General features: G+C 32.4%; 5 protein-coding genes and 2 long non-coding RNA genes across 8 annotated transcripts; 5 read left to right on the plus strand and 2 right to left on the minus strand.

The window, feature by feature from the left end:
* The first annotated feature begins 2,315 nt into the window (after window positions 1-2,315).
* LOC136970215 (Na(+)/citrate cotransporter-like) lies at window positions 2,316-6,472 on the plus strand. The gene is made up of 10 exons (XM_067264643.1): window positions 2,316-2,397; window positions 2,470-2,512; window positions 2,579-2,728; window positions 2,816-2,929; window positions 3,199-3,276; window positions 3,343-3,447; window positions 3,516-3,687; window positions 3,962-4,123; window positions 6,109-6,246; window positions 6,314-6,472. Exons 1-10 carry the CDS (start codon window positions 2,316-2,318, stop codon window positions 6,470-6,472), a joined length of 1,203 nt encoding a protein of 400 aa, XP_067120744.1.
* Window positions 6,473-13,922: 7,450 nt separating this feature from the next.
* On the minus strand, window positions 13,923-19,602 carry LOC136970205 (uncharacterized). Of its 2 annotated transcripts, none has more exons than XR_010879955.1 (3): window positions 19,399-19,602; window positions 14,167-14,249; window positions 13,923-14,092 (listed from the first exon to the last, which is right to left on the minus strand). It is a non-coding gene; the product is annotated as an uncharacterized lncRNA (long non-coding RNA). The 2 variants fall into 2 exon arrangements; XR_010879954.1 differs by lacking the exon at window positions 19,399-19,602 and adding an exon at window positions 15,126-15,299.
* LOC136970188 (Na(+)/citrate cotransporter-like) lies at window positions 15,319-30,858 on the plus strand. Its single transcript, XM_067264608.1, has 13 exons — window positions 15,319-15,513; window positions 25,639-25,788; window positions 25,860-25,975; window positions 26,050-26,207; window positions 26,363-26,429; window positions 26,519-26,656; window positions 28,913-29,032; window positions 29,105-29,176; window positions 29,252-29,359; window positions 29,805-29,985; window positions 30,067-30,228; window positions 30,310-30,447; window positions 30,514-30,858. The coding sequence occupies exons 1-13, from the start codon at window positions 15,409-15,411 to the stop codon at window positions 30,679-30,681; spliced, it is 1,683 nt and encodes a 560-aa protein (XP_067120709.1). The 5' UTR covers window positions 15,319-15,408; the 3' UTR covers window positions 30,682-30,858.
* A 12,814-nt stretch (window positions 30,859-43,672) lies between these two features.
* Window positions 43,673-84,358, plus strand: pelo (protein pelota). Its single transcript, XM_067264619.1, has 11 exons — window positions 43,673-43,819; window positions 49,742-49,834; window positions 68,068-68,218; window positions 68,296-68,386; window positions 74,119-74,282; window positions 76,163-76,223; window positions 76,327-76,367; window positions 80,307-80,427; window positions 81,299-81,491; window positions 82,461-82,567; window positions 84,214-84,358. The coding sequence occupies exons 1-11, from the start codon at window positions 43,779-43,781 to the stop codon at window positions 84,306-84,308; spliced, it is 1,158 nt and encodes a 385-aa protein (XP_067120720.1). The 5' UTR covers window positions 43,673-43,778; the 3' UTR covers window positions 84,309-84,358.
* An 8,089-nt stretch (window positions 84,359-92,447) lies between these two features.
* On the plus strand, window positions 92,448-92,668 carry LOC136970206 (uncharacterized). The gene is made up of 2 exons (XR_010879956.1): window positions 92,448-92,513; window positions 92,584-92,668. It is a non-coding gene; the product is annotated as an uncharacterized lncRNA (long non-coding RNA).
* A 719-nt stretch (window positions 92,669-93,387) lies between these two features.
* LOC136970192 (monocarboxylate transporter 12-B-like) lies at window positions 93,388-101,433 on the minus strand. The gene is made up of 5 exons (XM_067264613.1): window positions 101,406-101,433; window positions 96,220-96,508; window positions 96,014-96,157; window positions 95,108-95,950; window positions 93,388-93,892 (listed from the first exon to the last, which is right to left on the minus strand). The coding sequence occupies exons 2-5, from the start codon at window positions 96,407-96,409 to the stop codon at window positions 93,756-93,758; spliced, it is 1,314 nt and encodes a 437-aa protein (XP_067120714.1). The 5' UTR covers window positions 96,410-96,508; window positions 101,406-101,433; the 3' UTR covers window positions 93,388-93,755.
* LOC136970216 (uncharacterized) lies at window positions 101,283-120,325 on the plus strand. Its single transcript, XM_067264644.1, has 8 exons — window positions 101,283-101,717; window positions 104,511-104,654; window positions 104,730-105,716; window positions 106,932-107,081; window positions 116,776-117,066; window positions 117,895-118,038; window positions 118,110-118,928; window positions 119,695-120,325. Exons 1-8 carry the CDS (start codon window positions 101,507-101,509, stop codon window positions 119,847-119,849), a joined length of 2,901 nt encoding a protein of 966 aa, XP_067120745.1. The 5' UTR covers window positions 101,283-101,506; the 3' UTR covers window positions 119,850-120,325.
* The last annotated feature ends 1,571 nt before the right edge of the window (window positions 120,326-121,896 follow it).

Below are 121,896 nucleotides of genomic sequence, written 5' to 3' on the forward strand. Positions count from 1 at the left end.
GAGCAGATTGTTTCCTGTTACTTTTCAGAAGAAAAAAAATATTTAAAAAATGGTTAATTTAACATTGAAAATTACAGATTATGTCTGTAAAAATAAGGTGACAACATACTTATTTAATTCAGCTATATAAAAATACATTTTCAATTTTGTACCAGATACTCGCTTTACGACCTCTTGCTTCACCATCCCAAGCTTTACGACTGTTATTAATTTTCAACAATATACAAAATGCTTATTTAAATCGCATTGGGCTTTCTGTTATTTTAGTGTGGTGATACGCAGTATAGTATTTAGGAGTGTAACTTCATTTGTGGCAGTGAATTAATAGGAATTCCGATGGGCTCGCTTTACGACGAGTATCCAAGAAACCGTTAAGGTGCAAAAATAAAAGTCTAATTGGGTTGTATTCATTGGATAACCGTACTTAATCTTTATATTAAAGTTTGTTACTTTTTAGAAGTTTAAAACTATTTTATAAATGATATACTTTTGGAAATCCAATATGACCAAATTCCGTTCAAACATTAATTCAATTTTACATTGCAAATCTTTTTAGAGAAATAATAAACAACCAGACGTCAAGAAAAAAAAATCTCGGCGAAACGTCTTGCTGTTCATTATTTTTCTAAAAACGTTTTTAAAAATTAATTCTATGAAATTTCAGGGCCACTCCTATTATAATTGGAGTAAGAATGAACTATATAAGTGCACTCCACCGTGTCTTTAATTCAAAAGAAGTCAAATTAAGCAAGTTCATATTTTCAGCTCTGGTATTTAACATTTCTATTAAATCTTAATAACTTATTTAAATAATTACCTAATTGAAAAATGAATCACTTACTAACAATTCTCTATATGCTTTTTCAGATTGGCTAAATGGATATGAAGCACAATATATATGGATTTTGGAAAATTATGGTTATATCCATAACTCCAATTCTACTTTTACCACTGATCATCACAATAAACACAAAAGTAAGTTTAATTTTAGATTTTTTGCATGTACTGTACCTTTCTGTAAATATATCCTCTGCTAATGGTTTTTTACTTGAATTTGGTTTGATGGCAATGCAACATGTGAGTGATCTACCGAGAGGGGATCCACCAGTGGCCGAGTAGATAAAACCACTGAACGCTGCTACTTCGTCGACGGTTCGCGCTTCGCCAACTAATTAGCCACGTGAAGTTTTCTTCACGTTAGTATCAAGTAAATAGGGGTCAGTTTTCCCATGAAAGTCCTCCCAGTGGTATCACTTTTGGCAGATCAACCATGTGTCGCGTTGCGGTGTACGAATAAACCAAACCAAATCTACCAAATGGGAATACCTCTCAAGCGAACTTTCTATAAGAAAAACTGTCCTCTGTTTAGGTGTTAGACAAGTGAAGAAAACTTGGAAAACTTTATATGGCTGGCACATTGATGAGGCACGAAAACGCGCCCAACTACCGGTGTTCAGTGGTAGTTTGGGTGCGGTTCCACCCGACCACTGAGGAGGCTCAAAACTATTTCGCACTCTCATGAGTTGCATGCCCTGCAGTGCGAGATACCTTTTCTGGGGTACATTTGTCTGATTTCTTTCTTATATACTTCTTTGGATAGTCATTTTAATAATATTTTCTGGGGAACCTTTCAATGCATATATCCCCAAGAAAAAAACGTTTTCAGAATATGTATTAAACTACAAATATTATTTACATATAATTATTATAAAATAAGCGTCATATTTAATTTTATATTTATTTTTCCTTATTATTTAGTTAAAGGTCCCTTTTTTCCATCCTTCGTTCCATTCAATCATAATTTAAGAAATTCCAGATCTCTAATTTATATCTTTCAGGAATCAAAATGTGCTTATGTAATTATAATAATGGTATCCTATTGGATGACTGAAGTAGTAGAACTTCCAGTGACATCCTTGCTTCCTGTGGTACTATTCCCACTTCTAGGTGTAATATCAACAGAAAGAATCTGCCAATATTATTTCCAGGTAAATTACCATTAGTATCCTTTATAAAAGATTAAATATAATGTAGATGTATAATATTTCAGGAAAATAACATGTTATTCATTGGAAACATGATATTTGCAAGTTTTGCCGAAGAGTGCAATATACACAAAAGAATCGCTCTAACAATATTGAAGAGATTTTCGTCCGATCCGAAATGGTAATTTCGTTTCCCTAATTAATGCTTAATTAATTTAATCATTTTTATTGTAATTAATTAAGAATTTGTACCATAAAATCAGGATAATTTTGGGATTTATGCTAGCCACATCATGTCTCACTGCATGCATATCTAACGTAGCAGTGACCATGATGATACCAATTATAGACGTTGCTGTCAATGAAATTTACTCAGAATCGATGAAAACTGTACACGAAAATAATTTATCAGGTGATAATACTTTCAAACTCGTAAAAATCTTTCATAAAAATATAAAATTTTTGAATTGTTTTCATTATTTAGAGCCTGAAAATAAGAATTCAAAATTAAAATCTGACGAGATGAGGTGAGTTTCCATTCGTATAATTTCAATTCTTTTTATTTTAAAATATTAAAATTTGTTTATTTTTAGTATCAAAATGGAAGAAGAAAAATATTTTTTGGAAGTTGAAAAACTTCGAAAATATATTTATTTGAGTGTAGCTTATGCAGCAAATATAGGAAGCTTAGCAACATTAACGGGCGCAGGACCAAATCTAGTCCTGAAATTTGTGTTGGAAAAGTAAGTTTCTTTGTGTATTACAGTATGTATATGTACTGCATATTATTAATAATAATTTATTTCAAATTTTGTAATATTTATATGCAGGCTTTATAAATCAGTGACAATAACTTACAGTAATTGGTTAATGTATGGAGTGCCACTAAGTTTGCTGCTTATTGTATCAACTTGGAGCATATTTTGTGCATGCTTATGCTGCTTGTAAGTAAAAAAAAAAAAAAGCCTATTCTTTCATGAAAATTTAGAATTATTTATTTAATTTATGATGATTCTGAAATTTTTCGAATTGGAATCTATGGATGATACAAGAAGCAATGGAATGGTAGTTTTAAGAAAATTTGCATAACAGTGCACTTATTTTTTAATAAGCATCAAACCCGTTCATTATGGTTATGCGTGAGGAACATTTTATATAGAAATATTTTTTACAATTTATAATTAAGTTTTTGCTATTATTTACATAATTTTAGGAAGAAATTAAAGCGTAAGAAAATAAAAATATCAACTATTACAATTGACCAAAAGTATCAACAATTAGGATCCCTGAAGTAAGTTCACTACTTTACCATTTTCATAAATTCCCATAAATTAACTTTTAAAAGAAAATATTATAGATACAACGAGATTTTAGTAATGATAATGCTATTTTTAATGATGATCTTATGGATTTTTCGTAATCCGAATTACATAAAAGGATGGAGCACGTTATTTCCATACTCGTAAGTATGACAAACTGGAAATCGTTGCAAAATTTAATTATGAAAAATTCAAGAAAATACTCTTTCAGGAAATCAAGCGATACAAGCGTTTGCGTTTTCGTAGCCATACTTCTTTTTATCCTTCCATATAAAAGTGAAAATGGTTTCTCTTCTGTTAAGTGGAAGCTTGTAGAAAGTAAGCTGCAATGGGGTGTCCTCTTGCTTCGTGGAGGCGGTTTTGCCATTGCGGGTGCCATTAATGTGAGTAACTTAATGATATCATTATATGTGAATGTCTTATGCTAAAATGCAGGGTCCAAAAGTTAGTTAACCATTCTAAAGAATAAATTACTTTCTTATTCAAATACTTTATTACTTATAAGTGCTCGAAATGTCATCCTACAATTACAATGGCTTTGGCGCGCTTTCTCAAGCTGCTGTATTAAGACAGAACCCGTTAACTGATATTTGGGCAACCCTGTGTATAAATCTAACAAATGTAAATTTTTGGACTGTATCGTTTTGTTTAATTTAGGATTCAGGATTATCTGTAGTGATTGGACATCATTTAGCATCCTTTCATAACTTATCCAAAAGTGCAATTTTGTTGATCTTCTCCATTTTTGCATCAATTTTTACGGAGATCCTGAGTAATACGGCAACTGCAACTATAATAATTCCTATTGTAACTCAAGTGGTACGTATTATTTATTTTTAAATAATACCTTAATAATTGTTTTTAATAGAAAAAAATCCGGAACCAGAATGGTGCCGTACTACCGAAAATCCGAACGTTCACACATTGCTGACCCATTTTGTGCCAGCAGTGTGTTCATACTGTTCTCTGATTGGTTACAGAAATTCAAAATTTGAAATGATGGAAACATTAAAATGGCCTTTTCTTGTGAAGTACAGTATTCAAATACTGTATAATATTACGAATTGAATATTTTTAGAATATCACAATTGAAAATAACGATCTGAAAGTAAATACGTAGACAGTGAGTGAAAAGTAACTAAGCATTGAGAAATCGTCGTAATTTCTGTGGTTCTAATGTAAAGACGATGAAAATTATTTACCGTGTATCTTGTTAAATGAACATACGGATGCATATCTTAAAATTCAATTTAAGCACCAATTTCTTGAAACCTCCGGTGATCCTGATGTGGATGGATGTTTTTCCAGACGGATTGTGGCATGACGTCCCTCCACAGTATGTCACCATCTCCGCACAACCATCACTGACTTCCACATCTCATAGCAGGAATCTGCGCTCGCTTCTGAACAGACAAGTGATCGGCTATCTTCGTTGTTATTGTGCATGCGGCCTCTCTGTGTCACTGCTTACACCACTGATGCAAGAATTTTAAAATTCTATTAATTGATATAAATAGACACAAATTTTATTACAATCGTATTATTATTACAAAAGTTATAGCAATTTCTCAATGTCTAATTACTTTCCACCCAGAGAATATTGCACAAAGTGAATTTGATTACCATTAAATTTAAGGCCTTGCATATAAGTACAGTTTAGGATATCACGCTTGGAAATTTATTATTATTTAGTGGAGAAACAGGGGCCTTTTATGCATCATAACTGAAGGCCACAAGCTTAAATCCGATAGTAACTGAATGTCACAATTTAACTTAAAAAAAAAAAAAAAAAAATGTAGGATTAAGTCTTTGCGCTCTTCATCATCAGTATCCATATTTTAAGGTCATAGAAACTCGTGTTTAAAATCTAAATATATCCACTTTAAGGGCACTAAAAAGACCTGTTTTTTGCAAGCACGTAAGTTCGGTCAATCCCAAAATCAAGGAGCAAGACCATGCATATTTGGGCCAACTATTCTTGAATGTTTCAGTTAATCATGGTTTTATATCGGTTCTTAAAAAGGAAAACTAGAGCGTTTATCGCTCAGCCAACTGCAACTGGCTGTCTGTCGAGAGTGTTGCATGCATCTTAATTGCTTACCGTATGGTTAAGGTATTCAATTATTTTTATTCTTAGACCTGTTAGATGCCAGATGAAAGGGCAAAGTACGAATTTGTGTAAAAATTTTTTTATAAATTTTCTATAATTGATATTTATATTATACGAAAATAAATACATTTTTATCGAATGATTTATGTGAATAATTAAAATTAATCGATAAACCTACTGACATAATTTTTAATAACCTTTACTTTAGCGAAGGTCACTATAAAATAGGAGGCAGACGAAGTGAGGTTAAAGAATTCGGTAATGACGAAAATTTATGTAAAAAGTTATTAAAGATTTTTTTATGAAAACGTTGGAAGAATTTTAATTGTAAAAATTGCAAAATATTTTAATGGAACAGATAAGAATTTCTCAATAATTAAGATGAAATTCTTATATGCTGTTGTTTAAAAAGTTAATTTTATGAAGTTTAACTTGTTTTATGGATTTGAGATCAGTTTTATTACTTCAATTTAATGAATTACAAGAGCCTAAATTCAGTTTTATGGATTTAAGGCTCAATTTTAAATGCAATTAATTATTTTAAACTATTATCTAATTCAACAAAATACTACAAAATCGTAGATCATTGCAGAGTCATACTTGGATCCACGAGTAACCACAAAAAACCAAATAGCCATTTCATTCATTTAAATACTCAAAAAAGTAAATCTTAATCTACAATTTTTATATTTAGGCAATGAATCTTGGTTTAAACCCGGCGATGATGTCCATCCCGGTAGCCATTTTATGCTCTTTAGCATTTATGTTTCCCATCTCGTCGTCATCTAACGCCATAATTTGCTCGCACGCAGAAATTACAATCAAGAACATGGTAAGCCCATTTATTCCTCATTTACATAAAATGTGCAGTAATTAAATTTAATTTTCTATTTTTGCAGGTGCTCATCGGCTTCATCATTAAATGTGTTTCCATATTTATAACCTTATCCAGTGTATATCTATACGCGAATTTTATATTCGATCTAAATTCGCTTCCCGTTTCGCTAACAGATGGCACTAAAAATTTTTCACTTCCTACACCCGATTTATCGGTTTAATTCTGTAAAAAATGTGATTTAAATTTTGTAAAATGATAATTAAAATCTATAAATATGCTAAATTAATTAATAAAAATTAATCTAAAAATTAGTAATGTGTAATTATTGTTTAACAACAGACACATAGACATACTGTACATGTACAGTACGTACAAATTTAATTGATGAAATACATTCTATGGGAGAGGGGCATTAACTCATCATTCTTCATAACGAAATAAATAAGTAGGTTAATGAGTTTGTCTGTCTGTTGCCTTCCTTTAGAAATGTATAATATATTCAAATTGCTTTCATAATTTATTTAAATTAATTTGTGAGTCCGCCTGTCTGTCTTTTCATAGTTGAACGAACAGACAAACAGCTATATAAATAAAATAAATACATTCAAAGAGTGAAATTCTATTTAAATTTATTCTATATTTCTACACATAGACAGCCAAACAGACGAAATAAACAGGCTTGTATGTTTGTCTTCAGAAATGTGGAATATATTTACATAGAATTTTCTTCATGGAATATATTTAAATAAGTTTGTACGGTGTTTATTTATTCTACTATGAACAGACAGACACACTCACTCACCTACCTATTTATGCATATTTGAATGATATTTGGACGTCTGTATGTAGCAGCCTTAATTCGTCTAAATGTACTTTACTCCCCTTTTCTATTAAACAAATCTATTAAACACCTACCGTTTATGGAATCCAGACAGATAGATATACCTTGTAAACATAGGCTATTTAAACTGTAGTAATCAATAATTTAAAAAATTAAAAAGTATCATTAACAGTTCTAGTGTATGGAACTGGTGGAAAACAATAGTTTAAGTGTTAAAAATAACAAATATAACACTATAAATTAATAATTATCGTAGTGTCGAAAGAACACACAAGACCTACATACAATAGATAATCTAAAGCTACAGATGACGACATTTAATCGAGTTCAAGGAAATTCTATTTTACTACAAAAGTCGACCTTGACTTAACTATTTGTCAAATTGTTCACTCCTTCCTCCTTCTAGAATGTTTTTTCGATTGAAAGTAATAAATTTACACGGAGCTCAACATCATTCTTGTTACGTAAAAGTTTCTATTCTCGTGTTAATAATCGTTTTAATTCGTAACAATGAAAGGGCAATTCTTGTTACGCGTGAAAAATCATTTCTTCTAAGCGGAAATTTGTTTATTGCTAGTGGAAAATCATTTTAAGAACACGAAATTCATATTTTTTTAATGTAAAAATTTGCTTGTTACGCACGAAAATTCACTTTTTACAGGTGAAAATTCATTTATTACGTGTAGAAATTCATTTGTTATGTATGAAAACTCACTTTTTATATATATACAAATGCGTTTTTTTTAATTTATGGATATTCGCTTTTTAAACAATAAAAAATTCCCCCTTTACAAACGAAAATTGAATTGTTACGTACGAAAACTCAGTTGTTACGTATGAAGACAGATGCATTTTTTTCGCCGAATACGTTTCCACATAAATAGTGGATAAACGTGACGATTTGCAAATTTAATGTTATTTGTTTTCATTTTCCAAGCTTACGAAACGATCGTTGCGCCATTTCCAACACTGGTGACGGATTAGTAAAGGTATTAACCCTGAAACGTAACAAGGATATGTCATTCGACATTGAATGAAAGGATGGGTGGTTATGAATATAATAATACACTTGGTTACGCAAATGTATTCCATTTTAACACTGTTCACACACTTCAAATTAATTGACTGTCCTCATAATTCGATATAACGAATCGGCACTTTTACTTCCCAACCGGTAGTTCGCGAACTCAAACTGAGTTCACTAACCATAATAGTAGGCCGAAAGAAGGTTGATTACTGCCAAAGGTTGGGAAGTTCAACACAATTGTTTGTTTTTTTTCCTTTTCTTTTTATCCTCATAACGAGGAAATGAGTAAGAAACGTCGCCATTTCGATAGTTTTTCGTTCTTAGAAGGCATTTAAACATTATTTTCTGCTGTTGTTTAGAATTTTCAAGGGAAAAACATTAATAGAAATTAAAAAAATAAATACCTGTCGTATGAATAATGTCCAGATTTGTTCTATAATTTTCAAATTATGGGTTGAGTGCTTTGTTCTTTTGCCTAGATAAAGTGTAATTTAAAAATATAATAGTTTGCATAGGAAATACATTATAAACAGATGAAAATTTACAGAGAGAATGCGTTAGAAGCGGATGCAATTTTAAATAGAGAATACATTACAAATGGAAAAATTTTGTGTAGAAAATACGCTGTATACATGCACAATTTATACAGGAAATACGTTATGAAGGATTCAATGTGTACAGGAGGTATATTAAAAATGGGTGTAATTTTCAGAGGAAATATATTTGAATATCTGTAAAGAACAGGCTATAAATGAACGCAATTTGAGAACAGAAAAATATTTAACAGATAAGTATAACTAAAATTCACACAATATAGCCTAAACTTCCAGTTCTTCAGAAGTAAAAATTACGCATAATTACTTGTGAGAAGAGGCCAAAGAGAATTATTTACGTATCTAAGATATAAATTACACTCTCGTCTTGTCAACTGTTCCAATTATTTTCTCTTAAGCTATTAATATAGCAATACTTTAATATTGTTTCGTATCAGGCCATATTCTAAGGATTTTTCCTACTGCACAAATATCAGTTTTGTCCTGGGTCAAGCCGATATCACAATAGTTAAGTGAATATAATATATATATATATAATTTTTTAAATTATATATTAAATTTTTGCCGATAGGTGACGTAACATGTAAAACCAGCAAATCGAATGTAGACAGAAATTAATTAATATATAGAAATACAATAAATATTTTGAGATGGGATGTACAGTACGACATTATCTAAGTTAGAACTATATTAAGGTAACCGCCGTGTTTCGTAGCAATTCGCAGAACGGCCTAGGAGTGTATAGCGAACAAGCAAACATTCTCATATATATATATATATATATATTATATATATATATATATATACAGTCGAGCCCTCATAAGTCGACACCCCAAGGGGAAGTGGAAATGTGTCTAGTTATCCAATGCGACGACTAAAGGGAAGTTGGAAAAAAACCACAAAACTGCAATTAGGAAAATAGAGTAGTGCGTTATACAGTAGTATAGGTTTACAATACATTGTATCCTCCATTTACAATTTCTCTGTAGATGAAAAACTGAAAAATTCGTTTAGTGTTGTTTGTTTTGAGCACTTAACTGTCTCGACTTTCTTTTTCAACGATCATGAACGTCTTGAAAACGTCATCTTCGCAATTGTCAATTGTTGGCAAGTAACCTCTAAGGATTCTTAATGCCTCTAGCGTGAGAAAATGCAAAATTGGATTCTGGTGTGACGTTGATGTAGATTGTATATTTTCTTTTTGTTTATCTATTATTATTTTATACATAAAAATACATAAAATGTTAAGGCATTTTTATTAATATATATATATATATAATATAAATATAAATAATTATTACATATATTAATTATATATTAATAAACAAATCGACTCCCCCTCCTGAAAAAAATGAGTTCTCACCACACGTGCAGAGTGAATTAATTTTTTCGGGAGGGGGTGACGACTTATCGGAGTGTGGGACAGCAAAAGTATGTCGACTTATCCAGTGGTGACGAGTTAAACGGTGTCGAGTAAACCGGAGTTTTTTTAACATTAATGCCTATGTAAGTCGGCCGGGACCATAGAAAAGTGACTACTTAACCGCTGGTGTCGAGTTATCCGGGTGACGATTTATGCGGAGTCGAGTGTGTATACACACTCGACATACACAATAATAATATATATAATTATTATTTTTTTACTTTTCCTGCTACATAGCCTACAACATAGAGAAAGTATGGCGATCGGTCGAAAAATGACCCGCCAAAATTTATACATTTTTGCTCTCGGGACCTTGAAACTTCCAGAATTGCAAGATAATTTGGGACTTTCTGTACATGTGGATGTTGGTATATGTGGGGGGAACGATTTTGTTCACCTAATTTGAAGCGTAATAACTTTTGTATCTTTTGTCGAAATTTTCTGAAATTTTTCAGGCAGGTTTGCGTATTAGGGGAATTGATGCCATTAAATTTTGGTGATTATAAGATCAATGGGTGGGGAGATAGAGTAGGTAACGTGTAGTATCTCGAGTGGGTCGGACTTAATGATGAATTTACTCATTATTAACATCTAAAATTTTTTTAAAACTCATCTCTACCCTCAAAATTAAGCTTTCTGCCATTTTATAATTACTAATAATATAAAAAGTTTATTTAAATAAACTCATAACAGATGACACCACACGTAATTTGACTTTTTTGCCAGGAAAGTGCTGAAGTTTTTATAGATATGAAATAAACAGGAAATTCGTAGAGAATTGTCGAAATACATTTTACTTTTGTATTAATTTTTACTGAATTCATTTTATTCTTCAGACGACTTTCGATGATTGGTTTGATGGAATAAGACAACGCAAAGCAACACGAGGGCAATGTGCCAAAAGGGATGCCTTCCGAGAGGACTTTCTGTGGGAACCTTTCTCCTATTTAGGTGTTTTTTTAAACTCTTTCCACCCTGTTGGCACTAAGAGGGCTTTTTTTAGCAAGCCCATTATGGGCTCAACCCCTATTTAGGTATTAGACACGTAAAGAAGACTGAGAAACTCCACGAGGTAGACCCGTTGGTGAGTGTTCAGTAGTCCTATCTGTAAACTTTTGTTATACTTATATCATGAAATGCATCCCATTATCGTAAAATTAAGATATTTAACCCACAAGATAAATGATGGAATACGCGAATCTGTGACGATTCGAATTATAATGCTTAGATATATTACGTAGCAATTCCATTGATATATTTTATCATGTATTTACAATAAACAACATTTTTTTCTGTTTAGATAAGCAAAGGGGAAAACGGACTGATGATGTATAGTAATGGTGACATGGCACTTCTTTATACTAATACAAATAAATTACAAAACAAATAACAAAAATACCATTGGCCCTTACGACACAATGCTGTAGTGTACCATTTTCCTAATATGTGTTTTTCTCGGTTTGTGCGAATCACAAATTGTATCTTCTATGAACAAGTTCAGGAAACCGAGTGTTATGAAAGTTTTTCTAGTGAAAATAATTGTCGAACATCCAACTACATCATACAATTGCTATTATCAAGATATTGTCGACAGTGTTTGTTTCTGAGAACACAGTGATTGCACGTCATCTCCGAAATCTAAAAAGCACAATCGATTTTCCAGATTTCAGGGGTGATATGCAATGATATTTTAAAATATTTTCTGTGTAGGTATCTGATAACTTCAATTATTTCTGCTAAGTTTTCGTTTTAACCATGACTTAGTTTTTTTCATCCCATTATTGTTAGAGTTACTATTTTCGGGAAACCTTTAGAAATCGGTTATTGAGAGAGTAAAATTATCTATAGATTTTCTTTAAATAGATTTTACATAATCTAAATAAATAATAAACTGTAATTTGTACTTAAATAGTTGGTATAGTCTCTAAATATATACCAAATTAGTCATTGTAATGATTAATAAAGTAATTATTGGGTCATTTGTTGAGGACCGATCTTAACTAGTTTGGTACCTTAACTTTACTTTGGTACAGTATCAAAGTAAACTAGTTAAGGTACGTTATTCAGGTATGCCATATGTAACATATGTCATACCAGGTACCTCTGCAACACATAAGTTTGGCTTTGTATGCTCGGGTTTGAGTTTGAATAAGAAACCACTGAAATATTTCCTGAGCGATCCCTCTCGAAAACATTGGGCCCCATCACTTACCACTGGGCCTGGCCGAACTTGTGATAGGTATCATTTTAAAAAAAAGGCTCTTTTAGTGCCACAAGATGGAAGGAATTAAAATACTAACTACAGAAATGTCGTGAGTTACTGTATTCAAATGAGTCTAAAAATAGCTTTTCTTTGTTTACTGGTAAAGTACTTGACTTAATAAAATACTTTCTCTGCAATATATTATACAATTTATGATCATTTTAGGCAATACCTTGCCTAGAAAATTGCAACTATTGTTTTCAATCATTGTGTTTTTATTTTGAAATGCAGTTATTTACAATAGACTTGAATTTCATTATCTCATCATTTACCAGTTAGCCACGAACAAAGAAAGCCTTCAAAATCTTAATTTCTAAAAACAACCCATAAAAATTCAATAACTATTATTTAATACAACACTTTCTTACCATCATGTACAGTACATGAATTATAAATAATATAAAATTATTATCTTAAGATCCAAGTCCAAAGTTGTTTCATCTATAACATTGCAAAATCTTCACGAGGTCAAGAAAAATCATATCTAAACATCTGTTAACGTTACTAATTTATATTCTATAAATTAAAAGGTGAAATTTAATTTAATTTATTTTATAAAAATTTAATTTTGTTTTTTATATTTTCCTATAGAAAATTTTATTATAAAATATTCTTTGGAGTATATGACGAAACTTCAATATTCTGTTTATGTGAATAATTATATATATTGAAACTTTAAGGTAACAGTAGAACTAAAATAAATGATGAATTTCTTAAAATTTTTAATGATATTTAAATTTTATGATTATTATAAGTTACTTTCAAAAGTATTTTCTTGTCCTTGAACATTCAGGTGTAAAATTTGTAAATGTGTATGGTGAGATGGGGAATTTTCATATAAATTACGAATATTTTCTATTAAATTTGGCATTTAATCAAAAAAACTTTGATTTATTTATTTACTTTTTACTTTAAATTCACTTCAGTATAAATGATTATACTTGTATTCAAGAAAGTAATAAATATAATGGTATTTTTTATGGTTTAAATATATTAAGTATTTAATTTTTGGATGTAAAATACAGTCAAACCTGTTTTTATGCGCTCTTTTTATGTGCGATTTTTATTTGTGCGATTTTTTTAATGCGAATTTTTAATTTGTGCGGTATAGTTGGCGACTAGTCTCGTGCGATTCGTCATGTCTTACGTTGACTTATTATAGCTAAATAAACTTATTATAGCATAAATGCACTTATTATAGTAATATTATTGCATGAATATGCGAAAAATGAAATAATTTACTTTTTAAGTCAACAAAACACCACCTGGACAAAAATATGTAAAACAGACGATAGACCAGACGGTGCAGTCAAGTGCTGACATCTGTTGTAAATAAATTCTATTTCGTACGGTTTTGAGTTATTTTCTATGTGAGACTTTTTTTATGCGGTCCCTGTTGACCGCATAAAAAAATTATTTTTTAATTGTGTTGCGAAAACTATTATTTACAGCCATTCGTGAAGTTTCGTGAGATTTTTTTTAATGCGTTTTTTTTAATGCGGTCCCTATCCCCCGCATAAAAACAGGTTTGACTGTATTCATTAACAAAATATTAATTTAAATCTAAAATTCAATTTTAATCCGTAAAAAATCGAAAAATATATACATTATAATGGATTTTTCCCTATCTCTTCAGGGATTTTCCACTATGCAATGAGTGCTTCTCTTTCCTGTAGAGATTTACTCCATTATTCTCTGTATATTCTTCTCTCGCCATGTTTTTCTCGCTCCCCTTTTACCAGTTAAAAACTAAATCAATAACTAATTAAAATTAAAATTTTTTGAATAACATTAAAAGCAACTTACCTTGACAATTAATATGAATATTTAACAATTCAGTGAAAGAATGGGATATTTTGAGATAAATCATCGTGTCGACACCCATTTCTCTATCGATACGGATGAATAACAAAGTATAGAATCATTATACATAATTATAAATATTCGTGATAAATAAATATTTAAATTATTCGCGACCTTCACTTTACCATTAGGTATTTTATAATGTGCTAAATCATTTAAAATAATAAACCAAAAGCTGTGTGACATTTTTATAAAAAAAAATTTCAAAATCATTTATTTAAATTCCAATTTTTTCCTATTGTTTCTTTGAATTATATTTTTAACAAGGAGGGGAATGCAAAGAATGTAAATGTATACTGTGCTGCAATAAATACATTTAAACTGTATAAAACTCTTAATATATTTACTGTATTTTAATCCATTAAGGTAATACTAGTGGTTTCTCTAGTTAAAAATCCAGTCATAACATTTAAAATATATAGTATACAGGTAATAATATGCTGTAAAAATATGATAAAATTTGTTATAAAAATATAGAATTAATAAAATTTTATTATATTTTAATATATATGTATTTATTCCGCTCTATTCTTTGGTTATTACCTTCACATTCTATCGCAAAATATCCTTGACTTGTGCTGTTCTTTTTTTTTACAAAAATTTATAACTCTGACACCCTTAAAATATTATAAAACTAAAAGAATACGCACTAAAATTGAATTTTTATCAAAAATTATAGCGATAAAATTACACAAAAACGTAAACTTCACGCATACATCACTCAATGACAAACGTAAGTTATTGGTAAAAGTGTCCTTCATTTACCATTTAAATCTATATCAGAAGCAGGATGAATTAATAAAATAAATAAATACATTTAAAAAATTACCAATTATGTATTTAAATTAATAATATAAGCACGAAAATATTAAATAAATAAATAAATAAAATAAACCTGTTACCAAACAACCGTTCACATGACTTCCATAGAACATTTTGTTGCATAAATCTATGACGTAAAGGTCTGTTAAAAATAAATAAAAAATACGTCTCACACACATACACACACACATATATATTTTAAATTCTGGTTTAAATATATGATTCGTTATACAGGGGAGTGTAATTTTTGACGTCATTGTCAAGTTACGTTACACACACACACACACACACACACACGGTCATATATACTACACATCGTTACTTAGTGTTATTAAGGAGAGAAGCAGTGTGTAAATTGTATAAATGGCAAGTAAAACATTGCGGAATATATTAAAATTATGGAAAGTTATTCTTGGTTTTGTTCTACTTCTCATCATAATACCTGTTGCATTAGTAAGTCCAGACAAGGTGAGTTATTCACGCGCGCTTATTAGTTAATTTTAAACGTAATTAACTTTTATAATTAACACCAGCAAAAATTTTAAAATATTAAATTTATAGTGCAAATTTTTTACGATTTAAAAAAATTTTAACTCTTTTTAAGCGATTTGCCGTACTTAATTGCTTTTAAAATAAGTAAAATTGTAAATAAAGTATCGCAATAAATGTGCTAAAACACGTGCGATTTAAATAAATATTCTTTTATAAAATACGTTAATTACAATTAAAGTCTTTTTTTATAATTATATCTAATTTATAATTGTCAATTGATTAAAGAAAACTATTCCAAAAGCGCACTGAACTATGAAAATATTGTTCCGTTTAATAATTTTACGTGCGTAACAAATTCCTTACATTATTGTATAAATTTTTTTTAAATTATAAAAACACATTCTGCAACTAAAAAAAATTGTAATTAAATTATTGTTATTGTTTTTTTCCAATTTAAAAAAGTGAAAGCTTTTAATAATACAAATTTATAACTTGATAATTGTATTGATAAATGACATAACAGGTTATGAAACAACTTCTGATAATTATCTAAATAAATTAATTTAAAATTATAATTAAATTTAAAAATTTTTTTAAATTTTAATTTAACTTTTAAATGAGATTTTAAAGCTAAATTTTTCCAGTTTTGTTATACAATATTTAATTTTATGATTCATTTGAGTTTTAGATTACTTTGTGAGGAGATTATTTTGGTATTTTTTTATGGATTATTGTATTGCAAAATCATGTTCAAAGTCATTTTTAATGTTATATATCATTTCAAATAGCTGCATACGTTTTTAAAATGCATTTTTAAATATCTTATGGACCATTAAAATTATTTTTAAGATCCGGTTTAACATTAGTTAATGCTCAATTAAGAAAAGAAAAAAGTAGCAGCCTTGTCTATTATTATTTTTTATTTTTTCCTTAGCAAATTTCTTGCTAAAACAGCAATTTAATTTTAATTTTTTTTATTGTTTAGCTGTCATTTTAATTAAATTTTAAAATAAAATTAAGGTGCTTTAATATAAAAATATGATATATAAGTCCTAATAGTAAATAGTAAAGTATATAATGAAAGAATGTTTTCCTGGTCTTTTTAAAAAAAAGTACATATTACAGGAATTATTTTATCAATTTTTAAATAGAATAATATAAATTAAGGAAATTTTTATCATTTTTAATGTAATTACTTTCTGAATATTGTATTAATTATAATAATTATGTTTCATATGCTTGCGAGACCTATATTTTTATATAAAAAGTCTGGTGTATTGTCTGGTGCAATATGTCCAAAGGCTACATACCCACTTGAAAACCATATGTGCAGAATAATACATATGTAATAAACTATAAAACAATTTAGCACACCTATATTTGTATATGTGCATTACTGTTGAGCTTGTGTACACACATAGATATACTAGTAAGATTGAGCAGCTAGAAACTACCTTGCTCTACCTTAGTCCTAAAGTAGTATTAATATTTCAATACAGTTCAGTCCAGTAGTTTGATTACTTCTGGCCACATTGAAGTATTTGAGCTATACAGGACTGGATTTGCATGTAAGCTAAACAATCTGCAACTTAGGGCTTTGCATTTTTACATGTATTTGATGGAGGGAAGGGCTTGTTGCATTTTATAGCTTAGGGCCACAACAAATCAAAATCCAACCTGGAACTACAATACTTACAGTATAATATTCAATATGTACTGAAATATTCAAAAAGTTTCTTTAAATTATACTCACTTTTCACAGAAAATATTGAATTTAAATCTTTAGAGCCACTTCTTATATGTATTGCTATACAAATTGCTATAATTTTAACAAAATTTACATAATAACAAGACCAATTATATCAGCAATTTAAAAGGAAGAACATTCGAGCAACCCATTGGAAATTTTAAAATTTATTCTGCAAGTTTCTATAACAAAAACAATATTTAGAGATAACAATTTTGAAAATGCAACCTGTTTAGAATCACTTTTAATTAAGAACATATCTGAGCAAATAGGCCAAGGAGAATTTCCTAGAATTTAATCTTTTTTTTTATTGGAAAAATATTAATTTTCTTAATGTTTTTTAAGAAGAAACTTATTAATGACACTTATTCTATCATTAAAAAAAGGTCAAAATGTTTTTTAACCTTTACTATTCTTTCTCAATGGCTGACTAAGTAAATGATGAAGCAAATTGTTGAAACATTCAATTATCTTATGTTTAAAATAATATTATTATGGAAAGATAAATTAATGAGATTTATTATCTTTCAACAACTCAAGTTATTCAAGATAAGTGTTTTTTAGATAAATATATTTTGTAAGTTTATAAAATTTGATATCTTACATCATTCACAACCGTTAAGAAGTCATTAAAGTTATCTTTACAAACTTCAAATTACAGAATTTAGATAATATTTTGCTACTTGAATCCCATTAAAATCTAAAAACCACAAATTTAATTAAATTATAATTTAATAAAATACAATTTAATATAGTTTTTCATAAAGTTCATCACATTTACTAGATTTACTGTGTTTTTTTTATAATTAATATTCTTTGATTAATACAGGCTGGCCCAATAATCAATTAACAATTGTAAAGACTAAATTTCTGTCTTTTTTAGTTTAGCTTTGCAAGAATTGTTTAAAATGAAGATTATTCTTGTTCTATACATAAATTACAAAGACTTTGACAAGTTTTGCAAACTGTTTGGCCATGAGCGTAGCCAGGAAGGGGCATCCCCAGAAAATTACTGCCTCTACTAGGCCCCCCATAACAAAACCCTGGCTATGCCAATGTGTTTGGCATAATTTTGTATGAAAACAAAGCATAGTTAACTGATTTCTGGGCCACCCTGTATATTAAAAATTAAAACTATGATTAGCTTTATGTTCATTTAAGTCAAAATATTAGTATTTAAACATTAAAACACATAAAGATTGTTCATATTTCTGCTTTTCAGTTTAAATTTTGATGTTTAATTAAAAATAATTCATAAAATATTTAATTTTTGGTAGGATTTTCTTCAAAAAATGTAATAGTTTTAGTAAACTAACATGTAAAAACATAAATAGTAATGAATTACTTTCTCTAAAACTGAAAAATTGACTTGTTTTGTTCTTTATGCATCTTGAACTGCTCTGAATTACATGTTAAATGTCAAATAAATATAAAATATGTTTATGACCTTATAAACAAGAAATTTTTAACTCTCATCAACAATATTTTCTTATCAAATACTTGTTTCTGATCTTTCAGACATATATGATGAAATATATTATTTTGGAGACCAAAGGCTACAATATCAGCATAAATGATTAGTCTGTTTGTTTGTCTTCAACTTAAACTAGATGATGAAATCTAAGAAATTGCTCTTGCCTGTCAAGAAACTAAATTTCCTCAAAAACTTAACCATTTCTAAATATAAAATTAAGGCATAAGTCATCAAATGTTTAAAATTTATAAAGGTAGATACAGAAATAAGTCATATTTTTATTCATTTCCAAAAGAAATTGGCCATACTTAAGAATGACCCTTTGTAAAATAAGGTTAGATCAAAAGTGCACTTTGTACTTTTGTTCCAATCGACTTTGTACTGGAAAAAATTAACTTTTTAAACCTCCTGTTAGGTTAAAGAGAAATAAATTTAACAATGAATCAATCATTTATGATTTTTATAAGAAATATTAATAGATTAATAATTAAATGTTTACTTAATGAAGGTACTACTAGATCTTTAGGAAAGTGATGAAAGATTTCGCAAAATTCTCATAGATTTCATGATATACACAAGATATGATGCAAATTAAAGCAGAAAAATTATTTTAATATAGATAGGAAGTTGCAAAGCTCACCTGTTTGACATGTGTATTATATATTATAAGGCAATTTCCAGTTCCATTTTTTGCTATTCCTTATATTATTTTCAGGTATTTTGAAATTAATGTGTTCAGCAATATATGTTAATTCAATTTCCATACAATCTGCAAAACAATTCAACAATTGAATCATTAACCCACTGAAAATCTCTCATGTAAAATGCCATATGTAGTCTAATTCTTTCAGGTGCTGCATGACCTATTTATTTAAACAATCTCAAACGTTTTTTTTTATGATATCTACCAACCTGTCTTCATTTATATGACAGTAATTTTAACGAATCTGTCACGCATAATTGAAGCAAGCATATGTTACTAACCGAAAGTAGACTGATAAGAGGCACGTTAATGCATCTCTGTTGTAGTGAATTTGACCTGAATAATCACATCCAGTTTTTGTTTCTTGATTTTCTTTTTATAATAATAAAAGTTTAGCATCATACCTTTCAAATTTATGAAAAAAAACACAGTTTAATAAGCCTGATTTCGGAAAGAATTTTAGTTTCCTCATCATTAAACTACTTTTATTTCAATGATAAATAATTCAAAACTCCTGTTAGTTCAAAATTTATTTAGTTTTTTTTTTGTATTAAATATAGATAATTCTCCCCTCTCCCTTTTTAAATTCCATCATAAAGCCAATAAACTGCTGAAATTTTCTTTTTATTTCCTATATTTACGGAAGTTACGATTTTGTTTTCAGTTAGATACATCAAAATGATGAATGACATCTTGAGTTTTTAAGATTAATTTTCCATTATAATTATAGAGTATGCTGAAAAATTGAAGTGGATAACGATGAGTATGTCTGTAAACATATTTAAGTGCATTTTTAATAGATCTCTCTGAGCCGGTTGATTACTCTTATCTCATGTTAGTCCTATATCATACAGATAATTTGCAAGAAAGCTTTATTGTGTACAGTTAACCTTAATACGGATATACCTTTTCTACAATTTAATTACTTTTATTTATTTAAAGTGATGTAAATCCAGACAATACAACACAGAACAGAAGCTGTTCGTTGTTCATGCAGTTTAAAATTCTATTTTAGCCTGTATCATATGTTTAAAGTCAAATGTCTCGTGTTCAGTATATTCCTTCTTAAGTTTATTTACTTTTATATAAAGTTTTCGAATATAAAAGTCATTGAATATATAGTATTTTAATGCGTACAAAGAAGAGAGAAAGAGAAAATAAAATCCCATCTTGAATGTACCCAAGATGAGAGTATATCTTATAGATGAAAAGGACAATTGTCTGGGATCCCAACCAAATCTTTTATAAGAAAATATTTTCCCCAAAAGTTCTCCGAAGAAAAGTGTCTGAAGTCAACACTGTTTATAGGGCTTCCTAATCCAAATTCGCCTGCGTACCACGAAGCTTTAACGCGCCACTGAGTATTTGGTTTATTATCTTCATAATAAGTTACGTAAATAAGTAAAAGAAAAAAGTGCGACGATCGTATTAGGATTTAAAAATGAAATAATATAAAGTGAAAATATACTTCTACGTATGTCTTTCCTTCTTCCAACCAGTTTATACAATATTAGGTATCTTACAGAATTTTTAACGTATGAAATAAACGAATCATTACGTGGAAATTCGGTGTTATTGCGAGGAATTTTTTCGATAAAATTCAATCATTAAATTGAGGGAATTTTCAGACAGTTCGGAGATAATTGACCCTATTTTTCTGACAATTCTATCATGCAATATTAGAGAAACATCCATCTAAAACTATGAAAATGTCCGCTACGGTGTCGCAGCGCCAGTTATCGCCCTATCGAACATTTTTGTAACTAACTGTTCTTATGTTTTCAAATAAAATTCCATCACCACAGAAACCTCCGTGTAAAATATGACGTCGTCACGCTGATTAGTTCCCGAATTATATCTATTTGAAACTTTTTAAGAACACTCTGCATATTTAAATGCCATAGAAAAGATATGTATTCTATAAGATCTTTCCTAAACATTCTTAATCGTTTAATGTACTGTATTTACAAATTGTTGAACAGATAAATGTTTACGTTTAAAGAAAGAAATCAAAGTTCTCTGCCTGTCTTATCAAGTAAAGGAAAACAATACAAGGAAAAATTACAGAAGTAAAAGTTATTTTTCTTTCTAAAATTCTTTCTTTTTTTATGAATAAACAGTCTGAAGAAAGGAAAAATTCATTATTATTCACTATTGCCAAAAAGTCAAGCAGGAAATTTGCCCTTCGTGAAGAATTTTATAGAGTAATGCCCTCATGAAATTTCTGTATTGTAGGCTATATCATTCTATTCAGATATTTTCGAAGATTTTACTGTTATTTACCAAGAAATATTTATAAGTATTTGTTTTAAACATAAAAGTATGCTCATTAGTACGCATTTTCATCAAATTATATCCATAAATTTATTCGGAAATAATTGATATTTATAAAAAATTTTTCTGACCGATACGAAGTTGATAAAGTACTTTCAAAATAAAGATTACCTTAATATTTAACAAAAGATATGTAATAGAACAATAACTAAATTTTCCTCGTATCAGTAACAAAACGATGAAATTTAAATTTTTATAAACAGAAAATTTTCTTTATTTATAACTTCGATTTCACATCGTAAACATACGTCTTGAAAATAAATTTTATTTTTAAATTTATGTATTATTTGTTGCATATTTTAGCATTGAAAACTACCAAATAATGAATCCAAGGTGTCATCAGACAAATGTATACGTGTCCACAAGTGGGTAAAACTACTCTGGGTTTTCTTCATGTTTATAACACCTAAATAGAGACCAATTTCCTAAAGAAAGTACTCCCAGGACGCATCCCTCCGGAAGATCTATATGTCGCGTTGCCATAATCAAATAAACCAATCATTACACCTGACATGTGAATTCTAATAAAATTTTAGACTATTTTCTAAACCTTACTCTTTAACTGCGTACATAAAACAGTTTTACACAGAATGCTTTAAAAATGATAACAAATGTATGTGAAATATCCTGTATAAATTCATTTCAAGACTCTAGGACAGTGGTTTTCAATTAGTTTTAGAATCTCAGTAGATTTTTAACTACAAATTTGTTATTCAAAATGTGGCGAAAATCTTCTACAGGTGTCACAAGATTCTCTGGTAGTTATCGAATTTCAAATATTACCACTTATAAATAAACCAATCTATATGTCAGATTCAAAAATGTTGCTCTAGAATAAGCTCGAGAGCGGTTTTAAATACGTGAGGATTGTTAAATCTTTTGAAGCATTCAATTACAAGTCAGGTACTTCAAATACACTGCAAATAAGTTTTGCTTTATCTACCATCGTAAATATGAGTTTATTTAAGTTAAATTGATCGGTGTTAACCTTCTTTTGAAGTATTCCTTAGAGTCTGTTATTTAAAAAGTATTAAAACGTATGGAAAGACAGAAAACATTATATCAAAATAAGTATCCAATAACAATTCTTATCTTTAGATTATACTATCAACTATGCAAGCCGAATTTTTGTAAATATTGTTTATTTAATTCGTTATATAGTAATTATCTTCAAGAATATTTTGATACTTTATATATTTTATGTCTTGAATTTTCTTGAAGTTAAAATTTTGAAAATTTTTACTTAACTCAATGAATTTTTTGTTGGAGAGTAGCAATTTGGTCTGAAAATCGAAGATTTAAAAAAATAATATGATTTTATAGGGATTTTTCGCTACAGGGTTTATAGGGATTTTTAGCTACAGACGTATGAATCTTGAAGTACATCTGTACTTCAAGATTCATACGTCTATAGCTAAAAATTCCTATAAACCCTGCATAATTGAATGAAAACTGTAGATGAAATTAAAATACTGCTGTATAAATGTTAATATTTCATAAATTTTAATGTAAAAATATTTTAAAAGCTTTGTATCTTCTACTAAGAGTATATTTATTCTTCGAAAACGTCACTTATTTATATTTCGATATATTTTGCAATAGACGATGAAAAGATATTTGCAACGTTGCACATATTTTTATATCTTACATTTCGAAATATCTTTAAATATATTTTAGAATAAATGTAATTGTATTTTTTAAATATGCAATAATTATATAACAATATAACATGACGTATTCTTTAAATTTTGGAATTCCGTGATTATTATGCAATGGCTTGTAAATGGCTACACTGATTTATTCTTACATTATTTCGTCATAAAAAAATATAATTTATGCTCTAGATATACATAATTTTGTAATAAAATCATAACAATTTTGAAAGATTTACAAATTATTTCATGATAACATAGGCGGTCCTTTGATATATCTGAAGAAATTAATGATTTCAAGTTTTTCAAAATTGTAATGAACTTATTGGGTGAAAATGTGATTAATAGAACGATGATTGGTTAGACGAGTAAAATTTAAATGCAACACTATTTAATTTTGCTTTTATAAACATTTTTAAAATTAAAAATACAGTAAAAACTCTCTCTAAGTTGGATATTAATGATCCCACAGAATGCCCAGTTTAGAAAAATGTCAAAGATAATACGGGATTGGTTTGATTTATTGGTTACTTAGCACATGGGCGATCTGCCGAGGGAATGCAACACCTAATAGAGAAACTGGATCCTATTTAGGTGTTGCAAACGTGAAGAAAACACAGAAATCTGTCTGGTACCCAAGACCAATGATCAGTGTTCAGTGATTTTATCATTTCGGCCACTGGTGGATTAGAAGATGGAAAAAAAAACTATAGGTATTTGTAGGCAACTTTAATGACAATAAAATATTTTTAAAAATTATATTAAATATATTGATGATTTTCTTACCACACAAAACTCTGACATTTAGTATTAAACATGTTTGCAAATTTCAATCAATTAACGCCCAGTTTAGAATGGTCTATAACAGTGTTTCTCAAACTTTTTGGACCGCGACCCCCGATCTGCACTTAAAAATTTCAAAGGATCCCCCGAAGAATAAGTATGTGTCAAAAAACATCCCGGAAGGAAGGGGTTAGGCTCGTATTTAAATATTTATATTATTTTTATTATTTATATGTGCAATTTATTTAAGTAAAAATTATTTTATATATTTTTTATTTCTATTATTTCTAAACATGAATCCATAGTAAATTTATAAAATATTTGAAAAAATTGATCTGGCATCAATTTTTCAGCGACCCCCCAAATATTTTTCACGACCCTCTTGGGGGTCGCGACCTCCACTTTGAGAATCACTGGTCTATAACATGTGTCCAATTTTAGAGATTTCATTGTAATATTTTTAATAAATTTTGTCTACAACATCTTCTATGTAATATATATCCTGCATATTAAGTGTTTGTTTTAAATTCTTGGCCTAGTTTATTGTTAGCCTGAAGCCTTTAGCCTTCTGATATTAATGAAATTATTGTAAAGGGATCTATAAATAAATGTCCGTGACGTTGTTATTTTTGAAATAATGCCAAGTTTTTCTCGCTGCAACCGAATACAATCGTTTAACAGTGAATTCCGTTTATAACCACAAGCTGGTTGCTTCGTACCATGTGTTTAATTGGAACAGTGTGATTCTTATTGTTTACATATTTCACAACTTTTCTTCAGATATTTTTGAGATTTTATACATTTAATGCCACATAATTTACATTATTTTAAATTATAATGGTAGAAATGATTTATATTTGACATTTTAGCCCATGAAAAAGTGTATAAAACATTAGATTTACAGTTAAAAACGTAAAAATAGCAAGCATATCTTTAATTTTTGACTAAACTTATAGACCTCAGGTAGTAGAGTTAGACTTACAAGTTAGACTTGTGGCTCTAAGCTATAATATATTACAGGGTCTCCCCTCCACTAAATTTTAATACACGTAAAGTTGTGAGGCCCTAAGCTGTACATTACTATGTGGTAAATAACATGATAAATATCACTTTGAGGAGGAAAATATGATTTTCTATTAATGTATACACGCTAAAATACTGTTTAGGGATAACAATTAACTTGTATTAAATGAATTTTATGTTGGAGATAAATAAAAAAAATATGGCGTGAAAAAGTGCGCTGAATCCATCGTCTTGTTTTGCAAAGAAGCGTAGCTACAGGCGCTAAAAAACCTGTAACACTCGAATTAACAGATTATTTTAATAATTTTAAAAGCAAACCTAACATATTTTAAGTCTGATTTATCATTCGAAATTATTATATTTTTCTTTTTTATTATTATTCCAGAAATTGAGAGCGGGATGTGTTTGCATTCTAATGGCAATATTTTGGATGTTCGAGATATTACCTTTGGCTGTTACATCATTAATTCCTGTAGTGTTACTTCCTATATTCGGTGTAGCTAATACGGATGAACTTAGTCGACTTTACATGAAAGTAAGATTTACATATAAATTCGTGTTTACTTACAAATTCGATAAAAATGTTAATAATTTTCTTCTTCTCAGGAAACCATTATGATGTTTATAGGAGGATTGACGTTGGCTGTAGCCATAGAACATTGTAACTTACACAAGAGGGTTGCACTTAAAGTTTTATTAGCGATGAATAGAGGAGTGCACTGGTAAAATAAAATCATTAAAGTTGATCTGTGGAAGTTAAAATTGTTAAACTTAAAATCGTTTAACTCAAAAATAGGTTGATGTTGGGTTTTATGTTAATTACTATGTTCCTGTCCATGTGGATCTCTAACACTGCCACCACTGCCATGATGGTGCCTATCATCGAGGCAATTATCGAAGAGCTCAGAAAAAAGGTTACCAAATACAATGCCATAAATATGGAAGACATTAGTGGTAAGTTCAATGATTAATTAACGTGTTCGTAGAATACACAGGGCATGCACGAGGTGAGCATTTAAACTATGCTCAAGCTCGATCCTGTAGTTTTGGGCTATCTTTGTAACTTAGGGTAAGGACATTTATAGAAACAAATTAAATAATTATTATAGTGCCGAACGATAAAGAAGTGAAAACGATTTGTACTGTATCCAACTCGAACATAGAACAAATTAATGGGTGAGGATTGTTTTATATGATAAATCCCGCGTATGTTTGAGTAGATATTAAACATTTTGTTTTGTTTTTGTTTTTTTTTTAATTATTAGAGATAGTGAAAATGATAAAACATTCAAAAGAATGCGGATTGCATTAATGTTGAGCATCTGTTACGCTGCCAATTGCGGAGGAACCGGATCATTGACAGGAACTGGCCCTAACTTAGTTATGAAAGGGATGCTCGAACTGTAAGTTGTAATTATAAAAACGTGTGAAGTTATTACCTAAAGTGTATAGTCATGCGTTAAATTTAAATTATAAGCATTGTTCAGGTTCTAAACATTCGTAAAAAGTCATAACTTGTACTTACCATTGCTTTTGCCTATTGTTACTGTATAACGGCAGCAATTACGCGGTGTTACTGAAAACAAAATTCGTTTGATAATTGCTACAATCATTAAATTACTGTTATTAAATTAAACTAGTTATAATGTATTACGTTATAATGAGTTTAAATTTTCGCTTTTGTTAATTTGATACGCGTTTAAATTTGATTCAATTTATTTTAATTGTTGGAAATAAGAAAAGTTACACGTGCATTTTACAGCAAACTTATTCTGTGCACCAAAAACGTAACAATACCCCACAAAAGAGTTGAACAAATTACCATAATGAAGAAAGTTATTGTACAATTCGATAAATATGGTGCATTTGCATGCTTATTTTCTTTAAAATGGAGTACACTCAAACCTGTTTTTGTGCGGTCTTTTTTGTGCGATTTTTTATTTGTGCGATTTTTTTGTGCAGTATATGAAAATTTCAATCAAATTGGAACATAATAAAAATTATTGACTTCTGTAAAATTTTTTAAAACTCTATTGGATGTTTTCTATGACATCAGCAGGTTTTTTTTCATTTTTTATTCAGTAAAATTTTTTCTCATACCTATTTTTTCGGTCCCCTCGTATTTTAATAGCATAAAAATCAGAAATATTGTGTTATATTTGAACAGATGCGGTAAGTTAGCTCCCCTTCAGCTTTAGACTGCAGGTGTGAAATTTCACGTTTTGTTAAATGAAAGAATTACACTTCCTGCAGCTATATTTATCAAATAAAAGTTTTTAACGATTATTTTTAACTTTTTTAATGTTAGATTCGTATATAAGTGAAAATAATAAATTAATATAAAAAATAAAATTCTTAGAGGATTTTTTTTTTCCTATTAGGGATTGCAGAAAAGGCCCAAGGAGTTAGAAAAGCAATTCCTAGTTATTTCCTACGGTTTTGAGTTATTTTCTACGTGAGACTTTTTTATGCGGTCCCTATTCACCGCATAAAAAATAGTTTTTGTGTTGCGAAAACTACTTTTTATAGCTACTCGTGAAGTTTTGTGCGATTTTTTTATGCGTTTTCTTTTATGCGGTCCCTATCCACCGCACAAAAGCAGGTTTGAGTGTACAGTCAAACCTGTTTTTATGCGGGGGATAGGGACCGCATTAAAAAAAGACGCATTAAAAAAATCGCACGAAACTTCACGAATGGCTGCAAAAAATAGTTTTCGCAACACAATTTAAAAATATTTTTTTTATGCGGTCAACAGGGACCGCATAAAAAAAGTCTCACATAGAAAATAACTCAAAACCGTACGAAATAGAATTTATTGACAACAGATGTCAGCACTTGACTGCATCGTCTGGTCTATCGTCTGTTTTACATATTTTTGTCCAGGTGGTGTTTTGTTGACTTAAAAAGTAAATTATTTTATTTTTCACATGTTCATGCAATAATATTACTATAATAAGTGCATTTATGCTATAATAAGTTTATTTAGCTATAATAAGTCAACGTGAGACATGACGAATCGCATGAAACTAGTCGCCAACTATACCGCACAAATAAAAAATCGCACAAAAAACCGCATAAATTAAAAATTCGCATTAAAAAAATCGCACAAATAAAAATCGCACATAAAAAGAGCGCATAAAAACAGGTTTGACTGTATTTACATTTTGACCTCACATAGATATGCGCCTTTCTCACTCAAGACAAATATGCAACGAACACCGTTTTCATTTCCCTAGAAGAGGTGAAAAAACGAATACAGGGGCTTACAGAGACACTTTAATTAAGGAAGCAGAGGGAGTTGATTTTTCTGAAATCTTACACAAATTAAAAAAGAGTAGCAATTTTTAACTTTCCATCACTAATAATTTGTTAGCCTTTTTACTTTCTCCGTCTTTTTTTTCTCATTTTTTGTTGTGGCTTCCACCGATTTTGTAAGGGAACAGCAAGTTTCCCATTCAAATTCCCTTTCTACGGAGGCGTACGAGTTGGAGCAACAACTTCCTCTGTAGGGAGGTCTGAGATGCTTCTGAGATTTAGTTTTTCAGAAAAGCCGAAAGACACAAACATTAAATTCACTTACAAGGATAGTGAGAGGACGTAAAGGACTAAGAATCTCAACTCTTAAGTGTTTAATTTAACGTATTGTTTAATATTTTTAGACATTTTCCACACTCCAAAGAAATAACATTTGCCACGTGGATGATGTACAACGTGCCTGGGATGTTGATTTGTGTATTTCTAGCGTGGATATATTTGACATTTGTCATCATGAAATACAGGTAATAAGTTTAAATATTTAACATCAATTATGTATAAATATTATAGCTTATTAATTTGCATATTTTCGGTAGAGGAAAAGATTCCGATGATCAAACAATAACGGAAGCGATAAGAAAAAAGTACTTAGAATTAGGAAGAATTACGTAATGTATTTTATACTCTTAACGAAATTATTTATGCAATTTTATTCAAAATAATATTTCCATACTTAATTTCAGATTCCACGAATGCGCCGTTTTAATATTGTTTATTATTTTAGTGATTTTATGGTTGTTCAGGGATCCGAAATTCATTCCAGGATGGGTGGAACTGTTCGATCCAAAGGTGTATGTACACATTTAAAACATTAATAGAAAAAATTAAATTTAAAATATCATAATTTCGCTTCTAAAATAAAGAGAATATATAAAAGTTCGAAATAATTTTAATTTACACCCGGTCAAAGCCATGTATGGAACTCGGAAGAACTAATGTGGAAATTAAGAAATGCAGACGTATCTTTAATTTTATGGCTGATTGTAATTTAAGGCCCTTAAGGCCCCTTTATTGATGTTTAAGACCCTTTGGGTGTGCACGCGATTTCCAGCAGATGGGGTTAATTATATCAGTACACAGTATATAATATATACTGTATTGTCTTCACTTCAATCCAGTTGCAATTTCTACTCAAAATCCAACTCTACAAGGCTTTCTTTCTTAACATGGGTGCATGCGGTGCGCTTGACGCCATCATTAAAATTTATCTGTATTAAATTTGTAAATTTTTAACAGGGAAGTAGATGATGCCACACCAGCCATAGCCATTGCCATATTACTCTTTCTAATTCCGGCCAGACCTAAACAATTAGGAAGAAGTCCACCATTACTAGACTGGAAAACGGCTCAATTGAAATTACCTTGGGGGATTATTTTGCTAATTGGTGGTGGATTTGCCATGGCTAAAGGTGCTGAAGTAAGTTTAAGGCATTTTATATTAGTTTATTTAGAAAATATTGTAAAATTGATTACTTTTTAATGTTCTTGGACATTTTAGGTTTCAAACCTGGACAAATGGATAGGACACCAGTTGACATATTTCGAGTATCTTCCCACGGAAGCCATAATTGCACTGATGTGCTTCATTACTTTATTTCTTACTGAAATCACAAGCAATACAGCGGTGGCAACTATAGTTTTACCAGTTATGATACAATTAGTAAGTACTTACAATAGATAAGATAACATTGTAAATTTATTAATTTATCTTTAATATGCGCACACTTTCAAAAATTTTCAGGCAGTATTCTTAAAAATAAATCCCTTATTTTTGATGTTACCCGTTACGGTATCCACTTCTTATGCGTTTCTCTTACCAGTTGCCACTCCTCCAAATGCCATTGTTTTCGATGCTTCAAAAATGAAAGTTACTGACATGGTAAATCCTGTATTTATTATCTTCTTCTATAACTTTTAGATTATAATGATATTTTTCTCTTTATAGATGAAAGCTGGAATTGCCATGAATATCATCTGTTTAGTGGTGCAGTTTACCATGATCAATACATTGGGCAAAGTTATGTTTAATTTAGACACTTTTCCTGCGTGGGCAGCAGAAGCAGTAAATAACACAGAACTTCATATGCAAAATATGACATTGATGCAGACGTAAACGAGCAATATCATGCAATAATTCGGTGTATTATAGGTTGTGAAAAAAGAAATTTAAACGTGTTTGTCTCCGTGAATATGTTTTTGTTATTGAAAAACTGTACATATTGTTTCTATTATCCACTAAAACAAAATAGAAAATATAACTTAATAATAAAATTTTATTTTATTAACATTATATTTTTATATCATTCTCGAGTTTTCTCATCTCAAAATCAACAAAACAAAGAACTGCAACGTATAAAAGTTGCAATAATGCTTTTTCAAAATTGATGCTCTATAGAGTCTATACGATAGGCTTGGCAAATATAATATTCATGTTATACGCCACATAAAAGATTCATTGAAATCTTATAAAATGCTTAAACATTAAGATAAGTATGGCCACAGTTCCAATAATAAATGATCCAAGTTCCGGATCCTGAATGCCATTTCTTTTAAATAGAAATAGAACGAAGAGCTGCCATGTTTTCGGAAGAAACACTCACATATGGAGTGCTATAATAGAATTTTTGACTTAATGGCTACTTCTGTGCATATCCAAACCATTTTGTGACTGAGCCGATGATTATGACATAATTAAAATGAAATATATTCAAGTTGTAAATAAAAAGGTGACAAGCGTGTTCAATAAAAAAGTGAATGACATGTTTTATTTGATAAGAGGATAGAATCTATATGCACACGCTTCATAGATAAGTTGCATTTAACGAGTGAGTTAATTTAAGTGTTGAATAAATTGTAATATCTCGTAAAAAAAATCCCGCTATCTGATATTTCTTGATCTCTCTGTAAAAAGATGAAATGTCAAGGATTAAGTTCAAAAGTTATCCTTTGAATTACTTAATTAATCCCTCTCATACGTTGATTGATAATTATGAAAAAAATTACACAACGATTATGAAAGAAATTCCAAAGTGGCCGATTGGCCGAAGCTCTTAAAGTCTCAGCTAGTATTCTGAGGAACTCATGATTACATGATACAGGAAAGCAACTCCGGATATCTCGGGCACCGTCTCTTATCGCCTGGGAGTCTCAATTGGGTCTAGTCAAACCTATAATGGACAAGGATAAAACTTATTGTGCCCTCAATACGAAAAAGTCAAAAATTGATAAAAGATAAAAGAAATCCAGTCGCGACAATTTGGCTCCTCTAGTTCTCCTTTATGCCACACAAAAATGCTGGAATACTTGAAGCACTCTTCATATTATAGGTTAGTTGGAAATTTTGCTTGCTTTACACACATTACTAGAGTTGTCAACTTTTAGACACAACTTTTTCGATACATCTACCCCTTGGTTCGATAAACTTATACCTAATGTCCCCTTTTTCCTTGTGCGTGAAAATCTTGGAAATATTCTTAGAAAAATTCTTCTATGAACCTCACACTTTGTGTCCTTATTGTACAGCACCTGTTATGCTTATCTGGAAACCATTAAACGCAGTATTTTTTCTTATCCATTTTAATACCCGTTTAATAGAGGAAAGACAAAGGTTTGTCAGTGATCTCAACCCTCGCCTATGGTCACCGTTAGGTCAGTACCATGATACAAATAATCTGGTTTGGGAGCAGAGCAGAATTTTCTATCTAGAACCACTCTTGCGCTGCGGTTAGGATTAAGACTAGAAGTGGGACGAGTATATACAAAACGTATATAAATTGATGATGTTACTCGATTTCTAAATATAAATTAACACCTTTCCGATTACCTGTACATTTAAGCTCAGATAAAGGAACTATTAAGTCTTTTTTTCAAAATTGCAAGGCTACTCTCCCTTGAATTTCTTAATGGCAAAAGGTTATGTTTAATACCACCTAAAATTGCACAATTAACTTTTATTTTTTAAATAAAATATTTTTGAAAAGCATTAAAATTATTTATCAATCTTTTAAGTCTTCATTACTTTAAAAAATGCACGCATTTTATCCTTCCCAAGATTTTTTTTATATTAAAAAAATTGTTTAATGATTTTTTTAAATAAAAATTCAGAAGCTTCTGCAAAATATGTTTTCTCAATATGAAACTGAAATAACTAAAAACGCTACAAAAACACGTTTAAAAATATACATGTGCTAACGCGACTCTCGCCAATTTTGCCTACCTGACGATCGGACCGCCGCCCTATCGGGAACAGTTGTCCCTAGAACGAAAACCAAGGGCAAAATAGCTGCTTCCTAACTATATTAAGTGCGTTCTTTTATTTCTCCGCGTAACTCTATGCGAGCGGCATCGGTTTAAAAATTCCTGCGGAATGCGTTCCTATACTCCGACCGGAGTGCGCGTCATCGGACGGCAAAAAATGGCGTCATGTAGTAGTTTACGGTGGAAAGCATCATGGCGTCCTCCATGACTCGGATAGTTTCGTTTCGGGGTCTATTATGTGGTTTTATGAATGAAAATTTAGAAGTTGTGAAAGCGCAACTTAGTACACGCAGTGATGTGTCTGCTCGCATGGTAGCCGGCATTTTAATTTTTTTCGTGGCTACTTTGAATGCTCCGTCGGCGAGATAATCCATTTGATGGTTAAATTGTAACAATTGGGATCCTTCCTGTGTCCGTAAAAACTCATATTTTAAAATCATAAATCCCTCCATTACGATACTATGTATAGTACGGGCGCCGCCATCTTTCTTTCCTAAATGCCCAGAAACAGCAGCGCACTCCCATTGTAGCGGAGCGCATAGCGACCGCCATTAACGAACGCATTCATTATCTAATACAGCGGTCGCCAACCTTACTGACCTCACGGACCTCTAAACTCACAGTTTTGAAAAATAAAGTTAAACAAGAATAATTTAAATCAGAACGACCAAAAAACAGAATATGGAGAGAAACATTTTATTTCCCATATAAAACCGACGAGGGACGAGATCTAGTCCAAGGGTGGCAAATCTAGAGCCCTCGTGCCATATAGTAAGCATAAAATTTCCATCCAAAGTAGCTTAGCTTTAAAGATATTTATGCGTGCCAAAGGCTTAGACTTTGAATGACGCTATTTAAAGAAATTAAACGAATATGCTTTAATGGAATAAATGTAAAAAAGCTGATTGAAAAAAGAATGATCAGGTGATAAAGCATGATCGAAAAACACAGATGATAAATCGAAATCGTATGATACGTTACTTGCCACTTTGGGTACGTCTGCCATAAGTTCGTTCTTTGGTCTAGTCCAGCATACTAAGCAATTCCGACGTTACGTAATGATTCCGAGAAACCGGCTAACCTAATTGTTCCAAGGAACAGCCATCGGAACCGTTCCAACAGTTCTAGTTCCAGCTGCGAAACTGGGTAGTCAGTATCCTGCTTGCAGCGCTTCCTGCCGCCCACTTGCTTCTTTCTCTTTTTTCTTTTTCTTTCTTGCCCTAGATTTACTCACCGTCTACAGGAAACGCTTTACGAACCACTGTTTTAGAGTAACAAATTCCGAACGTAATGTGAATAAAAACCAATTTGGAAAAATTCTGAACCAAAAAAACCTACATACAAATTTAAGAACATTTTTTCCTTCCCTTGTACTAATATAAAGACCAATTTTGCATAGAAAGTCCTTCCAAGATACATCACCCGTCAGTAGCTCACCTATGTGTCGCGTTGCCATAAACAAATAAACCGAACCTAAACCAAGTAAATGATAAAACCTTTTGTTTAATTAAAAAAATTGCAAGTTTCATACTCAGTTATCATTATAATTTAAACGGAATACCGTGATATACAGGATAAGTCAAAAGTTTAATACCATATCAGAATCTTATATATAAAATTGTCGTGTCACAATTTTTGTTACCGTACTCCTCCGAAACGGCTTTACCGATTTTTACCAAATTTTATATGCATACTCAGTAGGTCTGAGAATCGGCTACTATCTATTTTTCATACTCCTATACCATTTCCCCCCTTTCAAAAATATATTTATATATGGATTAAGGCTTTTATGTCCAACAGATGGCGCTAACTTCCGACGACCTAAGTTTGCTTTCCTGCGAGGCATTATGCTTTTCTGTGAGAATGGACTGAAGCAGATCATTTTCTATCTATCTATATAAATAAAATATAACGTTCGTTTGTTCCTACCGATTCCTTTGAAATTTTGACACAACGTTGCATTCGAATACGCACGTGTTTTTATATAATATACATGTCGAAATTCCCCCAGTGGGGGGAGATGGACGGGATTAAGGCTTACCGTGAAGAACTCAGCTTCTATTATACTATTTTACATGCGGTTTTTTGCGTTTTTAATTGCGTTTTAATAGGTTACGTCAACAGAATATACACTAAAAAGGGATTTTTCGATATTCCCCAGCGGGAAAAGTGACGGGATTAAGGCTTACTGTGAAGAACTCGGCTTTTATTATACTATTTTAGATGCGTTTTTGATTGCGTTTTAATACGGTACGTCAAGAGAATGTACACTAAGAAGGGATTTTTTGAAATTCCCCCCACGGGGGAAGTGTTATACATTTATAATAGATACATTTTGAGCCACAACAACGTGTGGGCGGGTCAGCTAGTATCTTTATAATATATGAACAATGACCATCTCCGAATGGATCGACTTTCTCTTGAGTTACCTTCGCCTTCTTTTCACGATACCGCCGGAAAGCTAGCGTTTGCCTGTAGAAACAAAAGATTTGTAATCAAAATGCTACTTAAGACGTTTAAAATGTACAAATAATAACCTACTTTCGATCGGACCGATTATCTCTTGAGTGATGTTTGGAGAATTTCACGTTTGTTGGAGTTAAGTTTGTTTTACCGGTTTGGCCATTTTTTTGCTGCGTTTGCTTTTGAAATGTTAATATGGAAGGAAATCTAAGCGTTTTTTTTTTTTTTTGTTTTGTTTGCGTTTTAAAATGGCAAAGTTCTTTATATTATAAGTGGTAATAGTAATACTTTATTATATAAAAGTTTTCTATTATACGTTTGCAGTCACGCTATTTCACTTTTGTTTTGAAAATCACGCAACTCGCATTTGAATTTTTTTGATATCTTGTTTACTTATGAGAATTATATTGTTTTAATCGGTATGTGTTTTATATTACTTAATTTGGTAAATTTTTGAATTGCATCATTACTCTGTATGTATCATGGTTTTGTTTGATGGAACTTCTTTTGGTATTTCTGGTCTTTTTGCCAAATTGGTTTTTTTGATTGACATCACTTGGCTACAATGCTGCCCATCAAATATATGTAATTATTTTGTAATAAAATATTAAATATAATTATTTAATTTATTATAAATAATGTAATTAAAATTATATTATCAAAAGTCAGATAATAATTAAATATCATATATCATTATTTATTAATTTTATATATTAAATAACTGAATTAGAACTTACTTGAGGTTATGTGAATGCCTCCTGTAATTTTAATTAAATTTTAATATTATTTTAAGTATATTAAAATCGCTTATAAATCAAAAAATTTACATTACTTGCATTATTCGGGTTTACGTAACACAAATTTTTCGAAAAATGTTAAAATGGAGGGAAAAATAACTCGCAATTTGTAGAAAACTTTCTATTTCAAGATGGCGCCGGCGATATTCAATGGAACGAATTCGAATCCGTGGGACATTATAATAAATGCGTCGCGCGTACGTCATCAGAATATTAACTAATTGCAAATGTTTTTTTAAAATGCTGAAATAGTCCTGTTTTTTCTAAAATATCGGTAAGAAATTTATAATAAATAAAATTATAACTAGGTATTCTGTATCCTTACAAGTCACAAATCTAGATTTAAAGCGTATCTAATTTAAAAATTAGGCGCAGTTTGCTATACTCTATTTGCATTCCCTATGTTGTTTCCGGGTTCTATTCTCGAGGAAATTCTCTTCCTAAACTGCCGTCTTAAAACTTTTCAATCTTCTTCATTACTATTTGACATCCTGAAGATTCGCGATAAAGTTTTATTAAATCCTCTTTCATCTTGGCATTAATTAATACTATTAGAAATGAATTTCCTCTCTCGAAATAAAATGTCCGTCTCTTTTCTGTATTCTGAGATTGTTGGCAGATTATACGTTTTATAAGTGTTTAGCAGTGAATGTGCAGTGAACAAAATCGGAATAAAAGGTCAAATTATTAAGCAATGTGAAAACAAAACAATCTTCCCAGAATCAGTTATGATCCATCATTCATATTCATTTATTAAATAAGGAGTCTCAACCAATAAGTATCTTTTGAAATGTGTTTAAAGCATGTCACCTATGTAATGCATATAATACACAGTTATGCTAGAAAACAACATTTAAGAAAATGTAACAAAGATCTTAAAAAAAAAAAAGTCGATCTCTTAGAGACTTTATTTTCTCTATTGTGGAATCCATAATTATATCATCTGTCTAACTTTGTTCTCGAGATTTAGGAAGGACAGCCAGCCAAACAGACAACAATGGGAATATTTTGTTCTACAATGTTTTATTTTTATTTTTTTTAAATTGCAGCCCAATAATATATACCTGTATGGTTATTTTCAAATATAAAAAAAAATATATATTCGAAAGTTTTAAATTTAGACATCGTTTAAATGACAGTTGAAATTTTAGGTAGATTCTATTATACACCATGTGGACAATAAAATAAAAAACATTTTATAATTCAAAAACTACATTACATTTGTATTTCTTTCCAGTCTTGAAAGTATTATCATCAAATATTCCTATTATTCCAGAGTTTCTAAGCATTTTATAAGTACTTTTTCTTGGAAGGTTATCTTCGCTCTAGTCAGGCTTTCAGGAAACGGGATTTCCTGAAAGCCTGACTAGATTCTAAAATGGTTCGGGTAAGGTTTATTTCGATCAAACTCGATGTCTACAGACCACATGTCGGCCTCCATCTAGATATTTTAGTTTGATCGAGATCGAGTTCTCGATCAATCTAAAAAATTCAGACAGATTATCTCATAGTTCATATTATAAACCATAGTTTATAATATGAACTATGAGATAATCTGTCTGAATTTTTTTAGACTGATCCGAATGGACCCATTCGATATATCGGAAATGTTTCGAGGACTTAGGAAAAAGTTTATCGACTGAAAATTTAACACACTTCTATAATAATAGAGTGCAAAATGTATTATTGACGAGCGCTAACAATGAATTGTCAATTGTTGAAAAAATAAAGGTTTTTTTGTCTATGTATTTCATTTTACATCAAAACAAAATCTAACACCTTATCTTCGCTGAGAAAGTTTAATTTTAAACAAACGTTTTCGGCCTATTCTATAGGCCATCATCAGGCTAAAAAATCGAATAGTATCGTTCCATAAGAACGAATACAAATATTTAAACTTTAAATTAACAACGGATTAATACAAATATTTAAATTTAAAAATTAACAACGGATTAAAAGATGATACATAATAAACTAATATCGTATAGAATTAAAAACAAAATAAAAAACAAAATAAAAATCAAAAATAAACTCAGAAAAACTTCTAAACACAAGCATAGAACCATAAAATAAACATGTAAATTAAGAGTTCCTTGCAGAGTTCTTAACCATATACTTCCAGGCCGATGGAAGGCCCTCAGCGTCCCTCGCATTTATACACGCCCCTTCCAGCTTGCTCTTGTAAATCTCTATTTTCTCAGCGGTCCTCGCCAACGTTGGGAGAGCTCACGGGTTTTATAATGTCCGCTTCATCCCATTTAACTATCGAGCTTTCGGTCTGAGCCATTTGGGATAGTACCGTGGCGTTGGAGCTTTTTCTGATGTTATACTTGTGCTCCTTGAGTCTTACACTCAAACTCCTTGTCGTAACGCCGATATAATCTTTCTTAATTCCCAGCTGTGCGTTCTCGTATGGTATCCTATACACACCCGCTTTTTCTTCCTTCCTAATGCTATCCTTGTCATTCCTTAAAATCTTATAGAGGTTCGGGGCTCTTTTCAGAATTATTGATGTCTCATTGCGGTTCGCAATTTCTTTCATAATGCTTTTGGCATATCTGTTATAAGTGAATTTAGTGATCTTAGCGGGACGTTGTTTAGAGCCTCTTGCTACGTTCTTCTCGTACCTTTTAACCATTCCTGTTATTGCGCTTTTCCTGTATCCTAAGGTTTCGGCTACCAGTAGAATTCTGTTAATTTCCTTTGCTCTGTCCATAACGTTATCACAATATAGAAAGGCCCTTCGGATTAGAGCCCGGAATGCCGCCATCTTATAATGATACGGATCATTTGATTGCGAAGGGATATAAAGCGGACTGTGCGTTGGTTTAACGTAAACACTGGTAGATAAATGCCCGTTCTTGAACTGGATGTTGATGTCTAAAAAATGAATTGTTACGGAACTTTTCTGTTCTAATTTCAGTTTTAGGCCGTCGTTATTACGATTGATGCCTTCAATGAACTCATTAATCTTACGGTTATTCTTCCATAATATAAAGATGTCGTCTACATATCTTTTAAAATATACTATATCCTTACGGAAGTCAAACAAAACTCTTTTCTCCAGCTTTCTCACAACCAACTCACATAGAATTCCTGAGATCGGACTTCCCATTGGAACCCCTCTTTTCTGTCTATATGCTTGTCCATCATAGCTGAAGATAGATTCGTAGCATATCAGGTTAGCCAGTTCTACTACTTCGTTGTTGTAATGTAACAATTCAGGGATTCTGCTGAACAATAATTCGAGTAGTGCTTCCTTGCATGATAGAATTCTTATGGACGGATATAAGCTTTCATAATCTAATACCGTTCCTACTTCATTTTCCATTAACGATATGTGTTGAATTTCCTTAACCACAGTTCCAGGATCCTCTGCCACTAGTGCGTTGCTTTCAAGCTGGGAGGAGATAAACTTCTAAGCTCGTTTTCGAAATCATCAAGATCCGTTATCGATTCGATCTTTCGATCGATCACAGTATGAGAATTTTCCTCGTATATCAGGCCCACCAGTGGCCAATCGGTTCCGTTCTCCGAACACTGGTTCGGCTTTTAAATTAATGAATAAATTAGAAGCGGAATTTTCCAGAAGCCAATCAAATATTGAAGCGATAGAGCCGTTGCTCAATTGATATATAAGGGGTGCATATACTTTTGGAATCAAACTGATCAAAGATCACTTCGATCGTTCGAATCGTGTATACAAAGGAACTACTGCGATCCGATCAATCTCTATTTGCCTATACAAACGCCATCTAGGATCAACTGGATTGCGATTAAACTAATCCGAGCAGTGGGTAGGATCGTTTGGATCGGATAAAAAAGATTAAAGATGGCGGCTGCTATGGTTGAAGTTAATCTTACAGTAAATAACGAAGAAACACATTTAATTGTTACAAAGAAACTTATTTAAAACTTATAAATGGCAAGTAAAAACATTATTATTAAAATATCCGCTAAACTGAGATGCAAAATAAGTATTTAGAGACAATTTTGCGAAGTTGTACCTCAAGAATGTGTGGCGTGCACTTTCATCTTTTCTGCAAGTTATATTTTTTACTTTTGTTAAATTTTTATTTAAATTTTATTTCGTGGAAAACAATTTTATTCACATAGTAATACGATTTAAAAATTCGTATGAATGAGCACAAACAATTTTGTCAAATAAACGATAATTCATAACAGCGTATGTCGTTTAGTACTAACTACAGTTTTAATATCGAGAGCAGTGGTGGGGCAAGACAACGTCTATATAAGAATGAAAATTTGACAGTTTGAACTGCTTTTTATTTTATAAAATCCGTCTTCTTGCGCCACCAGAGAGCCTCGCGAAATGTACCTTGCCCCAAGGTCTATATAAGGTCAGGGCAAGGGTTCTGGAGCCGCCATTTTGGGACTTTTTGAGTCGCATGTTTAAAACAAACTGGTACGAGTAGTCAGCATAATTTAGTTTAATTAAACTAATTTATGCAATTTTAGTTAAATTAATGCCGTATAAAACTGACTGCTCGTACAAGTTTGTTTTAAACATGCGACTCAAAAAGTCCCAAAATGGTGGCTCCAGTAGGCGTGTCCTGACCTTCTTATATAGACCTTGGGGCAAGGTACATTTTGCGAGGCCCTCTGGTGGCGCAAGAAGACGGATTTTATAAAATAAAAAGCAGTTGAAACTGTCAAATTTTTATTCATAAAAATGCAAACTATATTTTTGACTAACATTAAAGAAAAATTTTAAAAAAAGAATTAAAGAAATAGAAATTTCCTGCTTTTAGCCTTTCTGGATTCTTTAATAATTGTATCGTAATTCAGCTTAGATGCTATATAGTATATATGCATCAATAGATAAAACTGCCAAAGCTGAAAGTCTTTCCTGACCCATTGTATTTCTTAAATAATTTTTTATTAGTTTTAATTTTGAAAAGCTCCTTTTAGCGCAGGCAGTACTTGCCGGTATTATTAACAAAATTCGAACGACAATGTAAATATTTGGGTAAATTCCTTTCAAGTTATTTTCTGTTATGTATTGAAGAAGCTGTTTCACATTTTTAATGAAGTTGGATAAATTTGGGAGCATTGTTTGTAATTCTTCATATAATTCGTAAGGTTGGAAGTGACTGCTCTCATCCACTCGCAGGACTGAGTGTAAATCTTGACAGTTTTTTAATATTTTTTAACTTACAAGTGTTGAACACGAGATCGTGTTAGTAACAATCACATGGCTTTACCACCTTTATTTTTTAACTTGCTTAGATCACAGAGAAAACGAAAATTTTCAAAATGTTGATTTAAAAACATAAATCTCGAATCCATATTGCTTACTATAGAATCAATCATGGTGTTAAAAAATCTGTTTCATACCGGCTTTTGGGAGACTGTATAGGTTGATCGCTGCCTTCATAATCGGACATCCTTTTCCTTTTGGTTACCCTTTCATTTTTAAAGTCTTTTGGCAGTTCATAACTGCTATTCTCAATAAATTGACGAGCGTCAGACAAGCATTATTCGAATCCAGCGTGAAAGTAACGTAAACAAACAGAATGGAAAATCCCCAGCTCTGGCTGGCGGGGAATCCCCGCGATAGCAACGCAACGCCAGCAAATGCTGCTAGATTAAATAAAAACAAATTTGGTATGTTGATATATTTATCGTTTTATGACGAGTAAAATTTTTTCGTTGCGTTCACGGCTTTTAAGTAATGCATAAACCTCCGAGGCGCGAGGCCCCTTGGACCGGGAGGCCGTAGGCGGTGGCCCACGTCGCCCACGCCTTACGCCACTTTTGATCGAGAGATAAAATGGATTATTTTAATTTAATTAATTGATCCTTGTTAGTTAACATATACAGTTTCAAAGACATTATGCGTATAATATTTTTAAAACTCAGTATATGTTAACTAACAAGGAGAGACCATTATTAACTAACAAATGTTTGCCGCCATCTTCGATCCTACTTGTATACTTTCCGCCATGACAGAAGCTATCTGTATCACGTGACAAGGACTGATCCGCTTTTACAGATCGATCCATACAAAACGAAAAGTATATGCACCCAAGGTTTGTTTGTTTGTTATTAAGTTACGGAAACCAAACACTTGACAATCTGCTTCGGGGATGCCTGCCGGAAAATCTTTTTTAGAGTAACTGGCCCCTATTCAGCCGTTACAGACGTGGAAAAAACCCCAAAAACTTCACGTGGACAGTGTAAAGGAGGATGCACACATGCGGCGCGGCAAGGAAAAGCGGTGACGCAAACGCGTCTTCGCCGCGCGGCAGCACGACCACACAAGCGGAAATCCGTTTACATTTCGGCGCATGGGTTCAGTATTCAAGATGGCGAACGATATCGACACCCCACTATCCACGTGTTTACAAATTGTTTTGTACGGCTCGTTTTATTTAGCTACAAGATTTCGTCGAAGATTCGAATGAATATTTTGGATTAGAGATATCGTATTGGCAAGAATCTTGCCGAGATATTTTGTTGGATCGATAAAGAACTGATGTACAAAATAGGCTAATTTTTCGATTAAGATCTCTCGATAAAGAATACTATTTCGAGTAAGATTCGGTTATTTTGTTCTTTGAATTAAATAATATATGATTACTGTATCTGTGTAGAATTTGTTTTTAAATTTATTATTCTTTCCTCTATTCTGATGTTAGTTATCTCGGTTAACCACGTCGAACTTTCCGCCATTAAAACACCACGTGATTGTATTTTCTCACGTGACTGCCAGACGAAATGTTATTGGCAGATAGAAACGCGTCTTGGCGGCGGCCGCCGCAAAAGATAGAATTCGACCAACTTTCGCGGCTTGAGAAAAGCGGCACGAAATAGACCTCTGCGGCGAGAAAAAGTGACGTCATTCTGCCGCTTTTCCTTGCCGCGCCGCATGTGTGCATCCGGCTTTAGACTTGGCGCTTATCGGAAAGATTGGTAAAAAGGCAGTTGGACTAGCGTAACCGGTTATGTAACAAAAGAACAAAGAATGCAGAAAGATTACACACGGTCTTAACTCACGGAAGGTCAGCGCTGGAAAGGAGAGAGTGAAATGAGGTCACTTTCCCCGAGGGGTCAACAACGCCACCAACCTTTTATTACGTCAGAACGTCTACAAAACATCGCGATCGTTGATTCCAACAGACAGCCCGTCAGGGCGAGACGCGAACCCACGGCTGAACTCCCGGTGTTCAGCGAACGGAACCGCTTGCCCACTAGTGGGCCTAACCCACTTCCAGTCTATATCCTAACCGCAGCGCTCCTAGTGAGCAAAAGTGACTATAGGCAGAAAATTCTGCCCTTCTCCTCAACCAGTTTATCTAATAACCATGGTCCGAATCTAGTAATATATTGTTGATAATGACAACAGAAATCTATAAAAGTCACAAATTTCCGGCATATTAAAGTCTTAACTCCATAAATAGGCCTTTTTATGTTATACTATTTTAAACCTTATTTACTTAATATATACACTTATATTATTATTAAATAAACAGAATAAAATATTAAAAAACTAAATATATAAATTATTATTTTTAATAATAATATATATATATTGTAATTTTATCGTCCCGCTAGGAGTGTAACAATCGCTCCTTTTTCTAGAAATGGCGACGATGTCAAATTGGGCTGTCTATCGTATACTTCATTTTGGCGTACGTAACTATTGCAAATAATATTTATTACATCAACAATGAAGCTTCTAGGAAAAATTATAGAAAAAGACGGCAGTGGGTACGTTCTTTTTAATATATTGAAGCCTATTCAATGATATATTTTGATATAAAGAAGTAACTATAAGTTACTTCCATATAATTTGTTACACACAAATTTAGCAAAAGTAACTTCTGCCTACAGAATTTCAGGTTAAAATATCACATTTATAATGTTTAAACATCATAATTCAAAGAATTTGAATGTTTTCTGAATAATTTATACACAGATATTTGTCTAAAATGATGCCAAATTGTAATCATGAATATTGCATGATTCCATATGTCCTTGAGGTTGATTGTATTTGATACTGCTGAGAAATTATACAGTAGAACATATATAAATAATATATGCTTTATAATACACATACTACTTAATAAACATGTCTTATACTATAAAAACCTTCGGTATTTATAGTTACTGTATTTGGATGACACAAAAATGGCATTTCTATGGATATGTGTGGATACGAGTTGCTAGAATTTTTTGTGAATGATGATTTTCAATCTATTTTAATACATGAAAAGCTAAAATAAACCTATAAAACCTACTGAGGAACTTGCTACCTGTCCTTATCCCATCCCCAGCAAAGCTGAACTACAAGTTTTCAGTAATTTAAATTAAAAAATACTAAATCAGTAGATGTAGTAAATCCAAAGTAGAATGAAATGAAAGTAATTATTTGTCTTTAAAGCTTCTGGTGCAAAGTGGCAATGAATTTACTTTTTGTTTTTATATTGTCTATTTGGGCTTTTATTTTTACCTGGATCTTTATTTTACCTTTCAACTAAGGGTGCGACTATGCAGACGTGAACAGGTGAATCTTCTGAGCAAGTGAGGGTATATGGAGAGAAGAGACGAGACACAATAAATATCAAACTCCATCAGATATGTGTGAGAACCAGAAATTTGCTCTTGCTGGCAATATTTTTCGCTTCTTGCTTGTGCATGGTTTTCTTTTGTGAGAACTATACCACTCACAACCTCTTGCTCGATACTAAATTCGTGTCTGCATAGTCACACTCTAAGACTTCCTCTCTTTGCTATATATCCTCTAATGTATCTAACAATATAATTTTTTCCCTTATAAAAAACTGAAGGACTTTATTAAATTTTTATTATTTTATGTATAATAATACATATTTTGTACTATACATAATGATATTAACACTGCCATAAAAAAATTTAACATCAAAAAGATTAAATGAAATTTTAATTAAGAAGAATTTGTTCAAAAAAAAAGACTAGCCTCCATTTTGTTCTCTTTCAAGTTAGTGCACAAGTGAGATTTGATTAAGCACAGAGCACAGAAAATAATCATTCAACACTGACTTAGAATGGAGGCAAGTAGTGCAGTAACAACATGGGCTGCATTTTGAATTTTTAAAAAATAACAGCATTAACAACTTTTAAAAGTTTTTAAATTTTCTAAACATCAAGACAATGTAAGGATCTAAACTCTTCATTGACTGCATTATATAAATAAACTACTCATACACCCTTTATACTGCAGCCGTTTTTATTACTATTCAAATGTTTTTGGTCATCTTTAATGACCTTTTTCGAGAAGAAACAAAATCAAACGCTGACAGATTTGTATTAATGATAAAATTTGCTTTTGAAACGCTTTTAAAAATTTTTTTCAGTGCGCATACTCATAAAAATATATTACAATATAAGTGATGATAAAGAAAAAAACATAATAAAAAATGATTATATAAATACAAACATAAATAAATAACATATAAAGATAACTAAAATACATATGTAAATTAATACAAGAATGCATCTGTAACTGGCTGCCATATTGCCTTTCTGTAAATTGTCTCATTATTTACAGCCACATCTTTTATTCTGTATACAGCTAACTTCTTTTTTGAAACAACTTTACATAATGCTGGCTCTCCATGCTGCCGATATCTTACTTGCCTCTCTGAAGTTGATCGCTTGCCCTTCATGGCTGGTTTTGAATATATGCCAAGCCTCTGCATATTTGAGGTGTTTTCTATCATGAATTTTTTGTATCATATTTGCTTTTTCCCATTTCGCTTTAACTTTCGTAGGGTCTGCTAAAATATATGTTGCTAGTGCTGTGCTTGGCTGTTCATTCCTTATGTTTCTTTTATGCTCTGTCAACCTTTTTTTAAGTGACCTTCCTATGGCTCCAATGTAATAAAGCTTCTTCTGCCGCCTTCTATCTGTTACTGGGATTTTATAGACTCCAGGAATACGTCTCCGGGCCAACACATCTTTGTCTGTTCTTAACATTTGATAAACTGTAGGGTTCCTTTTGAAAACTATTCTTTTGCTAGTTGCTGTTCCTATTCGTTTGTAGATATTGCTTAACTGGGCCCTATATTCCATCACTGTGTAATCTTCTATTTTTCTTCTTTCATTACGCTCGTTATTGCCCATTTTGATGACCGAAAACATTTGAATAGTAATAAAAATGGCTGCGGTATAAAGGTTGTATGAGTAGTTTAATGTAAGGATCAGGAGTCGGTAAGCCTTTTGACTCCCTACTACCATAAAAAGATTCAACTCTCCATCCCTAATTTGAATCCTAGTAATTGTACAGATGTGTGCTAAATACACTACACTGACTTCTGTTCAACCTTTGCTTCCATGCAGAGTTCTGGATAGCATAATTGGCAATGCATCTTCACAGTAAACAGGAGTTTGCAAGTTTGAGCCTTACTTCTCATTAACTTTTTTTCCAGAATATTTTAAATAATTTAATAAATTAAAAAAATTAAATAATTTATTACAAGATTACTGCTTAATCACCTGTCTTTACTACAAATTATGTAATATCTTTATAATTAATTAGCCATATTATAATCTGATTAAGATTCAGGTGTATTGGTTGTTGATAATGATAAATACAGTTTGTAACATAAAGCACCTACGGTATACAGAGGCATGGCATATCTACAAAGCTAGCCAGAAAGGGCAATCCATAAACTTCCGAGAGGCTAGTAAAATATCTACGGCCTGGCGCTCAGGCGACACGTAAACGCCAGAAAGGCGGATTTGCAGAAGCTTACGATGAACCCGCCGGTCAGTCTCCGCACAGCCCCTACCCTTCCCTAGGTATATGAGATGTTCAGCACGCACCATATTCTGTTAGTATTTTATTTTCAATATCCCCACGAGGCATATATTTTTATTATTATTGTTCACTGTTTGTTATCTATCTTTACATTATTCTCCTGTATTGTATTATTTAATACTCATCGACGTAGAGATGGCGCATGCCATCCTATTTAAATGTTCTTCTTAAAACGTTCCAAACGAGCGGTCGTTACTGCTAAACGTTCTTATGTTCGATTTTTTCGATGTTCTAACCTGAAGAAGGTCGTTAAACACGATCGAAAACGTTAGTTAGATTCTTTTAAACAAGGCTGCTTATATAAGGTGGTACAAGTTGGGTATTAATGATAAATACATTTATTAGTCATTTCTCAGCTCTTGATATTATTTTCTAAATTTGAACAAGTGTCAAAAGTCAAATTAATTGAGTTTTTAAGAAGTGTCTTAAAGTATATTTGAGTAAAGATGGCTGAATTTCCTGTTTGTTGATAACCAGCTGACTTCTTTATGGAAGAGACTGCCCTTAATGTTCTGAATCTGATATTTATGTATTAATATATTTGTATAATATATTCACTTTATACAGTATACAGTATTTCATGCTCAAAATATTTTATTTTCCTATTAATTCAGAACAGCTGTATATTTGATATATATGATCCAAATTCAATTTATATTCTCCACTTCTAATACACCAGGATGATATACTCAACGTTTTCTCCAACCTATTATCCAGAGTAATACTTTTCAATATTTGCTAACGCTTTCGATTCTCCTCCTGGGCTCTTCCTCAGGCATTCGATAAACATCGTAGTGAGCTGGAACACAATTGGAAGGGGAAGTGTGAAGGTCAACAACCAGCTCACTACAATGTTTATTAAATGCCTGAGGAAGAGCCCAGGAGGGGCATTGAAAGCGTTAACAAATATTGAAAAGTATTACTCCAGTTAATAGGTTAGAGAAAACATTGAATTCAATTTAGTTTTGTAAACTAAGATTAAGAACTCAATATAAAAGAATGAAGTTCCAAGGTTTCCAAAAACTGTTATTGCTTTATTGCAGGTATAAATTTTATATTACAGTACTTGTTATTACTGAACTCTGAGCACACAGTGTTCCACCCAAGAGGAGTGATCTAATTTGCCTGAAATTTGGTAGACAGACAGATATAACACTCAAAATCAAGTGAATCCATTTTAATGGATACTGAATCAAGGGTTTATATAGATTGCTTCAAAATAGGATGTGATCAATATGCCGTGTAACTATCTCTAGCATAAGCATGTTGTTGGAGGTGGTGATGTAAATCATTGTGCAGATGCCCGGTGCTATCTTGAGGTATCTGCAGTCTTACTTATTGAATCTGAGTAGTCAGACCTTGGAGGTTCTAAGGTGTGTTGAGGTGATGTCTGACCATGTCCCTGATATGCTCATCTTCGTTATTAGTCAGGCAGAATCAGTACTTGTCACTTTGCCATTCCTGATACCAAGTCAATCTGTTGTGACACCAAACAGATGTTCCTGACAATGTGCAGGGGTCAGAGGCAGCTCAGCTTTGTGTAACTGATGTGATACTGTTCTCACAAAATCACCTATGTTCACAACATGACTCCATAGCTGCTGCCATGTGATATGCCTATCTAGTACTACAGCCCTCACAATCTGTCTGTCATCACAGTCTGAAGTATTCCACTGGGCTTCTGACCTACTGGTTATAGAGCCCTCCTCTTGCCATCATCTCTAACATCTCCACATGGTCTAAGTATCCAAGATATTCTTCATCCTTGTACTGTCTTTCCTCTGAGAAGACTGCATCAATGAAATAGAAATATTTACATACATTCTCACTTGTTTGTTCAATATGTTTATGAATTAAAGTAAATATTATAAGGTATTTTTAAGCACAGTAGTTTACATTGCTTATACTAATAGCAATAAACATAACAATACTACCCTTTTTAACACAAAAATAAACTTAAAATAACAGTCTTTTTATAATTTAATTTATTTGCTGCTTTTGAGGAATATATCTTTTTATCGTCTTATAACAATATAATTGTATATACAGTCAAACCTGTTTTTATGCGGTCTTTTTTTGCGTGATTTTTTTATGCGATTTTTTTTTGTGCGGTATAGTTGGCGACTAGTCTTGTGCGATTTATCATGTCTCACGTTGACTTATTATAGCATAAATGAACTTATTATAGTAATATTATTGCATGAATATGCAAAAAATGAAATAATTTATTTTTTAAGTCAACAAAACACCACCTGGACAAAAATATGTAAAACACACGATAGACGAGACGATGCAGTCAAGTGCTGACATCTGTTGTCAATAAATTCTATTTCGTACGGTTTTGAGTTATTTTCTATGTGAGACTTTTTTTTAATTATGTTGCAAAAACTATTTTTTATAGCCACTCGTGAAGTTTCGTGCAATTTTTTTTTTTTATGTGTTTTTTTTTATGTGGTCCTTATCCACCGCATAAAAACAGGTTTGACTGTATGTGCTATACATGATTTTTTGCTCTTTACTACAAATTAACACTGGATATTTTTGGCATTTTCAAACTTTCAACTCATTTGATAAATCAGTCCTCATATAAAAACTGAAACTCATGCAATGTTAACACTTTTTGAATTCTTTATTACAGTGAAAATACAGTATTATGGAGTATCTTGTTAGCTGAAAGACCAAATTTATGAAACATTAAATTCATTGTGTTTTCATAGCATGTTATGTTGTTGAATTAAAAAGTTAAAATGATTATTTATGCAACAATTAATTTATTCAAAGTATTTATATATAATTTTGTATAAATATTTCTAATTTATTTTGTTTTTCAGACATGTCACACTTGTGGCAGAAGAGCCAGAGGATATGTGGCATGCTTATAACCTTGTTGCCGAAGGCGATAGTTTACGAGCTTCTACAATAAGGTACGTTGACATGATTAAATAGAAATTAATTAATTTGTTTAATTTTTAATTGTATTTAATTTGTGAAAACATTAATATCAGTGATACTTTAATATGCTAAAACACGTTCAATACAGCATAATAACTGCAAAGTTCAACGATCTACACTAGTTGAACTTGCTAAGTGTAGTTGATAGAATTTTGACCAAATACATGTACAGTACTTATTTTTCTCTGATATCTAAGACAGAATTCTTTAGACAGAACTGAGATGCAAAGATAGAATCCTTAGCTTCAGTTGTGTATTGTCAATTGAGCCATTTAAACTACACTGAGATAGAACACCTTCCTTAGTATATAAATGTATCTGTCTGACTTGCAAAAGTTGCAGATTCAAATACAGCAGTGCATTGTACTTCAAATTTAATTCATTCCAAGAGACAGTTTGAACTCTGAATCATTTAAAGTCCAAAGCAATTTTTCTCATTTAGAAATAATGGAAAGCATAAAATCCATCTTAAGAAACGAAGCAATAACAAATATGTTTACTCTAATAACCTTAAATAGCTTCGCAAAGTATAGTCAGTCACAAACGTTTTTGGTCCCTTAGGACCTTCTTCAGGTGGGATTTGAGTAGAGAGTGACCCTACATTCTAAACTCCCGTTACAGATGCATTCCAACCCCCACTCCAGATGTGTACTATAAACAAACATCGTTGCGCATGTGCTGGCGGCTATAACGCCAGGTCGTACATTGCTTGCCAAGCCTTCAAAAGTTGCTTTTCATCTTTAAAGTTGATAGAAAGGCCCAGGCAATCCGCTTTAAAGATCTTTAGCGCCTCCAAATACTTAAGGTGGTGTACCTGCCTGGTTCTCCATATCAAGGTCGCTTGCTGCAGCCCGGGCGTAATGCCGTTTTCACTGGCATATACAGCCAAGACAGTATTGGTCTTTTTCTTCTCGATATCCGTTTTATGCTCTCGGATGCGTTGCCAAGGGATCTTTTTGTGGAACCGATATACACCAGATCCCTATCGAATCTATCATCCGAGAGCATAAAATGGATATCGAGAAGAAAAAGACTAATACTGCCTTGGCTGTATATGCCAGTGAAAACGGCATTACGCCCGGGCTGCAGCAAGCGACCTTGATATGGAGAACCAGGCAGGTACACCACCTTAAGTATTTGGAGGCGCTAAAGATCTTTAAAGCGGATTGCCTGGGCATTTCTATCAACTTCAAAGATGAAAAGCAACTTTTGAAGGCTTGGCAAGCAATGTACGACCTGGCGTTATAGCCGCCAGCACATGCGCAACGATGTTTGTTTATAGTACACATCTGGAGTGGGGGTTGGAATGCATCTGTAACGGGAGTTTAGAATGTAGGGTCACTCTCTACTCAAATCCCACCTGAAGAAGGTCCTAAGAGACCAAAAACGTTTGTGACTGACTATACTTTGCGAAGCTATTTAAGGTTATTAGAGTAGACATAATGGAAAGCATATTAATCCATTCCCAGACCCTAAACAATATCCATTTTGATAAACTTAAAACAGCAAATATATATAATTTAAGGTAAAAATAACCCAATAATTGCTCTAATAATAAATTAAAACAGTAAAACAATAAAAGAAAATATGCAAATAATGTATAATAAAATAAAAATGCATTTACTGATCATGCACTGTTGATTTTGGCATTTTAAAAATGGCTGCCAGATTTGCCACATTTACCACTTTCGTGCTTTGTGATAAATTCCTTTTTCACCTTACCCTTTTTTTAATCCTTCCTCTTACTGTTTAACTTTATTGTTTCCATACATTTCTGAGGTGCCACAATTAATAATTAAAGGTTGAATTAATAAGTAAAGATGATATTGGGTTGAATAGAAAGTTTTTGTGTATTTTTAACAGCTGTCTGTATTTAACATAAATATGTTATTTAATTATAACAGTTGTGAATTGTAACACATTATTGCTAATTTGATATAATATTCTTTGTTCAGAAACTCATTTTGTGCTTTCAGTACATTTTTCATTCCACACCCAGTTTGAACTTTGAAGCATTTTTCAAACTCCAAAGCAAATTTTTGTTGAATTTGACATTCAAACTCTGAAGCATTTGAAGATAGAGTCATTCAAAGTACAAGAAACTGCCAAACAACCACCACATTACATTGGGCTACTTTTCCATGATTATATGTATTATAAATATAATTGTGATTATAAATTGTACAATTTGAAACTTTTTTTAAAGTAAAAAATATGGTGAATGCGAATACTTTAAGCAGTTTTTGATTAATATGCTTATTTGTAATATTTATGGTTAGTTACAGAGAAAATAAAAGAATAATTTTAATTTAATTAATAATGTAACACTGGACAAAAATCTCTGACCAAAAAAAATCCTTGCACTAGAGTTCTTAAAGAAGAAAGTCTTTGTTAATACTAGCTACTTACCAATACTGAACTTCCTACAGTTAGTAATTAGTATTCTAAAATTTTATACAAAATTTAACAATTACAATTAATTAGTTTTAATAAACTATAAAAAAATATAAAAGTTTATAATGACAGTTACTTTTAGCCTATCAGAAAAAATAAATCCAGAAAAAGAAATACTTAATGAATACTTCAGCAACTTACAATACAACAGTTCCAAGCTTTAAACTCTCAACTAGCTCAGCTAATGGCATATCTAGTAAGCTTTGTTGTCAATTATTAGCACAACATTGTATTCATTTATGAAAAGTTTTACAATGCAATTTTATGCATTGTAAAACTTTTCATAAATGTAAGAGTAAGAGAAACTAGTAAGAGAAACAGAAGTTCTCTTACCAAACTTCTACAGCTTTGAGCTCAACCAATTAAGAGCTGAACTTTTCAGGTTTTTGAACATTGAAAGATTCGGTTTACAGATGACTTGCTAGCTCACTCTGATGTTTTTTTCCCTTTCTCCTACAAAACAAAATGCTTGATTTTGGTGTTAATTTTATGTTCATTCAGTTTTCATTCATATTACTTAGTTATTTTATGTAGTGTTCTTGTATCAATAAACTGCCTTGGTTTGAACCATTACACTGTTATATTTACAAAAACCATGTTCCTCTCTGATGGTCACCATCATGGAGTGGATGATTTTTTCAGATGTTTTACTCAATCCATTTCTCTGCTTCTAATAGAATTTTGATCATAACTAGTTTCCGGTGGGTTAAAGTAAGTGGAACACCCAAGGGGACCAGATGAGTGTCAATGCACAATTAACCTTGGATGAAATCAATCTGATACAGACTAGTCAAAATTTTAAGGTATGCTGGCTCGGACATCAGTTGGACAAACAAGATCCATGTTCCCAACTGAGCAATCAGGGTTGGTCAATACGTCAATTACTGAACAAATTTCAACAGCATACAGTAAGTGATTGCTTAATGAACATGATCTGTTCCAAGGCTGTGTTCATTACCCGAATTGTTTGTTAATTGATTATCAATTTACCATAGACTTTTATGGGAATTTGATTAATTTTATCTGGAGACCCAAAAAATAAATAAAAAATTATTTTACTTTTTTACTACGTCTATTTATATGTAATAATACAGATACATATATACACAGTCTTAAATCTTTATCAGTCATGTTTTTTTCTGTTTGTGGGGCATTAAAGAATCTGTCCAATTTCTATCACTTTTTTCTCTTTAGGATTTTTTGGAAGTAATTAATAGCATTGTCGTCTTAGAGATCCCCAAGCATATTAACCTCAACTTGGTTTGGATGCCATTCTAAGAGTATTGTTCTGACATCCTCCCACTTCTTCAAAAAACTTTAATAACAGATGTTGGCATTGGTCTTTTTCTTTCAGAAGAAAACATATCTCACTGAGTTTCTTGGTGTTTTTCATTCAAGAGTTTTGGAGTTCTTCTGTCGTCAGATCAGTTTCAGGTTTCATTATGAGCTCTTCAATGTTCTTTGTTCCTCAGGTGTGATTTTCATTCTTTAGCTGCTTGAGTCTTGATTACATCTTTCTTAGATAAGATTGTGCCTACTGTAGACTTGTTCAAGCCATACTGCTTAGTGACATCAGACATCATCTGCCCACTCTCTGCCTTGGCTATTATACTCTCACCTTTCGAAAATAAAAACTGATGCAAAACTTAACAAGTGCCTGCTTGACAGTCTTGTGAAGACTATAAAAAAATTCTGTTAGTAAGGTAAACAAAAGGCTGGAATTACAAGGGAGAGTTTCAAAGTTTAGAGGAATACTATCTGATCAGTATATACGGGATTGAGCATCAATGTCATTGTCTCCCAAGTTTCGAATTGTTACCTGGAGACCAGGAAAGACCAATCGGTATTCATTATTTTACATTGCTTCTTCTTGTGTTTGTTCTGTGAGGTGTTCATTATCCGAACATGTATTTGTTGTCTGAACATAAAAATCTATCGCAAAAGAATTTGTTGTTCAACTTGTTTGCAGTTCTAACTGTTCGTTAATCAATCACTCACTGTATTGTCAATAGGAACCTGAAATGTGGGCCTTAGAAGCTGGAACTGCTTAAAATTGAAATGAAGAAATATAAATGGGACATACTCGGACTGGCCAAAATGAGATGGATATCATCTGGAGATATCAACAATGGCAAGGTCATCTGGTCAGACCATGAGACGACACGAGTAGGGATTGCAATCCAGCAGTGTTTTGAATCCAGCTGGATTTTTGCTGGATTGAAATCATTCCAGCTGGATCCAGCGCGGATGTATTTTTGGTGCAATAAAGTGTTATCTAGTCTATCTTCTATCTATCCTGCAATTTATGTTTTTTTAATGAAATAAAACATTTAAAAAAATACTTTAAAAGCTTTTATTATTTAGACTGGTCACTATAAATCAGTAAAACTTCTTACACACTTAGGTAGTAAAATTAACTTTGGTTCGGTTTAACATTTGAGATAGAAATAATTAACTTTAAATGTTTAGTTAAAGATTACATTATAATTATAATCTAAGTTAAATAATAGCAAAGGTAATTCTACTGATTAATTTATATTAATATATTATAATAATGTAAGGACGGATAATCAGTGGCTAAGTGGCTATCAGTCTTACCAGTTTTCATATATGTGGGAGGCGGGGCGCCATCGGACGGCGAGGGACGAAGGCGAGAGCGGGACGGGGCGAGACTTGGGTGTAGCCAGACGACGATTGAGAGGAAAGGCGGGAAGAAGACGGAAGACAAGTCCAGACGGGACTTCATTTTTCTTTTCCACTAAGACGAGACAATTCAAATTTAATGTTCAATGTTTATGTCGTTAATTGTAATGTCTAGTGTCACAATTAAATGTTAGTTTAGTAAGCAATTAAGTGTCTTTACTGGACTAAACACAAGCGAAGTTACAAAAGTAGGAGACAAGACGAAAAGAAAGTCCTACAAAAGTGGGGGCCTGTCCGGGATAGGAATAGGCTTGGATGTGGATTAGGCTCAACTCGAGAAGATTCGACGAACTGTGCTTTGGTTTTGTAGGTACACTGGACATTTACGGACATTTCTGTTTTGTGAAAATTTCGACGGTGGACAGTCCGAATACATCGACCTCCGGAAGAACTTCGACTTACATTTCGGCAAACCGTGAGTAATTCTAAAATTCTATTTTAAGATGGCGACGCTCGTAGAAATTATCGGCGAAAAGCTAAAGTCGGCCTCGACAAATTCGATAAAATTGTTGCATCAACTTGTATTCGAAGAGATTGGAGATAGAAATAACAGAAAAAGATTGAGAACCTTTGGTGGATTCAATTTTCCATCCAAAGAGGACGAAAACCTAAAAAAGAAAGTGCAATATATTAATGAGAACTTTCGATTAAACGATCTGGTTGTTTTGTGCAACTTGTTAAATGTTAAATATGACGGTACTAAAGACGAAATCGTCGAAAGGCTTGTTCTTTCTCTTTCTGACTTAAGATCATTGCAATCAAATCGGATCTTGGCAGACGTTGATACCGAAGACGAAGATGTATTAGAAGTTCAGTCTGTGGATGATTCACCTGGCAATAATTGTCCGCGCGTTTCGGATATGAGCAAACTTTCCATTAACTTTCATGACGTGAAAAACGTAATCAAACCTTTCGATGGTAGTGAGTATTGTTCTATCGATAAATGGCTGGTTGCATTCGAAGACTTTGCTAAAATGATGACTTGGTCCGATTTACATAAATTTATATTTGCAAAACAATCCTTAACAGGGTTAGCGAAATTATTTGTCGAAAGTCAAAGCGGTATTAATTCCTGGGATAAATTGAAATCGGAATTAAAAGCGGAATTTGGTAGTAAATATAACTCAGCGCGATTGCACGGTATGTTGGCTAAACGCCAAATGCTCTCCAATGAATCTGTGCAAGAATATTTCTTTAAAATGCAAGAACTCGCTAGTCATGGAAAAATTGAACCTGACGGGTTGATCGAATATGTTATTTCCGGTATACGTGACATACCCAGCAACAAAGCGATGTTATACGGAACAGATAATTTAACAGAATTTCGTGAAAAGTTGAGAGTGTATGAGAAGATCCGGTCTGCGTATTCTCGTTCGGTTCAGTCTAAACCGAATCTACCTACAGAGCATCGAAAACCCCAGCCTTATCGGAGTAAGCATGACGGTAAAACTGTCAAATGTTTTAATTGTAACGAAATTGGTCACATTTCGAGTAATTGCTCGTATAAATCTGAAGGTACTAGATGTTTTAAGTGCCAAAGATTCGGCCATAAAGCTAACGCTTGTCCTCAAAAAGAAGTAAACAAAATGGGACTAAGCCATTTCTCTGGATGTAACAACAAGATTGAAACGGATGCTGAAATCCTAGGTGCAAAAACAAAAGGACTCGTCGACACCGGGTCGGAAGTAACGATGATATCAAGGCATTTTTATGAAAAAGTAGGAACTCCGAAATTAAACTCAGATAATGCATCTTTAATTGGATTAGATGGGAATAGTGTTTCTCCGTTAGGTTTCTTCGAAAGCGAAATAAAGATCGACGAATACTCTCTTCCTGCAAATATTTACGTGGTAGAAGGTGATCTATGTAATTCTATGATAATAGGAACAGATATTCTGAATAAACTGAACTTCTCTATAACAAACTACGGATTCAAAGTCATGGGAAAGCGAAGTCAAAATACTATTCGTGTTAACTATACTCGAATTTTTGTTCCCGATGGAAAGTCTGCAGCTGAATCAACACTCGTTAGATCAGATGACGCCCCTAGAAAGGAGCAGATGTCCCTTTCGCATTCCGCTGAGAAGGGAGAGGGAAACGGTTTTCAAAACATTAAATCACTTGGCGAGCGACCACCCCTTGTGGTCAGTGACACAAACGACTTCGGCGCAAATAAACAAGAAAAGTTGACTTCCAAATCTGATACATTCTCGATGCCTTACGATAGAAGCAAGAAAATACAATCAAGTGCAGATATGGGCAGATTGAACCGTTTTAACCATGTTTCGTTCACCGACGACAGGGAGCATGATTTAACTGATCCCTCAGAAGCTGAGAGCGAAAAAACATGCTTTTTGAGTCAATTGGCAGATGCGACCGATTGTCAGATAGACTTAAGTCACATTCTGGACAGGATTTGATGAAACTAATTACAACCTATGAGCCAAATAAGGTTAAGGATACCGGGTTGAAGATGCAAATTATTTTAACTGACGAAATCCCCATTAGTCATCGCCCACGTAGAATGTCATTCGAAGAACAAAAAATAGTAGAAGACCAAATCCAAGAATGGCTAGACGGTGGCATAATCAAACCTAGTTGTTCGGATTACGCTGCGCCAGTAGTTTTATGCAAGAAGAAAAATGGCAAAATTAGACTGTGCGTCGACTTTAGAAAGTTGAATCGGAAAACGGTCAGAGATCACTTCCCCTTGCCTTTGATTGAGGATGTGATAGATCGTTTGGAACAATCAAAAGTGTTCACGTCGCTCGATTTAAAAAATGGATTTTTCCATGTTGACATTGATGAGAAATGTAGAAAGTATACCTCTTTCGTTACATACGAGGGCCAGTACGAATTTTTAAAGGTTTCTTTTGGCTTGTGTAATAGCCCAAGCGTATTTCAACGTTATATTTACCATGTGTTTAGACCGTTGTTACAAGATAGAACTGTAGTAATTTATATGGATGATATCCTAATACCGTCATCAAACGCACAGGAAGGTTTAGAAAAGTTGAAGCGTGTACTGGAAGTAGCTTCAGAATATGGGTTGGAACTTAATTTCGAGAAATGTCAATTCTTAAAGAACGAAGTAGAATTTCTCGGCTATGTCATCAAAGACGGAACAATTAGACCTTCTCCGACTAAAACAGCAGCCGTTCAAAAGTTTCCACAACCCAAAACCGTAAAACATGTTCAAAGCTTTCTAGGACTCACGGGTTATTTTAGGAAATTCATTCCCCACTATTCGAAGATAGCAAAACCCTTAAGTGATTTACTTAGAGATGGAGTAAAATTCAGATTTGGTTCAGAGCAACTAGAAGCGTTCCAAAAATTGAAGGACATGCTATCACAAAGTCCAGTTCTCCATATTTTCAAGCGTGGTGCTCCATTAGAATTGCATACAGATGCAAGTTGCCTCGGGTTCGGAGCAGTTTTGCTACAGCAAGCTGACAACGGAAAGTATTACCCGATCAATTATATGAGTAGGAAAACATCACCTCAGCAAGAAAAATATAACAGTTACGAGTTAGAAGTACTCGCGATAATCGAGGGCTTGAAAAAATTTCGAAACTATTTGTTGGGTTCCAAATTTAAAATAATTACGGACTGTGCTGCGTTCCAACGAACACTCGGAAAGAAGGAGCTTACCCCAAAATTAGCAAGATGGTCTTTATTACTTGACGAATTTGACTATGAAGTTGTCCATAGGAAAGGCAGTCAGATGAAACATGTAGATGCACTAAGCCGCAATACAGTTTTACTAGTTACGCGCTCTTCCGACGAAATAACGACAAGGATTGTGTCTGCGCAGGATACTGACGAGGATATAAAAGCTCTTAAAGATTCAGTGGGAAAAGGAGAGACAAATGACTACGTGCTGAAAAATAACGTTCTATACAAATACGAAAACGGACTAGAACTGTACGTTGTACCCAAGTCGATGCAAACTGACTTAATCAAACACGTACATCGGAAAGGTCATTTCGCAGCGGCGAAGACGGAGGATCTTCTAAAATGCAATTTTTATATCCCAAACGCTAGAAAACACATAGAAAACGTCATACTGAACTGCGTTGACTGCATACTATATAATAGGAAAAGGGGGAAAGGTGAAGGCTTATTAAATCCTATACCAAAGGGAGACAGTCCTTTGAGCACATACCATGTAGATTTTCTCGGACCACTACCCTCAACGAACAAAAACTACCAGCACATATTCACGGTAGTAGATAGTTTTACTAAGTTTGTGTGGTTTTACCCCGTTAAGTCAACAACTACACGAGATGCTTTGGATAAGTTGAGGATCCAACAAGCGGTATTTGGAAACCCGTCTCGTATTGTCACGGATCGTGGAACTGCTTTTACCTCCAAAGAATTTAGCGATTATTGCACCAACGAGATGATTGAGCACATTACGATCGCCACAGGTATCCCTAGAGGAAATGGACAGATAGAGCGTATGCATAGCATCTTGATCCCCGTTTTGGCGAAACTCGCGCAAGAAGACGCTACAAAGTGGTACAAATATGTTTCAGACGTCCAAAGAATCATCAATAGTACACCAACGCGTAGTACCAGATATACACCTTTCGAAATTTTGATCGGTACCAAAATGAAAAATAAAGAAGACCTAAGAATAAAAGAGATCTTGGAGGAAGAATTTTTAAATTTTACGATGCAAGATAGAGACAAGATCCGAGAAGATGCCAAACAAAACATCCTGAAACTACAGGAGGAAAATCGTAAATCTTACAATAAGAAGAGAAAACCAGCTCCCAAATATCAGGTTAACGACCTTGTTGCCATTCAAAGAACTCAGTATGGGACAGGACTCAAACTAAGGCCTAAGTTTTTTGGGCCTTACAAGGTTACCTCGACGATGCCTAGGGATAGATATGCGGTTGAGAAAATTGGTCATCATGAAGGGCCTAATGCGACTGTTACTGCAGCTGACCACATGAAGCCATGGCCCATTGACCTTGACTGACATCAAGAACTTTTTCTTATGTTTTTGTGTGTGTGTGTGTTGTTTTTTTCTTTTTCTTAATTTTCCAGTCGTCTCTCCGAGGACGGAGAAAATTGCAGGATGGCCGAGTTGTGGGAGGCGGGGCGCCATCGGACGGCGAGGGACGAAGGCGAGAGCGGGACGGGGCGAGACTTGGGTGTAGCCAGACGACGTTTGAGAGGAAAGGCGGGAAGAAGACGGAAGACGAGTCCAGACGGGACTTCATTTTTCTTTTCCACTAAGACGAGACGATTCAAATTTAATGTTCAATGTTTATGTCGTTAATTGTAATGTCTAGTGTCACAATTAAATGTTAGTTTAGTAAGCAATTAAGTGTCTTTACTGGACTAAACACAAGCGAAGTTACAAAAGTAGGAGACAAGACGAAAAGAAAATCCTACATATATATATAGACTCTACATATTAGTCTGTAGTTATTTATAGGTATGTAAAACTATGTACTGGAAGTAGAATAAGTTAAATAAACTACACCTTTATCAATCCAGCAAAATTTAATAAAATAATAATGTTTTCAATTGTTTTTAACGATCTTCCTCGGTTACAAAAAAAATAGAACATTAAATATAGAACATAAAATGTGTTCGGAATAAATATGAAAATTAACGGAAAACGCCCAAACGGACAAAATATAGATAAATAAACAAAATAAATAGCGGAAAAAATATATACAGGGTGTTTTTTTTTTAACTGACGGTACTCAGAAACATCTGTAGAGCAATCTAGCAGCCGGACTGTCGCCAAATTTGGGAGAGTGACTAAGGACGACATGGAAAAGAGATTCCGTGAAGAAAAAAGTAGTACCTAAATTCGCCGGTAGAGGAGGATTTGGCGCTGTTGTAGCGAAAAAGCTACCAGCACTTCACTGAAGAAAGGGTCATCAGTCGCTTTTTTCCACTTGCATGGCCGCCTCGCTCCCCGGATCTAACCCCATGTTACTTTTTTCTGTGGGGTTACTTAAAGTCCAAGGTCTATCTTAGTAGTGTCCCAAACTTGATGACTTTGAAGGACAACATTTCTCGAACTGTGATGAACATTCCTGCGGACGGCCATGTTACGTTCGGCCATAGAGAACACTGTGTTTAGGATGCAATGAGTTGTCCAGCAGGACGATGATCACATTGAAGAAGGGAGAAGGTTATTTGCTGATTAATTAAACTTTCGTTATTACACTGAAGCCTCTGTCTGATTATTCATTCGTGTGTTTGTTAATTGCAGCTGGATTTTATGCAGATTCTTAGCTGTTTTGCTACAACAGCGCAAAATCCACCCCTACCGAAAAATTTGGGTACTACTTTTTTCTTTGCGGAATCTCTTTCCCATGTCGTCCTTAATCACTCTCCCAATTTTGGCGACAGTTCGGCTGTTAGATTGCTCTACAGATGTCTCTGAGTACCGTCAGTTTAAAAAAAAAACACCCTGTACCTATTAAGATCCAATGAAACCAGCATTGTCTGTTAATAACATTAATTAATGTAAAAGGATCTCCACATGGTAGACAATGATCCACATCTCTATGGTTTATACAACCAGTTGTCATGTGCGCCTTGCAGATTTCCAATCTCTCAAGATGTTTGACCATTTGCCTATTCGTCGTCGTTTTTATAATCGCCGCTTGATCCCATTAGACGTTAACATCCTTCTGTCTTGTGTACGATGCCAGCGCAGTGTTGTCAAGGTTCTTACTGATTGTATATTTGTGCTCTTGGGCCTTTGTTTTAAACTGCGCATCGTTGCACCCACATAAACAAGCTTGGAATTGAAACGTTGGTTGTGTAAAGGCACCGAATATATACTCATTGTTGAATTCCGATCCTCTTTCTTTTTATTGTTTCTTAAAAGTTTGAAAACAGTGGGATTACGTCGGCATACAATACGAAAATTATCAGACCTGGCAGTACATCTATGTATCTTGTTTAAAAAAAATGGGATGTAATTAAGCACTATTCTTTTTATATTTATTCGAAACACATTTTATGTTCTATAGTTAATGTATTTTTTTGTAACTGAGGAAGATCGTTAAAAGTGATTGAGTATGTTATTATTTTATTAAATTTTGCTGGATTGATTAAGGTATAGTTTATTTATGAGTAATTTAATTATTAGTGTTAGTAAAGTAGTGAGTAAGTAATTAGTAGCAGTCTAGTAGTTAGCAAAGCGGCAACGCGATGACGTAGACTTTTTCGCAATTATTTAACAAGTTAATTGAGTATTTGCGGATCCGCAGCGCTGGATCCAGCACCAAGTGCTGGATCCAGTGCCGAAGAATGCGCTGGATCCAGCTGGATTGCTGGATGAGGGATCCAGCAATTGCAATCCCTAGACACGAGGGAGGAGTAGGCTTCCTACTTGGCCACAGACCCAGAAAAGTCCTGCTGGGATACAATTCAAAAAGTCCAAAGATAATTGTGGCACAATTTCAGGCAAAACATCAAATATATCTATTATCCAAGTTTATGCCCCAATATCAGACAGCTCTCTAGAGGTAATTGAAGCCCAAAAAATGACATTGTGGATTGTGGTTATTACAGGAGTCTGGAACACAAAGATCAGCATAGAAAATGAGGGATGGGGGAGAGTGGTAGAAAAATTTGGATGTGATGACAGAAATGAAAGAAGTGAGATGCTCCTAGAGTTTGTTACAAAACAAGATCTGATAATCTGCAATACAAAATTCCAACAAAAGCCATGCTGAAATGGATATGGAGATCAATGGATGGAAAGACTAAACACTCAATTTCATCCACATAAGTAACAGATGGAGTTCAGCTGTTCAACTATATAGATCCTTCTAAGATGTTGATATTAAGTCAGATCATAGCCTAGTAATAGCTAACTTTAATTTAACTCTGAAACAAAGACACCGAGGAAACTTCTTTAAGAAAAGGAATGTAGACAAATTGAGCTTGAATAGCATACTTAATAAATATCAAGAAGTGTTCAAACAAAAACTAACAAACCACAACCATACATTTTGCCTTAATTAAATAGTGGAAACTCTCTCAAAGATTATACAAGAAACAGTGGAAAAGCTTATTCTTAAAGAAGAAACAATTAAAAAGAAATGGATCACTTCAGATCAGGGCTGCGGAGTTGGTAAAAAAAAAAAAACACTCAACTTCGACTCCTGGTAATTTTAGTAGGCCGACTCTGACTCCCGACTCCGGCAAAATTAAATACAAAGTCATTTTATGGGGGGCAGAGGCACTCATACAGGGGTACCCTACTCTAAACTCTAAAAGGAGCCCCGGGAATTTATCCAAATACCTTTGTACGTAGGCTATTTTTTTTCCAAGCTCCAGTGTTCGATTAAAAAAAAAAAGACAAGTATAAATAACAAAATGAATTTATTACCAAAAGTTAGGTACAGAGATGGTTACTTTTCGACATAATCATCTTGAAGATTGAAAATTTTATATCTGCATGAGTTTTTCCATCCTTGTCATAGAATGTTGCCACCAATGACTCAAGATGGGCCCTAACTTTTTTTTTTTTTTTTTTTTTTTTTTGAAGATTGTGATTACTCTCGAACTCTGCCCTCCTAGCCACTTTTCCTGTTCAGGAGAGAGGTGGAAGTTGCTTGGCACTAAATCAGGGTGATATGCTGGGTATTTAAAAGTGGTGAAGACTTTCACCCAGTTTAAAACTTTTTTGTAGTCTGTCCACACATTTTTGCACTTCACTCAAATTCACAGCACTAAACTTTTTAATGTGTGAAGACTTCTATCTCTTGCCTAAACTGAACAGCTAGCAAGGCAGTCTCAAACGTCTGCCTTGCTAGCTGAATGAAGTAATGATGATCTTCAAAATAACGTTGTTAATTAATGCCATCTTAATTCACTGGCAGCAACACTCTATGACAAGGGGATGGAAAAGCTCATCCACAGATATGACAAATGCCTCAATCCTCACAGTGATTATGTCGAAAAGTAACCATGTTTGTACCTAACTTTTGGGAATAAATTCATTTTGTTATTTACACTTGTCTTTGTTTTATGGGCTATCGGAGCTTGAAAAAAACCGTCCTCGTAGTTAGTATTTTTAATATTTAACTTACATTAATATTTATTTGTATAAAAAAATTAATTTTTAACAAATATTTAATAAGAGGAGTAAAGGTGCGATAAAATTCTACATCTACATATATTTGACAGCATCTGCACTTCAATTTTACTCTTCCAGAAAAGTTAGTCCAACTAAAAAGTGTGTGATCTAGCTACTTCAGCACCTTGTTCAGAAAAAAAAAAAATATGAACTCTGATCAATTAGTTTGGCTCATTCAGAAAAACAGAGTACTTATTTAGAGCAGGAATAATAAAGGAATTATTCAAAAATATTTAAATTCAAATGGGTCAAAATAATTTAACTACTAAACACAAACACTACAAAGAACGCTACATATTTAATAAATTAAATTGATGCATTTTGTATTTAAAATAAATGAATTATAACAAAATATAAAGAGATTTTTAAAAATTAATAAATATATAATAAATTTTTTTTACATTTAAATAAAAAAAACTAAAGTAAATTTAAAATGCGGGAGTCGGAGTCGACACATTTTTACCGACTCCAACTCCTCTGACCAGAAATTCCTCCCGACTCCAACTCCACAGCCCTGCTTCAGATACTCTAAAATTAGAGTGAGAGAAGCAAGATCTGAAGAGAAGGATAGCTAATTCGGATGACTTGCTTCAAAAATACAGGAAGAAATGCAACAGAGTCAAGGCTACAGTTAGATCCGATAAAGAGAAATGGCTCCAAGAGCAATGTAAGAATATTGAGAAACATTACCAGGAATCCAAGACCAGGGAAGCTTATAAAGTGATTAAAAATATAAATTAAAAATGGCAGCCAAGACAAAGATCCATGAAAGACTCAAATGGAATTGTCCTGTTGGACAACGATGAAATCATGAAAATATGGATGACTACAAAATGCACCTGTACCTGTTACCGGTGTTGTCGAAAAGACAAAAAAAAAAACAAAAAATCATAAACGTTTTCAAACCCAATCGTTTTCCCCGATCCCAATAGACTCCCGGGCGTTTACTCTATACCTCTTAAGGACCACAAGTGTGACAGGAACCTGCTTTACATTGGTTCAACCAAGCGATCATTGGGAACAAGAATACGTGAGCACAAGGCAGACATTCTACATGGGAGGAACTCTACGGCCCTTGCTGTTTACGTGGCCAACCCAGACATCGAGGCAGCCTTCAACCAAGCAAGGCTTATCATTACTTCGCCTCACCCTGAACACCTGAGGTGGCTGGGGGCTATCTCCATTTACAGATCTAACCATGCCACCACCTGCATAAATTATAAGGAGGAACTTAATTTGTCTGTTGCCTGGCCAGCCCTCATCGACACAGACCTTTAATAGCTGTTTACCCGCGTCGAATGCGCATGTCCAATACAGCGATTTTAACGAGACGTCTGTTCGAATTCCATTTAAACTTTGATGTTCTATTTTTTCTGTGTTTTGTCGCTTCCGTTTTTCGTCTGAAGAAGAACTATTAAGTTTGAAAACGTTTATGTTTTTTTGTCTTTTTGACAACACTGGTAACAGGTACAGATGCATTTTGTTTACATCCTGGTGTTCTGTGGAAGTAGAAGATGGATGACTATTGCTCAGGATCATATGAAGATAATTTTGATCCAACCACAACAGAAAAGAACTAGAGATGATTGCACCACCTACCTCAGAAGAGGATTATGATATTCTTAAAGCAGAAGTAGCAATTCTATCACTAGAATAAAAAATGGAAGAAGTCCAGGTGGTGATGAGAGCACAAGTTTGGAGGAGAACCACTACTAGAGGAGATACACACAATCTGTAAGATGGTCTGGAAGAAAGGAATGGAAGAGAACAATTTTCATTCCTATGCACAAGAAAAGTAACAGACTGGAATGTAAAAAAAAAAAACTGAGATTAAAATTGACTGAGCATTGACAAAAGTAAGGCAATGGACCAAATCTGGAAGAGCAGAGAGATCAGTCTGAAGATCAAACTCAGTGTTCTTGAGACCTGCATGATCTATGAATGCGAGACATGGGTCATGAAAAAATCCCTCACCAAAAGAATCTTGGCCTTCAAAAGTAACTGCTACAGAAAGCTACTCTGAACAAATTGGTTAGACAGGGGAAAAAACAAGGAAATATATCAAAAAATCCAACCCAAAGAAACCATCCTACAGACAGTAATCAGAAAGAAGCTACAACTCTTTGGGCACATATGCAGAGTGAACTCAGAAAGATGATTAAAGAACTTGCCTGGTATTTGGAATCATAGATGATAGAAACTGGAAGTCCTCACAAAAAGTGGATTGATGAGATTAGAGACTGGTGTAGGAGAGGTCTCCAAGGCCTTTGTCATTCCACACACAATAGGACAGTATGGAAGGAGCTGATAAGGACTGCATCAGATTCTAACAGGCACTGGTCCCAAGAGAATTGATTGATTTACAAAAAAATTGTTAGTGACAAGTATTTATTTATTAATCAAGTTTATTATCAAAATTAAAGGTATTTTTATGGAATGCAATGCCAATAACTACATTCATGTAATTACGCAAATGATCTAATAGAGTTGAACAACACACACTAAATAATTAACTATTAATAATTAAAAACTGTTAATGTTATTAAGTTTGAAACTTTCAAGAAGTAATTACATTAAAAAGATAATTTTCTAAAATATTTCTGATAGTTCTATAGTATCGTATTCAAGCAAATTTGTTTAACTTATATATTTAAATTAATTTTTTATGAATTTAAAATTCAACATGTCTGCTAGCTTAGAAAATGTACTGGAACCTGTATTTTGTCATTGTATTTAGAATTGACTTCATTTTCTGTATGAGACTGTCAACCACTTATTTATCATCAGCACAGTGCTGTCAGATGCATGTGCGTGTACACAATGTTTTTTTTTTTTTTTTTGCCGTCGACATGAGACTCACTCTTCTCACAAAACTTGTTTCGTTGCATATATCCACTGCATAATACAAACGAAAAAAAAAAAAAACACATTCTCACTCTCATTTGACTTTCCCTCTCATATGTAACTATAAATAAATATTCTCATGCTATCTCACAGTAATTGTATGCTTTTATTGCTAAATATTTAAAAGAATTTCTGTTTAATTTAGTTAACATTGTGTTGTGCTGCTAAAAAGTAGTTTATTCTGTTACTGATATTTTACATTAGTTGATATGTTGTTAGTTTCATATCTTAATTATATATAAATAACAACATAGTCTAAATCCCAATTTTGAATTTATATATTTGAATACAAAATTCAATTATTGTTTCTTAATTAAATTATTTGAAACTTTGTATTAAGTTAAATTTACATTATTCAAGAATTATTTAAAATTGGTAAATTAATTATAGTTTAAAGTTTGTAGGGTAATTAAATAATGTGTTTTATTTTTATGAAATTCATTTAGAAATTAAATATTGATTTATTATATATATGCAGAGAATTTAATTGTAATATATATTAATTACATTTTACATCAGACCTTTTTTTATTTTCTTTTTAACTTGTAAATTTACAATTATTGTGTGATCTTATTTGACAATCCTTTAATGTAATCCTTAAACTTTTTCAAACCCCTAATTTTGTATACCTTATTTTATTTTTTTTACTCTCTGCCCTGTGGGCATTAAGAGGGCTTTTTTAGCAAGCCCTATATGGGTTTAGCTTGGCCCACAATTGGGTGGCTAGGTAGTGAGGGATGGGGTAGATGGACCACCACCTGAAAAATTCTTGGGGCTCTTTCAACCCATCCATATTAGATCCCAGGTCCCCAGAATGGTAAGTGGTGCCTCCTTGATCTCTTGGCCATCCAACTATTTTATATCTTATGTTAGATATGAACATAGTTATTAATAATGTATACATTTCTAACAACATGTTTAACTTCTTTAGCATTGTTTGCATAAATTACATATCAATACCAGTAGGTTTAATGTGCTTGTAAGATTTTAATAAACAAAATCTATATCTTTTAGGAAAGTGACTACAGAATCAGCAACGGGTAGCACTGGGAGTAACAGGGTGAGGACGACTTTAACTATTGCCATTGAAAACATTGATTTTGACACTCAGGCATGCGTTCTCAGAGTTAAAGGACGCAATATTGTTGAAAATCAATATGTAAAAGTAAGACAATATTAATTTTTTATATGATTGTTTTTCCTGTAAAACATTTAAAAACAAAACTTGTTGTCCATGTATAGATGGGAGCATATCATACTTTAGATCTGGAACTAAACAGAAAGTTTACTTTGGCCAAATCTTGTTGGGACAGTATAGCTTTAGATAGAATAGGTAAGTTCCTGTTTTATTCTTATTAAGAGAGTAAATTTTACCCTTTGGCTACCAGTGGTGAAAGCAGTGCCGTCCCAAGCATGGCTATTGCAATGCCCTCGACAGAGGTGAGGAACTAACCTAGCCTAGGTGTTTTTGTGGCAATGTATCCACAGACCACAAAAAGTGGAAAACCATGCTAACAGATGTGTTGGATCATAGAAATGAACGAGTTTATCATTCAAACTTACTACACCATTACAAGACTTGAAACAAACATGACAGTATACAGACACAACTACCCCATAGATTCACACAACAATATCCTCACCTCATTGTCACTGAACAAAGGGTTGTTGATAAAAAAAAAAAGAACAATCATACACAACAACCTTATCCCACAGATTGCTGATCAAATAAATCAACAAACAGAAACATTTGACATTAATGAAGATCATGTAACCTGTCAGGATAATCCAGCCATAAGCACTGATAATAGCACACACAAAACAACTACCACTAATGATACCACAGACACTTCCTCATCCACCACTGATAACATAGACATAGATTTAGTTAATACACACTCACTTTTATTTCAGAAAACACTCACTAAATGTACAGATACAGATCCCACACACAGACCATGAATACCAAAAATCAACATGTCTAAGGTAGGAAAAACACTAAATGGGGTAGTAAGTGAGTGTAAAAATCTTTAGTATAAATTAAATGAGGGTAGTAAGTGTTTACTACCTCCATTTAATTTATACACTCTCAGACATTCATACATTAGTTTGTACTGGGGCAGTCATAGTAGTTACACACACCGTGGACTGAAAATACAATCACAGACAAAACAATTCTATCACAAGCCTGCTTGGCAAAGAAGAATAAAAACACAAATAAATGACATTAGACAGCAATTAGGCAGGATGACACAATAGGCAAGCGCCAAATCCGACAGAGGGCGCTCAAGATGGCTGCCGAAACAGGTAAGGAACCGACCATGTGTTTGTTCAATGCCTGAGCCGATTCAGTTTCCATCGGTGACGACTACTGCGATGATCAAATGGAGAACAAATCATTGAATTTATAAAGTAAATAATTAATAAAAAGTACATGGCCGGCGTTATTTACATTTAATAAATATATAAAAATATAAATACGACTATACAAAGATAAAACTTTGCTTCTGTCTTTCAGAAGCAAGTTTTATCTTTGTATAGTCGTATTTATATTTTTATATATTTATTAAATACATTGAATTTATGTCAAATTCTAGACTGTATCGGCGACAGGAAACGTTGTCTTGTAGAAGGTGAAGCCGTTTTGGATGCTGAACACATCGTATTTTGTGGATTAAACTCTAACAACAACAATGAAAGTTCATGTTGTTGCTTTAGTGTTGCAATCTCAGATATTGTTGTTTTAATACATCTCAATTATGGGGAGAATGCACGTGCAAAGCGGGGTTGTCTGGTTTTCGTAAACATGTGATAGCCGAACATAATACTAAAATGAAAACAGAAAACGTAAATTAACTTATATTTTCAATTAAGAATATTTTTAAAAATTTGACTGGAAAGTTATCTCGACATATGTATATGAAGATAGAAAATTTACCTATTTTCTTTCCGATCTGCGTACAAAAACAATTTTTCGACAGGCATGTCCATTTACAAAAAAAAAATTAGACATTTTTTTCTTTTTATGTGGACAGCTTCAGATTTTCAAGAGAATAATTTTCAAACTTGAATAGGAATATTACCGCTACGTCATGACTACATAAGAATTATTATTTAAAAATAAAATAAAAGACTATTGTGTGTAAAATTAAAACACTTCTCACCTGTTACACGTTAACAGGTGAGAAGTGTTTAAATATTTTAAGCAGTATACACCATGTTCTAATATAAAAACATAACTATTATGATAAATAAAACTATGTTCAGTGTTGTTGTTAGAGTTTAATCCACAAAATACGATGTGTCCAGCATCCAAACCGGTTTCACCTTCTACAAGACAACGTTTCCTGTCGGCTTCTTACCTGTTTCGGCAGCCATTTTGAGCGCCCTCTGTCGGATTTGGTGCTTGCCAATACACTAAGAACTCATAACATCTAAATTAAAGAAACAACTCAAAAACATTTTCAAGAAAATCAAAAACACACAAAACACAAACATCACAACACAAACATTACAGAATACATTGATACACTAAAACAAAAACTAGCTGCCAAAGCAAGTAGACTCAAATGATACAAAACATGTTTGCTACGAAAACAAAAAAATAAATTATTTGCAAATAATGAAAAACTCTTTTACAGACAAATTAGTATCAAAACAACCACTAATACACAGCTCAGTGGCAAACCAACAGAAGAACTCACAACTTATTGGTTCTCTCTTTGGTCCAGTGCTGTTAGCTGATGCATGCTGGATTGAGGAGGAGAACAAAAATTTGCACAACATACCAATTATGCCCTGTGCTGAAATAAATGTACACATCATCTAATACACTGTTAACAGAACACACAGCTGGAAGATGCCTGGTGTAGACAACATTCACAATTTCTGATACAAAAAGTTTACATCACTACACCAGGAACTACCTAAATACCTAACACATCATTAAGCGACAAGACATGCAAAAATTTCTTATTCAGGGCATCACCTACATGAAACCTAAAAACAATACCACAGACCCACACAATACAGTCCAATTACATGTCTTCCAATACTACAAATTATTGATATTCTGTACTGCAAACAAAATGTACGAACATGTTGAAGCACACAACATTCTTACGGAACAACAAAAAGGTTGCCTTAGAAATCACGGGATGCAAAGAACAGTTACTCATAGATTCAGTCATTCTATGTCAAGCACACAAACAACACAGAAACATACACATGGCATATATAGCCTACACAAAGATTCAACAGTGTTCCACACAGTTGGCTGCTACATATTCTACACATCTGCAAAGTATCATTCTTTGCATTTTTCCAAACACTATGCAGCACTGGAGAACAACACTGCATCTCAGGATTCATAACATTTCCATACAAACAAACCAAATATTCATTAGGCGAGAAATTTTTGAAGGTTTCCTGAGTCCTTGGAAATCAAGGACAACACTTACTAAGCATAAACATCATCATCCTAAATCTGCCATAGAAAGATTAACCCTTCCAGGTAAAAATGGTGGATCTGGCCAGATTGACATAGTAAACCTTCACTACAAACAAATACAGACACTGAGGGAGTTTTTCTGCAAAAAACAAGAAACATCACAGTTACATAAAGCAGTAACTCTAGCAGACTCAAATAACACACTGTTAACCTGTCCCATGTTATTCTTGACATGTCTCAGTTCGCAACCTGCTGACCTTGACCGGTTGATCCGAGATAGCTCATTTCAGCATCGGAATGTCTTTGAAGCTAGATGTCGCTAGTCATTATAATTCTTATATTAAAACTAACTTCTGAAATATAATTTTTTTTTGTTTTTACATTTATTAATACAGTTGTCCCTTGATAATCTGACAGGTATGGGACCAAAGGGGTGTCCGGATTACCGAAATTGATTACATATTTGGCATTGTTTTGCTAGCAGTAGCCTACAGTATTCCTACATTTTATGAGTAAAATGCTGCCTAGGTTAATATGGAAATGAAACACCCATTTCAGTTAACTAAAACATGTTTATTAAAAGAAATATGGAAGCCAATAAATGTACATATAGTATGTATAGGCATAAATAATTCAGTACTGTACATACAGAACTGCTCACGGAAAACACAAGAAATGTGTGTCATCGTGTAAGAATTGGGTGGAGAGATTTATATCACAACATCCTTCTGTGCAAGCAGACATGTAACGGGATAGGGACTATGGTGACCTTGATGAGAGGTGCGTTGGACTACTCAGCATGTCGGATTACAAAATGTCGGACTATCAAGGGACAACTGTATATTTATTTTGTTTGTGCAAAATAAAAAAATAATGTCAGATGATACAATAGCCAGGATTATTTTTTTCAAAAACATGTAATTTTGGTTAGACTTGACATTGACAAAAATTCAATATGGCATGACACACAACAGAAAAATTTCAACACCAAATATGTTAAACTTACACTCATAACATATGGACAGGACACAATATATAAACAGCATAGACACTATTAAGCAATTGTGGGCTTGAAAGACATTGCATGGCAGACATTCCTATGGAACAAATCCTTGGCTTGGGATTTGTTGACAAAACTGCATCAAACAGCTGGGTAGCTTGGGGATGTTTCTTTGGGGAGACAGAAAACACGTACTCAAAGATACAACACTCACAAATGATACATGCAGAAAATGTCACATTGTGCTAGAAACTATACAAAACACTTCTGGTTGAAAACTTTTGGCACAAACATATTTACATAGACATAATCAAGTAGCAAATATAATAAACCAAGAGCTTGCAAAGAAACACAAATTATTAGACATCCACAAACCATACTACAAATACATTCCACAGAGAATATTGTATAACAAAATGCACAAAATGTACTATGACATATTGTTTTATCTGTGATTATGGCTCTATCACAACAGACCAGACATCACACTCATTGATAAACCCAATAAAATCACATAAATTATAGAATATCCGTTCCAAACACTCACAATGTACAAAAAACATGCACTGAAAAATCAGCAAGTACACAGAATTCTCTAAGAAATAAGGCATCAGTGGAGAAATAAGCTTTTTGTACCTATCATTCTCTCCTCTACAGGTGTCATACCATACACACTACACAAAAGCCTGGAAACATCACTGTTAAATAGAAACACATATCACACTACAGAAAGCCTCTATATTGAATACATGTCATATTGTTAGGAAATTCCTGAATACAGACACACAGACTGACACTTATTTAATTTTTGTCTTGTTTTGGTTCTATGTCTTGACTGGTCCAGCATAGTACACAGAAACTGGTGTCAACTGAGTATAACCCACTAAACCCAACATATAATAATATAAATAAACTGCAGGTAAACAGCACTTGTCTGGTGAGAACCTCACAGATCACCAGATAGGTTTTATAAAAAGTAAAACAGAATTTCACGAAATGTAGCCCAAATTATTTTTAATGTGGCCCAAAAAGTAGTGAGTCACCTAAAAGTAGCAGTCTAGAATCCTACAAATACCACAGTCTGCTGCTCGTAGCCCCAATCTCACAATCCTGAAAACCCAGCCATATTTTATGAAATAAGAGAAAAAGAGTAGTCTATATGTAAGGTGACACCCTAAAATTTGTTGCTGTAAAAGCAAAGTCATATTGATCTGATTAGTGTTGTTCTTGGTCTATTGTTCTCATAGCATGAGGCACTTCGATGTAAACAAATGAGTTAATATATGCATTATCACAATTCGGACAGAATTTTTAAATTACAAAGAAGCATATTTTGAACGAACCAAATTTCTTAACATATAAATCTTCATATCCCCAGTTAGGACAAAATACAATTACAAATTAATGGGATTTCAAACTATCTGAGTTCAAATTAACAAGGATTTCCTGTATTTACTCAGCGCGTTCTTATCTAAAAATGTTTATTCATTTTATTTTCTAATAAAAAAAAATTTCTTATGTAAATAAATTTGAAAATAAAATTTATTTTAAAACTTCTATTACTGAGGCATTAAAAGTTTGAAGAATTGTAAATTTTGCCTGTTTTTTTAATCAGATATGGCATGTGATCCTGCACAACATGCCGATCTCGCTGCAGTTATCATGCATGAAGGTCTAGCTCACATCTGTCTTGTCACTTCGAGCATGACTCTGATACGAACAAAAATTGACGTTAACATTCCAAGAAAAAGAAAAGGGCAATGTGCACAGCATGATAAGGTAAATGTATTATTTTTAATTGATTTAATTATTAATGAAACAACACAACACATATGAAAGAAGCTATTTGTATGTAAAGTGTATTTAGTGTTTTTTTTTTTTTGGTATGTATTTAAAGTGAATTTATATGCATTCAGAAAATTCTTTAGTTACAGAGATTACAAGTAATTTGTTTACTAGAAGGCCAGATTTGCCTTCTGTAACTCTCCATTTCTGCCAGAGTGTTAGAAAATTTACTTCTCTAAATTCCTCAATCATAAAAAGTTTGTGTTTGAAGCTTCTTGTCCTATCAATCTTTATACTTCTTAAATCATACAATTTGATAAAATTAGGACTTATCACACAGGAAAACATCTGAAAGAAATGGCAAAATCAAGTACAAGGATGTGTCATTGTGCGGATTGAATTTTGGGTCTAGATTCCTCTTCAGCTGCTGACTACACTTTTAAAGAACTGGCCTTGAGTAAAGTCAAAAGAAATGTAAAAAAATTTGTTGAATGTTAATTATTGAAAGAGTAACATAGAGTTGTCCTCTGCTGAGTTTTAAAACTTTGGTTTAAAAATGAAAAAAGGACACATTGATAAGATTATTAAATTTCTAGCTAGTTGCAGAACGTTTTGGTGCTTATGCAAAACTGTTTCCTCAAAAACAGTATTACAATCCATTTATTTTACCAATATTCACTCTCTACTTAATTATTGTATGCTAATATGGGCTATGGTTGCTTCATCCCATTTAGAAAAAAATATTAAAAGAATTAGATAAAATTTTTTTTATTTTAAATAAACTTTCCAATCTTTCTTTTACCCCTAATGCTAATGTACAGTACCTAGGTTCAGATTGGGAATTCCCAGTTTTAATAATAATTAATAAGAAAGTAAGTTTATTATTTTACATTTTTTTTCAATAATTTTAATTATTTTATACCACCAGTTTTAAATTTTTATATAAACATTAATTTTTAGTCTAGACCAGGGATGGCAACCTTTTTCTATGTAAGGGCCACATTTGAAAACTTTTGAACTGACACAGGCCGCAAACAAGAGACAAGAGAATAAAATGCCAGTAAATCACAATTATTTATTCACGTATAATTATAAATTAGCATAGGTATACTTAATTTAGCTTTTGGAACTGATGTAAACGTAATATATTGAAAATATTTGGTTAAATATTAGTTACTGCTAGCTTTAAATTAGTTTTGATGTGTCTTTTAACCAGTTTCTTGTTTTAATTTTTACTAAATTCATTGCGGAAAAACTATTCATGTACGTACATCATTTATAGGAAATAATGTTTGAATCTTTGCTGCATGCTTCCTTAAGCTGAGAAACTGATATATTTATTCATATTTTATGCAACATTGGCCGCAAAAAGTAATAATGCGATCCGCATGCAGCCCAAGGGTCATGGCTTGCCCATCCTTGGTCTAGGCAATAGTTTATATAAGTAATAAATTATTTATTTTAATTATGTTTTAATAATATTTTGTATTTTATTAAAAATTTTAGATTATAATTCTTTATAAACATTCTTTGGCACACTTCCAGATAAAATCTTTACAAAGAGTTTTATAACCCTACTTTTATTGCTCAGCATATGACAATTCTATATTACTCCTTCAATAATTAATATTCAACAAGTTTTTCTCATTCCTTCGTGCCAGTCTTATAAAAGTATTGTCAGCAGCCGAAGAGGGGTCTAGACCCAAAATTTATTCTGCAAAATGGCAATTTCATGTGCTTGATTTCACCATTTTCTTTCAGATCCTTTCCTGTGTGAAAAGTTCTAATTATGTCTAAATATAGAAAATTTAAACTTCTTTAATAATTATAACTTTTTTATTGTTACTGTTATTGAATATTAATTTTTCTTAAAGGGTTTGCAAAAATTTTTTGAATCTGTGATGCAAGGAATTTTAAGACATGTTAATTTTGATAGTAAGTGTTACCTTACTATTTAAATTATTTAGAAAATATTATTGACTGTATTTTTTTAATAATTATAAATGATAAAATTATTATTGTTTTTTTCTGTTTTCAGTTGTAAAATGTGTGCTGCTTGCAAGTCCAGGTTTTGTAAAGGTCAATTTAAACTGTTTATTTTTATTTATAGATGATGATTGATTTAGTTTTAAAGTATTGAAATTTGTAATGACGGCTGTTAATATATTAAATATATAAAAGTCTCTGTAATCCGAACAAAATGTACTTGTAAATCGGTAGACTATCTTTCAGCCATTATGGCTGAAAGATAGTCTACCGATTTACAAGTATATTTTGTTCGGATGACAGAGACTTTTATATATTTAGTTTTAAAGTAGTTCTAAATTTTGAGATAGATACATTTTTAATTTAATGTATAATTTTCTCTTTAGATAAATCAGCTTTTATGCCTAATTGTCATTTCCAGTTTAAGAAAAATATTTAAATTATTTATAAATTAACCTTATGAGGAGACAGTATGACATTGGGGTCACCAATTTTGATCAAACTTGGTAAGGTTATAGTGCATCTCCAATGACTGACATGTTCCAAGCAATAAGGTGCAATACTCAAAATTAAAGAAGAAAATTGAGGTTTAAAATTACAAATTACTTAAAACCTATAGAATTTCTGCCATTTGTAGTGGCTGGTGTCTTGGGAGGGTTTCATAATCATGAATTTTGTGTTTCAAATCTCGGTGGTATCAACATATTTTTTTTTTTATACAAAACTATAACCTAACTGAGTTTGATCAAAATCAGTGACACCAACATCCTGCCGTTCCCTCATTAGTGTGAAGGAATAAAGCAAAAAGTAGAATATTATTTTATATATTAAGTAAGAGTCAGTATTGACAAGAAAAAAACAATCAATAGCTCTGTTCTTGAGTAGATTTTGTGTTCAGTTCTAGTATTTAATGTTGCTTCACAACACACTTCACATTCTCATTGCAGTTCATAGCAATTGTGTAATTTTTAGAGGTAAATAGATTAAACTGTAGACAATACAAAATTTAATGAATAATAGTTAATAGTAAGCTATAACTTAATGTCATAACTTAAAATAATACAAAACAAATTAATAATTGGACTGCAATTCGAAAAAAATTGTTTATCTGTAAAATAAATATAACAAATGTTGCAAAGCCTGGTAAGTATATATAAACATCCAACGATTGCCTAAATGATCGGGCTACAATTTGGCTATTTAAATAATTAAGACACAATATTTTGCTACTAGAGGTAGGCATTAGACGCCATCTCTTAACTATATTAATAATTATAATTTTAATAATTTATTAAATAATTTAGAATTTTCTGGAAGAAAAGAACTGATCTGGGGTAGGGCTTAAACCCGCAGTTTCTGCTTGCCACAGTGTTAATTATTTGAAAAGCTGAATTATAGCCCAATCATTTAGGCAATCAATGGATGTTCATATTTACCTATAAAATCCCACAGTCATTCATCTGTTTGTCTGTTCTTCCTTACTCTCAAGAATGTATTAGATAGATGAAAGTCAAGACCAGATTTGGAAAGATTAGCGGCAGAAAGCCCCCAATTAAATATATATGAACTTCAGTATAGACCAGAAGTTGTATGAATTCAATTAAAAGCTTTTTCCCTAAATAGAGTTAAATAGATGACAGGCATGACTCTGTTGTTATCAGAAAAAGTATAATGTACAAGTACAAGACAGTACAAATTTCAGATAGAGAACATATATTTTAAATTGAATAAATTGCAAATATGATTAAAAGTTACAGCCTGGCATTATAACGTTGTCAAGCTGCAATTTTTGCTCATTATCTCTATAACATTGCAAGAAAATCTGTTCCACTTCCACAAACTTATTTTGGTATTTGGATCAAGTTTATGGAAATTGAACAATAAATGGAATATTAATGAACATTTTTAGAAGTTGACAGAAGGAGTTTAAAATTAACTGTTCACATGTCATTGAAATTCTCTAGATGTGAATAATTAACCTGTTATACTTTGTAGCATACAAAATATTTTATTAGTTATATTCAAGACATCACAAAAAATGTAATTTATTACAATTTTATCAAACAACACAATTATGATCTTTAAATAACTCAGTTTGCAAGAATTCCTAATTCTGTGTTAAATTTTTTTACATACGCATATATTTATTTACCAACTCCAGAGCTATTGGTGACCATAATCTTACTTTCAAATTTCAAATAAAAAATTAAATTTTCATTAAAATTAAAAATATTCCATTATTAGAAACATTTATGTCCGTGCACAATTCACTTTTATTCAACAAACAAGAAATATGCTCAGAATATAATGTATAATTGTAAATAAAAACAAATTACATACATGAAAATCATTATGTACATTTAAAAAAATATTTGATATTTTAATGCAATAAATATCCATAACAAAGTAAAGATTATTTTCAATTATTATTGATATTACTATTATATGTGGGTTTGTTTTTGTGTGCTTTTTATTTAAAGTGTTAGTTACAAAGATGTAGACAGTCAGACATTTCAGACATAATGTGTTCCTAAAAAAACGTCGTATGAAAGTTGAACAATAGAGTTTTACGGTATAATAAGTATTCCATTCCCAGAAAGAAAAAAGAAACTATAAAATTTCTTATTAAAGTAGGAAAGTTTTAGTAATTTTGAAACCATGTCATTATTTGTTCTGTTTTTCAACACTATGTAATGCAACCATTCAACCATGCAACCACTTGGCATTGTTATCTTAATTTTTATTCAGTTTAGCACCTGACCATTTGGCATTTATATCTTAATTACACTACATAGGAAAGTTTTACTTTAAAAATACATAAAACAGTAAATTAAACAGAAAGCAGACAATAAAACTTAATTTTCACAAATTACTGCTATTACTGCAACCAAACAGATAGATAAGCTTTGTGCATGATAGCTTTAAATTTTTCTTCGTTAATTCAGAATAGTCCTAATGTCAAGGATTATGTGTATCTTAAATCAGTTCCTCAAAAAATAATGTGTGTTCTATCTAACAACAAATCTCTTTATAAAATCCATAAAAACTTGCTTTCCTAATTAACTGTGATTGATTTATTTGTCTCTTTGATGTAGGAATATTGAAAAATTTAGCAGCACAATTTTTTCATTAATTTTTAGTAATATTTTCTTATTTTTGATTACAGTAGACCCCTATAACATGGTAGATACATTCCATGTTATATCAATCTGTGTTGTATGAGTCACTTAAATACATGAGCCAATTACAGCCTGGCGCTTGTGCAGTTTAGGGGCTATGGTTGTTTGAAAGGTTTTTTTCCATAAAATTAATTGATTCTAGACTAATTTGACTCAACATTTCCAAATCACGTATAATTTTTTGGGAATACTCCATATAAACTATGCTATAAACAAAAAATTGTAGGATTACTTACTGAGAGTGCATCGTTCGACGACGCCATTGCTTAAGCTTGTTTTCGTCATGGAGCGGCTCATTGAATGGCAAGCATGTGTTTCCTGATAAGTTATTTTTCTGCGAAAAATTCGCTGAACTTTGGAGACATGATTAATATAAATATAATTTTTATGGCCGTTGAATAATAAATGTTTTTTAGTAGGTCCGGTACATGTTTGAACTCAACGGTTTGTACAATATCCGCTATTGGTCCAGATTCAACCAATCCTGTCACAACACGAGTCGGCGATGATGTTTTACTGTGTTATACGAACACGATCACAATTTTTTTGGCATGTTATATGAATTTGTGTTATATGAACCCGTGTTGTAGGGGATCTACTGTACATTAACCAACATTTGGTTTAAGATTTTATGAAAGGATTTGTTTAAGAAGGGCTTTCTAATAGTGTTTGAACTGATAGATTTAAAGTAAACAGCTATAGCATTATAACATTTGTGTGTGATTATTTCATAATATTGTTAATTTTATCTTTATAATAATTTTAAAAAATACTGCTGCCTACAATAAAAATTATAATTATGTTGATATTTAAATAAATTTTGTCAAATTTTTTAAATGAAAATTTATTTCAGGATCAATTTTATGAGTATATGTTCGCTCAAGCTGTCAAACTTGATCAAAAAGTATTACTAGAGAATAAAAGTAAATTTGTTCTAATGCATTCATCTTCAGGTTTCAAGCATTCTTTGAAAGGTAAGCTTAAACATTTATAACTATTATGAAAGTAGAGAACTAAACTATACAAAAACAGATTTAGAGAGAAAAAAAATATATTTCTTACAAAACTATACATATACATGAGTCCATATTCTTCAGTCCCTTCACACACTTTTGTAGAGGCGTTAAATGTGAATTCGTCTAGGCAATTTTTTATAATGTAATTTATAATATACAAAAACAGATTTAAATAATTAAAATAATAATCATTAAGATATTTTTGTAACTGTTTAACTCATCTTGGAATATTTGTACTTTATTGAAATGAACTTTTTAAACGTTTTAATCCACGCATTTTCAGTTCTTTTTGGCTTACATGAAGGAATCTAAATTATTCCAAAAAACAAGAACATTCCAAAATATGAAGTTTTCTTGTAATTTGAATTTTGATAGGTATTTTAGAGCCTTATTCTGGATTTGTCAAATGAAACATAAATTTTTATTTAATATTTTTTGCCTAATAATATTTTAATTTTAATTATTTAATAATAATAATATTTTAAGTGGATCATAAACAACAGTAGCATCATCAAAACAGATTACTTTTAATATTTTAGAATTAAATTTTGTTTCAAAATAGAATATAATATGAAGAATATCAGAATATACTTATATTTGTTATATTAAAAATGCTTTTGTAAGCAAATTTATGTTAAAATTAACTATGTTGACAAAAATTACAATTTGATGATATGATAAAATATTGAGGATAAAATATAATATAAAATCAAAAATATTCCGTTAAACTTTGTGATGATAACATTGATAATTGTTAATAATGTTTAAAATAAAAATCAATTTTTTAGCTTTGAATTACTAGTTAATATTTAATGGCTAATTCTTACAGAAATCTTGGCAGACCCAGCTGTTGCTGTGAAACTGGCAGACACTAAGGCAGCTGGTGAGGTTAAAGCTTTGGAAACATTTTATACAATGCTTCAAAATGAACCGAATCGTGCTTTCTATGGTTTTAATCATGTTCAGAAGGCAAATGAAGCCCAAGCTATCGAGACTTTGCTCATTTCTGATAACTTATTCAGGTATGATTCTATTTAATTAAAGCAATTTGATACTCAGTAAAAATTTTATTCTCTTATGAATAAAATGTTAATATAGTTTGATTTGTTATCTAATTAGTTAGTATAGTCCAGTAGATAATTGAGCTGATCACTTGGTAATATATTGGGTGGTTTGTTTACTATGTTATAACATAGAAAATTAAGAAAATTAAATCATTAGAAAATTAAATTCTTTCTAATTCAGTATTAAGGAAACATTAACCAAAAATGTTTGGTAAATAACTAATATAAACATGTCTGTGTTACCTAAAACTCAAACGAGGTAATATCTTCGGCAGTTTTTAATTAGTTACTATCCTTTACGTTCCTGATATTGCTTTTCATATTCTTTACTTCAACAGATGCTTTGACATGTAGCAACCTGTTATTTAGACTAACATTGTTTAATCAAAAGAATTTATCTTCTCCAATTGTGCATGGTCTTTCAATGTGATATCAATGCAACTGTATTTTTTAATTTTGTAATCAGAAGAATTTATAATGCTTCTTGTTTTAAATACAAGTTTCTTTCATCAAAGCAAATGTTTTTGGTTTTATTTTGAAGGCCATCATCAGGAAATTGGAGACTTATTGAACATTTTATTCATAAGAGTTTTAAGCTCTTGAATTGATGAAGGTTTTGTTTTATAAAAGATTTCTAAAATGGCATCCCAAATTTAAAAATATCCAGCAACTTGTTGCTGGGTTTTCCTTTCTTTTTTTGTTTTTAGTTATAATTTATAACTTTCATGTACATTTTAGATGTTAAAAATTGCTAAATGGAAATATTTATAACATTAGATCATTATTTGGCATGAGGTGCAATTAACTTTCTTATGGTATAACATTATCATTTTTTGTGCTGTTTTTTTTATTACTCACCTTATTGAAATATAATTTATATAAAATAAAAATCATATTGTTAATATAATTTAATTATATATATCTTAGATGCCAAGATGTTGCAAAAAGAAAACAATATGTTACTTTGGTGGATAGTGTTAAAGATAATGGTGGAGATGTCAAGTTATTCTCTAGTCTTCATGTTTCCGGAGAACGTGAGTGTTGTTCTATGTGCAATGTCAATATTTTATAAATTTTTTATGGCATTACGGAATGACACTATATCTATTTAATCAATAAAAATGACAAAGAAACCATTCTCTGTAGATGTTAATTCTTTTAAGTCTGTTAGAATTGTCTCACAAAACACACAGATGTTAAATGATGGCTAGTACTTTCAGTAAATATTTATTTAGTAAATATTCAGTAAATTTTATCATCAGGCACTGTTATACTACGTTCGCACACAATCTACGACTCACTTCGATCTCGATTTACCTACAATCTGGATTGTGACTGTCGCCAGTCGAATGTTGTACTATTCGCACAGGCAGTCTGCTTGAGAACAACCCGGTTATTACGCACGATGATAAAACTGGCATAACTACTTGGTAAGTCATGAACACCAACACACAAAATGGAAGTTTTGATTAGAAATAAATACTTTTTTTTGCCATATATCTAATAATAGACAGATGTCATCGTCTCTCCAAATATTTTTTTTATTTCTCTGTCAATAGCCTGACACATGTTCCACAGCCATCTTGTATCTTCTCGCGCATGTGGGATTGTGGGATCTCTCTTATGACCGGATCTAGTTTCAAGAACTCTCTTGAGTCGATTGCGATTGAACCTTGTTTCAGTCAAGAGAGGTTGCACCAAGGCATAGTCACCGACCTTGGTCACAATCTAGATTGAAATGCTCGGTGCGAACGGGGTATTAGGCTCAGTTTATGGATATCCTGATGTTCTCTTTGTGCAAAATTCAAGAATATAAACAATATTCTAAAATTTAAAGTAATGATTATCTTTAACTAAAGACTGTTGTTGTCTGTCACACAGCATTATGTTTTTCAAGGTGGTATGGATGCAATAATTATATGATATCTCCTACTATCTGTGGAAATGCCTGGGTTATGCTTGGTTTTAACTCCTGTAAATTTTTTCTGACCGGGTGATATTTCAGAGAAAGATAGTAGTAACAAATTTTAGATTTTGCAAATGAATCTTGAGCTCTGATTAGCGAATTATTGGAGACATTCAGGAGTAAAAGTATCTTCTCCATTAACATTTAAAGAATGCTTAAAAGTATATTACATCAATGTACTTCTATATAAGTATGTTGAAACTTAGACCAGCTCAAGAATTTTTGTTCTGATAATATCAGAATATAGATTATTCTGATTTAAACCAAAGTTAGGGTAGCTTTTTTTAATGGAAAGGTCACATACCAGTTACTTTAGAAGGGTCTCAATAAGGCTGTATATTGTTTTGCTGATTGTGTAAGTGTGTATATTTAGCACACATGCACAGGGAGCTTTGTAACAATAGAGCAAAAAAAATCATGATTTTTGAGATGTCAAGAATATTTTGCTATGAAATTTTATATCTGAGAAGTATATTGTTTTTAAATTTGATTGGTTTCTAAGAGAATGATTTGATGTCAGCCATTTTGTACGATAAACTTGAATTAAAATATTTTGAGTTTGTTGTGCAAATGATGCAGTTGAAATATTGAGAAAAATGTAGTCTTTAAGTTACCAATATACTATTGTAACTTGTCTTTAAAAGTTATATTTAATACTTTCATCTAATATTAATAAATTGATAATTAAAAAATTTATATTCTCTTTTTTTTTAGAGTTGGGTCTGTTAACGGGTATAGCAGCCATCTTAAGGTTTCCCATGCCAGAATTGGAAGAAGAAAGTAATAGTTCCAGCGAAGAAGATGATTAACGTATAACTTAAAAAATATATTTCCTAATAAACTGCTGTCGAGAACTCTACTCAGTTTCTGTTTAAAGTTTTTCAAGTACTTTTCATTTAAAATTTATTTAGTTATTCTTACACAAATAATATATTCATATAAAATAAAATAACACCTTTCTCGATCCAGCACAAAAATTTAATCAGTTAAAAATCGTTTTCGACTGTCTTAAGCAGTCTTCATCAGTTATCCGTTCAACAAAAAGAACAAAGAATTTGAAGTTACGTAATATAAAAAACAAATCTCAAACTGCGGTTGCACGAGTTAACAGTAATGCACTTGTGCTCTATTCAATTTACAATAAAAATAACGAAAAATAAACATAAACTACAAATTCAATAGTATAAACATTAACATAAATAAATAATAGTGCCATCCCTGGGGATGTATCAGTTAATTTATGTTGTTATAAAACGATTTCCAGGCAGACGACAAATCGTCTGCATCCCTGTGATTAATGCGCTGCGAGGTTATCTGTGCCCTATGTATCTCCACTTTTTCAAGGTGCCTTATCGCTTGTCTAGATCTTGTAGCCCTAATGATTGCAGCTTTATCCCACAACATGCTGATATCCTGCTGTTTCACAAAAGCTGCCAATACTGTAGTGTCAATGCTCCTATTTACAGAGTATTTGTGCTTGTTTATTCGTTGCTTTAAGTTCTGCAACGTTGCGCCAATATAAACCATGTCATTGTTAAACCTATGGTCTTTTATGGGTATAGAATATATTCCTGTCGTGTCATTATGCTTATCCTTTCTCTTATCATTTCTTAAAAGTCTGTTTATGGTTGGATTACATCTGTAAATTATTCATAGATTCCTATTTCTGGCTACTTTCTTAACCATTTTATTTATAAACGGAATATAATTAAGCACTATACTTTTTCTTTGCTCTGTATCGTGAGATTGCCGGTTTTGTTTCTGCATTTTCATAATTAGTGCTTCAATTTCCTTTCTCCAATAACCATGTTGAACCGCTATCTTCCGTATATATTCTAATTCCTCATAAGTGTCATATATATTCGTGCAATGGGCGTAAGCTCTTTTTATCCATGCTTGAAAAACTGCCATTTTAAAGTGTTCTGGATCTACGGAATTCCTTGGTATGATAATGGGTTGATATACTAGTTTACAATAAGTACCCATCCTGACCTCTCCTTCCCTGCACGTGATTGTTATATCTAGGAAGTTAACATTATTCTCACTTTCTTGATCCAACTCTAATGTTAATCCATACGGGTTATTGTTGATTATGTTCATAAAATGGAATTTTTTTTCCACAAGATGAAAATATCATCAACATATCTCAAGTATATTATTATATCATTCTGGAACATGGGTAGTATATTGCTTTCAAGTTTACGCAGTACTAACTCACAAAGTGCAGCTGACATCGGGCCCACCCATTGGGACGCTTCTTCCCTGCAGGTATGTTTTCCCATTAAAATCGAAGAATGAAGTGTGGCAAATCAAGTCAGCTAGTTCTAAAATGTGCTTGTGGTATTTTGCTGTATTCTTGATGTTAGCAAATAAGAAGTCCCTCAACTCACAAAAGCAAGGTGGTAACTTTGTTGAAGGGTATAGTGCTTTGTAATCCATTACCGTCAAATACTCCTTGTCTTTAAGCGTAATTCTCTCCAGTTTCTGCACCAACTGTATTGAGTTTTTTATGGAAAAGGGATATTCTTGCATTTTATTTTGTATAAATCTGACTAGCTGCTTTTCAATGCCGAAAGTAGGTACATTGCATTTTTCTACCACCGGGCGTAATTGAAAACCTGGTTTATGCACTTTCCCAAACACAAAAATTCTTGGTGTTCTTGGAGCCCGAATAATAACATTCTCCATATTTAATAGACGTGCTAAAGGAGTTAAGACGAATTTCTTGACCCTTTGCTGTAAGGCTTCTAAAAAGTTATCCGGCACATTAATACATTCAGTGTTCCTAATATGCTCTTGTAATTTCTGGTTATAGGAATCTCGTTTGATGAGCACTATATCCTTGGATTTATCAGCTTTTATGAGTACTACTACATTCTCTTGCAGCCATACCCTTGTTTCTTTGATGCAGTTATGTAATTGTCTTGAATTTGTGTTAATTCGTTTCTCTCTTTCTGCACAGAATCTTGTTTGCCATCTGATATAATACTGACTAGTAGAATTCATATCTTTTATAAGCAAGTCAATATTAGGAATAATGCTTTCTGGTTGTACTATTGGATTAGGAGGGTAGAGAGAACCGTATTTTAAAGATTCTAATAAGCATTGTGGTGGAGTAATATTATCCTAAGCCGTTATTAAAACGTTCTCTCTTCTACGTGATTTAACATTATGGCACTTGAACATCCATTTAAGCTTTTTGATATATTTACATTATAAAGTCTTTTCAACGAAGCAAGATAATTTAACCACCCTGCTGTTGACCTTTCTTAACATCACTTGGTCTTCTCATTAGGGCTACAAGTTCTAGACAAGCGATAAGGCACCTTGAAAAAGTGGAGATACATAGGGCACAGATAACCTCACAGTGCATTAATCACAGGGATGTGGATGGTTTGTCGTCCGCCTGGAAATTGTTTTATAATAACATAAATTAACTGATACATCCTCAGGGATGGCACTATTATTTATTTATGTTAATGTTTATACTATTGAATTTGTAGTTTGTTTATTTTTCGTTATTTTTATTGTAAATTGAATAGCACACAAGCACATTACTGTTAACTCGTGCAACTGCGGTTTGAGATTTGTTTTTTATTTTACATAACTTCAAATTCTTTGTTCTTTTTGTTGAACGGATAACTGATGAAGACTGCTTAAGACAGTCGAAAACGTTTTTTAACTGATTAAATTTTTGTGCTGGATTGAGAAAGGTGTTATTTTATTTTATTTAATCAATTCCAGTAAGCATTTATTTATATTCATATAAAAATGAATATTTTCTTTTCTGAACTTTAAAACAATAATTTTTATGTCACGATCTACAAGATGTAACATTACTTTCATTGGAAAAAGTAATGTGTAAGTAAATTTCAAAATGAAAATTAGATAAATTTCTTTCTGCAATAAAAGGGCACTTCCAGGGATGCAAATCAATTTACTCTCTACATTGACTAATCAATCATGTTTTTTAAACATGATTGATCATGTTTAAAAAATCATGTTTTTTAAACAGCTTTGTTTCTACTTAACTATCTTCATCAATTTTCATGAGAATGATGTTGATAAATGTATAAAAATAAGCAATAAATATGAGCACACTCGGTCAGAAAAACATCATCCATCGGGTTGTGTGATTAGCATAAGCTTACTGTCTCAAGAGATCAGAGTTCAAATTTGATTTCTATGAATAATTTTGATCAGTGTGTTGTTTCATTTCTCAATTCATGCTGCTGATTATATTGGGAATCAAACTATTTTCCATCCTTAATAGGTAGATTTGAAACTGACCTTATAGTTGAAAGTTCATTGTTTCACATTATCCAACCAATTGATATCTAAGATAAAGGATGTTTATAGAGAAAAATATTTTTATCTTTTCTAATGTCAAATTCTCCTAAACAAATGAACCAAAAAAATAAAATGAATACTTAATATAGAAGAGGAAATGCTTAATTCAGTAACAGAATTTAAAGAATTTTCTTAGATTTTTGCAACAAACAAGAATTTTCCAAATTGTATTTGACCAACAAAATAAAAATTGTTAATTTTTGTAAATGTTTTCAATGTTAAAAAAAAGTTTAGAATTTAATATAAATATTTTTATTTTAAGTAACATGAAGTATTTATCAATATAATTATCTGCCAGTGGTACCCAAACTATAATCACTGTGCCAAATCTGGCTTGCAGCACACACTAATCCAGCCCACACTAACTGTGGGCTGGATTAGTGTGTGCTCCAGATGGCCAGATTGGAAAATTCGGTCTGCCTCCCAGCCAGCCACTTTGGGAAATTGGATTTGCATTTGGGTTGGACACTTCAGGAATTTTTCACGGAAGGTCTGTCTTGGATATGTTGGATTTCATCCCTTGCCACCCATCCACACTTGTTGCAAACCCATAACAGATACAAGTAAAAAGACCTGTGCAAGATTTATCACCCATAAATAATAATTGTAGTTATAGTTGTAAAGTTCTGGAGCAGTGCTTCTAAACCAGTATATAATCACACACTAATGGTGCACAAATTTCTCATAGGACTGATATAAAATTTTTAGAAAAATTAAAAATGCTAATTGTTTCTCTACTTTTTAATATTACTTGTATATTTTTTATATTAAAAAATGCAGATCTTTAACCTAACTTTCCTTTTATACATATAAGAGCATCTCTAAAGCATCAAAGTCTCCTTGATATGTCACCAAAATTTGCGCTTGCCACAAGCCAAAAATCTCTAGAATTACTAGTTTAGAGGATAAGTAGCTGCTTATGGGTCAGATAACTTAAATTTTTATGGCTAATAGAATAAAAATTTCATTACCAAATTAGAATTGAACAAATTAGGAAAAAACAAAATTCCAAGACACACTTTTCTTGCCCTCATGTTACACATGATCCAAAAAGCAGAGGGCAACTGAATCGTGTCAAAATCCAAATTCCATATTTTTACAATTGGACCTCTTGGGATCGTACTTAAACCATAGATTTAAGTGTAAAATGTCTCAAAAGCAAGTTATCTACGAAATATCAAGAAAAGTCCTAATTATTATTTCTACAAGACAAAATTTTTGTACAGAAAAGTACTCTATAAACTGGAAATTGTGTTGAAACAAGGAATTGGGGAGAGTTTACATTCATAATTTGAAGAAAATACAGTCAAACCTGTTTTTGTGTGGGGGATAGGGACCGCATAAAAAAAGTCTCACGTAGAAAATAACTCGAAACCGTACGAAATAACTAGGAATTGCTTTTTTAACTCCTTGGGCCTTTTTCTGCAACACCTAATGGGGAAAAAAATCCTCTAAGAATTTTAATTTTTATATTAATTAATTATTTCCACTTAAATACGAATCTAACATTAAAAAGTTAAAAATAATCGTTAAATAATGATTTTATTTGATAAATATAGCTGCAGGAAGTGTTATTTCATTTAACAAGGCGTGAAATTTCACACCTGCAGTCTAAAGCTGGAGGGGAGCTAACTTACCGCATCTGTTCAAATATAACATAATATTTATGGTTTTTATGCTATTAAAATAAGAGGGGACCGAAATAAACGTACGAGAAAAAAATTTTACTGAATAAAAAATGAAAAAACCTGCTGATGTCATAGAAAACAACCAATAGAGTTTTTAAAAATTTTACAGGAGTCAATTATGTTCCAATTTGATTGAAATTTTCATATACCGCACAAATAAAAATCGCACAGAAAAAGACCGCACAAAAACAGGTTTGACTGTATAATGTTGCACATAATGATAGATATAGATAACAGAATTAGCAGCATCGAGGTGTAAAATTCTATAAAAGATACGTCGATGATATTCTATTAATATATAATGAAGCAGAAATCGCAATAGAAGAAATCAAAAAACAGATCAATAACATACACGAAGCAATAAAATTCAAAATAGAAGTAGAAGAAAAAACCAGTCAAGAAATTAACTACACTGGACGACAAAAAAAATAACGCACCATGAAGGACTTGTTGGATTTCAATAAAAATTGGTATGTTGCATCATCATAGCTAGATATGTAAATGATTAGCTTTTGGGAACAGGTTCTTGTGTTGTATCTCCACCAGAGAGTAGAAAAGTGCTTCCTCTGTCTGGTATAAAGATGCACGCTGTGACGACTTGTGCATATGTCCTGCATTTGTGTTGGTGGTTGTGACTTTGTTGAGTGACAGACATGCCTCTATGACACATTCGATGGCCTTACACTCAGTTAAGTGAGTTTGAGAGAGGTCGCGTCGTTGGATTGAGAGGAGGAGAATGGTCATATCGCCGGATTGGCTGCCATCTGAACCATTCTGATGGAACTGTTAGGATGTGTTATGAGCAGTGGGGATGTAGGAGAACGCATGAATGGCAAACAGGCTCCGGATGCTATGGACAGACCACCAGGTGGGAGGATCATCTCATTGTACGTCAAGCACGGATAGCGCCTACAGCTTCGTCGTCTACCATTCATGCAGCAGTGGCACCTGCGTTACAAAACCGTGTATCCAGCTGCACCATTTCCAGGCGCTTAGTAGAAGGCGGATTGGTCTCCCGATGGCCAGTATGTGTTCTACCATTAACAGCCACCCACCAACGCCTCCATCTGCAGTGCTGTCTTGCACGACAATCATGGACAGCTACCGACTGGCAGCATATTGTCTTCAGCGACGAATCCCGCTTTTGTTTGGGGGCTCACGATGGCTGTGTGAGGGTATGGTGGCCCGCTGGTCAAGGCGTCAACCCAGCCTATACTGTGGAGCGGCACACGGGCCCAATCCCTGGTGTTATGGTGTAGGGAGCCATAACATACGACAGTAGGACACCTCTAGTTGTCATGCATACTACCCTCACAGCCCAACGATATGTGCAATACAACCTCCAGCCACATGTGTTGCCCCTCATAACAGGGCTTCCGACAGGCATATTCCAGCAGAATAATGCCCAGCCACACACTGCAGCGGTTTCCCAAGCATGCCTACATAACATCGCCACACTTCCTTGGCCTGCACGGTCTCCAGATTTATCATTAATCGAACATGTGTGGGACTACCTGGGACGCCAGCTGTGACAGCCACGGGATCTGACGCATCTTGAGTCCCAGTTGCATCACGCGTGGACAGATATGCCACAGAACATTATATGGAACCTTTATGCCTCCATCGAGGCGTATCACAGCTTATATCCGCACTAGAGGGTGGCCGAGCAGGATATTAGTGCCTGCACTGTATTGAACATTACTGCACAATAAAGTATGTTTTTGCTTTATGGTTGCAATCATATACCTGTCTAGCTATGACAATGTCACATACCAATTTTTGTTCAAATCCAACAAGTCCTTCCTGGTGCGTTATTTTTTTTTGTCGTCCAGTGTATTTGGATATCACAATAAAAAGATTAAAACAGAGTTAGGAATTTTGAACGTTCAAGAAGCCAAGTTCAGGAAACATAACAATAAGATATCAATCTAATATGCCACTACATATCAAATATTATCATTTAAAATGGAATATTCTAAGATTAAACATAGAACAAGTCAAAAGATATATATAAATAAGGACCTAGCTGAATTAAAAAAGAAATTTCTTTTAGCGGGCTATCCGCAACGACTACTAAATAAATGGGAAATTAAATTAAATACTCCAAAAATACCACATAACAATGAACAAGCAAATAATATGAAGTATATTGCTTTCCCATACATCAAAGGTCTATACGAAGAAATCAACAACGAAATCAAAAAATGGACTTTAAACTTGCACCGTTATACCAAAAAATGTCTAACAGATTAAAACACCTCAACCCATTGAAAAAGCAACAAGCAATAACTGAAACTAAAAACGTAGTATATAAGATCCCTTGTACTGTACTTGTAATAATAATAAACACTACATAGGAGAAACAAAAAGAAAATTGGGAGTCAGATTAAAAGAACATATAGCTGACCTAAAATATCATAGAATAAATTCCGTTTTTCATGACCATTGTACTCTGAACGGTTGCAAAATAGAAAAAGATAATGTGAAAATCCTTCATAAAGAAAAAGAAACATATAGAAGAAAGTTTAAAGAAAGCATAGAAATCATAAAAAGTAAAAAATGTATAAATAAAAACTTTAGTATAAAAATAAACGAAAATTGGCTCGGCATATTATAAATAGAAATTAAGTAAAATATCTCTATGCAAAATAATAAAATAAAAATTAATGTCTTTTTAACATAAGTTTACCACAAGGTGGCCCATCTACCACATCACTATGTAAATGAACCCAGTCATACGCATTAAATCAATAAGAATTTGTTTGTACAATTGAACTTCTGGCTTCCATGTAAAAAGATCGACTAGGTGTGTTGTATTATAAATTATTATTATATAAAAAAGACTTATGGAATTGTCATCAAAATTGATAAAAGAAAGTAATACTTAATGTATCATTCTCCATTAGATGACAAAAATTGATTAATGTACAGAGAAGTTTTAAAACAATTTTGTTTACAAAGATCTGTGATTTGAAGGTATGTTTTATACAGCATAACCTTTTATTTTTTATATATTTCAATTTGTAACCGTATACTTGTATTTTAGTTGGCTGAAGAGGAGCGTCAACAGCCCGAAACTGTACAAGCACTTAATACACGTATCAACTGAATAAAAATTAGTGATAAAATTTTCCATGTGTCCGAGTAAATACACTATATAGTTAGTGTTCAAGTTGCAGAATAAGTACCGGCACGGTTTCATAAATACTACAATAACAATGTTCTACATGTTAGAACTCTTATGAAAGGGATATGAAATACAAAAATTCATAAATTAGAAATTGATATTCTAGAGAAGAGTTATGAAAGATTTATCGCCTCATTTATAATTTCAGAGGAATATCTCTAACTAGGTTATTTGAGTGTCTTGACCTTTGCACTGATTTCTCTTAACAAATAGCAGACATGATTTTTATGCCTTTAATTTATTCGTTAGTTTGAATATATTTTTACAATAAAAACGTTTTAAAACCACTTAAAATACTATTTTGAAGGGACTTTTTTCCTGGATTTATCGAAAATATTGTTTTAATTCCTTATTTCTTCTAACCTTTCAGCTGTTTGGGCCAAATGTCAGTTAAGCATTGTAAAGACACTGGTTTTTGAACTCTTACGCAATTTATATCCCTTATTAGTTAATTTATACATAGAAAATTAATATAAAGGCATTAATTAATTAAGATTTCGTAATTATTTTGGCAAGATTGTGAATGAATAATGATTAGTAATCATTTTACAAATATCCAACGTGTAACTTTGTCTCAATATATATCAGTATTGAGGATCGGTAGGATATCAAAAATTTATTTTCGTAATAGATAAAGTGTAGCCTTGAATTTTGGACTAATTTATAATTAATTTTTGGGGATATCCTCGAGATAATTTAAACTTAAAAGTATATTTTCATACGCCAGTAGCTAGCTTTAATTCATCTCCTCCATACATTCTGATTAAACTTAATTCTAAAAAAAAATATATTAACAATAAAATTATAAAAATAGGGACTTACATAAATCAGAATTAAAGTCCTTATCTATTTTTATACATTTGTTTATATTAAAACTAATCAGAATTATTGTATTATTATCAAACATTACACTAGATAAACTGTTGGAGTATTTTTCTAGTGGAAAGGTTATCGATTATTAGTTATAGATTTTGTTTATTGCTACAAAAATATACAAGTTTTTTTTTCTTGTGTCGTATTATTTACAAAAGTTAAACTGCTTGAGAATTCTTTCGTTTGTGCTTCTTGAAGAAAGATTCGAAAAGCCAGAGCGTTGATGCAAATATCAATATGGCGGAGAACATGTAGAGAAGATTGTCATAAGTTCCACTTCTGTCCCTGAAGAAACCTGAAAATTATAGTTAAATTCTGTTAATGGTATTTTATGAAAGGTAGCAAGAGGTGGTTCTCATTTTTTTCTCGATACACGAAGCCACGTTTTGACTTCCTGAACTGTCTCCAAAGAAACCAAGAACATGGCTTCTTGTGTTGTCTCTACGTGAAATTATATATTAGTTAACGAATGGGAGCACTTCAAGCAATTATTTTAAATGATCTTTTCAAGTAGAACATCAACAAGACAGTTTATCTCATGAGTTCCTCTTGTATTGAACTTTTACTTTCTATCCTTATCTTCTTTATCAATATTTGCTCTGATGACACTTTACAATTTTTCTTTAATCTCAAACAATAATTTTACTTATGAATCGAGGAAGGACCTTATCACTGAACGATAAAGTATATAAAATATTCACACACAACAGTAAATTATAAAAGGTAAATTATAAAATATTCACACATTCTAATCCTCAATAATACCCCGTTATAGCGAGTAGTGTACATTCTGTAAGGTTTTTCATTTATTCACACGTGAATCAGTGAATTTACAGCAAATTACATATAATTATACATTAAAATTAGTGATCCTTAGAAACTACAAACTACTTTAAGTATGATATATAATTATAAAAGTTAAAAGAGAGCTAAAAATACGGAACCTTTTGTAGAACGAGAGTTGAAATCACGGATGAATTTCACAACAGCAAATGTACGAAAGGATGTTGCTTTATTGTAACTTTCCGAACAGATATAACAATTAATTATATAATTACACCATGATTTACTTAATTTCCTGAACAGGTTGAGAATTCACTGCAACTTCTATGAATATGACAATTGATCCCCACTCGAGTCGAGCAGGGGCTGAGTGGATAAACCACTGAACACTATGGGTTCACGCCTCGTCAATGGTGTTTTCCAGATTTTCTTCAGGTTAGTAACACCTAAATAGGGGTCAGTTTTCCATAGAAAGTCACCCGGGTTTATTCCCTCAGCAGATCGCTCGCGAATTGCGTTGCCTTATAGAAACAGACAAGCAAATCGATCCCCACACATTTCTATACACTCAGCCCCTGATTGTCATAAAATTATAGTGAATCTGTTTAATGATGAGGTATGTCTTCCTCAAACTTTCATATTTACAAAATATCACTCAGTTGGAATGAGACAAATTAATCCTCATTTTATCTTACAATATTAAAAAAAAATTAAAACGTGTACTCACCTATTAAACTGGGTCGAACACACGCCAACAGACCAAATATTAAAGTAGCCATACCGATAGCTAGCGGAAGTTTCCGAATACCCAAATATTCGGTCATCAATGCAGAAAAATTGATCAGAGTACATCCCGAAGCGAATCCCAAACAGATGGACAAGGTCATCATCCACCAGTAAGTGTTTATAGAAGGTAATATAGCCGCTACGATGGCCATTAAGGTCATTGTTATCTGCACGATGTACTTTCTCTTCGTACACTCCAAGTCGGCGATCCAACCAGATATTAATCTTCCAGATAAGTCTCCAGATGAATAACCCGATATAAGGAACACAGCTTGATTCTCGTCCATGGATTTGTCGAGAGCAAAATCCACGACGATCATCAAATACGTGGCCGAAGCCAGAAAATAAATAGAAAAACTCGTACAAATGATGATGAACATCGGATTTATAAGTATATCAGTAAGAGATTTTAGGTACTTGGTGGAGAAACCGTTATGCACTTTGGTCTTCTTCAATTGTACCAATGCTACATCACCTTTGATACATATAATAGTGTCTTTTTTTCGTTTGCACGGCGAAGAATCCAGGGATTCGTGCATATTTTCGCTCTCGCTGGGGTAGTAGAACAATGAACCGGGTATAGAATGAAGCGCAATACCACCCAACAGTAGAAAAGTACCACGGAGTCCATAATGCTCCAGAAAATATTCGGTAATGGGTGGAAAGATGAAGGACCCAATACAAGAGCCCGCGTATGCTAATCCAGCGGCAGTCGCTCTTCTCTTGTGAAAGTGCCGATTAATCACCACGTGTGTTAACGTGATGATGATCCCGTTTCCGACACCTACGAAACACAATGTAAATTATGCGCTAGTATTTTATTTATTAATTTTTCGAGCATACTTACCCGGCATAGCCCCATAAAAGAAGGTGACGTAAGTGATGTTATAGGCAAAGTAGCAAAAAATAATACCCAACGACGAAAGAACCGTGCTCAGAAAGACCACGTAACGCAAAGACCAATAATATATGGACAAACTGGCCATGGGCCCTGAAATGTCCAAAAAAATTAGCGAAGAAACTCATATAAATATAGTCTAATTATTAACTTACCAACAAGAGAAACTAGGATGCTGTACACTCCTCCCGGCCAAGCTGCCTGTTCTCTGTTGGTGCCAAATTGCGCCATGAGAGCCACATACAAGACACCCGCGGATCTCTGAATACCCGCCAGTGTAAAATTAACAAAGAAACACCCAAAAATCACAAACCACTTTTTAGAACCGGTGATCTCAGCGGTCATGCTGTTGTCCACATTTATTTCGCCACTGCAACTGATATCTATCTTGGTATTTAGACTTCACCCCTACGGTCACATGACCCACATTTCTAATTTCGTTAGCTTAGAAAAAAGAAATATTTACTAATTTTTCTAATTAATAAGCTACCATATATTTAATTTTATATAAATATTTAAATGTTTTAGATGCATTTTTATGTTTTGTGTATGCATTTGATTGTTACTTAGTGTGAAGCAATAAAGCAATACGTTTGTCAGCAAAACAGAAACATACGGTTAGAGTGATGTTTATATATTTATGGTCTTGCATGAACATGATAAAAAATGAAAACATGCACATCTACTAAGGGAAGCGTACTCATTATCAACCATTAAAGGGGATATTCACTATGAAAACTATGTGCCCTCTTAGATACCCATCTACTAAAGTATTATTAAGAGGATTATTCACTAGAATACCACAGAAAGGAAAAAACTTTCCATTAAAGCACTAATAAAAGGATTACTTATTAAATTTTCACAAAAAAAGGAGGAACTGTTCACCAAAGCATCACCAAAAGAGGTGCTAGGCACTAAAGAACCACTAAAAGGAGAAATGATCATAACAGTCTTCTCAAAATTGCTGGAGTGAATAAATAAACAATCCACTAAAGTACCCCTAATAAAAGTCTTCAACTACAGCACCATTAAGAGAAGCGACTATCCATTAAAGCATCACTAAAAAAAGAATCATCCACTAAAGCACCACTAAAAGCACCATCCAATAAGATATCATTGGAGCAATCTTAATTAATTTAAGGACGCCACTAAAGAAGACACCCATTAAAGAGACTATCCCTAAAGCAACCCATCACCAAGTGGATCATTTATTGTGCAGTCCATTAAGAAGAAATTACACGATGAATTATCCCCATTGAGTCATAAAATAAATTAATGCAACAATGAAATTTCACGTTACATTTTTTTTCTAGGGGTTTTGTTAATCGATTGCTCAATATTTTACTTTGATATTGATAATATTCGTTATCAATTCATGCATATGAAAAATATTTTGATACTTGCCATTCAATACTCGTGACGATAATTTTCATCACCTGTCATCTGATAATAGAGGCTATCCATTGTACGAAAATAACACCCGATAAGATGAATGGATAAAATTATTTTCAAATTCGATCGATGGATGGCGCCACATTTTTAAATTAAAATTTATTAAATATAAATTAAAGAAAAATATTTTAAAATTTATTATTATTATAATTAAATTTAAAATTAGTTTTGTTAAATTATGATAAATAGCCTGAGAGGTAATAATAATAATTAGATTTCGTCGCGTCGCGGCGCTTGAAGCGTTGCGCTCCAAGCGACGCGACGCGCAGATAGTATACATTAAACGACAGCTAATTATAATTTAATAAGGTTATGCGTTAAATTGGCAATTAAACAGTCAATTAATTCGATGATTTAATTGTTAATTTAAGATTTAAGGTCTTGTAAGCGCGTTAATTTATGAAATACCCGGATATTATATCAGAAAAATCATTCATTATTATAAAAAAAAATGTAAAAATTACACGAAGAGCGGTAAATAATTAAAAATCAAATATAACTTTCACTTCTTAATAAGATACTTAATTACAGTTTACACGCATGAATTCCTGTTACGAACCATTTACAATTAAGAAGCGCCCAAACAATCAATTATAAAGAATCAACATCAATTATTGCTTTAATTAAACTTTTAATTGATAATTAACTAATTAAGTTCGATACTTTCATCTAATATATTTCTATTTTTTAAAAATGTGGAATTTTTATTGTGTTTTTTTTTATCGAAAAATGTCCAAAAATACATTAAGTCAAGAATAAAGTCGTACGAAATTATTCTCTTCACCCCTTACATAGTTTTATGAAATCCTGCTGAAGTTCCTGCAGGATCGTGGAGATCCTTATTGAAATCTTTGTTTTATAATTACTTAGAAATCCTCATCATAAGGATATTTCAAATTAACTTTTTCTTTCCATCTTACAGGTTTTCATTAAATTATATTGAAATACGTGAGATTCCTTTTGAGATTACAATAAGAATCCTTTGAAGTAATAATAAGAATTAGAAATCTTCATAGGAAAATTCTAAGAAAGTCCTCATAAGAATATCACCCAAACTTCTTATAAGTCATAATTGTAAGGTATACAAGGTACCTTTGAGGTATCGTTCAAAGATATTGCACAAGATATTTATGTAGTAGGGTACATACACCGATTAACCATGTTCGGAGCACTTAAAAAAGAAGTCTCATACGTAATTGGATCCTATGAGTATCTCGTGAAAGTTTTGAGGCTCTTGCAGGAATGATACAAATCCAATTAATGTATGTTTCTCACCCCCGTAAACTTGAAAATTCCACTTATTTGTATAGCGCAACACTGGTTAATCGTAACATAAATATTTATTAGTTTATAATTGGCGAAGTAAAATTCCCCCGAATGTTGCCAAATATAAGTCAGAACGAAATTATATTTATCTCGAAAACCTGCGGTTTTTGTGGTCTCGGATTTCCATGACAATTTAATGTAATGAAATAAATTTATTTTATTTAATGACCTTAAACAGATGAATAATCGTGTTTAGATAAGGTTAAATTATGTTTAATGAAGTGGTGAAGATGTGGAGCACATCCGTCCTCTACACATTGGGGATTTCAATAAGGAAAAACATCTCATTGAAGAACCTTTCATTGTAAAGAAGCAACAATCTCTGAATCTCATTAAAGAATTCCTAAACTAATGATTTTATATTGGTATCCTAATGTAAGGATGCAAAATTATCAATACTTATCATTTCTTTCCCACTAGTTTGGAAACAGTTGGAACATTCTTAGCTAATTGTTTTAACAAAACACGTCAGGTTTTGTATCTATTAAGTGGGTCATCGAAGGTTTTGTTAGTTCACATGTTGCCACTCCTGATTGTCTTTATGCCCACTTACGCTTAGATAAGTCATGAAATTATGACGTTAAACACCTGATACCTGTACTTAAAGCATCCGAAACACCTGACTAATACCAAGAATTATACAAATGATTGTACTGTACATGGTGCCATATTGAAATGAGGGCTTAGTTGTATTTTTAGAAGCTAATTTAAGTAATTAGAATGGTTTAAATCGGCACCAAATTTCTGAGGAATTGTATTTTGGCGTATTTTTTAGAGTTTTTGTTCTTTTTTTAGTTCTTCGCATTTAATTTTTTTACGCGAATTTACGAATTTAAGTATGAATAATTCCTAATGTAGGCCAACTTCAAATTATTTTAAGGACTTAAAAATCGAGTTTTAAATTCGGTTTTCAAAAAAAAATTTAATTATACATTTTTTAAAATAGATCGGGGATTTTATTTTAATGTTTTTCGAATAAAAATTTAAGTAAAATTAATTAATTAATTAAGATTTTATTATATCTAAACACGTCGTAACGTCGCGACAGCCTTGTTTAATAGCATAGAGCTTTAATTAATTATGCGGAACGGGTTTTAAATCATTGCTTAATTAAATTTAATTTGCATTAAAATCTTTAATTAAATCTTCATTTTATTTCATTTTAATGATTTTTTTATTATTTTTTTTATCAAATATATTTAATTCTCGTTGTAAGGATGCTGCGGTACTTAGATATGAATGAATGATTTTTTATTGAATTTTCTTAAGTAAAGTTCCTGTTAATAAGGAAAATTCAAAGAAAAATATACGTTTTCTTACATTTGACCTTATCATATTGTTATGTAAGGCAAAATATTATATAACCCCATATAAAATGACACTGATCTTGTACACTTAAAAATGCAATAAAAGTGAATGTAATCAACAAGTTCTCTTGTAAATGCTTAAAATATGATTAAAATCTATTTATACTTAAATAATTTGCATATAAATAAATTATTTTGGTTATAAAAATGCAATTTCTGCTCTTTGTCCGTCTGTAACGTTATTGCAGGCGAAGTATCGCGCCGCGCATTAGAACACTTAACGCTTTTGTTTATTTTATCACTACGACACGATTCGGGCGAAGAAAACAGTAAAAACAATTGATAGAGTGCATAAAAACAAAGAAAAAGAGATGAATTATTACCAAAACAGTGCAGCTAAGTGTACTGAACGTGATCTATGGCTCCGTTCACAACCAGTTAAAAATCCTTCAACACAAGAACATAATGAAGTATTTTTACTTCTAAATGTAATTAAACTATTGATTCTACGCTTATCTCTATTTATACATGAAAAAAATACGAAATTAATGGAGTTAATTGTTAACCTACTTCAAATTGCCAGCGAAAAGTCACGTTCTTATAACTTCCTATTCCGTTACTCGCGTAAGATTATACAATAAGATTGTTACGTTTATGCGAAAGTAACAATGACATATATAACAGATTAATTACTCAAACATTTAAAGGTACAGGACCTCATAACTTTACAATAAACAATTAACGACACCATTCGACTGTACAATAAATAATGTAAACAGGTAAAAAATTTTATAGAAAAATATTATTCCGAGAAATTCTCTAATTAAGTATACACGTATTTAGGAAGGAATTACTTAATTATTATTTAAAATTATATAATATATATTATATATATAATTTATTTATTTATTTATTTATATTCTGGTATTAAATTACACTCGTATGTAAATTGTAAGAGTGTCGTTGAGGTGTATAACGTGTATAACGTTCTAATTTCTTGCTAACACTTCTTAGAATAGTGTAACACGTGAAATTTCGCTTGCATATAAGTTACACCACGAGCGAAAGTATTTGATACTTCACGTTACATCAACAGAGGGCAGTTTAAAGTACCTCATGCATTAACAATTAAAACATGCAAGACAAGCGGGAGTTGGAAAGCATTTAAGCGGATAAAAAATATTCCTATTATTTAAAAGAACACACCTGATGACGCCATTGTAGTAGTAAGAATCATAAAAAAATAATAATAATACCCGGAGGAGTGAGTAATGTCGTTGTACCTGGCCACAGAACACATTGGATAAAGTAGTTAAGCTAGGTGTAATCTGGCGTTTGAAGGGCAAAGTAGCGAGTTATGTCCAGAGAAGGTAATCATATAGATAGAAGACGAGACGGAGGATGGGGATGGATGATCGTTTTGGGTGCATTTTTGGTGAATTTTACAATGTTAGGCCTTCTGAGATCGGGTGGCATCATATACGTGGCTCTTGTCGATTTTTTTGGTATAAGTAGAAGAGAAGCGTCGTGGCCCTTCACTTTATCGGGAGCTCTCATGTTTATAACAGGTAAGTCACTTATTTAAATTAAAATTCTATTAAACCGTTAAACGCTTATATATAATCATGCAACAAGCTTGGCATTCATAAAGTGAAAAAAGATGATGATGATGCTCCTCACACTTGGAGGATTATTATCAAGGAAGGCGCGAGTGCAAAATAATTATAGAGATTTAGTAATTAATTTAGTAGATTTAGTGAGTAATTTAGTCGTTAAAATTAATTAAAAGCGGTTTTTATCGTAACGAAGATCATCTTCAGGTGGTCTTGTGTATCAATTCTAAGAAAAGCGGGTCAGAATATGTTAAATGTTATAGCGAATTATTGCGCAATATCAGGTCAAACAGGTTAATCTCGAATGAAGCTTCGATCAAAGAATATTATAACAAACATAAGAAAACACTACAAATTTCATTATTTAAATATAATTTAATTCACCCACCGAGCTTCAATTATAATTTACAAATTGCAATTTTTTTTTAATGGTATTTTTACATGTTTGTGTACTTCATTCAGCCGTTTAGAGAAAACATTATTTTGTTTTGTATCCTCTAAAAAGTAAATATGTATTTTTTAATTATTATTATTTTACATAAATGTGTTTTGTATGTGTTAATTACATTTCTGTTACGCATTAAGTATAGGCTTTCCAATGCTGTATATACTTCTTCATAAATTGTACTTTCTTGTTTCATTCAATTTAGTAACCGTTATGAATTTTATAATATTTTAACTAAGAAATATATTTTGGTTACTTGATACGATGTAAATGATACTTGAGTGATACTGGATTAAATTACCTTCCTGTTTGTAGTTAATTGGAAATGTCGTCCAGATAGCTTTTTGTACAGTTTTTAATGTATTAAAATGGATAAAATTAAGAAAAATTGTACAGTAAAATGAATAAAATTGTACTACAAATGTCAATAAAATGGGCAAAATTGTACAAATAAACGTCAATAAAATGGGCAAAAATTGTACAAAAAATTATCAAAAAATAAAGAAAATTATGCTGGAAAAACACTGTACAAAAAAATTTGTTATTGTCAAATTTGCAAAATTCCATAAATAAATTCGACTAAAAAAAATCAATTTAAAAAATAAGAAATTTCTAGCGCTTATGGGTCGAACGTGTTTTAACAATAGGGGTATCGAGAAATGTCTTCTTTTTCTGACTCCCTTCCACGAATTATCTCGGATTGAGAGCACAAAACGATTTCAATATACCAAAAAAAATTTCAAATTACTAAATTAAATTTTAAACACAATTTTAAAAATCCTGTAAGAGTGACTTCTGTAGATTGAGGATATAATTTATCACGTGAATTTAATTGGGTTATAGCCGGAGGCCGTAGAAACGTTCCAATTTAAAATTTATAATTATCGAGCCGGTGTATTTTTAATAAACACTTGCCTGATTTATTTTTATAACACGAGAATTTCCTTAATTATTTATTGGTTCAACAGCAGAAAGAATTGTTCAATTCATTGAAACAAAACTAATATACCCGCTACTTGGCGCAATTACCTTTCAACCGAGACTAAAAATTTTTGTTTATTAAACAGTTTTTTTTTTTTTTTGGTTCGGTGAACCTTTGAGCTGTTATTAACAGGTGAATGTCGGGTTTTCTTGGGTAAAACTGCTGTTTTTAAGTCTGGTAATGGCTCTTTTTCGATTTTCCAGCACTCGAACAGGAAGAGAACCATTGTGAAGTCCCTTTTATACTCTAGTGTAAAATTGCGAAGTCCTATGTGAAGTCCTTAGTATAAAAGTAGTATAATCTTTAACATTATCGAATGGTAGCTGTTGAATAGGATGAAATAAATTGCATTTTGTATTTTTTCTCTGTCGTTGCCATTGTCAAGGATTTTTCGATGCCAATCTTTTATATTATTTCTTCTGTTTTGTCTTCTCTGAATGGATTTTTCAGGAAGTTTGTAATTACGAAAATTTTCCCATTTATAACAATACTCTCAACAATAGAATAGACTCGATTAGAACGTTACGTGACTTTATTTTTGAAAAATTCAAAATAAGATTGATTGAAATTACACTAACTTTGTTTAAATGCCAATTCGTTACTTGTTACGGACTTCTGAACATAGATTTGTAATTTTAGTGAAGATTTTAAGAGGGATTTTTATCAATTTAACTGATAAAAATGTAAATGCAAATGCTTACTTTACACCTGAGACGATGTATTTATAGATTTTAAGCTGTACCTTTGTAATTTCCCGCCTTTCTAAAGGGGTACCTCGGACGGCCGGATGGCCGAGCGGTCAAGGTGGCAGCCTACCGCTCTGGGGGACCCGGGATCGAATCCGAACGGGTCGAATAATCCCCAGGAATTTTTCGGGGGTGGTCCGTTCGGATATGTCGGGCCCCGTCCCTCACCACCCGGTCGCCTCATTGTGGGCCTGGCCGAACCCATAATGGGCCTTCTAAATGAGGCCCTCTTAGTGCCCACAGGGCGGAAAGAGTTAAAAAAAAAGGGTACCTCGTATAAAAGCTCGTTCATTAAACTCTGGTGTGAGTCCACTTACGTAATTATTGTACTAAACGTACGTGACATGTCGTAAAATTCGTGATGAACTAACCTTTCGAATTGTTTGTATTCACGTGTGACCTAATTAACTTTACGTGTATCCCATTCGTAGTTTATTATCTTAGTTTTAACGAGTTATATTGCTTAAAAGTCATTTACGGTTCGAGTTTTGATGGGGTCATTTTCGTTTTAAACTACAATACACAATGCAGCATTGAAAATTGTATATAATACTTTAACTTTTTTCTATTTTTAGGACCCGTCGCTGCTTTCCTAAGTAATTACTTCAGCATAAGAAAGGTTGTAATTTTTGGTGTCACCGTTGCTTCTTTAGGGGTAACGTTCTGTTATTTTGCCACGGATATACTCACCATTATTGTCTTATTTGGTATAGTTCAAGGTACGTAGATCCTAACTCCTATTAAGGACTCTTGAAGGTCCTAACTTCTTAACCAATGGTTTGCTTTTTATTCAGGTTTAGGTGTAGGTTTAATGTTCACCCTGAATCCGGTCATACTAAACCAGTATTTTACAAAAAGAAAAGCTACAGCGATGGGAATTGCTTACGCGGGAGCATCTTTAGGTTCCTTTGCTCTACCCCCAGCTGCAGAAATTTTCATTGACCATTACGGTCTTCACGGATGTTTTTTAATTTTGGGAGGTTTATCTTTTAATGCTATTGTAGGAGCAAGCCTATACAGAGCTCCTAAATTTAGTATCACAGACAAACTTAAGGCATTGACCTCTCAGAATCACAAGGAAGAAGAACGACACGAAGAGAAGGAGAAGAGTATTGTTCCTGTGGATGCCCTCTTCGTTAGTAACAATAGAAAGATTAACGAAGACTCTACGAAAGAAGAGAATTCTTTAATGATCGAAAATAACGAAATTAATGGAAAATTATCTCAACACAATAACAATTCCATAGTTTTGAATGACAATCTTGTAAGGAAAATGAGTGCGGATGCTAAACGCGGTGTGACTAAAAATGCTAAATTAATAGCAGAAACTGTAAGCCATCCCCTATTCATCATCTTATGCATGACCATGACCATTTACTTTTTATCTTCTCACACATTTCTAATGGTAATTGTCGATTATGCCGTCGATAGAGGTATAACAGATAACGATTCCGTTTATCTGGTGCCCATTTATTCGATTACAGATCTATTTGGAAGATTGACCATCGGTTGGTTTTCCGATTCTTCTAAGATACCGAGACGACATGTTGTCTTGTTCGCCACCATAGGACTCGGAATTTCAATGGAAGCCATAGTATTCACTTGGAGTTACATATGGATGGCCGTGGTATCGGCATTCTTGGGTCTGTTTTCGGGTTGTCTAATGATCAACTATCCACCATTAATGGCAGAAATCTTAGGTATCGACAAACTTGCCACTGCTATCGGGTTTGCCGGATTGATGATTGGATGTGTTAGTTTCACGCGACCTTTCTTGATTGGTGAGTATTATTGACGTAAATTTAAAAGAAATCACGGGTATACAATTCTTTTTTAGGTATATTAAAGAGTTGTGCGAGCGCGTGAGGTGTCAGAGTACAATAAGTTACGTGGTAACTTAGGGAATACATTACTAGCCAATAATATAAAATCTCAGTTTATAGTTAAAAAAGACACTTTAATCTTCGAAAATAGAAAAGAAGGACCCACTAATGGCCGAGTGGATAAAACCAGTGTACATTGGTCGTGGGTTCGGGCCTGGCCCACGTGGTATTTTCACTTTCGACTGGTAGAAATGAAGAAAATCGAGTATTGTATTCGGCTCGTCGTAACACATAATACCGATAATACTAGTATTACGTAGGTGTTTCTGTGTATTACGAATCTGGAAAATTTGTACTCGTTTTAATACCGCAATCACGTTTACAAACAAGGTTACATTTTGCCTATTCTCGAAGAAACTTAATTTAATTATTTCAAGATAACTATATTTAATATTACCACGAAATTATTTCCTAATATTACCACGTGTTACTCATATAGAAAACGTGAATAAACGTATTTAAAACAGCTTGTTCGTTTAATAATTATTATTCACAATCTGTATTTAAACATTGGTAAAAAAGTAGAAGCGGAATTTAATTATAAAATACGGGCGTATACAGTTGTATTTATTTTTATATTTACTTTATCTATCATATTAAAAGTAAACAAACACCAAAACAAAACAAAACTTTCACTTTTTAAATGGGAAAAGGTGTCTATCAGGAAAAAATATTTCCTCATCTCTAATTTTACCTGTCTTTTTTCCCATAGAAAATTACGTAATAGTGCAACAATACAGCTATTTCATATTTATAATTTTCACGCCTGATTATCTACTCCTATTCCTTATTAAAGTTTCACTTTAAATCGAATAAACCAAGAAAATACTCTTATAATAAATGTAGGGGATAAATATTCACAGTTAAGTATGAGAAAATATGACAAATCGAAAAATATAGTGTGACGTACGGCGATTCCGAAAATAATAATGGAATTTCTGTTATTACGTAAGACACAGAAAACAAATGACGAGTCGTAATCGTGAATTACGTCACACGTGTTCTGGTTGTATTATGACACGAAATTATAACAAAGAAGTTTTTACAATTAAGTATGACTTTGAATTTTTATTTTAGGTGTAATATTTTATTTATCAATTTTTTTATTTTCAGGGTATTTCCGAGATACTTTTGGAGTTTACGATAATATGTTTCATTTTTTCGCATCCATTCACTTTCTCTGTTCGTTGTTATGGATATTACAACCCGGAACGAAATATATTTTCAAGAAATTGTCTAAGAAAACAATTTCGAATAATAAAATCGAAATTAAATTTTAATTTGTAGTGTGTTTTTGTGTTGCGTTTCCGATTTCTCTCACCAGATGGCACTAGTAGAAAAAAGTATAAAATCACCCCCTTTACGTTTATTTATTGTTTAATTTAATAAAAATTAGTTATATATCCAAATAAATAATGTAGTAATTTATAAATTATATCGATATTTTCTTAAATATATTAAGTAACAGCCTCTAAATTAAAATGTCATTTTGCCCGTCGTTATTGACGTCACAAATCGACAATTAAATGAGTCGCGTAATTTAAAGGGAAAAACTCGATAATACTCGGATATAGAGGTCTGTGGTTCCGGTTGAAACCGTTCGGAAAGAACTGTGTTCAAGACTCGGATTAGTTCCAACAGTTCCAGTTCCAGCAGCGAAACTGGATTTCGAGTTCTTGTTAGTAACACCTAAATAGGGGCTAGTTTCCCATTTAAAAAACCCTCTCCCTCGATAGATCGCCCGTGTGCCACGTTGCAGTATATGAATAAAACCAAAAACCAAGCTAAGAATAAAATAAGATTGAAAATAGCATTATAAAAGTGATTACTGTATTTTCATTACAAATTTTATAATAAAAAGCCGGCAAAACTTTTTACCTTGTTTAATATTTCTGGTTCTCCACTGACTAGTGGCACCTTTTTATTAACAGTTCATCCAGATTCCCAAAGCCGCTGTACCATAACCATATCTGGTTCCCTGGCTCATTCGGCATACCTCAGGAAGTATGAAATATGATGAGTAGGACTGAGACATTTCAAAATGGTGGCATGCCTAATGGTTTTACTAAGTTTAACTGCTATCTTTACTTTTGGGAGGCAGAAAACCAAGGAGCAATACCACAGGAGAAACTGAATACAGGAGACTGTGTTCTGTGAGGAGGAACGTCATTTGAGAGCCTCTGGATACTTGGAAGGTGATGATGCCACCATTGCACATAAAATTGGTTCTGATGAAACAATTTGTCAGAGCTTTAAATAAGGATTCTGCAGCCTTCGAGTACCTTTAAAACTTCTTCTCTAAACTGTCTGCATAAAAAGTCAAAGCCAGTGTCTTCGTAGGACCATAGGTAAGGAAGGTTGTGGAATGTAAGGAATTTTTCAAGAAGATGGAGAAAGAGCATGAAACAGTTTTGTTTCCATGGTATAGGGCTTCCTGAGCAATTATAAATCCGAAGTTTATGCGAAGGTAGTTGAGACTCTGATGATAAACTACAGGAAAATGAGCTTCAGTATGTCAATGACCCTTAAAATCCATCTCATCGATTTCCATCATGATAAATTCAAGGAGAATATCGAAAGGACAAGGCAAGCGTTTCCATTCTAGATTTCGGACGCTTCTATCAAGGACAATATAACGGGAACTTGATAGGAAAGTATATTTGGGCTGATTCGCCAAAGTGATTTAATAATCGTAAATCTCGAGAAATCATTCACTTCTAAATATTTTATGGTTACATTTGTAGAAACTTTAGAATAAATACGCGTTCACATTGAATAACATGTTACGTTTTTGTCACAAAAGCAGTTGTGAAATAAGCCTAGAGCCAAGGGTTAATCCCTTCTGACCACTTACAGGCACAGGTTGTTGAAACCTGACCTCGGGTCGTTTGGATGGCTGAATTTCGAGTGGCGAGGGGGTGAGGAAGTCGACACGCGTCCCGCGAGCAATGAGGGACAGGTTCACAGGTTAAACAAACAATAAGGAGTTTATTATATACTTAATCTAATATACACGAGTATACATAAAGAATTTAACGATTAAATGCGGTTAACATATAACTTAAAGGAATCGGCGATCAACTAATCGCTATGCTGCGTGCGCCTAACCTCTAGAACGGGAGCGAGAGTTTACAAAGGTTTCGGCCCTAAATTATATCTTTATTTGCTGCCGGATGACTGCATGCGACGATCGTGTGGGAACATGGAAGATGGATGTCTTCTACCGTTTCGGTTTCGGCCGGGACCGGGACGGGAGCTTCCAAGAAAACTTCCGAGTGATCGCCCTGAGCTTCCGAGTGATCGCCTGAGCACCCTGATAGTTTTTCTGTCGGCGGATGTTTACAACTCTTCCAAAAAACTCGCGTTACTTTTTTCTCGAAAATACGCGGATTTCACAGTGTTTGAAGGGAATGATAATCTTTTTCTATACTTAATGGACATAGTCAATGGAGAATAATAACATTGATTGTTAAATATGCATCTGGTGATTTGTGGGTTCGCGCTTCGCCAACAGACTTGCCACGTGGAGATTTTAGACTTTTACTCATAAGTAACATTTAATTAGGGACCAGTTTCCCATAAAAACACTCCCGGGATGCAATCATCCCTTGACAGATCACCCACGTGTCGCGTTGCATAAATAGATAAACTAACCTATACTAAATATATTCTCAATTTTGATTATTTAAAAGTAATTACATCAGCACTATCATTAACAATACAGATGTAATTCGAAATATTTACTTATATAAAAAACTAAACCAGGCATGAAAATTTCAGCCGGGTTACATAGATTTTCTATTCTTAGTATTTATGCCCAACAGAAATTTTTATCAATGCACGAGGAATTCAAGATCGAATGTAGTTCTTGTGTAATGTAATTTATGTAATTACGTTTACATCTTGAAAAATTAAGTAAACGCAACAAAATTATAATTTCGAGATGTATTTTTTAAGTACAAGAAGCTGTTGGAGAGTATCAATATTTTTGGAACCATTGGAACTAAGACACTGGAACTGAAATGAAAAACATTAAGAATACATAGAAGTTATACATTTACATTTTTAATATATTTATTGTGCTAATTTAATTAATGAATATTTTAATTTTTGATTGATGTCTGGAAACGATTAAAATAATCTCTGATAATTTAAGCCTTCTGTTGTAAAGTACAGTTGAGAAATATTCTCTTTCCCAATCTTTGAAGAGAATCACATAGTGTTAAGTGTAAACTTCGAAGATGCAATTCTTCCTGCTATTGAAACTGCACCAGAAAATAATCTTACTCATAAGAACTTTGTGACCTTTCTACACTTGTTTAGGCCTAATACTCCGTTCATCTATTACACCACTGAGTACACGACAAAAAGATGCATGGTACTTGAAGTTTAACATTCTTGAGCATCCTTATTATTCACAGTTTGCTAAAGAATCCTTTCATAGGGAAATCGGCAGTTAAAAACACTTTAGTTATTGATAAAATTATTAAGAATTTTAAAAATTTTATTGGCTTTCTTATACAGTTTTCTAGTTAAAGATATCTATAAACTGGTTACATCATGAAGGAAATTATAGGGTCAACTCAAATATATGTAAATTTTCTTTTTAGGTAACAACAGTGTTTACAGAATGCAATCTCTTCCTGTTTCGCGTGGTGCTGTAATACATGCAAATATAACTAGATATTTGATGTCAGATGTCAGAAGATAAGAAATGAAGTTGAATTGCAAGTTTTCCCCTGTTTTTTTCCACTGTAATGCTTAGAGATTAAAGTTAGAAGTATTTATATTAATATAATTAATTATATTTGAGAGAAATGGGATTACATATGATTTAGATAAACAGAATTTTTGGGGATGGTAATCAATCCGTAATAAACATTTTATAAATGAAGTTAGTCACGTTAGAAAATCAATTTATAAATCTGTACGTCCATAAGTCAGTTAATCGTTTTTGCTTTGTCTCCTGGATACAAGATTGATTAATTATTAAATTGAAAACAACACGTAAAATTTATATTTTAATTGAAATTAATAATAATTTAGACTTTTTAAAAGATTGCTTTTCGTGTCACCAGATGGAGACAATTAATAATAGAAAATTATTAACACTATTGCCATCTGGTGACAAGAAATAAAATTATAAATAGAACATTATTGTATATTGACAACCGAGTTACGTGATTGGATGATTAGAATAAAACAATGTTTTATGGGTCGCCATTTTGGATATTTAATGTTTAAATAATGTAATGTGAAGTTCGCTTCGTGCAAAAGAGAAATAAGAACGAAAATGAATCTTAATGTTGAGATTAAAGGAGAGGTATGCAGAGATACAAGGATTCATATTTTTAAAATATATTTTATATTACTCTCAATGTTGAACGATGTCTTCAATAATGACTATTTCTCTTGAATTCTGTCCTTAATGAGAGCGATTGTTCGTGTTTATTCTTCTCTAATTCCTTCTTGGCGGCGGATATTGGGTCAAAGGGCAAATTTCGTAGCGGTTGGAATGATTGAGAAGCGATGGGACTGGATTGGGAATAGTCGGACGAACTAGACTGAAGGATGACCATCCAAACTGAACATTGTAAATAGGTGGGAGACCGTGAGTCTCCTTCTTGGACAGAACTAGTCGACCAAGTTGATCTTTTTATGGTTCTTTTATACCTTTCCATGCTTTAATTCAAATTTACCTGAGTCCCACGAAGCTATGACGCGCCACTGAGCCAGGAATGAATCATTGAGTGGGCGCAACACTGATAAATGAGGGAAAACCGAAAAACTTGTACGCTTATACAGTATATAGGACTGGTATTAGTATTAGTTCTGTTAGACTGGATTGGTTGCAAAAATCCAGATCCTATATTGAAAAAATAACATGATTCGCTTATGATACTTCCTCACTCACTGTAATATGAGTGATCAATTATCATAAGGTGCCTCCCGGGAGGACTTTCTATGAGAAACTAGCTGCTGTTTAGGTGTTAAATAGAAGAAATCTCGGAATGCTTTCACGCGACTAGGCCGTTGATTGGGCTGAAACCCACGACCAACTACCTGTGTTTTGGTAGCTATATCCATCGGCCACTGGTGAATTTTTATTGGAAAAATACCTGTTTGTAACGGACACTTTTATTCGATTCCGCAAGTGTCCGTTATGGAAAAGTTTCGCTGTATCTACAGTTATAAAAATAATAATTAATACGTAGCAGGATATTGTCACACTTTGCTGACAATTGTAAGTGAAAGTTAGTAGGTGTCCTGTATATAATGTATGCATGTATCTATATAAATATAAAATTTTCAGCAATAATTGACGTATTACTTGCAAAACTTTGCAACCAGATCTTACAAGTAAATTTTCTACTCTTAATTTCTCACCATTCAATTTATAGAAATTAGCCTACATTTTTTACAACTTTGCGTCATCGTGTCTTAGATTATTCTATGGTAAAATTAGAATATTTGAGGTAAAGAAAATTATAGTGACAATATATAATTAATTTCTCAGCTACATACGAAGCGAAATTGAAGTTTTCTAACACTTCACGTAACCATGGTCATTTTTAACGCATTGTCATATTGTGAGCCTCCTCTTTATATTTTATGCCTCTGAGGAAATCGGGCGAGTACTTGAAAAGCGCTTTAAATGGCTGTTATAATACATCTTGAAGAGTGGTTTGTGATTGCAGAACTCCACTGTCTATAGTCTTTATCTCCTCTTCCCAATTCTCATTCTCTTCTGCCATCTTTCTCACCATCTCTTTTTTTCTTCTTTTGCTAATTTGTTGTTGAACTCCATTTCTAAAACATGACTTAATCGTATTAAATAGTATGTTCCCATTAATACCACAGTATCTGAAATGAGAGCCCGTTATCCCACTCCTCTTTTGGCAAATTCTTCAAAGATCTTGGGTGCTTCATCATCGTGTCCACACCTTTAAAGAACTTAAGGCTTTGAGTTTAGTAGCTTATGCAGATGATTACTCTGATGAGCAGAGAAATCTAGAATGTTCACGGGTGATCTCATAGTGAAAACCTCTAGTCATCACAGTGATTGGTTTATTTCTTTACGGCAAAGCGACACGTGGGCGATCTGCCAAGAAAGGATGCCTCCTGGAAGGATTTTCTAAGGGAAGCTTTCACGTTAGAGCCTCTGTTTAGATATGAAACACGTGAAGAAAGCTCCACGTAGTCAGCCTTTGGCGAGGCGCGAACTCACGACTAGTGTTTAGTGATTTTATCCACTCGGTCACTGGTGGGCTCATCTACATTTTCCTTAAACCAATTTGCATTCTAAACTCCTTCGATAAAATCCTTTGTACCTTTACACTTCTTGTCTTGCACATCCCATTGTCATTTTAACTATCATTACTACTATAATTTTAATTAATAATCAATATTTCAATTAAAAGTTCGTTTAATTAAGTTTCTTTGTGACGAAAATTTCATAAAAAATTATACGCAATACGATTGTTATCATTAAGAAATATTAAAATAACATTATTAAAATTCGAAAAAAATTTTAAAAACATTATTAATTTTTTTTAAAATAATGTTTATTTCAAAATTTAATTAATAATTAAAAATCTAAAGAATATCTTTGAATATTCTTCATTGTTTTCTCTCAGCTTCTCGTTAATGCTAGTTGCATTATATAATCAATAAAATAAATAAATAAATTATTAAATCATATAAATTAGTATGAAGGTCTCAAAAATAGTTAATTAATTATGAAATATTTGTGAATATTACAGAATTTTCTACGTGCTTCTTTATCACCCCTCTGTAGCAAGCCATGCTTACATAATAACAATATGCGGTAAGATAAATACACAAATTACTTAAGATATATTCCCAAACCTAACCTATTTCGCGACACAATATTCTATATAATGTATATTAGTTTCACTGGAGAGTCTGTGTGTCTGCCCTATTAAATCTTCGAAAATATTATAACAGGGTTAATTATTGAGAAATATAATTGCTCACCCCTTTACAAATGTCACCATATGACGAAAATGGTATATTCTTCCGATCCAAATTTCAAAAATTGCTTTGTTACGCTCTCATTTTACGTATTTTAAAATTACTAACAAATGTGTCAGTACGTTCGACTGCCTGTCATTAACAGAAGAAGCTAAGCAGAAGATTGGAAAATGTAAGTGTAAATTGATAAATATTCGAATTGCAGCTCTTCCTCCCCTCTAAACTCCTTAAGGGTGCTCATATCTATTTTTTTTTTTTTTTTTTTTTTTTTTTTTAACATTACACTAGATTTTTCTATCTCTGTATCTAGTCAGGTCATTTGACGATGTTGTCAATCCAGGTTGATCTAGGTCTTTCTTTCTGTCTGCAACACGTTAATATCCAGCTTTAACAGTGTCAAAGTGACAATGAGCCTTTTTCACGCGGGGTGAAGGTGGCAACTGATTATTCAGCGCACAACCTGTTACTGTTGTCTAGGTGTGTTGACATGTTTACGTCAGCAACTTCCTTACAGCTGGCAAAAAGTCAAGGCGACATGCAGACTACACTGAATACTCCATTGGATATTTAAGACACTTGAAATTGAATTAGTTTTATGAGTCACGTTCTTAAGAAAGTTTTACTTCGTTAAGAATATTTTATAGAAAATTATTTGGTAAATTTGTAGGTATAACACGTTCCGAAAACAATGTTCTCGTATGAAAGGAATATTATAAATTCAACATTAAAAGTAGGAAAAAAGTGTGAGGGGGCATGATTTTGTTAACTCACTTTGAAGTTTAATAACTCCCGTGTCTTTTGACGAAAATTTCTGAAAGTTTGCAGGATGGTTTGTATATTAGGGAGGTTGATGCTAATAAATTTTGGTGGTTAAAGGTCAAGAGGGTGGGGAGATATCGTAACTCGAGTGGGATCGGACTTAATGAAGATTTTACTCGTTATTAACATTTAGAAATGTTTATAAAATTCGTCTTTACTCTCAAAATTAAGCTTTTTGTCATTTTATAATAATTATTAATATAAAAAGCTTTAAAGTAAAATTCCGTAACAGATAGCGCCACCCGCAATTTTAACTTTCTTGCCGAGAAAGTCACGCAACTTCTTGCTGGATTTTCTAAATATTAACATATAAAAAGTGACTAAGTAAAGGTGATTTGGAGCTCTTCTCTGAGTTACTCTTACTTTATTTTCTACTTGAGAGGGACTTTTAAAAGTTTTATTTCCATTTCCTTAATTTTTAAAAACATTTTTTAATATTTGTTTTCCAATTTTTTGACGACTTTATTCTGTAAATAAGCATTTAACACCCAGCGACGAACACAAGCACTTCATATTGGCGCCACTAAGTATCAAATCGACCATTAATGTGTCTTTTAATAACGTCAGAGAAAGTGGTCATTTCCGCTTTCGTTTAAAAAACATTAAAAACACATTAAAATATTTATTTAAGATGAAAAATTAATATTTTTACAGTACTTTCGTGCGCAAAAAACGGTTTTTTTGTAAACACTAGCTCCCTGTCACGCGGGTGAATCTCGTGAGTGTTGACCCCGCTGTACAAAGAGACATCAGGGCTAGTCACGTGGCTTCTAGATTTAGACGAAGATGATTGCTTATAGACGGAAGTGATGTCAGTATAACTTTGGGATGAATATCCGTGAAGGATCACGGACTTTTCGCCCTTCATTCATCTTAGAAATGTTCGTTTGTGGTACAAACACCGCAGAAGATGAGTCACGCCGCCTTTGCTTACGTAACAATACCGCAGCAACGGATTTGTGTGACGTCAAGTACGCTCCCGTGTTCTGATTTACGCGCTAAAAAATTCATATTTTATTTCCAGATTTAAAGAAAAAGATAATAACAATAAATTAATATAAATAAGTAAATAGAACAAAATTGCTAAACATTACCATTTATATTTCATAACATGGCACAAATTTCCGTTATTGCTTGTATGTTTATTGAGAAATAATTTAATTTAATAAATAAATAATCGAATTAAATAGTTAATTAATCATCAAATATAAGAATTCATATTTAATTTTTTTATTAATGAATTGTTAGTATTCGAGGCCCCCGCAAACAACCTTTCTGACAAAGAATCTTGTAATGAAGGTCATGCTGAGGGCCTTCACCAGACCTCCCGAGATCATTGACCTTTGACACGTGTCTTCTCTATTCCTCTGTTAGATAGATGTGTTTAATCATCATTCTTTATTATAAATTAATTATGATTTATACTACATTATCCAGCTTATTATTAAAAAAATAATATAATAAAAACTGCATTATGTAAGTGTTCGTGAGGGAAAATTATATGGAAATTAACAGTTAAATTTCCGATTTATCATATTTTATTACTTTAATAGAAGAAATGTCATTTAAAAAGCACACGTTTAACGAAGTACATCTGACAAAAAAATTAATATTTACTTTAAAAAGTAAATTTCCTGCTTTTAAAATTGAGTAAGAGTTCTTTGAATGTCTGTATTTATTTTTCTTTCCTGTTTTTTATAAATTTATTCATTGAAAAAGATGAGCAGAATGTAAATATGGAGAAATCTATTTCTACGAAATAGCATTTTACCAAGATTTTTATGTATATATTTATGTTAAAAATTGTGTATAAAGATGCTATTGTATGTTATTTACGTGTTTCATATGAGAAAATTAAAAACAACTTGATAAATTTTGAGAAATTCAACTGTAAGTTGGCTTCTCCACGCGGCACCGTTGCCATGCAGCTTTGCCATCTTTGGTACATTACGCAAGAGAAAATAATCGTTATGTTATAATAAAAAGTTAATTTTAATTAAATTTACATTTAGTAAATTTTTATTTAAATTTTTTTCCTAATTTTATTATTATTTTTTTTTAAATTTTATAAACGCTTAACTTTCTTCGTTTCATCATCATCGATACGAAGATAATTGCGAGCGGAGAATCGAGTCAGGTGACTAAACCATGCACGGTATTAATAGGCACTGGATACCCTCCGAGAGCGACACCATCTGGCAACAGCGGGTGGCTGCACCAACAATGGCCGACGCTCGTAGAAGTGCAGTGAAGAACATAGACGGAGGATGGGCTTGGGTGGTTGCTTTTTCGTGTTTTATATCCACTTTTACAGTTATGGGACTCTTTAGATCGGCTGGAGTCATGTATGTGGCTCTTGTCGAAGCTCTAGACATCACGAGAGAAATGGCTGCCTGGCCACTTAGCTTGTGTGGCTCCGTTATGTTACTAGTAGGTAAGTATAGGTTACTCTAGTCGTTAGCATACGTCATAGGGGCCCTACTAGGGGTTGTAATGACCCCAGGTTACCGCTATGTATATTATACACAATATTAAATATACGTATTAGTGTGTAAAGAAAGCGTTAAACAACAGGTAGCCGGTGTTAAAAATAGGAGGAAGGTTACTTATTGTCATTTAATTTAACTGCGACTATTAATAAGTAGGGTGCAACGAACTAACGTTAATTTGGTAATGTTTCAAAGGACGATACTGCATAATTATCGTTGTTATAAATAAAGGTATTGATCAGGTGTACAGTGTAATTGATGCAGCTTACGTGATTGGTGTATATCTGTATCTACAGGTAAAATTTGTAGTCAAGGAAACGGATTCTAAGTGTGTTTCGTGAATGTAACTAATGCCACTTAATTGAGGAAAGAACATGTTTTAAGAGAGAATTTGTAAAGATTAAAACAATCAAGTGTAGGGCCTGTAAGTGTAGTGTACAAGAGCTAAGAAACTATGCAGTTTTTAAGCTCATGTACACTGTACTCTAAACTATAATATAAAAATACAGATTTTTACATGGAAAATAATTTAATTTATCTTTAGAAATGTCATCACAAACAGTAATTAATATAAATAGTTGATTTAAGAGAATTTTTTTCCTGTATTTAAATATAACAATAGTAAATTTAAATTTAAACACATCCTTACATTTAAATTCGAATTTAAATGTAAGGATGTGTTTAAGAAAGACAATACATCGCGTAATAAGATAATAAATTTATTATTATTACTATTATTGTATTAATAATTTCTCCTCCTTATCTTTTGTCAGGTCCCATTGTTGGTATTTTAACACATTATTTTTCTATTCGAGTGTTAATGATAATAGGTACATTATTAACCTCGTTGGGTGTTAGCCTTTGTTATATTCCATTAAACTTAACAGCGATTGTTATATTTTTGGGGGCGATTTACGGTGAGTAGAAGTTTAATTTATGTAATTTATGAACAGAAATTTCGCTTTTTAACATATTTTCTTATTTACAGGTATTGGTATCGGATTCGTATTAATCACAAGCCCCGTTATAATCAATCAATACTTTCTCCGTTACAGGACTATAGCTATAGGAATAACGTTTTCTGGTGCATCAGCGGGATCGATCGCGCTACCACCCCTCATAGAATATTTACTAGAAACCTACGGATTGAGGGGATGTTTTCTACTGTTAGGAGGGGTACTTTTACACGGGGTAGCGGCAGCGTCATTATGTCGCCCTCCTAATACGTCCAAGAAGGTCCACGAGGAACAGGAGTTGACGTTTGAGCTACGCACTAACAACAACAACGAAATTAACTTTAAAAAACCAAAGAAACAAAATGCATTCCGTCAATACATTTCCTTAGTTATCGAGCTTTTATGTGACCCTATGTACCAAATTATTAACTTTTCTTTTGGTATATTTTTCATCTGCTTTACCCTGTACATAACGGTTTTAGTGGACTTCGCTATGGATCGATCCATAGCACAGAATAAAGCAGTTTTTATTATATCAGTTTATTCGATTAGTGATCTGTTTGGAAGAATCTTTTCGGGATGGATAATCGACTTTAAGATTATAAGAAGGAAAACTGTTATCATAGTTAGCTTCTTCTCTTCTGGTATATTATTAATTACTATACCTTTCGGGAGTAATTATGCAGCCATATTAGCTTTAATATCTGTTTTAGGATTACTTTGTGGATCTATTATGGTCAATTTTACAGTCTTGTTAACGGAATATTTGGGACTTTCAAAAGTCACCACGGCGCTTGGATTATCAAATTTTTTGTACGGGATCCTGGGACTATTCAGACCAATGATTATTGGTAAGTATAAAAATTTAACAATTGAACTTATAAGTCGATAAAATATAGCATTTATAGGTCTAAATATTATAAAATGTATATCTTTAGGGTCGTTTCGTTAATGTAACATCATACAATACACGACTCTTTCTATCTTCCCACTCTGACGACCTTTAACCACCAAAATTTAACACTTCCACATACACACTTTCCTACAAAATTTCAGAAATTTTGGACAATAAACACGGGAGGTATTAAGCTTCAAAGTGAACAAAAACGTGTTGGATCATCATAGATCATTAGAAATAAATTTAAATCTATAAATTAGTTTATCAATTAACAACTACTTACTTACTGAATGTTTTCAAGTAAATTTTTAAAATAATTACAAGTCTTTTTCTTGATTTTCTACACAGAAATTGAATAATTGAAGAGAAAATAAGTATTAAATTTCAGTAATTTAAGAAACCGAATCGAATATATTCCAATTTTTAGGAGCGTGTCAAGAAGAAATTTACGCACGTCTCAGAGAAAGATTACAGCTTTAGAAATTTGTTGAAAATACCCTAAAAAACAGAAAAATAGAATATTTATTATTAGAGAAATTCGTTTTTATCTACCAATTCGTTGTCACGCTCCATAATTGAAAATGCAACATGTGTTGCATCTGTTAAGTGATTGCACTAGTTTTTGTTTATGTAAACAGGACAAAGAAATGATTTAACAATAGTTAAAACACGTGTCGATGATGCTAACTTGTGTATTATTATTCTCTCTTACAATATAGGTCACTATAGAGATACATTAGGAAGTTACGATTATTTGTTTTATACCTTGGGAGGTATGCACGTCATCGGTGGTGTGACGTGGTTTGTAGAACCGTTAATAAAGCGCTGTAGAGAGAAGAAGGAGAACGAAAATGCCGACGACCAATATATATAATGCTATACCAGCTTGTACCAAGAATATATTTTACTGTGTTTACAGTAGTCTTTTTTTCCTATCTGTCATATTTGACAGCTGTTATATCGAAAAGTATTCGTTTACAGTTCCTTACAACATGAGATGAATGAGCGAAGTATTATTCTATGAATATTTAAATCCTAAATGATTGCTTCTTGAAGACACGAGAGCATCTGGAAGAGGATAACATCACTCTTCTCGAGTTAATAAACAATTAAATACAGACTAAAAGGGGAGAATTGATAATTATCAGCTTTACATTTTGAACAAACGGCTGCAATTTTTCTATTTTAATTAACAATACAGAATATAGAATGGCAATTAGTGACCTGTAACTAAATCTAATTGGCAGGTGTTCTTTTATTTAGACACTTTTAATTTTCAAATTGGGCTCCATCCTTTAAATTTACTTTCTATGGGATACAAAACTAAAAAATATAACAATGACTCATTAAATTCGCTCCTTCACCTTAAAAAACTGTAATGAATTCTTATTCTATATTAATTTATATAAAATATATAAATTTATTTTTCTATTGAATTATTAGCATTAGAAAAGAATGTAAAACTTTTTATATTTTAATATGTTTTTTTATCTGTAAAATAAATATAGAAAAATTGTCAATATATTTTTATATGTACTTCGCATATACTTATATTTATATATATATATAGGCCTATTTACATATATTTTTAATTAAAATAAGTTTTTTTAATTTAAAATAAAAAAATAATCCGTGTTACGGTACGTAAATTATTGTATTTGTCACTGGAAAAAAATTTATTCACTCATTTTATCTTTTATTATAATTCTTTCTCTTATATTTTACGTCATTCTTATATATATTTTGAATAAAATATTATAAATTTCATTTATAAATTCGCAGATTACTATTCTAAAATAGCCCGTAAACCATTTATATACTTATTCAATATAAACGTTTTATAAGAAATTATAGAAATACGTTGAAATATATACATTAACCCTGATATAACGTAACGTAATTAGCTTCATCCTAATTGAGCCGTAAATATTAAAGGACCCAATAGGATCTGTGACTTACTAAACGTACGATTTTGCATTGTCAGCTGGCCCACCAGTGGCCGAGTAGATAAATCTATTGGACCAATGGTAGTTAGTCACGGGTTCTGCCTCGCCCACTGACTGTCCACGTGAAATTTTCCGCGTATTCTTTACGTTAGTAATGCCTAAATAGGGACCAGTTTTCCATTAAATTCTTCCCCCAAGTAGATTTTTCCATGAAAGTCCTTCCAGGAGGTATTTCTCTCTACAGGTCACTCACGTAACCAAACAAAACCAGTCGCATTGTAAACGATGTTGTCACCATCAAATTTCGCGACTTTTAAACTACCAAATTGAAATTTGCGTGCCGACGTCATCAGTGGCGTAGCTAGCATGGGTGACACCCGGTGCGGATATCGTGGTGTCACCCTTTTTAACTCTTTTATAAAACACTGTTAAATTGTAATATCTTCGCACTCGAGCAACTTGAACGCTATATTGAACATGCGATGTCGCGACGTATGAGTTTAGATTTATAGAATAAATCATAGTAAGATTTTCAGCTGGTGCGAGCTCTAGTGGCGTCTCCTCATAGCGAAGAAACTGTGATGGTAAGCGAGGCGTTGACCTTTTTTTTTTTTTTTCTTTTTTAGGTACAGGCCTACCGAGTGTTACCCCTACACGGGTGACACCCCGGGCGGGCCGCCCCCACCGCCCACTCCTAGCTATGCCTCTGGACGTCATTGCTTTTACACTTTTTATTGGTTGAGGCAGCGCCGGATTAAGCCTCTAGCGGGCCCTAGACAAAATTTAAATTGGGGCCCCATTTAAATAAATTGCTTCTAAACAAATCTTATATAATGTGACATTAGCGTAGCTAGCATGGGTGACACCCGGTGCGGATATCGTAGTGTCACCCCAAGTCACACCGTAGTGTCACCCTTTTTAACTCTTTTATAAAACACTATTGAATTGTAATATCTTCGCACTCGAGCAACTTGA

This window comes from Centruroides vittatus, unplaced genomic scaffold, assembly GCF_030686945.1.
Source record: "Centruroides vittatus isolate TY-2023 unplaced genomic scaffold, ASM3068694v2 contig_19, whole genome shotgun sequence".
Lineage (NCBI taxonomy): Eukaryota > Metazoa > Arthropoda > Arachnida > Scorpiones > Buthidae > Centruroides > Centruroides vittatus.

Excerpts from the sequence above, each read along its gene's own strand:
- LOC136970215 (XM_067264643.1), top strand. The coding sequence starts at position 2,316 with ATGATGATACCAATTATAGACGTTGCTGTCAATGAAATTTACTCAGAA. Across the intron at positions 2,930-3,198 it reads TGTGCATGCTTATGCTGCTT|GAAGAAATTAAAGCGTAAGA; the intron begins GTAAGTAAAAAA and ends ACATAATTTTAG. Across the intron at positions 3,688-3,961 it reads CCATTGCGGGTGCCATTAAT|GATTCAGGATTATCTGTAGT; the intron begins GTGAGTAACTTA and ends TGTTTAATTTAG.
- LOC136970188 (XM_067264608.1), top strand. The coding sequence starts at position 15,409 with ATGGCAAGTAAAACATTGCGGAATATATTAAAATTATGGAAAGTTATT. Across the intron at positions 26,430-26,518 it reads AACATAGAACAAATTAATGG|AGATAGTGAAAATGATAAAA; the intron begins GTGAGGATTGTT and ends TTTAATTATTAG. Across the intron at positions 26,657-28,912 it reads ATGAAAGGGATGCTCGAACT|ACATTTTCCACACTCCAAAG; the intron begins GTAAGTTGTAAT and ends TAATATTTTTAG.
- pelo (XM_067264619.1), top strand. The coding sequence starts at position 43,779 with ATGAAGCTTCTAGGAAAAATTATAGAAAAAGACGGCAGTGG. Across the intron at positions 76,368-80,306 it reads CAAGTCCAGGTTTTGTAAAG|GATCAATTTTATGAGTATAT; the intron begins GTCAATTTAAAC and ends AATTTATTTCAG. Across the intron at positions 82,568-84,213 it reads TCTTCATGTTTCCGGAGAAC|AGTTGGGTCTGTTAACGGGT; the intron begins GTGAGTGTTGTT and ends CTTTTTTTTTAG.
- LOC136970192 (XM_067264613.1), bottom strand. The coding sequence starts at position 96,409 with ATGACCGCTGAGATCACCGGTTCTAAAAAGTGGTTTGTGATTTTTGGG. Across the intron at positions 96,158-96,219 it reads CATCCTAGTTTCTCTTGTTG|GGCCCATGGCCAGTTTGTCC; the intron begins GTAAGTTAATAA and ends TGGACATTTCAG. Across the intron at positions 95,951-96,013 it reads CTTTTATGGGGCTATGCCGG|GTGTCGGAAACGGGATCATC; the intron begins GTAAGTATGCTC and ends TGTGTTTCGTAG.
- LOC136970216 (XM_067264644.1), top strand. The coding sequence starts at position 101,507 with ATGTCCAGAGAAGGTAATCATATAGATAGAAGACGAGACGGAGGATGG. Across the intron at positions 104,655-104,729 it reads CTTATTTGGTATAGTTCAAG|GTTTAGGTGTAGGTTTAATG; the intron begins GTACGTAGATCC and ends CTTTTTATTCAG. Across the intron at positions 107,082-116,775 it reads AACAATTTCGAATAATAAAA|AAACCATGCACGGTATTAAT; the intron begins TCGAAATTAAAT and ends AGTCAGGTGACT.